Genomic DNA, 116,681 nt, shown 5'->3' on the forward strand with positions numbered 1-116,681 from the left:
GGCTGCACAGTACTGTCTTTTATCGATGGCGGTTATGATATCGTTTAGTACCTTGAGTGTAGCTGAGGTGCACCCATGACCGGCTCGGAAACCAGATTGCACAGCGGAGAAGGTACGGTGGGATTTGAGATGGTCAGTGACCTGTTTGTTGACTTGGCTTTCGAAGACCTTAGATAGGCAGGGCAGGATGGATATAGGTTTATAACAGTTTGGGTCCAGGGTGTCTTCCCCTTTGAAGAGGGGGATGACTGCGGCAGCTTTCCAATCCTTGGGGATCTCAGACGATATGAAAGAGAGGTTGAACAGGCTGGTAATAGGGGTTGTGACAATGGCGGCAGATAGTTTCAGAAATAGAGGGTCCAGATTGTCAAGCCCAGCTGATTTGTACGGGTCCAGGTTTTGCAGCTCTTTCAGAACATCTGCTATCTGGATTTTGGTAAAGGAGAACCTGGAGAGGCTTGGGCGAGGAGCTGCGGGGGGGGCAGAGCTGTTGGCCGAGGTTGGAGTAGCCAGGCGGAAGGCATGGCCAGCCGTTGAGAAGTGCTTATTGAAGTTTTCGATAATCATGGATTTATCGGTGGAGACCGTGTTACCTAGCCTCAGTGCAGTGGGCAGCTGGGAGGAGGTGCTCTTGTTCTCCATGGACTTCACAGTGTCCCAGAACTTTTTGGAGTTGGAGCTACAGGATGCAAACTTCTGCCTGAAGAAGCTGGCCTTAGCTTTCCTGACTGACTGCGTGTATTGGTTCCTGACTTCCCTGAACAGTTGCATATCACGGGGGCTATTCGATGCTATTGCAGTCCGCCACAGGATGTTTTTGTGCTGGTCGAGGGCAGTCAGGTCTGGAGTGAACCATGGGCTGTATCTGTTCTTGGTTCTGCATTTTTTGAACGGACCATGCTTATCTAAAATGGTGAGGAAGTTACTTTTAAAGAATGACCAGGCATCCTCAACTGACGGGATGAGGTCAATGTCCTTCCAGGATACCCGGGCCAGGTCGATTAGAAAGGCCTGCTCACAGAAGTGTTTTAGGGAGCGTTTGACAGTGATGAGGGGTGGTCGTTTGACTGCGGCTCCGTGGCGGATACAGGCAATGAGGCAGTGGTCGCTGAGATCCTGGTTGAAGACAGCGGAGGCGTATTTGGAGGGCCAGTTGGTCAGGATGACGTCTATGAGGGTGCCCTTGTTTACAGAGTTAGGGTTGTACCTGGTGGGTTCCTTGATGATTTGAGTGAGATTGAGGGCATCTAGCTTAGATTGTAGGACTGCCGGGGTGTTAAGCATATCCCAGTTTAGGTCACCTAACAGAACAAACTCTGAAGCTAGATGGGGGGCGATCAATTCACAAATGGTGTCCAGGGCACAGCTGGGAGCTGAGGGTGGTCGGTAGCAGGCGGCAACAGTGAGAGACTTATTTCTGGAGAGAGTAATTTTCAAAATTAGTATTTCAAACTGTTTGGGTATGGATCTGGAAAGTATGACATTACTTTGCAGGCTATCTCTGCAGTAGACTGCGACTCCGCCCCCTTTGGCAGTTCTATCTTGACGGAAGATGTTATAGTTGGGTATGGAAATCTCTGAATTTTTGGTGGCCTTCCTGAGCCAGGATTCAGACACGGCAAGGACATCAGGGTTAGCGGGGTGTGCTAAAGCAGTGAGTAAAACAAACTTAGGGAGGAGGCTTCTGATGTTGACATGCATAAAACCAAGGCTTTTTCGATCACAGAAGTCAACAAATGAGGGTACCTGGGGACATGCAGGGCCTGGGTTTACCTCCACATCACCCGCGGAACAGAGAAGGAGTAGTATGAGGGTGCGGCTAAAGGCTATCAAAACTGGTCGCCTAGAGCGTTGGGGGCAGAGGATAAGAGGAGCAGGTTTCTGGGCATGGTAGAATATATTCAGGGCATAATGCGCAGACAGGGGTATGGTGGGGTGCGGGTACAGCGGAGGTAAGCCCAGGCACTGGGTGATGATGAGAGAGGTTGTATCTCTGGACATGCTGGTTGTAATGGGTGAGGTCACCGCATGTGTGGGAGGTGGGACAAAGGAGGTAACAGGGGTATGCAGAGTGGATCTAGGGGCTCCATTGTGAACTAAAACAATGATAACTAACCTGAACAACAGTATACAAGGCATATTGACATTTGAGAGAGACATACAGCGAGGCATACAGTAATCACAGGTGTTGAATTGGGAAAGCTAGCTAAAAATAGTAGGCGAGGCTGATCAGCTAGCATAACAAACAGCAGGTAAAATGGCGTTGACTAGGCAACTGGGCCGACAGATAAATCAAACAAGCAGAATGGAGTACCGTGAATAATGGACAGTCCAGTGTGTGTCAGCTATGTAGCCAAGTGATCAGAGTCCAGGGGGAAGCGGTGGATGGGGCAGGGGGGCTGGGCTGGCGAGTGTTATCCAGGTTTAAAAAGAAACTAACAATGACTAAATAGCTTGTAGCTAGTTAGCTGGTTAGCGTCTGGAGGTTCTTGAGTGAGTCATAAAAATTAAATTAAAATTAAAAGTAATAGCGATTCCGTATCACAGTGAGTGAGGCAGGTTTCCGGAAGGTATAAACAAAATCAAAATCAAAAAGAGATAGAAAGTAAATGGGTTCAGAGAGTGTTTGGGACGCGATGTTTCAGACGGTTAGCAGGCCTGTGCTATCAAGCTAACAGTTCGTAGGCCCGGGCTAGACAAGCTAGCCGTTAGCAGGCCGAATTAGCAAGCAGGGAGATAGCGAGGGCTAGAGAGTTAACCTTTGAGGGACGTCGCGATGGGGTGAGTCTGTTTATTCCTCTTCATGCGGTGACATCGACAGACCAGTCATGGGCCCGGGTAATTGTAGCCCAGGAGTATGCTACAGGTGCTCTAGTACGCTAGGTGAGCTGGAGACACAGCGATTCAGAAAGCTCGCGGGCCTTGGCCAGCAGATGGATCTTTGCCGATGTCGCAACGGAAAAGCCTGTTGAAACCACCTCGGACGATTATGTCGGTGGACCAGTCGTGATGGATCGGCGGGGCTCCGTGTCGGCAGTAAAGGGTCCAGGCCAATTGGCAAGAGAGGTAATGTTGGACCTCTTCGGCTAGTCGGGAGATGGGCTTAGCTCGAGGCTAGCTCAAGGCTAACTGGTGCTTGCTTTGGGGCAGAGACGTTAGCCAGGAGTAGCCACACGGATTGCAGCTAGCTAGTTGCGATGATCCGGTGTAAAGGTTCAGAGCTTGCGGTAGGAATCCGGAGATGTGGTAGAGAAAAAGCAGTCTGATATGCTCTGGGTTGATGTCGCGCTGGTGTCCTAGTTAGCTTTGAAGACCGCTAGCAGTGGCTAACTGAGTACTAGCTAGTAGCTAGTTAGCTGGCTAGCTTCTGATGGGGGTTCCGGTTCTAAAGTATAGAAAAAGCAGATCCGTACCACATTTTGGGTGATGCGGGTTGCAGGAGAGTATATTCAGCCAATAGTTGGAAAGTGAGATTAAAATATGTACGAAATGTATACAGAAAAAAAACGAGGAAAACTATATTTACACCAGACAGGACGGGACAAGACAAAATACACGTCCGACTGCTACGCCATCTTGGGACATGATTAACCATGTTGGTTTTGTGGGTTATTGTCTATGTGTAGTTTCCTGTGTCAGCAGTCGGTTTACCATAGCGTCACGTTCGTTTTGTTATTTTTGTTAGTATGTTTAGTGTTCTTCGTTAATAAAAGAAGAATGTATTCAAATCACGCAGTGCCTTCATCTCCTCTTTACGACGAACGTGACAATACTGGTGTGCAAATGAACAGGAAGTAAATAAAAACAATATGGGGATGAGGTAGGTAGATTGGATGAGCTATTTACAGATGGGCTATGTACAGCTGCAGCGATCGGTTAGCTGCTCGGGATAGCTGATGTTTAAAGTTAGTGAGGGAAATATAAGTCTCCAGCTTCAGCGATTTTTGCAATTCGTTCCAGTCATTGGCAGCAGAAAACTGAAAGGAAAGGCAGCCAACGGAGGTGTTGGCTTTGGGGATGACCAGTGAGATATACCTACTGGAGCACATGCTACTGGAGGGTGTTGTTATCGTAACCAGTGAGCTGAGATAAGGCGGATCTTTACCTAGCAAAGACTTATAGATTACCTGGAGCCAATGGGTTTGGTGACGAATATGTAGCGAAGGCCAGCCGATTAGAGTATACAGGTCATAGTGTTGGGTGGTATATGGGGCTTTGGTGACAAAACGGATGGCACTGTGATAGAAGTCGAGGATCAGTAGGATAATCAGTTTTATGGTATGTTTGGCAGCGTGAGTGAAGGAGACTTTGTTGTGGAATAGAAAGCCGATTCTAGATTTATTTTTGGATTGGAGATGTTTAATATGAGTCTGGAAGGAGAGTTTACAGTCTATCCAGACACCTAGGTATTTGTAGTTGTCCACATATTCTAGGTCAGAACCGTCCAGAGTAGTGATGCTAGTCGGGCGGGCTGGTGCAGGCAGCGAACAGTTGAAAAGCATGCATTTAGTTTTACTCGTGCTTAAGAGCAGTTCGAGGCCATTCGAAAAAGTGTTGTATGGCATTGAAGCTCATTTGGAGGTTAGTTAACACAGTGTCCAAAGAAGGGCCAGATGTATACAGAATGGTGTCGTCTGCGTAGAGGTGGATCAGGGAGTCACCCGCAGCAACAGTGACATCGTTGATATATACAGAGAAAAGAGTCGGCCTGAGAATTGAACCCTGTGGTACCCCAATAGAAACTGCCAGAGGACAACAGGCCCTCCGATTTATCACACTGAATTCTGTCTAAGAAGTAGTTGGTGAACCAGGCGAGGCAGTTATTTGAGAAACCAAGGCTGTTGAGTCTGCCGATAAGAATACGGTGATTGACAGAGTCGAAGGTCTTGGCCAGGTCGATGGAGACAGCTACACAGTACAATCTTTTATCAATGGCAGTTATGATATCGTTTAGTACCTTGAGCGTGGCTGAGGTGCACCCGTGACCAGCTCGGAAACCGGATTGCACAGTGGAGAAGGTACGGTGGGATTCTAAATGGTCAGTGATATGTTTGTTAACTTGGCTTTGGAAGACTTTAGAAAGGCAGGGTAGGATGGATATAGGTCTATAACAGTTTGGATCCAGAGTGTCACCCCTTTTGAAGAGGGGGATGACCGCGGCAGCTTTCCAATCTTTAGGGATCTCGGACGACACGAAAGAGGTTGAACAGACTGGTAATAGGGTTGCAACAATGCCAGCGGATAATATTTAGAAAGAGAGGGTCCAGATTGTTTAGCCCAGCTGATTTGTACGGGTCCAGGTTTTGCAGCTCTTTCAGAACATCAGCTATCTGGATTTGGGTGAAGGAGAAGCTGGGGAGGCTTGGACAAGTAGCTGCGGGGGGAGCGGAGCTGTTGGTCGGGTTGGGGTTGGGGTAGCCAGGAGGAAAGCATGGCCAGCCGTAGAGAAATGCTTGTTGAAATTCTCGATTATCGTGGATTTATCGGTGGTGACAGTGTTTCCTAGCCTCAGTGCAGTGGGCAGCTGGGAGCAGGTGCTCTTGTATTCCATGGACTGTACAGTGTCCCAAAACTTTTGGGAGTTAGAGCTACAGGATGCAAATTTCTGTTTGAAAAAACTAGCCTTTGCTTTCCTGACTGACTGCATGTATTGGTTTCTGACTTACCTGAAAAGTTGCATTTCGCGGGGACTATTCGATGCTATTGCAGTCCGCCACAGGATGTTTTTGTGCTGGTAAAGGGCAGTCAGGTCTGGAGTGAACCAAGGGCTATATCTGTTCTTAGTTCTACATTTTTTGAAAGGGGCATGCTTATTTAAGATGGTGAGGAAATTACTTTTAAAGAACGGCCAGGCATCCTCGACTGACGGGTTGAGGTCAATATCCTTCCAGGATACCCGGGCCAGGTCGATTAGAAAGGCCTGCTCGCAGAAGTGTTTTAGTGAGCGTTCGACAGTGATGAGGGGTGGTCGTTAGACCACGGTCCCATAGTGGATGCAGGCAATGAGGCAGTGACCGCTGAGATCCTGATTGAAAACAGGAAAGGTGTATTTGCTCAGCTCATGCTCATGCTCAGCCCCCTCCTGTACTCCCGGTTCACCCATGACTGCATGGCCACGCATACCTCCAACTCAATCATCAAGTTTGCAGACAACACAACAGTAGTAGGCCTGATTACCAACAATGACGAGACAGCCTAAAGGGAGGCGGTGAGAGCCCTGGCGGAGTGGTGTCAGGAAAATAACCTCTCCCTCAACGTCAACAAAACAAAGGAGTTGATCAAGGACTTGAGGAAACAGCAGAGGGAGCACGCCCCTATCCACATCCACGGGACCGCAGTGGAGAAGGTGGAAGGATTCAGTACCTCTGCGTACACATCGGCGTACACATCACTGACAATCGGAAATGATTCAGCCACACAAACAGTGTGGTGGAGAAGGCGCAACAGCTCCTCTTCAACCTCAGGAGGCTGAAGAAATTTGGCTTGGCCCCTAAGACCCTCAGTAACTTTACAGATGCACAATTGAGAGCATCCTATCGGGCTGTATTTTAATTTAATTTTAATTTAATTTAACCATTATTTAACTAGGCAAGTCAGTTAAGAACAAATTCTTATTTACAATGACTGCCTACCAAATGGCAAAAGGCCTCCTGCGGGGACGGGGGCTGAAATACAAAATAATCAATATAATCAATAAAATACAAATATAGGACAAAACACACATCACGACAAGAGAGACACCACAACACTACATAAAGAGAGACGTAAGACAATAACATGGCATGGCAGCAACACATGACAACACAGCATGGTAGCAACACAACATGTCAACAACATGGTAGCAACACAACATGGTAGCAGCTCCACCTTTTACAGAAACTGCACCGCCTGCAACCGCAGGGCTCTCCAGAAGGTGGTACGGTCTGCCCAAAGCATCAACGGGGGCACACTGCCTGCCTTCCAGGACACCTTCAGCATCCGATGTCGAAGGACGGTCAAAAAGGTAATCAAGGACATCAACCACCCAAGCCACTGCCTGCTCACACTGCTATCATCCAGAAGGTGAGTTCAGTACAGATGCATCAAAGAGAGACTGAAAAACAACTTCTATCTCAAGGCCATCAGACTGTTAAATAGCCTTCACTAGCCAGCCACCACCCGGCTACTCAACTTCTGCCCTAAATGCATAGTCATGTATATAAGCTACTCTAATAATGGAACACTGGTCACTTTAATAATGTTTTCATATTGATTTACTCATCACCATATGTATATACTGTATTATATTCTACTGCATTTTAGTCAATGCCACTCCAACATTGCTCGTCTTAATATTTATATTTTTCGTAATTCCATTGTTTTACTTTTAGATGTGTGTATTGTAGTGAATTGTTAGATACTACTGCACTGTTGGACCTAGGAACACATGCATTTCGCTACGCCCGCAATAACATATGTTAAATATGTTGTATGTGACCAATACATTTAGATTTGATTTGTAAGTGTTTTCCCTTCACTACTCAGTGTAATGTGTGCATGAAGCCGGTCATCTCTGTTTTTGTTGGAAACATCATCCATCATCCATGTCAGTAATTGATATACTGGAGTACTTTCAACTACACTGGCACCTTCGTACATTTCTGTTAGGATGAAGTACCATGTCACACAGACTACAGTCTGCATGTTCACCCATATTGATCATATTTAAGACACTATAGCCTACTAAGCTATTCATATTGTTGTTCTCTCCTAATCAATGACTGGAACGAATTGCAAAAATAAATCACTGAGGCTGGAGGAGATATCTTCCTCCCCTTATATCTCCCTCTCTAACTTTAAGCGCTAGCAAATATACAACTACCGAATCCCCATGTTGTTATTTTTGTTGTTGTTGCTCTGTTGCACCCCAGTATCTCTTATTGCACATCATCATCTGCACGTCTATCACTCCGGTGTTAATGCTAAATTGTCATTATTTATTGCCTTACCTCCCTAATTTTACTCCATTTACACACCCTGGGCATAGAATTTTTTTTCTATTGCGTTATTGACTGTACGTTTGTTTATCACATGTGTGACTCTGTGTTGTTGATTTATCTTGGCCAGGTCGCAGTTGTAAATGAGAACTTGTTCTCAACTGGCCTACTAAAGGTGAAATAAATAAACAATGATGTAAAAAAAAATGATCATTGCATTTGCATGACACACTATAACTGAATAGTCCACGGGGTTTCAGTGAACGTGCCAAGGATATAATGGGAGTTATTATAGTTGAGACTTGGGGTTTAGTACAGACATATTTTATTTTAACTAGGCAAGTCAGTTAAGAACAAATTCTTATTTCCAATGACGGCCTAGGAACAGTGGGTTAACGGCCTTGTTCAGGTGCAGAACGACAGCTTTTTACCTTGTCAACTCGGGGATTCGATCTTGCAACACTTTCACGAAATCGTCCATTGCTCTAACCACTAGGCTACCTGCCGCCCATATAGGCTAATCACAGTGGGAAATAAAAGTTTATAAATATGGAGTGCCAAAATGTCTGTAGTTAAATTGACTTTCAAATATAACTAGTCCTAATGATTGTTAATTAGTATTTTCCTCCGAACACAGATTAAGCCTATTCCTCCTGAACTAAAACATCTGTTCAAAGGAGACCACATTCGTGTTTAGGTAAACCTTGATTTGAGAGTCTCCAGGTATAACGCGTTATGATGATGTTATAAAGCATTGCAAGACCTTTATCATGTTAGCCTATCGTCTAATAATGGTCCTGAGATGATAAATTATCTTGTTCATAACAAGTAATAAAGCATTATACTTGCAGTGTTACCTACGTGTTACCATGATTTCCCTCCATATTTAGTTTTGCTACTTTTAAAAAAAAAGTAATTTAAATCTCACGTATTTAGAATACATTTAACTAATTATCCCTATTATAATGAATTATAATTGCATAACCTATCTAATCTAAAACAGAAAATAGTTCAGACTGATGCTGAAGAACTTTGGTATTTTATCTTCCACTAGCCTGCAATCCAATCATCATTTAATATATATATATATTCGTAGTCAATCTAAGATAGACGATTACCCGATCGACAGAACTTGGAACAAGAGAAATCGTGGCCGACAAGGCCATTGTTGTAACTCATGTGTTGGATTGGCGGAGGGTCAAAATCGGAAGTAGTTTATTTATGCTAATGAGGGGGTTGTAGATAGTTACGTTCAACGGCGGGAGCCGCCCTTCATTCACCACATGGTTAAAAGCAGGGTATGTTCGCGCCACTTTCGCAATTTTACTACGATTCACAAAGCCCTGCCGAATCAAAATAGCTGCAAATGCCAATGCGATTTCTGTTAGCTACTGTGCAATTTACAAGTTTTGTGGTTTACTTTCGTAGATATGCCTGGAGCAGTGACCGTAAAGGGTAAGTCTACACAAGTGAGTGAAGATGGTGGATTTCAGAGGCGAGTGTCTTCGTACGCGCATGTTATTGACAAGAAACCTGTTGTTAGCCTTTTCCTGGGATGCAACTTTCGAAGTTAAAACCGTGCTTATTCGCGCACTTTGTTTCCACCGATTTGCCTAAATGATACCGGGAATATATTCTTTAAAAATATATTTTTTTAAAGCAATGTAAGAGGCGCATGGCCACTCTCCTCCGTGGTTGTTAGAATGAGCGGTATTTGAAACGCGTGCGCTGTTGCCTCTGCAATGCCTCTTGAGCAGTGTGTCTAGCTGAAGTGAGCGTTACTTCTGGTAATGCTGTATTTCGTCCATTTTTAAAAATATATATATTTGCCTAGACGGGAAATAAAGTGAATTAATTTGGTGTACTGTCTTCAGTGGTGTGCGTTTTTGAAGTGTCTCCAGAACAATGCAGTAACACATGGGGGGGAAGTAGCAGGCCGCGCCTCTGCTGGTTTGTGAAGAAGCTACGCTAGCTAACGATAACTAGGGAGCACTTAAATCTAGCTTAAATGACTTGGCCAGTCATTCAAATAGTTATCAGCGGGTGGCTAGCCAAAGAAGGTTGTGGTAACGCTGGGCAAAATGTTTCACGCGTGTGTGTTAAGTGCCCTGAACATGCAGTCGATGACATATCAACAGTGTTGAACAGTATGCGCGGATTTGAAGGCCGGGGGGCTAGCATGCTAACGTTAATGGCTGGCGTTAATGCTCCTTTGCTTACCTTCTCGTTTGATAATTAGTGTTACCCAACATTTAGTTTATTCTCAATGTATGATTTACGACTAACACTAGTTTGCCAAAATTAGACGCAAGATGCTCTCACCGCAACAAACTTATTGTGGCATGGGTTAGCCTGCTACCGTGAGCCTGCTACCACATGCTTTGTATGCAGCGCTTTGCCGTGTGGATTCCTACGGATTTTGCGATCGTGTGCGTGGTGCGCTTGGCCAACTAGCAAGACGCATATTTCAACCACCAACAAAACGCAGTGTATTGATTTGTTTCATTGCGATATTATGGGTTATATGTGTGTATTACAGCCAACACTTGATTGTGGTTGTAAATGTTGGTAATGCGGACTTAGCGGCGCCATGTCAGTGCAGCGCGTGGGGGAGGGGATTCTTGAATTGTCTGAGAAACGCATGTGCAGCTCCCACGACGCGGCCGCAAGCTGCGCATTTCATACAACGTTTAAACTTGCTTTGATGTCGTCCAAGGATTCTCCACTATTGGTTTAATTGGCAACGTGTTTCTAGATTGCGCGTTTGATCTTGCCGCGTGTACAACTGGCTTTGTGGCGTGTTGCTCTGCAAATATCTGCGTGTAACTAAGTGCACACTTGCAAGCAAAATTTATCCAACTAATATTATGGAGACTTTTCAATTTGTTTCGCAAAGCATGTAATACAGGGTCTTCGAAGCAAAAAATATGTTTGCATGATGCTACAGGGAATGCAGTGTAGCTATGGTTAGTTTCTCAACTAACATGGTAAAGTTGTCAACCATGGGCCCATAGAACTTGCTAAAATAGTCTGGTAGTCTGTCTTTTACAATTAATTGTTTCTCTTCTTTTTTCCAGGCACCCATTGGGATGGGATGTACACTTGGAATCCAGCCGCCCTGTTCAAGTGATTGGCCCAGAAACATTCCATCGTTGGTTTTGGATATGTGCAAGGATGCTTCACTTGCCTAACAGTCACTGTAGTGTCAAAGTGCTTACAGTGCAGGTAGTCATCTAATATCTACTGCAGTGAAGGCACTTTAAGCACTATAGTGGCACGGTGACTGGCTTCATTGCACACTGATTGTGTGAACCTTAACTGGTGCTTATGCTAAGGTGCATCTAGTGCAGATAGTGAAGTAGACCAGCACCTACTGCCCTACGTGCTCCTTCTGGCATAAGGGCTGGGACTCTTCTGGTCTATGAAAAGTGTATGATTTATCCTTGCAGATCTCTGCTAGTTTTGCATAGTTGCACTACAAGAGAAATGGAGTTGTGCAAATCTATGCAAAACTGACGGTGGCCTGTGTGTCCATCTGGTCCTGGTGAATCTTTTTTTTTTTAAATGTATTATTATTGGTTGAGCCGCATGGGGGGGCTCTTGGGTGTCCTACACCCCTTTCCACCCACCGCAACGTTAATGTGTGCAAACTGGTTTCAGCAGTATTAAAGTGCTTATAGTGCAGGTAGTTCTATGGCCATCTACTGCAGTGTGAGCACTTGATGTACTTCTGAAAGCATTCATCGTCACCGGTTACAGCAGACGCCGCCGAGGGGATGGAGCCACTGGTCGCTGGTTAGTTTTGCTGGTTTGCTTTCAGCTTTATAATGTACCGCTGTGCAAATCCATGCAAAACTGATCATAGCAGTGATTAATTTAATCCTTCGTCAGAATAACAATCCCTTTCTGTGCAGGTTGGGATAGGCAGCGATGCTTTTTACTTGTATGGTATTGCACTTGTCCCGGCCTGTTGAGGACTCTGGGAATTGTCCTGCTGCAGAACACTTTCAGTTAAATTACACCGGTGACCATAATGCACCCATGTATATTAGAAGTAATGTCAATCATTTTTGAGTGCTATAATTATTAAATGGTTTACACTTCACTTCCACTTTTGATATTATAGTATATTGCTTTTGTTGTAGTTGTCCTTCCAGCTGAATAGTGAATTGTTGTCAAAGAAAAATGTAGCATTCTGTGGGTTAAAAGAAAACATGTAGTCAAGGTCTTACCTCTGTTTATAAAGCTAGTTAAATATCAAAGGGCACATGTCAGAACACCTACTTCTCAACACTGCAATGGGACATCCTTGAGCTTTTGATATGTATTTTGGTGAATTTGCAAATTAAATGTATAATTTCAGGACACTGGGGGTGACTTTTATTTCTGAAAGTATAAATGGGTTTTCTCCCACGGTGTGAATCTACTGTTAAAATTAATATTTTCTACTGCGGTTCCTTAATCTGACCCGTGAGTGAGTAAAGGCAATGCATGTGGATGTAAGCAATAATGTTTAACCCCTGTAAATGTCATGGCTTTTGTAGGTTGTGCAATTTTTTTTATAGTGCTATGCTCGCGCTCTGAATATTAAATCCGGCCTATCTAAATTGCATGACCACCGCGGTGAGCTAATGCTCTAGCTATGGACACATGGGCCGGTCGTGTCCACCCACAAATGGCAACTGGGCTATTCATGGTGCCAAGTTGATTGGTTTAAGCATACAGCATAAATCCTATTAAGTACATTTAGGGTGAGTTGATTATCCTGTTAACCAGCAGCACCCTCCTTGCCAGAAAGTTGATCCATCCGACCTAACGCAGAGAAAGGAAGTAGTCCATCCTACATTTATTCTGGTTTGAGAGTTGCCTCTGAATTTCCGTGTTCGAGTGTTAAGTCGGAATCTGGCAACTTGCGCTCCCGACTTGCTAACTGGTTGTAAAGAGCGGCACGTCAAAGTTCAGTTTCCTAGTTCTGATTAGCCCATAAACACAATAGGCTTTTTATGGATTTTGATGCAGTATACAGTATTGTCAATTTGCACATGAGCCAGGGGTTGTGTTCGGGTGAACTCTTGATATGGACTCACTATTGCGTAAGCTGTAACGTTTACGTTGAGGCGAAATTGGTTCTGTGAATGGGGTGCAAATAGAGGGTAGCATACGCGGCGTGTACAGAACATCTGCTTTCCATGACATGCAGTGACTTAATAAAGTATTCACACCTCATTTTGTGTCACGGCCTGAATTAATAATTGATTAAATTGAGAAATGTCGCTGCGTACACGTCTTAATGTCAAAGTGTTTTGGGAATTTAACAAATGAGTGAGAAACAAATATTCAACCCCTTTGTTATGGAAAGCCTAAATGTACTAAAAATATATGAAGGGACTTAAAAATAAAAGACATTCAATATCCCTTTGAAGCATGGCGAAGTCAATTACACTTTGGATAGTGTCTCGATACACCCAGTCACTACAAATATACAGGTGTTCTCCCTAACTCAGTTGCTGGAGAGGAAGGAAACTACTCAGGGATTTCACCACGAGACCAATGGTGACTTTAAAAGCTCAATTTTTATGGAACGGTCTGCCTACCCATGACAGAGACGCAAACTCTGTCTCAACCTTTAAGTCTTTACTGAAGACTCATCTCTTCAGTGGGTCATATGATTGAGTGTAGACTGGCCCAGGAGTGGGAAGGTGTACGGAAAGGCTCTGGAGCAACGAACCGCCCTTGCTGTCTCTGCCTGGCCGGTTCCCCTCTTTCCACTGGGATTCTCTGCCTCTAACCCTATTACAGGGGCTGAGTCACTGGCTTGTTGGGGCTCTCTCATGCCGTCCCTGGAAGGGGTGCGTCACCTGAGTGGGTTGATTCACTGATGTGGTCATCCTGTCTGGGTTGGCGCCCCCCCTTGGGTTGTGCCATGGCGGAGATCTTTGTGGGCTATACTCAGCCTTGTCTCAGGATGGTAAGTTGGTATTTGAAGATATCCCTCTAGTGGTGTGGGGGCTGTGCTTTGGCAAAGTGGGTGGGGTTATATCCTTCCTGTTTGGCCCTGTCCGGGGGTGTCCTCGGATGGAGCCACAGTGTCTCCTGACCCCTCCTGTCTCAGCCTCCAGTATTTATGCTGCAGTAGTTTATGTGTCGGGGGCTAGGGTCAGTTTGTTATCTGGAGTACTTCTCCTGTCCTATTCTGTGTCCTGTGTGAATCTAAGTGTGCGTTCTCTAATTCTCTTTCTCTCTCGGAGGACCTGAGCCCTAGGACCATGCCCCAAGACTACCTGACATGATGACTCCTTGCTGTCCACAGTCCACCTGGCCGTGCTGCTGCTCCAGTTTCAACTGTTCTGCCTTATTATTCGACCATGCTGGTCATTTATGAACATTTGAACATCTTGGCCATGTTCTGTTATCTTTTTTTATTTCACCTTTATTTAACCAGGTAGGCAAGTTGAGAACAAGTTCTCATTTACAATTGCGACCTGGCCAAGATAAAGCAAAGCAGTTCGACAGATACAACGACACAGAGTTACACATGGAGTAAAACATACAGTCAATAATACAGTATAAACAAGTCTATATACAATGTGAGCAAATGAGGTGAGAAGGGAGGTAAAGGCAAAAAAGGCCATGGTGGCAAAGTAAATACAATATAGCAAGTAAAACACTGGAATGGTAGTTTTGCAATGGAAGAATGTGCAAAGTGGGGTGCAAAGGAGCAAAATAAATAAATAAATAAAATACAGTTGGGAAAGAGGTAGTTGTTTGGGCTAAATTATAGGTGGGCTATGTACAGGTGCAGTAATCTGTAAGATGCTCTGACAGTTGGTGCTTAAAGCTAGTGAGGGAGATAAGTGTTCTTTATAGTTCTCCCAGTCACTGGCAGCAGAGAACTGGAAGGAGAGGCGGCCAAAGAAAGAATTGGTTTTGGGGGTGACCAGAAGATATACCTGCTGGAGCGTGACTGGGGAGATGCTATGGTGACCAGCGAGCTGAGATAAGGGGGGACTTTACCTAGCAGGGTCTTGTAGATGACATGGAGCCAGTGGGTTTGGCACAGCCAGAAGAGGACTGGCCACCCCACATAGCCTGGTTCCTCTCTTGGTTTCTTCCAAGGTTTTGGCCTCTCTAGGGAGTTTTTCCTAGCCACCGTGCTTCTACACCTGCATTGCTTGCTGTTTGGGGTTTTAGGCTAGGTTTCTGTACAGCACTTTGAGATATCAGCTGATGTACGAAGGGCTATATAAATAAAATTGATTTGATTTAAAACAGTTTAAAGGCTGTGATAAACTGAGGATGGGTCAACATTTTAGTTACTCCACAACATAACTGACAGTGTGGAAAAGGAAGTCTGCACAAAAATACTCAAACATGCATCCTGTTTGCAACAAGTCACTGAAGTAATACTGTAAAAAAGTGGAAAAGCAATCAATTTTTTGTCCTGAATACAAAGTCTTGTGTTTGGGGCAAACGGCAACAAAATGTGGAAAAAGTCCAAGGGTAATGAATACATTCTGAAGGCACTGTAGACTGACCCGGTGAAAGCTGTGATCCATTATTGATGTCCGCTATTAAATCTGCTTCAATCAGTGGAGATGACAGGTTAAAGAAGGATTTTTGAATGAGCAAGACAAAATATGAAGTGCCTTTGAACGGGGTATGGAAGTAGGGTATCAGGCGCACCGGTATGATTGTCAAGCAGTGGCGATCAGTTTGCAAATAATGTTTAAAAACATATATGTAATCATTGAGTTAATAAACTGCATACAAACTGTCTTTTTTGTTGTTGCTTTCTTGAGTAAAGCAGCTCCAAAATGCAGGCGTTTCAGCCAAGTTCAGTGCTTTCTGTGGTGGTGGGGCAGCCAGCGGAAAATACGGAGCGTAGGGGGTTGCTAATGTTCTCTAGTTGCGCAGTGATTGTCCCGGTGTTCTGTCACTCATTGGGACACTACGTCGCAGCAAAATCTACAGGGAGAGCTTGAAAATTAAAGCCCCTTGGGTGCTGCCAAAGAGTTACATTAAAGTGCCCATCAAAGAAGACTCAAGGTCATTGGCCACAGATAAAATCGTGTCAAGTCACATATCTACCATAGCTTTGATTGGACTAATCATACTTTCAAAATCTTAGCTAGTAAGCTAGACAAGCAGTCATCATCATGAATCACATTGACCATCTACTGGCAAATGCTTTTCAACCCTGGTCATATGAAGATAAATTATAGATAAAATGTAGCGGTGCTCATCGGCCATTGAACATAAACATCACACAAGTTGGAAATTCCAAATTCAACAATGAGTGGTTTGAATGGAATCAATGGCTAACTGCAAGCGTTGCAAAGCAATCACTAGACTGCTATTCAGTGGAGTGGGTGTGTGGTCCAAGTCTGGGTTTGAGGGTCTCTTTTTCCAAACTTAGATGGATAAACATTCAACTTTATGGGCCAGAACAGGTTGAATACACTGGTCATGCTCTCAATCCAGCATGATGTCTGCCGAGTTCAAAACAACTGGAAACTGCCCAATCTCAAACTTTATGCAGAAGCATACAAGATATTTGTGGACTTGTGCTGTGGCTCACTTGAATAAGGAAGGTGGCGCGGAGGTACTTGTGGGAAAATTGTCATCAAACTTTGTCATCTAAGTCTAGCATTCTCTGGATTTATGGTGAGTTCAAGACACCTGGGAACTCTGAAAATTAACAAGCTCCGACTGGGAAAATATGTTTTGAACGTTTTTTCTCGAGTTCCCAGTTGTCTTGAAAGCACCATAAATCCAGAGAATGCCAGAACTTTGATGACAATTTTCCCAAGGACCGCCGCGCCACCTTCCTGTTCAAGTGAGCACAGCACAAGTCCAAAAATGTCTTGTATGCTGCTGCATAAACTATGTAATATGCCAAGGAGATATGTATACTGTAGCTAAGAAAGTAATTCTAAGTGCATGTTGTGTAGTAACCTGTTAGTAGCCCATGTGCCTCACCCTAATAATTTGGTCCCTTTCCCCCTGTTAACTTAGCCTACTGTTCTGACTTGGTGGTGCACATGTAGCCTATACCCTGTTTTAGAGAAATGTAATCATCAAATATAAGAGCTTTCATTGTCTGCTTATATTACCCCTTTATTTATAATACTGTTCTGACTTGGTGTACAGGGAGAAATCTGTAAGAACGGATCATGTTCTGAAATTCTGTTGCTGTACATCTGTTGCTGTCCTCGTGGCACATTTCAAAAGTGATTTACAAATAGTTATATTGACTAGCTCGCTCATTAATGTCTTATGTCTAAATTACAGATTGCCTCTTATCTGCTCATCCTCCCCTCATGCCATAGTCTGTACATCTCAATTGTCAGTAGTATCCACACATTTGTTTAAGCAAGTCAGCCATATCAGCTATGTTTTTTAAGGCAGTAAATGAGGCTGAATGAACTGTTTTGCTGCCAGACAAGGCTCCACTAATAGCCAGGTGTAGCGGTGGTAAGGATTCACTACACAGTGTTGAATAGAAAGCTCTGCTGCTGGGACAGCTTTACGTCGGGTCCTAACAGTTTGTGGGCACCGTTTGTCACCGTTAGAAGTGCAATTAATGTCATGATTAGTGTTGTTTAGTGGATTTGCTGTCATAAATCCCCCCCAAAAATGCAACATTTACATGCTAAAATTGCTTTATGGGCCAGAAAGGGTTGAATACACTGGCCATGCTCTCAATGCTCTGGCCATGCAGCATCCCTGGGCCCATGTTGTGGAGACACAGGTTAATAGATCGCATACTCATGTTGCAGTTATGGTTTTATCCAGCAGAGGGAACCACATGCATTAACATTTCCCCTCAGTTTCAAGAGATGTCGCTGATGGGCAATAATGGTAGCAATTGAGATCAGGTGTGTGCGGGTGATTTAAGTGCTGTTGACGGTTAAAAGAGATAATAGACCCTATAGGTTTATGTAATAAATACAATTATGATTCAGTGAGTGTACCAGTGGAGTCTGCTGAGGGGAGAACGGCTCATAAAAATGTCCGGAATGGAGCAAATGGAATGGAATCGAACACCTGGAAACCATGGAAACCATGTGTTTGATACTATTCCACTACAGTCATTACCACGAGCCCATTCTCCCCAATTAAGATGTCACCAACCTCAGAATAGAAAAGTCTATTGAAGGTGTGTGTATGAGGATGTGTGTATGTGCAATGCAATATCCGTCTATCACACAGAGTGAGTTCCATGCAACTTAATTGTGACTTCTTTTACTCATGAATAAAAATATGAAACACATGTAAAGTGTTGGTCCCATGTTTCATGAGCTGAAATAATAGATCCCAGAAATGTTTCTCCTTTGCCAAGATAATCCATCCACCTGGAAGGTGTGGCATATCAAGAAGTTGATTAAACAGCATGATCATTACACAGGTGCGCATTGTGCTGGGGACAATAGAAAGCCACTCTAAAATGTCCAGTTTTGTCACACAACACAATGCCACAGATGTATCAAGTTTTGAGGGAGTGTGCAATTGGCATGCTGACTGCAGGAATGTCCAACAGAGCTGTTGCCAGATAATTTAATGTTAATTGCTGTTGTCCAGACCCAAGCCCAGTCATATCATCTATGAAGTTAGGGATGGGCGACGCTTGGCTCCATGTTGGCATACCTGCCATTACCTTTGTCGGTTGACTCTTGTCGTGTCTACTATCAAGCACAATGAAGGCAGAGGAACACAACAGTAGGAGGTTAAGCATCATTTATTCCAAAATAGAAAAGCTCTAAGGCAAAACAGAGAAAAGTCAGATTTTTTTTTAAACACACACAAAAAAACAACAGCAGAGATGTGAGAGAGAGAGAGAGAGAGATAGAGAGAGAGCAGCTGAGACCCACCTGACCCTGAGCCAGAAACACTCTGTGGGGATCTAAAATCTCATGTCAGTTTTTCCTGAATGACAGAAAATAGAAGCATAAGATTGGAAATATACAATACATTGGTGCAGGTTTTCCCAACAATAAAAGGCCCTAAACTTTATGCAATAATATTAGATGGCGCATTTGGAAAACATTAAAGGAAAAGCTATCCCTAGATCAGCCACAGACCTCCAGTCCTTCTCAAACTGAGGACCAATGTGTTGCCTGTGAGGTCAGAGGATCCCTACTGCTCTCTGCCTCTAATGCAATATGTATATGTACATAAATAAAATATGAAATGCATGCAACATAGCCATGGTTTTTTTTAGACTGTGATTGCATCTGTACTGTATCTCTGTGTTGTGGATCTGTCTGCCTGAGTACCATAATGTCTATTTCCGTTCCCTGTGACCGTTGCAATAAGCGTAGTATACTGAATGGTGCACTTGAAAAGAGAGTGACATCTACAGAACTACTATAAAATTATTATTATTATTTTTTTTTTATGACACACTGGCAAAACTGGACTTGTTTTGCAGAAAATGAGGGTACTGCAAATCAAGTATATTTCTGAATTTCAATCCCAACTGCAATTGTCAATGTAACATATTACTATGCCACTCTACTGTAGTTTAGCTCCCTTCCCCTATAGCCCTATGTATTTATTTGGACCGTGACACTAAAATGTTTAATTTGACAGCGACAGTACAGAAAGTCACCTTTTATTTGAGGCCATTTTCATACATATCTGTTTTACAGTTTAGAAATGGAATGCACTTCATGCATCTACAGACTCACAAAGATCATGCCCCCCAACACATGCTAACTTCTTACCATTACCAGTAACAAGAGGTTAGCATTTTTTAGTGAGGTATGACATTTATGCCCTTAGATTTCCTCACTCATCATTATTCACGATTAATTCATGATTATCCGTAATCATGGTAGCATCCACATTAACGTAGCAGTGTTGATTTACAATAAAAAGTGACTCCAAAATGACACTACACTATTCACCATGAATTTCTATAGGTAGCCTAGTGGTTAGAGAGTTGGACTATTAAACGAAAGATAGCAAAATCGAATCCCCGAGCAGACAAGGTTAAAAAAAAATCAGTCATTCTACCCCTGAACAAGGCAGTTAACCCACTGTTCCTAGGCCGTCATTGAAAATAAGATTTTTTCTTAACTCACTTGTCTAGTAAAACAGAAGTAAAATATATATATATATTTTTTAATAATTTCTATTGGGCACAATATAATCGGAAACACAACCAAAACAAACTGTAAATGCATCCAACAAGTTTCTAGAGTCACAAGATTGATGCAGTCATTGTGTGCAAGGAATATGGGACCAAATACCACAATTTGTTTTTACAAACTGTTAAAACACTATAAAGTTCATTTGTCCAAGTAGTAATTCAAATGGAGGAGACTAGATACATAAAGTGCATTCATTTCTAAACTATAAGACAGATACGTATGAAAATTCCCTCAAATAAAAAAAGGTGGCTTTCTGTACTGTCTCCTCATATAAACATGTGATCTCAAATCCCAAAATGCTGGAGTATACTGAAGTGCCAAAGTAAAAGTTTTAGCTTCACTGTCCAAGTACAAAAAACGTAGTGGAGTGTAGCTTATACTAGTTAGGCATTCTGTGCTTTTCACTATAGTTATGTCTTTACAAAAAGAACATACCGGTAACTGCTAAAATAACAGAAACCCCAACTTAATAGGGTGTAGGGGCCAGAAGGAGCCGTCAGAACAGCTTCAATGTGCCGTTAAGTCGATGCAACACCATTCTGGAACTCTACTGTGGGGATGCAACACCATTCTGGAACTCTACTGTGGGGATGCAACACCATTCTGGAACTCTACTGTGGGGATGCAACACCATTCTGGAACTCTACTGTGGGGATGCAACACCATTCTGGAACTCTACTGTGGGGATGCAACACCATTCTGGAACTCTACTGTGGGGATGCAACACCATTCTGGAACTCTACTGTGGGGATGCAACACATTCTGGAACTCTATTCAACACCATTCTGAACTCTACTGTGGGGATGCAACACCATTCTGGAACTCTACTGTGGGGATGCAACACCATTCTGGAACTCTACTGTGGGGATGCAACACCATTCTGGAACTCTACTGTGGGGATGCAACACCATTCTGGAACTCTACTGTGGGGATGCAACACCATTCTGGAACTCTACTGTGGGGATGCAACACCATTCTGGAACTCTACTGTGGGGATGCAACACCATTCTTCTATCATTTGGTGTTCTATTGATGGTGGAAACCGCTGTTTCAGGCATCACTCCACAATCTCCCATAAGTGTTCAATTTGGTAGAGATCTGGTAACTGAGACAAACACACACACTTTAAACCATGCTCCTTTGAGACCCCTCTTTCAAAGTCACAGAGACTTCTTCTAGCCATAATAAATCAGCAACTGGGCATTTTTAATACCTGACCCTAAGCAAGATGGGACGTTAATGTGTTAATTAAACTCCCAAACCAGACCCTGTGTAGAGCCCACTGGTTTATTTTGGCAGTTAACTGTAAATAAGGCTTTTTCGGATCGTGTTAAAAACCATTTGACATAATCAATTTTTTTTCTTCTCATTTGTCCTCAATATTTAGAAAACTTAATTGGACCCTGGAAAACAGGGCCGCTAGTTTCAATAACAAAACTTTTGTACATAAACATTCCAAACAAAACAAGAGAACACCAAACAAAAAACATACTTCTCATGTTTGTATATAAAAATAAGCCTCTTTACTTTAATTTTCCTAATGGGCTTTTCTGGACCTATAGGGTCTTCCTGTACACCATGGGCTCTGCCTGTAAGCCAGTCCTAATCAGAGTAGGCACATGTAGTCAAACACAGGCATGCAAAGTGAACAAAAACCCATTACAGATACAACTTGAAAGTGTTGGCAACCAACAAGAGATTAAATCCAAAAATAAGAAATCATTCAACATTTAGTAACGGAGCTTCAGTGTGTTTAACACTTTATGATTTTTGTTGTTGTTGTGGCTGCTTCCGTTCTCGGCCTTTTGGAACATACAATGATATTAAGTCGCTCTGGATAAGAGCGTCTGCTAAATGACTTAAATGTAAATGTAAAATGTAATATTATACAGAAAAACACCGGCCTACACAAGCAGACGACGTAGTAAAAACGCTTTCTGAAATCGAACTCCTCACACACACACACACACACACACTCCATTCATTAAAGGGACATCAGGAGCGATCCCGTATGTCCAGTGCTTGTGCTCTGTGTAAACCGATCGAGAGAGAGTATACTTGCATTGTGTACTCGCCATGCAACACCAGTCTATCTACAGTACATACATAATCTGAGCCATCCTATTTTTAGCAGAGCATCAAAAATGGCTCTGATTTGGTTCTAAGTGTGTGTTGCAATTCATTATCAGCCCGCCTTATTCATTATCAGCCTACCTACATAATGGGTCAGTTGATGGTCTTAACCACCACACACACACACACACACACACACACACACACACACACACACACACACACACACACACACACACACACACACACACACACACACACACACACACACACACACACACACACTAAAGTTTGTTATTAAGTGTGTATGTCTTCGTGCTTGTGTGAACAGTACGTCTGTGTCCTACTGCAGGGAGTCGCTGTTGTCCAGGCCCAGCCCAGCCATGTCGTCATCATCGTCCTCGTCCCCGCTGTCTCCTGATTCGTCCTCGCTGTGCCCGCCCATCATCACCTGCTGCACGGCCAGCGTGGCACCGTCTGATGTCAGGCTCCGGAGACCCTCCACACTCATCATCACCGTGGTTCCTGGTGAACAGACGACCAGGAGAGGACGTCAGTGACATCACGTCAGTGACATCACGTCAGTGACATCACGTCAGTGACATCACAGACAGCGCTCATGTTTTTCTATAGTGTCTTATTTTCCACACAAAGCGAGTCCCGTTGTGAAATAAGTCGCTTTAACAAGGGAGCCTTGAATCTGCCTTGTGACTGAATTCTCCTTGTGGCCATCATTTCCATTACAGAAAGCGCTTGCACCTAGTTACCTTAAAAACAAGTATAGCCAACTGCTCTAACAACTCTTGATACATAGCAGTGCTTATCTAATGAGTAGTGTAGCAAGTCAGTACTTGATCGACCTGGCCCGAGTATCCTGGAAGGATATTGACCTCATCCCATCAGTAGAGGATGCCTGGTTATTCTTTATAAGTGTCTTCCTCACCATCTTAAATAAACATGCCAAATTTAAAAAAAAATGTAGAACCAGGAACAGATATAGACCTTGGATCACTCCAGACCTGTCTGCCCTTGACCAGCACAAAAACATCCTGTGGCGTTCTGCATTAGCATCGAATAGCCCCTGTGATATGCAACTTTTCAGGGAAGTTAGGGACCAATATACACAGGCAGTTAGGAAAGCTAAGGCTAGCTTTTTCCAAGCAGAAATTTTCATCCTGTAGCACAAACTCAAAAAAGTTCTGGGACACTATAAAGTCCATGGAGAATAAGAGCACCTCCTCCCAGCTGCCCACTGCACTGAGGCTAGGAAACACTGTCACCACCGATAAATCCACTATAATTGAGAATTTCAATAAGCATTTTTCTACGGCTGGCCATGCTTTCCACCTGTTTACCCTGGTCAACAGCACTGCACCCCCCACAGCAACTCGCCCAAGCCTTCCCCATTTCTCCTTCTCCCGAATCCAGATAGCTGATGTTCTGAAAGAGCTGCGAAATCTGGATCCTACAAATCAGCCAAGCTAGACAATCTGGACCCTCTCTTTCTAAAATGATCTGCTGAAATTGTTACAACCTCTATTACTAGCCTGTTCAACCTCTCTTTCGAATCGTCTGAGATTCCCATAGATTGGAAAGCTGCCGCGGACATCACCCTCTTCAAAGGGGGAGACACTCTAGAGCCAAACTGCTACAGAACTATATCTATTCTACCCTACCTTTCTAAGATCTTCGAAAGCCAAGTTAACAAACAGATTACCGACCATTTCGAATCCCACCGTACCTTCTCCGCTATGCAATCTTGGTTCAGCGCTGGTCATGGGTGCACCTCAGCCACACTCAAGGTCCTAAACGATATCGTAACCGCCATCGATAAGAGACATTACTCTACAGCCGTACATCGACCTGGATAAGGCTTTCGACTCTGTCAATCACAACATTCTTATTGGCAGACTCAACAGCCTTGGTTTCTCAAATGACTGCCTCGCCTGGTTCACCAACTACTTCTCAGATAGAGTTCAGTGTGTCAAATCGGAGGGCCTGTTGTCCAGACCTCTGGCAGTCTCTATGAGGGTGCCACAGGGTTCAATTCTCGGGCCGACTCTTTTCTCTGTATACATCAATGAGGTCGCTCTTGCTGCTGGTGAGTCTCTGATCCACCTCTACGCAGACGACACCATTCTGTATACCTCTGGCCCTTCTTTGGACACTGTGTTAACTAACCTCCAGACGAGCTTCAATGCCATACAACTATCCTTCTGTGGCCTCCAACTGCTCTTAAACGCAAGTAAAACTAAATTCATGCTCTTCAACTGATCACTGCCTGCACCTGCCCGCCCGTCCAGCATCACTACTCTGGACGGTTCTGACTTAGAATATGTTGACAACTACAAATACCTAGGTGTCTGGTTAGACTGTAAACTCTCCTTCTAGACTCACATTAAACATCTCCAATCCAAAATTAAATCTAGAATCGGCTTCCTACTTCGTAAACAAAGCGTCCTTCACTCATGCTGCCAAACATACCCTCGTAAAACTTCATAAAGACTTCGGCGATGTCTTTTACAAAAGAGCCTCCAACACTCTACTCTGCAAATTGGATGCAGTCTATCACAATGCCATCCATTTTGTCACCAAAGCCCCATATACGACCCACCACTTCGACCTGTATGCTGGCCCTGCTGGCCCTCGCTTCATATCGGTCGCCAAACCCACTGGCTTCAGGTCATCTACAAGTCTCTGTTAGGTAAAGCCCCACCTTATCTCAGCTCACTGGTCACCATAGCAGCACACACCCGTAGCACGCGCTCCAGCAAGTATATCTCTCTAGTCACCCCCAAAACCAATTCTTCCTTTGGCCACCTCTCCTTCCAGTTCTCTGCTGTCAATGACTGGAACGAACTGCAAAAATCACTAAAGCTGGAGACTTATACCTCCCTCACTAGCTTTAAGCACCAGCTGTTAGAGCAGCTCACAGATCACTGCACCTGTACATAGCTCATCGGTAAATAGCTCATCCAATCTAACGCATCCCCATACTGTATCTATTTATTTATCTTGCACCCCAATATCTCTACTTGCACATTCATCTTCTGCACATCTACCATTCCAGTGTTTAATTGCTATATTGTAATGACTTCACCACCATGGCCTATTTATTGCCTTACCTCCCTTATCTCACCTCATTTACACATGCTGTAATATAGACTTTTTCTACTGTATTATTGATTGTATGTTTGTTTATTCCATGTGTAACTCTGTGTTGTTGTCTGTGTCACACTGCTTTGCTTTATTCTTGGCCAGGTCGCAGTCGCAAATGAGAACTTGATCTCAACTAGCCTACCTGGTTAAATAACGGTGAAATATATATATATATTTTTTAAGTACCATCTGGCATCTGGACCTGTTGTTGGGTCATCCCCGTGGCGATGGAGTCAGGCCAGAAGCGCTGTAGCGGCCTGTTCGGAGGAGGTTTCTTCTTGGTTTTGGGTGTCTCCGAAGAGCTGGCGTCCAGCATGGGCTGCAGGATTCGCCTCCGCGCGTTTATGAACCTGAGAGAGAAGGAAGAAAGGTTGGACCAATCACAAGAGGGGAAACAAGGGGTTTGAACCAATAACTAAACTTGACACATTATTGGATTGGTTCACGCTAGGAGAGTCGTTCTTTATAGTATTTCATAGTCTTAGGTGATAGTTCATGGTAGTGTGGCATGGATTCATGTAATTCACCAGTTATTGACTTGGAGGAGGCTCAGGTTAGTTTGGGTAGCAATCTGCTTCTTCTCATCCTCTGTGGGGTAGGGGTGCTATAGAAATAGGACAAAAGTCATTAAATTAAAGCCATTAAAATAAGTCATTAAAAGGAAAAATCCACCCAAAACCGCTAATTAAATGTGTTAAATAACAATATTAAGAACAATATTTTTTGTGAACAAATGTTTCACTTTGCAGTCATAATAAGGTTGGTAGCAACAGGGGAAAATATTTCTGTAAATCTGTTGCAGCTCAAATCCACAATGAAATGCTCACTCTACGGGCTGGCCAGCTAGCTAGCTAGCTACACACAATAATACCAAAGAACATATCAACATGTAATGTTGCCACAAGAGTGGAGTCTGACATTTTCAAAGGCAGAAATACTTTTGAGGAGATGGAAAACTTTGCCCATGCTACGTCAATGGGTTGGCGTGTGCAATCTGGACCATTCTGGGACAAAAAGCAATCTCCTTCACAGAGTGAATGGGAGTCTATTGGACGCTGGCTCAAAACCCAAATACTAGCACAAATTTCAAGTACAACTTTACAATTTTCTTCCGAGATAATTAACCTGTTATCTGTAGTATCATGTAGCTTTGGAATCGTAACATGATGTACTTTCGAGGAAAATATGCACGTTTTTCGACAGTTGACTTTGAGAAGGAATTGTGTGACGATTAGCTTGGCAACCGCGTGACGCAGCATGACAACGTGAACACAATTGGTCGACAGTCTGCTGGGTGGGGCATTATTCGTTCCTTCATTCGTTGGATTACTATCTCTTTTCTATAATATCTCTGGCAACGGGCACCATGCAATGCAACCAGGACTTAAGAGGCAGACAAAGGAGAAATGTGCTTAAATGACAAATTTCTCGAGGTAGGAGTATGGTAAAAATACGATCATAGGCTCATACGGGAGAAGACATCCTCCCGAGTTATGGCATCGGCCAGTATTGAAATCTGAGATGTATGATAGACGTTTTCACCATCTAAAAGTCGTATTCCAGGGTAGTGAGAGAGACTTTATCACAATACTATGTCATACTGGCTGGGTTTCTGCCTGCATAAAAACGCCAATAACTCAAGCTACAAATTAAAACATGAAATGACCCAGGGAATAGATAGAACATCACTCAGAGATGTACAAAAAACAATATAACATTCAAAATGGGTGGACCTTTCCTTTAAGTAGTTAGTGTTTTCATCTTGCACTGCAAGCCAAGCTAATCAAATCCCAGAATCGTTCCAGGTTGTAAACGTATAGAGTGTGCCTGTGTTCTACTCACCCCGATGTGCTGGAAGAGCCAGGAGCGCATGACGTTGGTGGCTTGTTTGGGAAGAACGCCACGCTTGTTCTTGGGTGAGCTGTCGTCGTGGTTGAAGAAACTCAGGTCCTGGTTGAGCTGCAGCTGGAGCTGAAGAAAGTTACAGTGAGGTTTCCATATTCTTTCACATTTACGCAACGTGTGGGGGAGGGGGGGCTGTTCAGCTGGGTAGCGTGGGGGGGGGGCTGTTCAGAAGGCAGTAAATGTTAGCATCCAGATGTGTGTGTCTTACCTGTGTGTTCTGGATGCGTATGGTCTGGGGCGAGAGGGTCTGTGACACCACCTGGCCCTGTGAGTTGACTACTGTGACTGGTTGGTAGACTGTGCCACCTGGAGGAAACACAAGGACCCAACAATGCTTTCAGAGTAGTCCTTATTTATTTTCAGAAACGGCTGGTTCAGAAACAGACAGCTGTACGCTAAGGGCCGGTTTCCGGCACACAGATTAAGCCTCGCTCGTCCTGGACTCTCCATTGAAATACAATCCAGGACTGAACTTAATCTGTGGTTAGGAAACCGCCACTGATTCTTATTGAGGTGAGGGCGGTGGGGGTTGGCGTCTGAGGCTCTACCTGTGGTTGTTGTATGCCAGGGTGACATACCTGCTATAACCTGTGTGGGGTTGACTGTTGTCACGGTGACGTTGCCTTGATGCAGGGCCGATGCTGGCACCACAATCCCCTGGGGACTGAGGGTTCCTGTGAAAGAGCTGGACGTCTGCACGACACACACACACACACACACACGCAGGTTAAACGGAGTCTTCATGGGTCAATATATAGCATCATGTGTGTATATAATAGGCAAGGTGTGATCTATGTTTTACAGATTCAGTGTGTGTATTGCAGTATACAAGGGTGTGTGTATTGCAGTTTACAAGGGTGTGTGTATTGCAGTTTACAAGGGTGTGTGTATTGCAGTTTACAAGGGTGTGTGTATTGCAGTATACAAGGGTGTGTGTATTGCAGTATACAAGGGTGTGTGTATTGCAGTTTACAAGGGTGTGTGTATTGCAGTATACAAGGGTGTGTGTATTGCAGTTTACAAGGGTGTGTGTATTGCAGTTTACAAGGGTGTGTGTATTGCAGTTTACAAGGGTGTGTGTATTGCAGTTTACAAGGGTGTGTGTATTGCAGTTTACAAGGGTGTGTGTATTGCAGTTTACAAGGGTGTGTGTATTGCAGTTTACAAGGGTGTGTGTATTGCAGTTTACAAGGGTGTGTGTATTGCAGTTTACAAGGGTGTGTGTATTGCAGTTTACAAGGGTGTGTGTATTGCAGTTTACAAGGGTGTGTGTATTGCAGTATACAAGGGTGTGTGTATTGCAGTATACAAGGGTGTGTGTATTGCAGTATATAAGGGTGTGTGTATTGCAGTATATAAGGGTGTGTGTATTGCAGTATATAAGGGTGTGTGTATTGCAGTATATAAGGGTGTGTGTATTGTGGATTCATAATGGGTGTTTATGTCGGCAGCAAAATATATCTGTATGGCAGGGTGTGTGTACCTGTATCTTGGTGGGGGAGAAACCCTGTCCAGATGAGTAGGGGCTGCCAGGTTCTCCACTCAGCAGCGTCTCGCTGTTCATCTTGGTCTTGAGGCAGGAGATGTAGCGGCTGCAGAAGTCCTTACACAGGTCGCTGACCTTCTCCAGCTCCAGCAGGTGGATCCGCAGCACCTGGATGGCCTTCACCATCTAGGGGGTCAAAGGTCAGGTCAGGGAGAGGAGTTATGAGAGGCCAGGACGTTTTCATTGAAAATGGCATGTGCATAGTAGGCTGTTATAGTAAATACACCATTTATTCCACTGGTAGATACTTTAGTGTAAGGCTGTTGTAATGTTTATATGTGGCCAACCGGCTTCATCAAACAGCGCTAATAAAACAGTAGCTCACTTCCCATGTGTCATTTGCTAAAATGTACGAATAGTGTCACTAGAGGTCATTGTGATGGAAAATCATTCAAAGAATATTAACAGCAAATGAGGGAGGTCACCAGATTGTCGAGATCAGGGTCCTCACTGAAGAAGGCTTTGCCCTCTTTCTCCTGGCTGCGGACAAAGTTCTCAATGTCCACGTCAAAGCTGGCTGACGTGACACAGTCTGAGCCCTGTGTAGACTGCTCACATTTCTCAAAGAGCAGGGCCAGGAGAGGGAACAAGGGATGCCTGCAACAACACACACAGGAAGAGACATCACTAAATTGCAATAATTTACTTTTATGTTACATGTGGTCGTGTTTACTCCATATTTTTGTTAGTAGGGCACATAAGCCCCGACAACATCTACGACTGACTGCAGCAGCATTTCCTTTTTGAATGTAATTGAGGTGGGTGTTGACCAAAGCTTTGTCAGGGGGCCAAAAGAGTCAGGGGGTGTACCGGTATATGGAAGCCTTATCTACATCCATGGGGGTCTGGGGCTCAGTGGGGGTGGGACTGGAGGCTGCATCCAAACCCTCGTCACCGTCCGCCTGCTCCGCCCCCAGCATCTGGAGAGAAACGGGAGCGAGGGAGATGAGATGAAAGCAGAATGAGGAGCAATAGTAGTGGTTAGGTAACGCTCAGAACCATGCCTCAACAACTACTAAATAAGCCATGAGAAGATTAGTCTTGTTGGCATTGGTAATAGGTTGGAGGACTGTTGGCATTGGTAATAGGTTGGAGGACTGTTGGCATTGGTAATAGGTTGGAGGACTGTTGGCATTGGTAATAGGTTGGAGGACTGTTGGCATTGGTAATAGGTTGGAGGACTGTTGGCATTGGTAATAGGTTGGGAGGACTGTTGGCATTGGTAATAGGTTGGGAGGACTGTTGGCATTGGTAATAGGTTGGGAGGACTGTTGGCATTGGTAATAGGTTGGAGGACTGTTGGCATTGGTAATAGGTTGGAGGACTGTTGGCATTGGTAATAGGTTGGAGGACTGTTGGCATTGGTAATAGGTTGGAGGACTGTTGGCATTGGTAATAGGTTGGGAGGACTAGGTAATAGGTTGGAGGACTGTTGGCATTGGTAATAGGTTGGAGGACTGTTGGCATTGGTAATAGGTTGGAGGACTGTTGGCAGGTAATAGGTTGGAGAGGACTTGGTAATAGGCTGTTGGCATTGGTAATAGGTTGGAGGACTGTTGGCATTGGTAATAGGTTGGAGGAGGACTGTTGGCATTGGTAGGACTGTTGGCAGGTTAGAGGAGGACTGTTGGCATTGGTTGAGGACTAGGTTGGTAATAGAGGACTGTTGGCATTGGTAATAGGTTGGAGGACTGTTGGCATTGGTAATAGGTTGGAGGACTGTTGGCATTGGTAATAGGTTGGAGGACTGTTGGCATTGGTAATAGGTTGGAGGACTGTTGGCATTGGTAATAGGTTGGAGGACTGTTGGCATTGGTAATAGGTTGGAGGACTGTTGGCATTGGTAATAGGTTAGAGGACTGTTGGCATTGGTAATAGGTTAGAGGACTGTTGGCATTGGTAATAGGTTGGAGGACTGTTGACATTGGTAATAGGTTGGAGGACTGTTGGCATTGGTAATAGGTTGGAGGACTGTTGGCATTGGTAATAGGTTGGAGGACTGTTGGCATTGGTAATAGGTTGGAGGACTGTTGGCATTGGTAATAGGTTGGAGGACTGTTGACATTGGTAATAGGTTGGAGGACTGTTGGCATTGGTAATAGGTTGGAGGACTGTTGACATTGGTAATAGGTTGGAGGACTGTTGGCATTGGTAATAGGTTGGAGGACTGTTGGCATTGGTAATAGGTTGGAGGACTGTTGGCATTGGTAATAGGTTGGAGGACTGTTGGCATTGGTAATAGGTTGGAGGACTGTTGGCATTGGTAATAGGTTGGAGGACTGTTGGCATTGGTAATAGCTTGGAGGACTGTTGGCATTGGTAATAGGTTGGAGGACTGTTTTCTCAGTACACAATGGAGGGAAATAGCCTTCCTAAATTATTCTCAAATGGGTGATTGATACAGAGGTTGTCAGGATCTCTTTGGACGGGAGTAGAATAGAAAGATGAGTCGTGGCATATCATGTTTATCCATTACCGATAGGTGCACCAAGCTTGTCTTTGAGCGAATTAATTCAGACACCTTCACGTGCTCCTCCTCTCATATTTTCACACTGCCTACCAGCAGCTAGCCAGGCTCACTTCTAAGAGCAGAAATCCCATCTCCAGCCATGTGATTGAACCAACAATGGCTTTGATTGAGAGCAAATGTTCTAAAAAGAATACTTGTTTGCTAGAGCAGGAAAACCTCAAGTTAGTCACATTGATATGTCCTCACCATTTTCTCAAATCAAAATAAAATCTTATTTGTCACATAGGCCAAATACAACAGGTGTAGACCTTACTGTGAAATGCTTACTGACAAACCCTTAACCAACAGGTGTAGACCTTCATGTGAAATGCTGAATACAACAGGTGTAGTAGACCTTACTGTGAAATGCTTACTGACAAGCCCTTAACCAACAGGTGTAGACCTTACTGTGAAATGCTGAATACAACAGGTGTAGTAGACCTTACTGTGAAATGCTGAATACAACAGGTGTAGTAGACCTTACTGTGAAATGCTTACTGACAAGCCCTTAACCAACAGGTGTAGACCTTACTGTGAAATGCTTACTGACAAGCCCTTAACCAACAGGTGTAGACCTTACTGTGAAATGCTTACTTACAAGCCCTTAACCAACAATGCAGTTAAGAAAATATTTAATAAATCAACTAATGTAAAATTGTAAAAAATGTAAGTAACAATAGCGAGGCTATATACAGGGGGTACCAGTACAGAGTCAATGTGCAGGGGTACAGGTTAGTCAAGGTCATTGTACATGTAGGTAGGGGTGAAGTGACTATGCATAGATAATAAACAGGTTAGTTGAGGTAATTGAGGTGTAACTGTAGGTAGGGGTGAAGTGACTATGCATAGATAATAAACAGGTTAGTTGAGGTAATTGAGGTGTAACTGTAGGTAGGGGTGAAGTGATATAGATAATAAACAGTGAGTAGCAGCAGTGTGAAAACAAAGGGGGGAGGGGTCAATGCAAATAGTCCAGGTGGCCATTTGATTAATTGTTCAGCAGCCTTATCGCTTGGGATAGAAGCTGCTCATCTGTAGTTGTGGCAATACATTCTAAATACATAGTAATAAATAATTTCAGGAATTACAATACACCCAAAAACATTCTGCAGGTAAAAATGACAGTAGTTCTACTTTTTTTTTTTTGTACATTGATGGATAAAAAATCTTGCCAAACTTCAAATAAGCAACTCAAGAACTTCAAATCTTCCCTTACACCCATGCTCATGGTTTAAGTAGGCCGCAAAGCTGAGCCTCAGACTAAATTTGTACTTCTGACCCACCTGCTGCTCTCCCTCCAGGTACTTGTCTATGGATTCCGACTGGGCAGCCATCATGTTGGCGGACCTAGAAAAACACATAGGTCCACACACTGTTGAGAATTCAAAAAGGCTATTATAGTATAAATTACTCTTCATGATAAATGGAGATTATTTGAAAACAGGACAAGTTACAAAGACTGACATTTGTATTTGGTAAACAATATTGGACTAATAGTGCACTATGGAGAAGGGTTGAGGTAAATTGCTAAACTACAGTGAAAATCTATTGAATTATTTTTCCCTCTTTGAAAGACCAAGTGCTATAAATATTTGACCCTTATTGTAGTCTAAACCATAGAAATAAAGAATGTTTTTAATGGCCTAAACACGATTACATTCCACTTTTCCACTTGATTAATTGGCCATGTTTATGAATAGAACAAGGAAATGCTGGATTGCTCTGACAGAGATGATCTACTCCCTGCAGTGCAATAACATACACGATAATGCAGCTACCTATTTGACTGTAAGGTACTCGTCAAAACGAGAATGAAACATGCATGTATATTTACATATAAATTGCTTAGGAAACAAAGGCTATAAGGAGGGGAACAAAATGTTATGTAGTTCATACGCTTGCATTGGAAATGTACAGCTTTGTGCACGTCTTTGACTTACGTTCGTGTTCAAGGATACGACATTGGTGCGAATCATACATGTCTTATCGTGAAACCGGGTTAATGTCCACGGTCCTAACTGATGGCACTCACCCACCATGTTAAAACCCGACTGCTGCCATTTCTCGCAGCAACAAAGACAACTAGTAGAGCTTCTTGATGGTTTAGCAATAGCAAGCAAATTATTGGATTGGCTTTCAATCATATGAAGGAAAAGCGGTCCGAGTGAGACAATTGAGTGAAGTAGAAATTCAGTTTCAGAGAACTTTAAACTGAATTTATTGCGAACGTTTACTTGTTCAATACAAGGTCGCTAAACAAAATAGCTAACGTTAGCTGGTTTATTTACGAAAGCAACTATCCAGCTAGTTAGCTTACTAGCTAATCAATTGCAAATGGTTCCTTTTGTCCACTAAATTAGGCGATAACAGCCTCAAAATGTGTACTAAATGTAACATGCATGAACTCTTTTCCTGGTCGCAACACCAAGTGAAGTGTCCTTGTTTTAAAAAAAACGTGAGTTTGCAATGGTGAAGTTAAGCAGAAGGGCCATATTTACAGCGGTGTCTGAGACGGATCAGCTGCCGCTTTCACAGGTAGCTGCGCGAAAATACACTTAACGTGACAAAATGCTGCTGGATTAAAGTGCGTATAAAGTGCGTATTTCATCCCGTTATGCATTGACATTGTATTGCTATTCGTAAACGTATTTATAAATATTAGTTTCTACATTTTAGTTCGAAAAATCTTGCCCGCATCAATCAATCAAGCAAAGGACAGCTGCCTAATCCCTCCCCTGTGCCACTCGCGATTCAACTGGAAGAGGGGTACACTGGCTGGGGCCTTGCTTCTAGCAGTCGCCCTTGCTTTTTCACAATCCTTCTTTCCCACACTCCTCCTCCTCCTCTCCCTAAAACGCCGACATTTTTTTTTTTCCTCGAGTAATTTCCATCTTCCTTGGCTCCGGCCATCTATTCAACGCTACATGAACTCCACTGGCCTCCCCACCTCTCGAGCTTTTGCCCTAGGCATTATTCTGTGCGGCCCAGATTGGTTTGATTGATAGGGAACGGAAAAAAATAAGATTTTGAGTGACAGCTTACCTGAGTGCCAATCTTCGTCACACTGACAAGCGGCTGCAGCAATCGGGATCCGCAGTTGTCGTGCTGCGTCATCGCGCATGGTCACGCAGGATATTTGTCTCATGAATATTTATAGAGACGAGGAGGAGATGTGACGTCCGGTGTGCCTTGTTCTCGCCCCAAATCTAGGCATTTTTGTTGTTTTATTTTACCTTTATTTCACCTTTATTTCACTAGGCAAGTCAGTTAAGAACAAATTCTTATTTACAATGATGGCCTATCTTGCTGGTTGAATGCCTGGCAAAAATAAACCACTGCTGCTCTTTAATCTAGGTCAATGCAAAATGAAAAGCCTTGCCGTTTGGGTTTTTGGGCTGAGTTTCTGTACAGCACTTTGAGATATCAGCTGATGTACGAAGGGCTTTAAAAATACATTTGATTTGTTATAACAATGAAATTAATGTAATCAACTTGACATTGTGACTTTTACAAGGAGCCTTGTCCTCCTCCCACAACAGTGGGTAATGTATTATTACAGACAAAGATCCATGCTCAGATGTGCAGTGTTGTGATTGTACTTCTGTGATAATTAGGTCAACGGGATGTGTACTGAACGATCAGAGAGAGTCAAAAATCGGGAGTCATTAAAATAGAATGTAGATTAAAAATATTTGCATATACAGCACTGTTCAAATGACCCCGACGCAGAACCCGGCAAAGAAACATTAAATATTTCCCCCTTATAAAAATGAGAGAAAAACCTCAAACAATACAAAATCTCAACACCTCAGATCCATTTTGTGTAGTTTAATATAATAGATTTATTTTAACAGAATTACAAGCACATCTTAGGGACCATAAAGTACAAGGCAAAATCATTATTCTTCTTCTAAAAAAAAAAAGACATAGGGTGGTCGGTGGGATCAGAGACATGCTGTCTGGGGACACGGGGCCTGGGTTCCAGGCTGTCTCAGTGCCTGGGGGAGGGTCTACCGGAGGAGGGCTGGGGAAGACGGTACTTTGCCATCTCCAGGTCCAGGTCTGCGAAGGTATAGTGGTTGTAGTTGTGGTGTTGGAGGTTCTTATAAGTGCTGTTGTCGAATGGCTCGGGGGGGCTCGGGGGCTGGCTCTGGAGGTGCAGCTGAAGGGGGTAGAACAGAGACGGGTATAAGACACAGCACAGGCATAAGGGTACCCTGACTGACCTGGAGTTAGGCTAAATAAAACCAGAACCCAAAGGTAGAAAAAGGAGGTTTGCAAATTGGTGAGTTGCATTTGGTTTTAGTGTTATTCGGAGCCCCGGCAACTGTCAATTTTTTTTAGCAGAAAACCATTCTCATAAGGAATAGAAAATATGTTTTAAAAGTATAATCACTAGCCACAAAAAGTGATGCCCATACATGACACAACATTTACTTAAAATGTTGTTTTTTAAATGTAAAAAGTGCACATTTAAATATTCACCCATTTGACAAAAGAAACTTATGGTGGGGCATGTTCTACAGTGTTAAGGATGTATCCCCACCTATAGAGCCTGGAGATAGGCTGATGTGAATGGCCTTAGCCTCCCTTGTCTACAGGACAACCTTCTGGGAAGGAAGGGGAGAATGAGGATAGCAAAAGGGCACTAACAGCCAATTGGAAAACTAAACTGGCATACAAATATAACTTTGGCAGAAGCATGAATGAGACATTGTCAATTGGGCAGCATGTAAAAAATAAATGCATTATCCTTGACGTAGGATTATTCTTGACCATATCAAATAAGGTTTTATACAACAAGTTGTCATGTTTTTTTTTGTTAAAAATACCAAAATTGGACAATACCCAGACCATTACTCAAATACTGCAATATTGTAAGCTGACTTGTTGGGGGCAACTCGCCTATTTAAAAAAATGTTTTTTAATCCTGCCGTTTCAAAGAGGGTTAACAGGTCCAAATCCAATCACACTGAAGTTAGGTGACGGTCATACACATTATGACACCTTCCACCTCATGTGCATATACAGACATTTTCATTAATTGACAGCATGCATATCCACTCAAGTCCAGAGAAAGAAAGTGGGAGAAAGAAGTGATAGGAGACCAATGAGTGATCACTCCCAGCTTCAGTTCTTCAAGCTGGAGTCTAGGGTGGGAGGCTGGTTAAATGTAACGTTACCATTAGCATGTACAGTACGCCTTAGCATTAGCATGTACAGTACGCCTTAGCATTAGCATGTACAGTACGCCTTAGCATTAGCATGTACAGTACGCCTTAGCATTAGCATGTACAGTACGCCTTAGCATTAGCATGTACAGTACGCCTTAGCATTAGCATGTACAGTACACCTTAGCATTAGCATGTACAGTACGCCTTAGCATTAGCATGTACACCATAGCATACAACCCAGAATCCAAATACATATGTGTCAATGGACATGAGAGAATATACCACATACAGTAAATAAAACCAGAACACCCTGGGAGTAGAGGTGGATAAAGAAAGGAAGGTGAGACATATGGACAGAGAGCAGGTGTGCCCCACCTGGGAGATCAACGAGTCATAAGAGTGAGGGGAGGAAACAGAGCAGGATTAGTTTAGGTTTTTGTTTGTGTGAAGAGTCCAATGTGAGCCAGTCAAATACCATGCATCGCAGTGTCCTCCAAAACATTCACAGTATGAACCTCTGGAGGCAAAGTGCAGGCAAGGTATTAAAAAGGCAAAGCTTTTGTAAATAAAATTATGCAAATACAGACCCAAAGTCCCAACTGGGAACCCTCAGTATATAACAAGAGAGTTAAATTGCAAGGCAAGCAGGTAGGGCTAAGGTGAAAAGCATACCATTCAAACATGCATCTCACACTTGGCTGAAGTAGCTAAAGTATCAGGTTGTGTGAAATGAGTATACTTTCACTTAAGAAATGTGCCTTACACATAAATGGCAATACAGATAGCTACAGTCAATTAAATGACAAAAGAAAATAACTGCAAAACAATGTAGAAGCTACAGCCAAACCACTCATGTGATTTACAACGTATTAACATCTAACCCTATGTGTTATGAAGGACATTTTAAAGAAATATGGCCATCTGTGTTTGGAAAAGTCCACAGAGGAGAGAAAGAGTAGGATTTAGACGAGGTGTTTGTGTATACCCTCTGAGGTCTCATTCGGTTCTGACTCAGCCAGGGCCTCTGCAATCAGCTCCTCTCCTGCGGCTCCAGCTACTACAGGGGCGATGTCTACCAGCACCTCTGCTGCGGCTTCAACTGGGGCAGCTTTAGCAACGGCCGGTGCATCTTCCGCCGTAGGTTCAACAAGGGTTTCAGCAGCAATTTCTACAGGGGCAGCTTCAGATGCTTCTTCTGCCGCTTCCGGTACAACTTTTGGAGTGACTTCTGGTGCAGCGGTGACTTCTGGAGGCGTTACTTCAACCTCTGGAGCAGCTTCTGCAAAAATCTCTTTGGGTACACTAGCGATCTCAGGGGCAGAGTCTACTAGCTCCTCAAAACTTGCAGCAGGGGCAGTTTCAGGGCCAACCTCCAGGGTAGCTTTCGCTGGGTCGGCTTCCAGGACAGAGGTGGGGTCAACCAGCTCAGCACTTGCAATTTCTGGAGCGGCCGCTTGAACTTCTTTGGTGACTTCTGGTGCTGCTTCGGCTACAACGTCTGGTGCTTTGTCCTTGACAGTTTCAGTAACGGCGTTCAGAGTCAGCGCAGGTGTAGCTTCTTGCACAGCTTTGGCAGTGGCCACAAGGATGGCATCAGACGTCACTGCCACCTCAGCGTCGCTGGCCAAAGCCACTGCTTCCTTTTCTGAGTCTTCCTTTTTTTCTGCTAGGATTTCTGGTTTTGCCTTTGATTTCACTTCGGACATCTCATCATCAGAGTCGGTGTCAGAGTCGGAGGAGTCGGAGTCAGAATCACTGGATGAGGATTCAACGGCTGGGGCTCCAGGTTCAGTGGAGGCTGCAGCATCAACTAAAGGTGGATCGGCAGAGGCTGAAACTGGAATGTCTTCTGGCACGGGAGCTTCATCACTGGTAGCAACGACAGGCTCAGCAACTGGGGGAGCAGCATCCGTGACTTTGGTGGCGGCGTCAATTACAGGTTGAGCAGAATCGACGATGGGAGCAGCAATGTCAGCGACTGAAGCAGGTTCGGCAACAGCCTCCGCAACTGAAGGAGCCTCTGCCACGACTGCTACAACTGGGGCGGCGTCACTGGCAACAGCCTCAGCAACTGGAGCAGCTTCTGCAACAGCGACTACTGCGGCCTTGGCAACTGGTGTAGTGGATTCTACTACTGGTGTCTCTGGTGCTGCGGCCTCCTCTGTGACAAGGGATGTGATATCTGCAACACTCTCAGAAGCAGCGGCAGACTTAACCACCTCTATGACTGGAGCGGCCACATCTACAGCAGGACTAGCGGTTTCTTCAGCCACAGCAGTTTCAGCAGGCATAGCGTTAGCATGGCTTGCAGAAGTGGAAAAGGTAGCTGGTTCTGCAGCTACTATTGTTTCAGCAGTGACGGGCTAGCCACTGATTCAATTTCACCTAGAGCCTGTGCTGGGGAAAGTCCTGAGGCTGAAAGCTTAACTGGGAAGGCAACCGTGGTGTTGTAGGCTTGTAGTGCAGCCCCCTCTTCTGAGGCCTCTAGGGATTAAGAAATGGTAAATGGAATAAGTTACACAAAAAAAATGTAAAAGTATATAGCCTAATCAGTATGTTCCTCACAACCAGGAGGCTCGTCTCCAAATAAAACCACCTATGCCAAACACAACAAAACTCCTGACACCAAAGCTACTGTGGAACTAGTTTAACCATTGTAAAATTACATTCTCTAGATTATTATGATACAGCCCTGTTAGGGATTTTAGGGATGTTAACAGTTAAATCAGCGAGCTGATAAAAATACATTTGGACCGGTTGATGCTTATCGGTCTATAGGTTAATTTCCATACGGTCTATAGGTTAATTTCCATAATTTTGTGGGATGAAATTGGTGCACATGTATTTTCATTAGTCGTCACACATCTTATTTAGTTTGAGGAGCGTAATAGCCTACCACCTGTCAGACAGCACCAGAGTAGCTCCTCACTGGAGTGAAACATGCTTCTGAAAGCCCAATCATTGCACAACAAATAAAATGTCAAAATGCAACCACGTGTTAAAAACTTTGATGGACACGATAAAAAAAAAAGGCACTATTTTTATTTGTCAATCTCAACTCGTAACTAAAGCGCACCTCCCAATTACCATCAGAGTGCATAGGCTATAGTCAACGATAGGCATGCTATCTGCGTATCACTCACCACTTTGCAGTGTGAGCTTGAGGCAGGAACTGTCTGAAAGCTTTACTTCAAATAATGAGTCGTCTTACCTTGGAAAATATGCCCTGAGAAAAATCCATCCATAGAAACTATTTTATAAAGACTTCCTGATGCCATTAACCCAGAATTTCTCTCCTAATCTGGTTCATATGCACTTACTTCCGTTGTCCAGAAGCCGAAGGCACAATCCTAATCATATTAGCAACCAATCCTAATTGTTGTTCTAGATTCCCCCTCTAAATTAATCTGTCACAACTACCAACATTAGGTTTAGAATGGAGTTTTCCAGCAAATTGCATTTTTTGGCAAATGTTTGAAAATTACTTTTCATTAGCTGCTTCATTACAGGAGCTGCATGTTCAATACTAGGCTATATATTTTTGACTGTTAGACGACAAGCGTTCTATTGTTGCATGTTTCCAATTAAGCTCTTAATGAAAAATGTCTGGTCCTTGTATGCATGCATAGTATCAGAGAAGAGACAAAGCGAGATGTTTAACTCTAGCCCAAAATCTGTCCAAAACAAGCCCAATGCTTTTCTGTGTCACCTGCCTTCCAGCCTCGGGACGACTACCATTGTTAGGGCGGAGAAATAAGCATCTGGTCATTATATAGAGATATCTTATAGTATTTTCTGTTGGTCACATCAGGGAAAAACATCACATCAGTGACTATTTGTTAACCAGTTAATGCATCCTTAATCCCGGTTCCAGTGCAATCAAGCAAATGTTTAAAGGAGCAGTAGAGTTGGCTTTAGGAAATGGTTTATCTGTAAGATTCCGGAATGTGGTTATATTGGCACATCAGGGAGACACTTTAAGTGTGGGCTATACCTGAGAAAGAAATGCCGTTATTGTTACCTAGGGGAGAGTAAAAAGGACCCAGAATAGAACATAACGTAAATTATTTGTTTTTTTAAATAGCCGCACTCTTAATTGTAGTTGTTGCCTTAACAGCTTTCTCTGGCTCCCCAGCCTTGGTGCAGAATGCCGCGGCAGAGGAGCTCCTCAAAAGGCCCCAGCTCTCTTTCTGGAGAACCTAAAACAGAAAGAAATACATAGCATTGTTTTATGTTGTAAATTCAGCATTCATTAGCCTAGCCCTGCGTTCCAGTCTGTTAATGCCCACTTGCCAGCACCTTCTGGAATTGTCTACCAAACGTTTCAAGCTTAACAATGAGACCAGGAGAAGCTAATTTTGACTTAACGTTATTCAATAACAAGGTAAACTAAATATCTAGCTTAAATCTTATTAATGAGCACGATGAAGCATAGTCTCAAAAAAAATCAGATGTAGAGGATGGGAAATACAGCTAGCAGTCCTGCGCCTTCGGTCAACAGGACAGAAAGACGCTAGCTAATGTTAGAAGAAAACGGTTTCGATACGTCGATTACTGTACAAACCAATCAACTAACGAAAGGTTTCTTTGTAAAATAATCGAAATGACAACTGAAGAAAAACATGTTTAGACAATAAACAACGAATAGTACCTTGAAAGACCCCAGTCGTCCTAGCCGAAGTAAGGAGGTCGCCATTTTTGGTGCTCCGTTTTTTATTTTTCGTGCGGAAACACAACAATTATATTGTCCTGTAAGCTCCTCCCCAGACACGCACATTTGGGAAAGAAATTAGTTCCTCTTTGAAAGGGTGAAAAAAATAGCATTTACCACTTCAGTGGATTTTAACAATTGTTTAATTTGTGCCATAGTAAAAAGTATATACTCCATATGTTAATTCTCATAATAGAAAGGTAGTTAACAATTTAGAATTCTGATATCCTTTTTTAATTTTTTACTTCACCTTTATTAAACCAGGTAGGCCAGTTAAGAACAAGTTCTCATTTACAACTGCGACGTGGCCAAGATAAAGCAAAGCAGTGCGACACAAACAACAACACAGAGTTACACATGGAATAAACAAACGTACAGTCAATAACAATAGAAAAAAAATCTATATACCGTGTGGGCATGTGAAGTAAGATTAGGGAGGTAAGGCAATAAATAGGCCGTAGTGGCAAAGTAATTACAATATAGAAATTACACACTGGAATGGTAGATGTGCAGAAGATAAATGTGCAAGTAGAGATACTGGGCTGTAAAGGAGCAAGATAAATAAATAAATACAGTATGGGGATGAGGTAGTTGGATGGGATATTTACAGATGGGCTATGTACAGGTGCAATGATCTGTGAGCTGCTCTGAAAGCTGATGCTTAAGTTAGTGAGGGAGATATGAGTCTCCAGCTTCAGTGATTTTTGCAATTCCTTCCAGTCATTGGCAGCAGAGAACTGGAAGGAAAGGCAGGCAGCCAAAGGAAGAATTGGCTTTGGGGGTGACCAGTGAAATATACCTGCTGGAGTACCCTCTCCGAGTTGGGCATCTCCGGTGCGGCCCACGCTTGGATTGCGTCCTACCTGACAGGTCGCTCCTACCAGGTGGCGTGGCGAGAATCTGTCTCCTCACCACGCGCTCTCACCACTGGTGTCCCCCAGGGCTCTGTTCTAGGCCCTCTCCTATTCTCGCTATACACCAAGTCACTTGGCTCTGTCATAACCTCACATGGTCTCTCCTATCATTGCTATGCAGACGACACACAATTAATCTTCTCCTTTCCCCCTTCTGATGACCAGGTGGCGAATCGCATCTCTGCATGTCTGGCAGACATATCAGTGTGGATGACGGATCACCACCTCAAGCTGAACTTCGGCAAGATGGAGCTGCTCTTCCTCCCGGGGAAGGACTGCCCGTTCCATGATCTCGCCATCACGGTTGACAACTCCATTGTGTCCTCCTCCCAGAGCGCTAAGAACCTTGGCGTGATCCTGGACAACACCCTGTCGTTCTCAACTAACATCAAGGCGGTGGCCCGTTCCTGTAGGTTCATGCTCTACAACATCCGCAGAGTACGACCCTGCCTCACACAGGAAGCGGCGCAGGTCCTAATCCAGGCACTTGTCATCTCCCGTCTGGATTACTGCAACTCGCTGTTGGCTGGGCTCCCTGCCTGTGCCATTAAACCCCTACAACTCATCCAGAACGCCGCAGCCCGTCTAGTGTTCAACCTTCCCAAGTTCTCTCACGTCACCCCGCTCCTCCGCTCTCTCCACTGGCTTCCAGTTGAAGCTCGCATCCGCTACAAGACCATGGTGCTTGCCTACGGAGCTGTGAGGGGAACGGCACCTCAGTACCTCCAGGCTCTGATCAGGCCCTACACCCAAATAAGGGCACTGCGTTCATCCACCTCTGGCCTGCTCGCCTCCCTACCACTGAGGAAGTACAGTTCCCGCTCAGCCCAGTCAAAACTGTTCGCTGCTCTGGCTCCCCAATGGTGGAACAAACTCCCTCACGACGCCAGGACAGCGGAGTCAATCACCACCTTCCGGAGACACCTGAAACCCCACCTCTTTAAGGAATACCTAGGATAGGATAAAGTAATCCTTCTCACCCCCCCCCCTTAAAATATTTAGATGCACTATTGTAAAGTGGCTGTTCCACTGGATGTCATAAGGTGAATGCACCAATTTGTAAGTCGCTCTGGATAAGAGCGTCTGCTAAATGACTTAAATGTAAATGTAAATGTAATGTAATGAGTGCATGCTATGGGTGGGTGCTGCTATGGTGACCAGTGAGCTGAGATAAGGTGGGGCTTTACCTTCCAGAGACTTATAGATGACCGGGAGCCAGTGGGTTTGGCGACGAATATGAAGCGAGGGCCAGCCAACGAGAGCATACAGGTCGCAGTGGTGGGTAGTATATGGGGCTTTGGTGACAAAACGGATGGCACTGTGATAGACTGCATCCAATTTGCTGAGTAGAGTGTTGCAGGCTATTTTGTAAATGACATCGCCGAAGTCAAGGATCGGTAGGATAGTCAGTTTTACGTGGGTGTTTGGCAGCATGAGTGAAGGATGCTTTGTTAAGGAATAGGAAGCCGATTCTAGATTTAATCTTGGATTGGAGATGCATAATGTGAGTCTGGAAGGAAAGTTCACAGTCTAACCAGACACCTAGGTATTTGTAATTGTCCACATATTGTAAGTCAGAACCGTCCAGAGTAGTGATGCTGGACGGGCAGGCAGGTGTGGGCAGCAATCGGTTGAAGAGCATGCATTTAGTTTTACTTGTATTTAAGAGCAGTTGGAGGCCACGGAAGGAGAGTTGTATGGCATTGAAGCTCATCTGGAGGTTAGTTAACAGTGTCCAAAGAAGGGCCAGAAGTATACAGAATGGTGTTTTCTGTGTAGAGGTGGGTCAGAGAATCACCAGCAGCAAGACCCTTACCAGCTCATCATTTGAACTAATATTTTATTAAACACATACAGTGGGGCAAAAGAGTATTTAGTCAGCCACCAATTGTGCAAGTTCTCCCACTTAAAAAGATGAGGCCTGTAATTTTAATCATAGGTACACTTCAACTATGACAGACAAAATGAGGGGGAAAAAATCCAGAAAATCACATTGTAGGATTTTTTTATGAATTTATTTGCAAATTATGGTGGAAAATAAGTATTGCTGGGACCGACAGACTGAAAAACAGCTTCTATATCAAGGCCATCAGACTGCTAAACAGCCATCACTAACTCAGAGAGGCTGCTGCCTACATAGACTCATATCACTGGCCACTTTAATAAATGGATCACTAGTCACTTTAAACAACGTCACTTTAATAATGTTAACATATCTTCCATTACTCATCTCATATGTGTATACTGTACGCTATACTGTACCTGTATCTGTGTTTTGTAATGGCTGCTCAGTGAAACGACCTGTCCTGATTTGTCTTAAACACTTGGTACAAAACGTTAATTACAAGACTTCCTTCATGACCTGGCCTCTGTAAATTGGTATAGAATCAGCGTGATCCCCTCTGTCAAAGATGCTTGTACCTTTTTTAAAATATATTTTCAGTGGTATTGTTAAGAAACACTCCCTCATATAGAAAATGAAAAACCGGTTCAGCCGTGATCTAGCAGAGTTACTCCACCTCAAGAATTCCATTTGGCGAAAGGCTCGGCACACGCATCCTCAGGCTGACTGGCTATCGCTCAGGGAAATGAGAAAGTGCACTCAGGCTATCCGGAAGGCCAAAGTTAGTTACTTTAAGGAGCAGGTCTCTCTCGGTGGGTCTAACCCCAAGAAGTTCTGGAAAACAGTTAAAGACCTGGAGGATAAACCCTCCTCCTCACAAATTGTGTGGGCAGAACTGAAAAGGCGTGTGCGAGTAAGGAGGCCTAGAAACCGGACTGTTACACCAGCTTTGTCAGGAGGAATGGGTCAAAATTCAACCAACTTATTGTGGGAAGGCTACCCGACACGTTTTAAGGCATCCGCAGAGTACGACCCTGCCTCACACAGGAAGCGGCGCAGGTCCTAATCCAGGCACTTGTCATCTCCCGTCTGGATTACTGCAACTCGCTGTTGGCTGGGCTCCCTGCCTGTGCCATTAAACCCCTACAACTCATCCAGAACGCCGCAGCCCGTCTGGTGTTCAACCTTCCCAAGTTCTCTCACGTCACCCCGTTCCTCCGTTCTCTCCACTGGCTTCCAGTTGAAGCTCGCATCCGCTACAAGACCATGGTGCTTGCCTACGGAGCTGTGAGGGGAACGGCACCTCAGTACCTCCAGGCTCTGATCAGGCCCTACACCCAAACAAGGGCACTGCGTTCATCCAGCTCTGGCCTGCTCGCCTCCCTACCACTGAGGAAGTACAGCTCCCGCTCAGCCCAGTCAAAACTGTTCAATGGTGGAACAAACTCCCTCACGACGCCAGGACAGCGGAGTCAATCACCACCTTCCGGAGACACCTGAAACCCCACCTCTTTAAGGAATACCTAGGATAGGATAAGTAATCCCTCTCACCCCCCCCCTTTAAGATTTAGATGCACTATTGTAAAGTGACTGTTCCACTGGATGTCATAAGGTGAATGCACCAATTTGTAAGTCGCTCTGGATAAGAGCGTCTGCTAAATGACTTAAATGTAAATGTAAAAGGCAATGCTACAAATTACTAATTGAGTGTGTGAACGTCTGAGCCACTGGGAATGTGATGAAAGACACAAAAGCTGAAATAACTCACTCCCTTCTATTATTCTGAGATTTCACATTCTTAAAATAAAAGTGGTGGTCCTAACTGACCAAAGACAGGGAATTGTGTACTAGGATTAAATGACAGAAATTGTGAAAAACTGAGTATGTATTTGGCTAAGGTGTATGTGTAAACTTCTGACTTCAACTGTATGTGAACACAATTTTTCTGTAACTGCGGTTTCAAGGCAAATCTGCATTCAGTAACTAATGTGCAGTTATACAATACAAACATGGGTAGTCTTTTTACTTTAGCATTGCATGCGATTTACAATGATGACATTGATCAACTTGGAATGAAAGACTGCAACAAAAGTAGAATATGGATCAGTTTATCCCCCCCCCAACATGCATGGATCATCTATGCAAATGCATATATATTTCACAGCTCAAAGCTCAGCCGACGCTTGACCTCTAACATGTGCATCTAATACAAACTAAGTCAGAGAATGTATATTTATACAGAAATAGAAACTCCTCTATCCCCCACCACCACATAGAAAATGTAAAGGATTTTAGCATCAACTTGATACAGTTATCTTTAGACTTCCAATATTCATAGAACAAATGGACAGGAAAAAGCTGTAGAAAAGTGAACTGGTGAGGTTTACTTGGGGGCCACTTCCTCCAGCTTGGGCTCTGGACAGAGACAGAGAAAAATGGTGTGCAACGAGAATATTAATGCATTATATTCTTGGTCCTAGAAGAACCTAATAAAGCATTTAAAAAAGGCTCATGGCCACCTTTACAAAACTACTAACCTGTGAACTTGAACTCTGGGAAAGCTGTGATGTCTCCACCACCATAAAGCCGCTGGAGTTTAGTCAGCTCCTCTGCCAAGTTCTTCTCATATGCAGGGCCTGCATCTACCAAACCGCCACTGGCCCTGAGAGAAGAAAATATGGTTGAAATGTCCGCTTGATGACAAAGGGGGATGATTGTGAGCAAGACAAAAAAAAGCTAGCCAAAAACAGCTGTGTAACTTACACGCTCTTTGAGGAGTACTCGCGGATCGAATCCAGGAAGAGTTTCTGGATTGGGTCCAGTTGAACTGAGTCCAATGAAGGAAAAACACAATGATTTTATATTCATTTAAAGCAATTCCTCCTTTTAGTCTGGGTACCAGTCTGTTCAGCTGACATTCCACTCCTGTCATGTAAAAAAAGAGACTGGCCTTTCACCAACAGAATGTTCAATATGCAGCCAGATTTTCAGCACAGTTCCTGATTGGTAGTCTGAAACCAAATTGATATTTCCCATAATAATGTTGTGTAGCATGGAGTGCGCGCAAATTTGGCGCAACATATAATTACACATTTTAAGTGTGTAGATAGGCCTTTGTAATGAAATAAATAATGATACAGAAATTATTAGCCTACAAGATTCAATCGAGCTACGTTTGCTTCCGTTGCGTCCCATTAATGAGAGGAAAGAAACAAAACTGGCACCTGACGTCATGCAGTTAAATCGTTTTCCTATCAGTCTAATTTGCATAAACATTGTGATTGGATGATAGCTGTGAGGGTTATCGAATCAAGATCAAATCCTATCATCTCCTCGAGCTCTTTAATGACGGTATTCATATTTGAAGATAGTGAAATGCTAGCCTCTTTGGCAAATGACAGGAGTGGAATGAAACAGCTGAATGGAGACGGTAAGCCGGGCTACGCCCCTTTTGGCTTGAACCACATGACAAAACTCATCACTTCCAATACCCTCATGCACAAAAACAGCACTTAGAAACGGTAGACTGACTGGCATCAACAGGGGTAAGAGAGGAAAGATTTAAGTTAGAAAGGTCAGGTAACAGGTTATAAGTTGCTGTGATGGGGGAATGCTATGCGTCACATCTGTGTAGTTCATAGCATTACTTGGCAGACACAGGGTTCTGTATTTGAGATGTCCAATTCAAACTCCCTGCGTGTAACCAACTCATGTACATTTAACAGTAAAATGTAGCAACTTCTTTCCCCACTCGTGTTTGATTCCACACCCAGCAACCAAGGTGCAAACTCTTGCGCATTGACTACCAAGGGGAAGGAAAGTTGACATTTCCAAAGTCATATGTTACACAGCGCCAAACAAATACAAAAGTGAGGGGATCAATTACAGATATCATGCGACTCAGGGAAAACAAAGTGTGAGAGAGAAACAGAGAGGAGGGAAGAGTAGGAAACATAGAATCATAATACCAGACCCCATTGCACGTTATCACTCAGTAGCTGCCCAGAGACAGACGAGTCAAAACGCTGGTTAATATGACCTTAACATTACCTTTGACAGTATACAGTAACCGTACCAAAATATAATGTAACAAAACAATAGTTGAAATTATAAAAACAAAAAAAGTTAAAAATTCAGGGCGTTGAGGATCATGTTTCTTTTAACAATATTCAGTGAAGGGAACAGAGAAGTTTATGAAATAAGAACAGATGATCGAGTGACGGAAAGAAAAACAGAGATGTCGAGAAACAAACTAGCAGCAGAAAGAGTGCAGGTAAGAACGAGTGAATGCTGGAAAAACATGGCAAAATAAAGATATTAAATCAAGCAGATTGGCGCAGATCAGTGCCGATCAGCGTAGACCGTCACAGCTGAACCAGAGAGTAAATGATGAAGCCGTGCTGAAGAACGCAGAGGAGACATTCATCGGGTGTCGGATGGGCAAAGCTGCATGGTTACAAGTTAATGCATAGAATCCCAGAAGGAATGGGTGTGCGGGAAAAGATGTGTGGCTGCTTGGGTCTACACGTCTGCAACAATGTAGAAATGTGGTAGTTTGAGGGATAAATAGCTAATAGTGTGGTAAATTAGCCCACTGGAAAAGACAAACCAAAGCAAGAACGAAAAGCGCTTCTGTAATATTGGTTATCTTAAAAGATATCCTTAGAGTTGTAGCATCACACGAAAGTATGACTGTTGGTAAACAGTAGGATCCACAGAGAGGAGAGAAGGGGGGTATACCCTCAGGCGCCTCAAACCGTTCTGCCTCAGCCGGGGGCTCTGCAATCAGCTCCACTGCTGCAGATTCAACTTGGGCCGCTTCAGCTACAACCTCTGCTACAGCTTCAATGAGGGCTTCAGCCGCAGCTTCAATGGGGGCAGCTACAGTCACAACCTCTGCTACAACTTCCACGAGGGCTTCAGCCGCACCTTCAATTGTGGCAGATTCAACCAAAACTTCTGCTATGGCTTCAACTGGGGCAGCTTCAACTGGGGCAGCTTCAACTGGGGCAGCTTCAACTGGGGCAGCTTCAACTGGGGCAGCTTCAACTGGGGCAGCTTCAACTGGGGCAGCTTCAACTGGGGCAGCTTCAACTGGGGCGGCAGCTTCTGGGACGGCAGCTTCTGGGACGGCTTCAACAGGAGTGTCGGCCGCTGACGAAGCTTCAAAGATGGGAGCCGCTTCGGCTGCAACAGGAGCGGCTTCAGCTACTGATGCAGCGGCTTCAACAACGGGGGTGGCTTTGGATACAAGAGCGGCGGATTCAACAATGGCTTCAGTTGCTGGAGCGACTGTGTCGACGACGGGGGTGGCTTCAACTGCAGCGGGGGCTGGAACAGCTTCAGCCGCGGCAACAATTGGCTCTGTGGCAGCAGCTTCAACAGGCTTTGGGGCGGTGACAAGTTCTACTGCAGCAGCTGGTGTCATTTCTTTCTTTGGAAACTCCACATATTTTCTGTGTGGTACAAGCTTCTCTAAATCAAAATATGTTTTGCCCTGGGACTTTTCTAGGACGGAGGAGGGGGGGGGGGACAAACAAGATTTATTCATTTCTATTCATACTCTAATTAGCCTAAAAGGAATTTAAACCAACATGCCCCCACTTTGCATTAAATGTGGACAAAACTTACCCAGAGCAACATGGCTACACCCAGACATTATTCAAGAATTTTGCAAGACACATATGGTGCCTGGACTAAAAAGGGCACAAAGTGCCAAATTTCAAGAAGGGGCACAAAAAGTGTTCATGTACTATTAATTGAGGAACATTATAAAAACATTATATTTTAATCACAGTATAGTTTCATAATTAAGTGCGCATGTGCCAAAACCAACTTCCCAAAACTATCTTTCATTGACAATTCATGTTATAGAGTACAAGAAAAATTCCACTTATAAGAGGATACTATTGTTGGAAAAATATCTGATTATATTAGTGAAAGCTGTGGGGGAAAAATTATTTACATCATTATATTTTGATACCTGGGGAAGGAAAACAAACTTAATTAGCATTTTTCATCATCACTTTGTATAGAAAACAAACTGGTGGAACTAACTGAGACATTTACTCAAATTGTGGTAGGATCCACAGAGAGCCTGCAAAAACAAAATCCTGCTAATTGTAGATTCCTCAGCCTTTTGGGTACAAAGACAGGCCTCCAGGACGCTTGAGCTTCCCTTCAGCATGTCTTACCTGTAATCTGACTTTTGTTAGCTTTTAAAAAAAATATTAAAAGATCTTCAGTTCTTCTCCAAAACATCTTCTTAACTTCTGCGTATTACTTTTGCACGTAAGACTACTGTATACAATATCTTCAGCATCTGAAAGGCTTTTAAAATGTATTCTCGAGGACAACCTTTTCTGGCAGTGCAGTGATCTCGATTGGCAGTGCAGTGATCTCGATTGGCAGTGCAGTGATCTCGATTGGCAGTGCAGTGATCTCGATTGGCAGTGCAGTGATCTCGATTGGCAGTGCAGTGATCTCGATTGGCAGTGCAGTGATCTCGATTGGCAGTGCAGTGATCTCGATTGGCAGTGCAGTGATCTCGATTGGCAGTGCAGTGATCTCGATTGGCAGTGCAGTGATCTCGATTGGCAGTGCAGTGATCTCGATTGGCAGTGCAGTGATCTCGATTGGCAGTGCAGTGATCTCGATTGGCAGTGCAGTGATCTCGATTGGCAGTGCAGTGATCTCGATTGGCAGTGCAGTGATCTCGATTGGTTATGGGAAATGTTTCACACAAAAAAAAGTCTCCGTACTAATAGAAATCTTCTGGGAAAAATTAGGTGTTCATATCTCTAGTGAAGGTCTTTAATGAGATGAGCCACATTGGGGAGTTTTATCAGTCTGGTCATCAATGGGTCTCTCTTCCTCCTTGATCAATTGATGAATAAAGAACTGGACCATAGCATTACAGCTAAATCAAATGTGTGGATAGTCCACAGCGAACTCTTTCTCAGTTTGTCATTGTTCGCCAACTACTTTAAGTCCCTTTTGAAAAATATACAAGAAAATAGTCAGTATAATTTGGATATGATGAGTAATTTTATTGATTTAATGATACTTGTAGCATAATTTGAGCACCCTCACTATGTTCAAGAATTTACATCTGCTAAAGTATCATAAACTACAAATAATTGTATGAGGTATTTTTGGTCAAATTAAATGCAGATCCAAAACTTACTTCCTGAGCTGCTCTTCTTGGGCTTCTTGGGACCACCAGCTTTTGTGCATAGGGCAGCAGCTGCAGGAGCGCTCCACCTCTCCACCTGCACGCACTGATCAAAGTACACACCAATTAGTGACAATATAACTGCAACTAGGGCTGTAAATAAAAAAATGAAATACTGAATTGCATGATTTTCTGTTGTTAATTGCGATTATTGCAATTTCAGAATTTGATCAAATTTGGCCTAAATAAAAAATGTGTTCATGTAAAAAGCAGTGAATGCAGTTGCAGGCTTATTACTATGCTTTGATTTGAATGGCCAGAAACACAAAATAATCTGTATCAGAAAAAAAAAATGCTCCCAATTTTTAAACGCACACCAGTAGGGATCATATCTTTCACCTGGATTCAGTCGGTCGTGGAAAGAGGGCGGCAGGGTAGCCTAGTCTAGTAACCGGAAGGTTGCGAGTTCAAACCCCCGAGCTGACATGGTACAAATCTGTCGTTCTGCCTCTGAACAGGCAGTTAACCCAGGCCGTCATTGAAAATAAGAACTTGCCTGGTTAAATAAAGGTAAAAATTAAAATTAAAAAATAGCAAGAGCTTTTTGTTGTGTTATGCAGCAAGTGTTCCTAATGTTTTGTGCACTCAGCGTATTATATATTTGAAGTGACAAAACCTAAAACTGGCCACTTTGTGCAAATTCATGCCAATGACGTGTGTCTTTTCCTAAGAAATTACGTGTAAATTCTTGAGCCTACGTTTCATTTCAGGGCTGGGTTTTATTTTAAATACCACCCACCAGCATGGCATTGTTGATTAATCAGTAACACCTGCAAAGTTCACTAGCCACAACTGAGCTACATAATAGATCATCTTTGGCTACAGAAAATGTATAATATTTATATACATTTTTTACCTTTATTTAACTAGGCAAGTCAGTTGAGAACAAATTCTTATTTACAATGATAGCCTACACTGACCAAACCCGGACGACGCTGGGCCAATTGTGCGCCGCCCTATGGGACTCCCAATCACGGCCGGATGTGATACAGCCTGGATTCTAACCAGGGACTGCAGTGATGTCTCTTGCACCGACGTAGACCGGTGCGCCACTCGGGAGCAAAGATGGGGGATAATTGAAGATCAGAATTGACAAAAATATTTCAATGGTAAACTGCCTGTCTACTTAACGGGCTGGGTCTCCCATAGACACCAATGCAATAGCATTCCGCGCTACAGACAGCTTATCAGTCCACTATTACAAGACTAGTAAAGCCCCAGTGCACTACTTTTGTGAGAAAAAAATAAAATAAATGTCGTTTCATAACATATGACATTCAGATTTTTCAGGCGGTGCTTCTTCCCGCAGCTATGCCCAAGGACGTAGGAATCTGTATCAAACTGATACAGTAAGTCACTTTATTATTTGAAGGATTCATTCTCGCTGATAAATTAAAAAGCAATATTTTCAAAAGCCGTATCACAAGCGATGATTGACGTTTCTAAACATTAAAACATAGCATTGGGATAGTAGTTGACATGAGTCAGTCGTGGGTAAAGCTAATGGCTGAAAACTGTAGAGATGGAAAACCCGCCTACAGTTGGAGAGCTAGGTAGGTGGCAGTCATCAACTTAAATAAAATAGCAGTGGTGGAAAAAGTACCCAATTGTCATACTTGAGTAAAAGTATAGATAGTTACTGAAGTAAAAGTGAACGTGACTCAGTAAATGTCTCGTTTTAAAAATGTACGGATGGCCAGGGACACATTTACAAAAGATGCATTTGTGTTTAGTGAGTCCGCCAGAACATAGGCAGTAGGGATTTACCACGTGTTCTCTAGATAAGCGCTGTATTTCACACTTTTCCTGTTCTGCTAAGTATTCAAAATGTAATGAGTACTTTGGGTTGTCAGGGTTAAATTTATGGAGTAAAAAGTACAATATTTCCTTTAGGAACGTAGTGAAGTAAAAGTTGTCAAAAATATAAATAGTAAAGTACAGATACCCCCCCCCAAAAAAACTACTTTAAGTAATACTTTAAAGTATTTTCACACCACTGTAAAATATTTGCTATGAACACTTTGCTAATTGAAAATAAAAAAATGATCATAAATCTTCTATTCGAACGGCTCAAATTATGCATTTGATATAAAAGTAGCTACAGCAGATAACGTTGACCATGTTATCAATCAATGTTATCCATTAGCTAACGCACTGTAGCCATGTCGCTGAAATACTAACAAGCTCACGATTCATGTTTTGTCTTTGCACAAATGAAAAATGACGTTGCAATTAGTTAAAGGGGTCTCTTCGAAAACTACAGCATGTTAGAACTTCAAATAATGTGATTAGCTATGTGCATGACATTTCATTACCTTGGTAGATCCAAGTCGCACTATCCTCAGCAATGAAGCCGCCATCTTTGCGCTCATAAAATCCTTCCTGCGGAAACACTGCTTAATGATCTTTGTCCCACAGTCTGCCTGAGTGCGTCTGAAAAGTAATACATATATATATATATATATTCTATCACTTTAGAACAGAACACATGTGATCAATGTTAGGAAAGTATTGGATAGTTCATTTTGCGACACAACTAGTAACAAATATTAAACGTGTGCGTTGAAGCAGTGCAGAACAACAATCATTACACGTCTGCAATATGGAACATGATAGTAACAGTTGATGCGCAGCGACTGTGTTTTTAGTCTCATTCTTTACGAATGTGAACTCCCAGGGTCAAGATGACATTGCCATTAGTTCAGTGAACGTTTTACCACCTTTTGTCAATCAAGTTCAATGGCTCCAATAGTCAGGAAGAATCCACAAATGTTCGACCGATGGTGAATATTTTCTATATTTATATATCTATCTATTTCTATATCTATGAAGTTAGAATTAAAATAGTTCTAGACTTATTGGTAGATATCTCTATGGGCAAATCTTGAAGCTCCTGTCAGATAGTCACAGCTTCAGAGCGGTTTATGTAACAGATTCTCAACAGTGACAGTACACGCCTCCTCCTCTAGTCTGGGACTCATCAGTGAAAAGTACGTATGGCATCGATAACAGTATGGAACAGTTTGTCTTGAACCTTCAACAAAATCTGAACATTCGTAATGCACAGTTTTTGGACGATACATATAAAATAAAGTCGTTTTGTTTTCATACTGCTTCTGTATTTATGTTCAGCTGCATAACACATCAAACTTGACATCAGTTATGTAAATGTGTATTCAGGCATTCGTTTTCTCCCTTACCTCTTGATGAGTTGACCCATAAAAATAAAAAAAATCGCCTAAAACGACACACCCAAATCTAATTGCCTGTAGCTCAGGACCTGAAGCAAGTATATGCATATTCTTGAAACCATTTGAAAGGAAACACGTTGAAGTTTCTGGAAATGTGAAATGAATGTAGGATAATACAACACATTAGATATGGTAGAATATTATACAAAGAAAAAAACGTTTTTTTTTCTTTTTCCCATCATCTTTGAAACGCAAGAGAAAGGCCATAACTCTCTCTTTGTAAAATGATCAGCCGAAATTGTTGCAACCCCTATTACTAGCCTGTTCAACCTCAGGGGGAGACACTCTAGACCCAAACAGCTACATACCTATATCTATCCTACCCTGCCTTTCTAAGGTCTTCGAAAGCCAAGTTAACAAACAGATCACCGACCATTTCGAATACCTTCTTCGCCTTTGCAATCTGGTTTCCGAGCTGGTCATGGGTGCACCTCAGCCACGTCTCTCTCTGCCACAGGGTTCAATTCTCGGGCCAACTCTCTTCTCTGTATACATCAATGATGTTGCTCTTGCTGCTGGTGAATCTCTAATCCACCTCTACGCAGATGACACCATTCTGTATACTTCTGGCCCTTCTTTGGACACTGTGTTAACTAACCTCCAGACGAGCTTCAATGCCATACAACTCTCCTTCCGTGGCCTCCAACTGCTCTTAAATGCAAGTAAAACTAAATGCATGCTCTTCAACCGATCGCTGCCAACACCTGCCTGCCTGCCCGCCCGCCCAGCATCACTACTCTGGACAGTTCTGACTTAGAATATGTGGACAACTACAAATACCTGGGTGTCTGGTTGGACTGTGGACTCTCCTTCCAGACTCACATTGGGCATCTCCAATCCAAGATTAAATCTAGAATCTGCTTCCTATTTCGCAACAGGGCATCCTTCGCTCATGCTGCCAAACATACCCTCATAGAACTGACTGTCCTGCCGATCCTTGGCTTTGGCGTTGTCATTTACAAGATGGCCTCCAACACTCTACTCAGCAAACTAGATGTAGTGTATCAAAGTGCCACCGTTTTGTCACTCACCACTGCAACCTGTATGCTCTCGGTGGCTGGCCCTCGCTTCATATTCATTGCCAAACACACTGGCTCCAGGTCATCTATAAGTCTCTACTAGGTAAAGCCCTGCCTTGTCTCAGCTCACTGGTCACCCTAGCAGCACCCACCCTTGGCACGCGCTCCAGCAGGTACTGTATATATCACTGGTCACCCCCAATGCCAATTCCTATTTTGGCCACCTCTCCTTCCAGTTCTCTGCTGCCAATGACTGGAACGAATTTCAAAAATCACTGAAGCTGGAGACGTATATCTCCCTCACTAGCTTTAAGCACCAGCTGTCAGAGCAGCTCCCAGATCACTGAACCTGTACATAGCCCATCTGTAAATAGCCCTTCCAACTACCTCATCCTCATATTGTTTTTTGTTGTTGCTCCTTTGCACCCCGGTATCTCTACTTGCACATTCATCTTCTGCACATCTATCACTCCAGTATCTCTACTTGCACATTCATCTTCTGCACATCTATCACTCCAGTATCTCTACTTGCACATTCATCTTCTGCACATCTATCACTCCAGTGTTTAAATGGCTACATTGGTGTTGAACCACAAATGGTGCAGCATGCAAAATCATGCAAGGCTAGTTACCACAACCACATAGTCAAAATGGGTTATATATATTTTTTTTTTAAATTAGGATAATAAAATGTGATATTCACTCTTAAATTAAGGTATACTGTTAGCAGTGTCGTTAGGGTTATGTTTAAAATCACATTTTAAGAAGATAAATTGTTGAAATAGGTGGAATTTTTTACTTTGTGGCTGTGGTAACTAGTGACGACCAAGCCAAAGGAAGGACTGTCCCAGAGAGAAAGACGCAACTGACCCAAAATGAAAGAAAGCTTTGACTATGTACAGACTCAGTGAGCACAGCCTTGCTATTGAGAAAGGCCGCCATAGGCAGACCTGACTCTCAAGAGAAGACAGGCTATCTGCACACTGCCCACAAAATGAGGTAGAAACTGAGCTGCACTTCCTAACCCCCTGCCAAATGTATGACCATATTAGAGAGACATATTACCCTCAGATTACACAGATCCACAAAGAATTCGAAAACAAATCCAATTTTGATAAACTCCCATATCTACTGGGTGAAATCCCACAGTATGAAATCACAGCAGCAAGATTGGTGACTTGTTGCCACAAGAAAAGGCCAACCAGTGAAGAACAAAAAAACTTTGAAAATACAATCCATATTTATGTTGATTTATTTTCCCTTTTTAACTATTTGCAAACAATATTACATTTTGCACATATATGACATTTGAAATGTATTTTCTTTTGGAACTTTTGTGAGTGTAATGTTTACTGTACATTTTTTGTTTATTTCATTTCACTTGCTTTGGCAATGTTAACATATGTTTCCCATACCAATAAAGCCCTTAAAATGAATTGAATTGTATCCAGCAATCCAAAGGAAGGATAGACGCGAGGTAGACAAGCCCGCCGTGCCGCTTTGTGGACAACGACTCTCATCAGTGTATCGATCATCTTTTAATGTACGTTTTGTTCTTTGGTGACGTAAAAGAGGTGCGACAAATACTTCCGCACTTCTGTGCGTCCCACGTGAACGGTATTTGTAGAAGTAGCCATGGCATCTCTCGGTGCCTGTGGAGAATGGCTTGTTTCAACCTATGAAAAAAAGCTCATTGCAATACACACTAAAAAGAACAGGTTTGTATGAACAGATGTGCCTAATATTATATTGTTTGTACAATAATGCGTCGTATAAGCTAAGCTAGTAGGCTAGTAGCGAAGAGAAATAAATAAGATAACTAACGTTAGCTCCGTATCATCCCAGCTAACGTTATTAGCTAAGTTAGTCCATTTATAGACGGTAACGGTATACACTGAAAGTACAACATATTTTCCATCACAGAATGACCAGGTGAACGCTATGACCCCCTTTTGACGTCACCTGTTAAATCAACTTTAATTAGTGATGATGAAGAAGTGGAGGAGACCAGTTAAGGCATGAGACATGGTGTGTGTGTGCCAAGACAAAATATTGAACTGCCTTTGAACGGGGTAATGGTTGTAGGTGCCAGGCGCACAGGCTGCAACTCCCAATATTAGGAAGGTGTTCCTAATGTTCTGCACTCAGTACAAAACAGGCTACTTTAGTACATTCTTGGGCTAGCCAGCTATGTGTATTAAATCACAAGTCCACATTTAAATCATCAATGATTAAATGCTCCTTTCTCTTTTTGTACCAGAGAACCATTTGTGTTTGACTGTAGCGCAGCAGAACAGAAGCCAAAGGACCCAGAGGCCGACAACAAAAGGTAAACAACATTAGCTAGCTATGTCTTTTCAGCCAACTGACCTCTCAGGAATTTATAATGTGTGTTGCCAACCCCTTGCAGTGCACCCATCATTGCTGAGTTATTGTCAGACTTGCTCGACCTAGATATGTGACTGAACCACGTGTCACTTGTTTGATTTGAAATGTGTGTGTGTCACCGTGTGGTAAGAAGCAACTGTTTTCAAGGGATACGATTTCACCAGAAATGTACTTCTCCCTTTCATCCTGGTAGTGATGGATCAGAAGAGACAGGAAGTGACAAGATCCTGGCGTTTGCCGTTTCCTCCTCTGCGAAGCTGGTCGCGCTGACCGATGACACCAAACGCCTTGTTCTGTTTCGCTGTGAACCCTCATGGCAGGTCATCAGTACAAGGTATCCATAGGACAAGCAGATAAAAGCAAATATCCGACTTACTGAAATCAGAAGAAAAAAAATCTGAATGTGTCGATTGTCGCTCTCTTTGAGATGTTGAGTGAGACCGTTGTATTATTTTCAGGTGGGTTGTGCGGAGGTGCACGTCTCTTGTGTTCACCGAAGCTGAGGATGAGGTGTGGGCAGCAGACAAGTCAGGTGACGTCTACTCCTTCTCTGTGGTGGAGCCCCAGAAGACAGGAGAGTTGAAGCTGGGACATCTATCCATGCTTCTATCAATGGTAAAGAGGATTAATTCATTCACATGATACTTTGTTATTAAAGGGTAGGTTATTAAAGGGAAGGTTATTTTTCATAGTTGAATGTTTTTAAAGGGCATTTTCAGAAGATGGGTAGACCTTACTTAGTCCCGTCTTACATCTCAGATTTGGCAGAGTTTGATGGGGTTCGACGCCTTCAATGGTTGTACATTTTTCACAATAGTAACATGCCGATCAATGGCTCGCTTCAAGTGAACAACTCCTGGTGAACTGCCAGTCAGTTTGGGATATCTCCCCCACTCTTCTCCTCTAGACCCTGACCCCCAACGACAAGTATGTCGTCACAGCTGACCGTGATGAGAAGATCAGGGTCAGCCACTTGAGGTCACCACACAACATCCAGGCATTCTGCCTGGGACACTTGGAGTGAGTACAGCTGGCCTACCTAGCAATGAATGGCCACAGAATTTAAACATGAATTAATGTTTAACCAGTCGGTTACCACTCCAATTTCCTGATATTTCAAGTTTTTTTTTTTTCTCCATAGATTTGTCAGTTCTCTTTTGGCCCCACCAGGACACCCACAGTGGCTCCTCTCTGGATCAGGGGTGAGAGATCTAGACATATTACAATTCTGCTGAATTGAGTAATATTACGTAACGCTGGGTGATCTTTCAGATAGAGGTGTCACGTGTACCGGTTCAGATTAAGCTCTACTACTGCACAAATTGTTTTTAAATGGAGACTAGTGTGTCTGACTGTGCTGGTGTGTGTTGACAGGATGGGACCATGAAGCTGTGGGAGTATGAGTCAGGTCGGAGGCTCCAGAGCTGGGACCTGAAGCAGCTGAGGGACATGCCGAACTCAGACACAGAAAAGGAAAAGGTGACCACTTTACTTCTCACATTAACCTTATCAGTCCTGAGATCTCAACTAGTCAGTGACAAATCAAATCAATTGTATTTATATAGCCCTTCGTACATCAGCTGATATCTCAAAGTGCTGTACAGAAACCCAGCCTAAAACCCCAAACAGCAAGCAATGCAGGTGTAGAAGCACGGTGGCTAGGAAAAACTCCCTAGAAAGGCCAAAACCTAGGAAGAAACCTAGAGAGGAACCAGGCGATATGACAACTGTTTTGAGTTTGTGACAGCGACTATGTGAGCTTATTACAGTGTTAAAGACAGTGTGTCCTGGGATTTCCTATGATCTTCTACGCAGAAGAAACCCCTTACCTTCTAACACCTGTTCGGGAGAGTCTCTGCTTTTCATAGATTAGGGGGTGGATGAAATTTCACTTATGTTATAAAATATATTTGTCTTGGGAAAATGTTAATTGTCATGTTCTGAATCGTTCACTGGGGGGTATTTCTCTAATCTACAGTATCAGTAACATTATATTCAAACAGTGATTTTGTCACCTAATACATTAGTTAATAATACACTGATCTCTGGTTTCAGAGCAGTGCGCTTTCTCGCAGCGACATTTGAGGACATTACATGTTGTGGTCATCTGCAGAGTTGTTTCCGCGGGTGGCAAGAAGCCAAATCAACACAAAGCTTGCGGTCCGTACAGAGCTCTGTTGACATTTCATAGAGACGCTTGTTTTTGTGAGAAATATTTGGACAACAACAGTACATTCACATTAATATGAAAAGCCTATATTAAAATATTACATCTCAAAATCGATATCTATCTCGTTTAATGTCATCTGGATTCAATGGCGAGTCTGTCAGTCAGCCTTAATTCTCACACAACAATCCAGCCTAGCTGGCACGATGCTATTTGCCAGATTCATTGTTTTCTCTGGTCTCCATTTATTTTTTTGGTTGGGGGATCCTACAAGGGTAGAAACTCCAATAACATTTGAATTGATTATGATAGAGACATGAGGTTTGGACAATTGCTTTTCTTATAGGAGTTATCTACACAATTAACATTTTACCCATTGGTCAAAATATCAGTTTTTGATTGGACAACCTGCATACTGTAGATGGCTATTAATACTTTATCTCAAACCGTTTGGACTCTATAGACGTTTAAACCCCCCGGGCCCCTTCAGGATCCGCTCTTGTCTTGCTGAGTTGTAGCTCACACAGACTAATGGTTGGTGTCAATGGATCAAGAATATATGGACTTATCCAATAGTACGACCCCAAGAAGTCTGTAGTTCAAACACAATGTTTGAAAGGGGTCTGAAGTCTGAAATGCGCCGGCGTGGGACTGTAGCAGTTAACCAAGCCACTGATGCATGGAGTCATTCCTCTTCTGGGTGTGCATTTAGCAACAACTAGCAAACATTGTCATTCATACTGTTACAAATCAAAATGCCATTGCAAACTCTTTGCAAAAAAGGAACTGAGACCAGAAGTTTCAAGTGGTTATTACCAAGAAGCTGAGTGCACATTTTTTAGAAAGCTCACAACAAGTCTTATACTCTTCACCTCCCTCTTCACCTCCCTCTTCACCTGCCTCTTCACCTCCCTCTTCCCCTTCTTCACCTCCCTCTTTACCTGCCTCTTCACCTCCCTCTTCCCCTTCTTCACCTCCCTCTTCCCTCCCTCTTCACCTGCCTCTTCCCTCCCTCTTCACCTGCCTCTTCCCTCCCTCTTCACCTGCCTCTTCCCTCCCTCTTCACCTGCCTCTTCCCTCCCTCTTCACCTGCCTCTTCCCTCCCTCTTCACCTGCCTCTTCCCCTGCCTCTTTACCTCCCCGGCTATACATGTTATGACCCCAATGAGTTTCCCTCCTTTCCCCTGTGGAATGTCCATGCTCCTCTCTTGTTTACCTAGATGTCAGAATCTCAACCTGTCCATCTTCAGGTCCTGACCCTGCTCTCTGATCCCAGGCAATTTCCTCTTATCTGATTTAGGTCAACCTTTTCTAAAATTAGCATACACACAGTTTCATGACCTAAACTCTATTATTACTCACAGTAATCATTCACTAAACAGGATACAAACAAAACTACAGTTTCACTTGAAACATGTTACATTTGAATAGAATCCATCAATATGAATACTGAGTAGCTCTCCTTGTCGTCACTCATGCGAAGCTTCAATCCATAGAGCTGACTGTTTATAGGTCACATGGGGCACATTGGCAACTCAAACTGCTTTGAAAAACCTAATGAAAGCCTATAGCTGACAACCAAACAATATCTTTGTTTACATAATCAAATAGTTTAATTGAGACTTAAGTAAACAATTCCCAGAATCTAATAGGCCATAGGCTGCAACAGGTTACCTCTTATTTAGCCTAGATTTATTTAGTAGGCGATTTAGATACCAGTCGTACAGGTTTAAACTTTCTATTGCCTGTATATGGTCTAAATGAACAAAAACCTACATTTTAATGTCATAATGAACTGTTAATAAACCTCATCTTAAACAAATACCTACTTTCACTTTTGTCTATGCAGCTACCTGGTTGTTGTCCTCGTCTACAATGATGCCAAAATCCTTCCAAACCGGGGATTTTACTCAGGCAACACCTGTTTCCATGCTGGTGTAATTTCACCATCATAACCTTTCATTTTTTAAATTTCTCTTCTTACATTAGTCATTTTTAAGTGAGCTATGGGGTCAGGGAAATGAACATGGCAACATATTGTTGCCTGGTTGAAGGGAATATAAGCTCTGCATGCTGAAACATTTAGGAATGTTCAGCACCACACACAGGCCTACTAATGGAAAGTTCCCTGCTATACTCTCTCGTGGCGTGGCTGGTAGCCTGGCTATGTCTGCCTCACCGCTAACATAGCCTAAAGGAATTCGCAACATAATTCAACACAACAAGGATTCCTGGATTTGTAAAAAAAAAAAAAAAAAATTATGTTAATTGAAAACGTTTACAACCCAAAATATAATTGTTCTGAACCGCCAATGTTTTCATTCCACCTGCCAGTGAATTATTCTTCTTAATGTATTTATTTTTATTTTTTAGGGTCAACTGTTGGTATTTGACCTGATGCAAGACCATAGCGGGTCGTCAATCCCCCCCCCCCCAGTTATGTTTGTGACATCATCGTAATTTGTGCCTTTTGTTCCCAGAGGTCTGCAGTCAGCAGGATCGCTGGTTCCCCCGGTGGACATCACGTGGCGGTGCAGTGTGAGAGGTCGGTGCATATATCAGGAGTTGACAGTGTACTGTGCACATATATAAATGACCCTAGCTATGTAGATCAGTGGAGTGTGTGTAACCTGTGACAAAATATTTGTCCTGTGTTTTCCAGAGTTCCCTCGGTGCAGTTGTTTGGGATGGAGCAAGGGACAGAGGAGCGACTGATGCCCTCCAGCAGGTTGACCCTACCTCACTGTCCTCTGGATTTGACCTTTGACCCCCAGGGTCGGCTCTGGGTCCTGCTGGATAGCCGAGAGACGCCGTTCCTCGTGTACACACACACGCAAGACAGCTGGCAGGTACTGCTGTTCGTTGACAACACCGTAGTACCCTCCAAGCTCATCTCGCACAACAGTATACTCTTCTTTATTTAGCAAACAAACACTCCAGGGTTTGTGTTTTAGCCCTTATGTTGCCACTGGGGTGTTTTGTTCTCTCTCTCTCTCTCTCTGCAGTGCGACAGTGAAAGCCCAGAGATGAAAAGAGTGACTGAGACCCTTCAGCCGCATTGGGAGGCACTTCAGGGTGAGTCATCACACATGACACAACACTGTGCCCTCACATTACCCATCATCCTCCTCACTCAGTAAAGAGCAGTTCTAACCTGCAATGTTTATGCACTTGGCTCCATGTCTGCTTCCATGTTCCCCTGAGCTAAGTAGTTCTTAATGCCAAGTAGTCAAGACTACCAGGAGACTTTACATGTATTTTTTTTTACTCTGTTATTTAGTGGATGCTCAGAGATACCTTCAACATAAACTTGGATCAAGGCTTAGAACAAAGGGGTTTGATTTGATATTCTAATAGTAATCCACCACCTGAATGAACTGTGCTACAATTTCATTTCGCTGTCTCTGACCCTGCTCCTCCCTCCTGTTTCTCCTCACGACAGTCTCAGCAGGGTTAGAGAGCCGGTTCCAGCACCTGTACAAGGGCAACTTTGACAACATGGCGTCCTACAGAGAGAAGAAACAGCAGAGGCTCCAACAGCAGAATGAACAAGGAGGCAAAAAGAGAGGACCAGGGAAGGGACAGCAGTCCAACGGAGCCAGTAAAAAAGCCAAGAAAGGCAACCAGCCTGGGCCAGTGACCAAAGCCTCGAGCTGAAACGGATAGGACAGACAGATTCTATATTTTGGTTTAAAAAGGCTTCTTTCAGAGTTCTGTTGTTCTATCTTTGTTTGGAGACGGATAGACTAACCGTTTGAGTTGTGTAAATTTATTATGATTTGTGATTTACCGAGAATTAGCCATTTCTTCTTTATTTTTAAATAAAAAATGATGACTGACCGTTTGATGCTTAAGTGTCTCTTGCGCTCCACTAAATGTATAGTCCTCTTCAATTGAACAAGAGCCAAGCACTGTGTAGTGTTGTACCCTGACCACTGGGGAACCAAGTCCTTCCACTGTCAGAAAGTGCATATCTGACCCAATTCAGGAACGGGGGCGTTTGATTACATTTCCTACTTCACTTCAAGAAATACTTCCTTGAACATTAACTTTCATATGCCTTAATTACCAATTTATACAGAGTCTGCATACGAATAAAAAGTTTAAATTATGAGCCTAATTTAGCCGAGGAAGCACTGAGCTATTTAATGAGAAAGGCAGGACCCGTGATTGGCTGAGATGTCTCCAAAGTAGGATAACAAGTTTTGATCAAATTTGAGGTAAAAATGTCCCCTTGCATTAAAAGGCTTAAGGTGTTTCAACAACATCCTATTGTTTTGTAAAGTTCAACGCCACACTGACACCTCTTCAAACCTTCAGAAGTAAACCGGGATGAATACTTGTTGCTCACCATCCATTCAGTCTGGCTTAATCACATGAACCATAACGTCTCCACAGGTAAGACTACTCAGTAAGCACTGCTGGGTAGAATTTATACTGAACAATAATGTAAATGCAACAATTTTACTGCATTACAGTTTATACAAGGGAATCAGTCAATTGAAATACATTTGTTAAGCCTTAATCTATGGATTTCACATGCCTAGGCAGGGGTGGAGCCATGGGTGGGCCTGGGAAGGCATAGGCCCACCCACTCAGAACTTTTTTTTTTCCTTCACAAAAGGGCTTTATAGAAATATTCATCAGCTGTCCGGGTGGCTGGTCTCAGACGATCCCGAAGCTGGATGTGGAGGTCCTGGGCTGGCGTGGTTACATGTGGTTGAGGCCGGTTCAACGTACTCCTTATGGTAGAGAAATGAACATTCTCTGGCAATAGCTTTGATGGACATTCCTGCAGTCAGCATGCCAATTGCATGCTCCCTCAACTTGAGACATCTGTGGCATTGTGTTGGGTGACAAAACTGCACATTTTAGAGTGGCCTTTTATTGTCCCCAGCACAAGGTGCACCTGTGTAATGATCATGCTGTTTAATCAGCTTCTTGATATGCCACACCTGTCAGGTGGATGGATTATCTTGGTAAAAAAGAAACGCTTATTAGCAAGGATGTAAAAAAAATTGGCCACAAAATTGGAGAGAAATAAGTTTTTTTGTATGGAACATTTTACATGTTGCGTTTCTATTTTTGTTCAATATAAATAGTTTGAAACGCAAACAGTCCACATAAATGGTTATTTAAAATAAACATTTATTTTTGTAGGAAACAACAAAGGCAACAAAAAATCTGTACATCCCGGAAAGAAAAAAACCCATTTAAAAACAAAAAAAGGCAAGACACAGAATCAAAATATCGTTCACTGAAGTAGTCCGTGCTGTTCAAGTCGACATTTCCTGATATAAGCTTTGGATTGTCCATCCAGCCAGTCAGACAGGCTTGGTCTGTTTCCCCTCTTCATCAGAATGCCATACTGACTCGTCTCCACCATAAGACTTTTGAGCTGAAATAGAGGAACATACATTAACATTTAAACACCACACCCATATAGTTTATAGAAGACCTTCAATCCAGCCAGTCAAAACACCTACCTTCAAGCTCTCATTTCTTCTTCCCCATAGTCAGGTTCTCACTTTTTTTTTTCTCCACCTGAAGGAGAGAGACATTCGCAGCACTGTTCCAGTCACTGCTACACATAAGATCATGCTGACGTGTCCTCAAAGAAAACAATCAAACACACACATAAATATATCGGACCTCATTCATGGCATCGTCAATCTTCTTGAGCTCCTCATATCTGTCTCGTGACTCTCTCAGAGGCTGGATCATCACTTTGTCAATCTGAGGGAACAGCTGAGAGAGAGACAAGAGGCCGGTTTTTATCGTCATCGTCACAGGTCGTATTCTCATTTTACGGTCCCATCCATCCGTCGCTCACCTTCATTACGGTCTCAAACATGGGGATAAGGACGAACTTGATGAATCCGATCTGGGCGGTGGGTTTGGTGACCTTTTCTCTGTCCATGAAGGGGGCTACAGGCAGACTCTCTGCCTTCTCCCTGTCACTCTGATGAAAGAATGGAGAAGAGAGAAAAAGTTCAGTGCAATCCTTCATTTTTAATACAAAACGCCACATACATGGGGTCCGGAAGTATTGGATCCCTTGATAACGATGATTTAAAAAATATTTAAAAATCAGCAGGTTTTCATCAGAGATCTCTCTGTACTTTGCTCCGTTCATCTTTCCCTCAATCCCGACTAGTCTCCCAGTCCCTGCCACCACCATGCTTCACCGTAGGGATGGTGCCAGGTGTCCTCCAGACGTGACGCTTGGTATTCAGGCCAAAGAGTTCAATCTTGGTTTCATCAGACTAGAGAATCTTGTTTCTCATGGTCTGAGAGTCCTTTAGGTGCCTTTTGGTAAACTCCAAGTGGGCTGTCATGTGCCTTTTACTGAAGAGTGGCTTCCGTTTGGCCACTCTACCATAAAGGCCTGATTAGTGGAGAGCTGCAGAGATGGTTGTCCTTCTGGAAGGGTCTTCCATCTCCACAGAGAAACTCTGGAGCTCTGTCAGTGTGACCACCGGGTTCTTGGTCACCTCCCTGACCAAGACCCTTCTCCCCCGATTGCTCAGTTTGGCCGGGCGGCCAGCTCTAGGAAGAGTGTTGGTGGTTCCAAACTTCTTCCATTTAATAATTATGGAGGTCACTGTGTTCTTGGGAAAATTCAATACTGCAGAAATGTTTTGGTAACCTTCCCCAGATCTGCGCCTCAACACAATCCTGTCTCGGAGCTCTACGGACAATTCCTTCGACCTCATGGCTTGGTTTGTGCTCTGACATGCACTGTCAACTGTGGGACCTTATATAGACAGGTGTGTGCCTTTCCAAATAATGTCCAATCAATTGAATTTACCACAGGTGGACTCCAATCACGTTGTAGAAACATCTCAAGGATGTTTAATGGAAACAGGATGCACCTGAGATCAATTTCGAGTCTCATAAGCAAAGGGTATGAATACTTATGTAAATAAAGTTTTTATTTTGGTTTTGTTTATACATTTGCAAACATTTCTAAAAAACTGTTTTCAATTTGTCATTATGGGGGTATTGTGTGTAGATTGATGAGGATTTTATTTGATAAATTTTAGAATAAGGCTGTAATGTAACAAAATGTGGAAAAAGTCAAGGGGTCTGAATACTTTCCGAAGGCACTGTATATGGGGCTTTACACTGTAGGCTATGTACTGTATAACAACGCATATACAGCACATATGGGGCTTTACGTACCTGCATGAAGTACTCCTCCAGCAGACAGTCGACCCAGGGCTCAGCCACCTCCATGGGCCGCACCTCGTTAGAGATGTCACAGCACTTAATTAGCACCATCTTCAGCTAGGGGTCAAAGGTTACACAGAGCAGAGTTTAATATAGGGAGGGGGTCTACCAGATGGCCCACATAAATAGCAGCAGAAAGGACTAGCAAACATACCTAAGAAAAGTTGTAAATATAGTATTACTGCATAGGGCAGTAGAACAAATACACAGATTTGCACAAACTAAGGTAGTGGAAAATATGTCTTCTAGGGGCAAATACATAGTCATGTGTATCCTTACACAAGTGACATGCTCTTCATCACTGAAGTCAAAGCGGTCCACTTTATGCTTGAATGAGTCCAGTATCTCGCCATGTCGTGCCATGTCTGTGGCCAGGATCAGTGTGATGATTCCCTAAGACAGAGAGAGATCAGTGTGATGATTCCCAAAGACAGACAGAGAGAGATCAGCGTGATGATTCCCTAAGACAGAGAGATAATTCAGTGTGATGATTCCCTAAGACAGATAGAGAGAGATCAGTATGATGATTCCCTAAGACAGAGATCAGTGTGATGATTCCCAAAGACAGACAGAGAGAGATCAGTGTGATGATTCCCAAAGACAGACAGAGAGAGATCAGTGTGATGATTCCCAAAGACATACAGAGAGAGAGATCAGTGTGATGATTCCCTAAGACAGAGATACAAATCAGCACGCACGCAGACACACGCACGCACGCAGACACACGCACTCCTACCCCCTACCTGACGAATCTGTTTGAAGGCCTCAGCATCGAAGGTGGAGAAGATGTTGCAGTCAGGCTGAGAGAAGATCTGGAAGGCCACGGCACAGTGATGATTCTCCAGAGGAGAGATATCATTGTAGCGTACCGCAAGCTCCGTCCGTGCGTTTATCTGGTACCTGAGAGAGAGAATTAGTCTCACAGGGCCATGCTTTCAAATCCCTTCTTGAATGAAACCTGGGTGTCTAGTTTCATTGAATTAGTATAGACAGACTGTGTACAGTTTCATTGAATTCGGATGGCCAGACTGTGTCTAGTTTCATTGAATTCGGATGGCCAGATGGCAGGGATAGAGAGAGGAGAGAATTCTTACGTGTTGTTGTACCCTGGGTGCTGCAGATCGTGGCACACTGCAGCTGTCATCAGAATCAGAATGTCCACCTGGGTGAATATCTCCTGGGAGACACACAACACAGGCTCATTACGTCAATGAATTGGCCATCTGTGTACTGTGCGCACGTGTGTGTGCGCGTGTGTGTGCGTATGGGTGTGTGTGTGCGTGCGTGCGTGTGGGTGGGTGGGTGTGTGGGTGTTTTCCCGGCATGCAAGTTTGCACAGGTAGGTAAATCCGTGTTCGTGTGAGAGAGATCTCATTTAACATGGCCGCCTCATAATCACTCATTATAGCCTTTGATGATAAATAAACGTCTCATGAATGGATGACAGAGCGTCTCCAAGGGAGTAGAATTTCTCTTCCAAACTCGTCTCCCTCTCCCTCTCTCTCTCTCTCTCTCTCTCTCTCTCTCTCTCTCTCTCTCTCTCTCTCTCTCTCTCTCTCTCTCTCTCTCTCTCTCTCTCTCTCTCTCTCTCTCTCTCTCTCTCTCTCTCTCTCTCTCTCTCTCTCTCTCTCTCTCTCTCTCTCTCTCTCTCTCTCTCTCTCTCTTCTCTCTCTCTCTCTCTCTCTCTCTCTCCCTCTCTCTCTCTCCTCTCTCCTCTCTCTCCTCTCTCTCTCTCTCTCTCTCTCTCTCTCTCTCTCTCTCTCGAAAAAAAAAACAATTCCTCCTCACCAATCTCTCTTTCTCATCACTCCAGTATTATTGATGCCCTTTTATAGAGCTGAGGTTTATAGTCTTACTGTTGAATTACTGAAGTATTACTGTGGAATTACAGAGGGCACGACAAAGCCTATTCATCCTCGGGAAACTAAAAAGATTTGGCATGGGTCCTGAGATCCTCAAAAGGTTTTACAACTGCACCATCCTGACTGAGCATCACTACAGTTGTTTTATTTATTTACTCACCTATTGTTCACCTAATACCTTTTTTGCACTATTGGTTAGAGCCTGTAAGGATTTCACTGTAAGGTGAACCTGTTGTATTCGGCGCACGTGACAAATAAACTTTGATTTGATATTACTGTAGTATTACTGTGGTATTACCAGTAGTATCACCTGTAGTATTACTGTGGTGTTACTGTAGTATTATATGTAGTATTACTTTAGTATTACCCGTAGTGTGACTATAGTATTACCTGTAGTATTACTGTAGTATTACTGTTGTATTACCTGTATTATTACTGTAGTATTACTGTAGTATGACTGTAGTATTACTATAGTATTACTGTAGTATTACTGTAATATGACTGTAGTATTACTGTAGTATTACCTGTAGGCTGCAGAGGCAGATCATGCTGTACATCATCTGGGTGACACAAAAACAGTGACGGAAGTTATGGAAGGGATTCACCTGGTAGTTGTCATGGATACAAAGCTGCAGGGAGGTAGAGGGGAAGGAAGACGTGAGACCATCAGACATCTACAACAGACCTGACACTAGTCGCTCTGGATAAGAGCGTCTGCTAAATGACTTAAATGTAAATGTAAATGTAGTAACAAGTGGTGCAGCAGTACATGAAGAACAGTTGTAGATATCTCTAGATGTCTTACCAGCCAACTCTTCAGTGTGATGGGGTTCATGTTGAAGCCCTTGACCAGGTCCAGGTCATTGTACATGTGCTCCAGGCAGCTCAGCATCTGACCACATGAAGGAAGGTGGATAAGTGAGACAGAGTGTGAGCGACAGTTCTATGGTAGTTGAACCTCTATGACAGTTGAACCTCTATGACAGTTGAACCTCTATGACAGTTGAACCTCTATGACAGTCGAACCTCTATGACAGTCGAGCCTCTATGGCAGTCGAGCCTCTATGGCAGTCGAGCCTCTATGGCAGTCGAGCCTCTATGGCAGTCGAACCTCTATGGCAGTCGAACCTCTATGGCAGTCGAACCTCTATGGCAGTCGAACCTCTATGGCAGTCGAACCTCTATGGCAGTCGAGCCTCTATGGCAGTCGAGCCTCTATGGCAGTCGAGCCTCTATGGCAGTCGAGCCTCTATGGCAGTCGAGCCTCTATGGCAGTCGAGCCTCTATGGCAGTCGAGCCTCTATGGCAGTTGAGCCTCTATGGCAGTTGAGCCTCTATGGCAGTTGAGCCTCTATGGCAGTTGAACCTCTCTGACTGTTGAACCTCTCTGACTGTTGAACCTCTCTGACTGTTGAACCTCTCTGACTGTTGAACCTCTCTGACTGTTGAACCTCTCTGACTGTTGAACCTCTCTGACTGTTGAACCTCTGACAGTTGAACCTCTGACAGTTGAACCTCTGACAGTTGAACCTCTGACAGTTGAACCTCTCTGACAGTTGAGCGCCTATGGTCCAATCCCCTGTCCTCACCTCATTGGGCTCCCACTGCCACACATCAAAGGTGGGATGTCTGAGAGCTTCCACTGTCTCCTGAGACAGGTGGTACTACACACACACACACACACACACACACACACACACACACACACACACACACACACACACACACACACACACACACACACACACACACACACACACACACACACACACACACACACACACACACACACACAGAAGAGGGGAGAGGGAAGAACAACAATGTTTTGGTGAAGTCAGCGTCGAACCTTGTTGGCCTCTCACAGCCAGAGGTCAAAGGGCAGGCTTTCTGAAGATGTCTATGGTCTGCTGCGAAAGCATGTACTGCAAGCCACAGAGCTCCCAGTTTACCCAGTCTGTCTCCAGTGCGAGTTATGGGTTTACCTCTACATACCTGACCTGACTTCAGGTGTTAATCCAGCGCCGGAGACAGATGCTGGCTGTAATTCTTTAGGCGAGGCAGCTAGCCCCTAGGGCCTTTGCACTCCGAGGCAACCTATGAAATCTAGGGGAAACACTAGCACACATGTGCACTTAACTAGGGGCATGCTGTTTCTGACAGGGTGGAGGAACATCTGTCATACAACTGACTCAGGACCTACAGGTGGTGTTCTGACACTATGGACATACAGGTGACACTATGGACCTACAGGTGACACTATGGACCTACAGGTGGTGTTCTGACACTATGGACCTACAGGTGGTGTTCTAACACTATGGACCTACAGGTGGTGTTCTAACACTATGGACCTACAGGTGGTGTTCTGACACTATGGACCTACAGGTGGTGTTCTGACACTATGGACCTACAGGTGGTGTTCTGACACTATGGACCTACAGGTGGTGTTCTAACACTATGGACCTACAGGTGGTGTTCTGACACTATGGACCTACAGGTGGTGTTCTGACACTATGGACCTACAGGTGACAATATGGACCTACAGGTGGTGTTCTGACACTATGGACCTACAGGTGGTGTTCTAACACTATGGACCTACAGGTGGTGTTCTGACACTATGGACCTACAAAGTGGTGTTCTGACACTATGGACCTACAGGTGGTGTTCTAACACTATGGACCTACAGGTGGTGTTCTGACACTATGGACCTACAGGTGGTGTTCTGACACTATGGACCTACAGGTGACACTATGGACCTACAGGTGACACTATGGACCTACAGGTGGTGTTCTGACACTATGGACCTACAGGTGGTGTTCTGACACTATGGACCTACAGGTGGTGTTCTAACACTATGGACCTACAGGTGGTGTTCTGACACTATGGACCCACAGGTGACACTATGGACCTACAGGTGACACTATGGACCTACAGGTGGTGTTCTGACACTATGGACCTACAGGTGGTGTTCTGACACTATGGACCTACAGGTGGTGTTCTGACACTATGGACCTACAGGTGGTGTTCTGACACTATGGACCTACAGGTGGTGTTCTGACACTATGGACCTACAGGTGGTGTTCTAACACTATGGACATACAGGTGGTGTTCTGACACTATGGACCTACAGGTGGTGTTCTGACACTATGGACCTACAGGTGGTGTTCTGACACTATGGACCTACAGGTGGTGTTCTAACACTATGGACCTACAGGTGGTGTTCTGACACTATGGACCTACAGGTGGTGTTCTGACACTATGGGCCTACAGGTGGTGTTCTGACACTATGGACCTACAGGTGACAATATGGACCTACAGGTGGTGTTCTGACACTATGGACCTACAGGTGGTGTTCTGACACTATGGACCTACAGGTGGTGTTCTAACACTATGGACCTACAGGTGGTGTTCTGACACTATGGACCTACAGGTGGTGTTCTGACACTATGGACCTACAGGTGGTGTTCTAACACTATGGACCTACAGGTGGTGTTCTGACACTATGGACCTACAGGTGACACTATGGACCTACAGGTGACACTATGGACCTACAGGTGACACTATGGACCTACAGGTGGTGTTCTGACACTATGGACCTACAGTCCCTGGTAACAGGCTCACTGATAATGACAAAACACTTGACGCACACAATGAAGTTGGAGTACTTTGCAGACCACTGCCTTACCTTGGGGTAAGAGGGCACGTCTCTCCGAGGCGTCAGCCACTGCCTTACCTTGGGGTAAGAGGGCACGTCTCTCCGAGGCGTCAGCCACTGCCTTACCTTGGGGTAAGAGGGCACGTCTCTCCGAGGCGTCAGCCACTGACTTACCTTGGGGTAAGAGGGCACGTCTCTCCGAGGCGTCAGCCACTGCCTTACCTTGGGGTAAGAGGGCACGTCTCTCCGAGGCGTCAGCCACTGCCTTACCTTGGGGTAAGAGGGCACGTCTCTCCGAGGCGTCAGCCACTGCCTTACCTTGGGGTAAGAGGGCACGTCTCTCCGAGGCGTCAGCCACTGCCTTACCTTGGGGTAAGAGGGCACGTCTCTCCGAGGCGTCAGCCACTGCCTTACCTTGGGGTAAGAGGGCACGTCTCTCCGAGGCGTCAGCCACTGCCTTACCTTGGGGTAAGAGGGCACGTCTCTCCGAGGCGTCAGCCACTGCCTTACCTTGGGGTAAGAGGGCACGTCTCTCCGAGGCGTCAGCCACTGCCTTACCTTGGGGTAAGAGGGCACGTCTCTCCGAGGCGTCAGCCACTGCCTTACCTTGGGGTAAGAGGGCACGTCTCTCCGAGGCGTCAGCCACTGCCTTACCTTGGGGTAAGAGGGCACGTCTCTCCGAGGCGTCAGCCACTGCCTTACCTTGGGGTAAGAGGGCACGTCTCTCCGAGGCGTCAGCCACTGCCTTACCTTGGGGTAAGAGGGCACGTCTCTCCGAGGCGTCAGCCACTGCCTTACCTTGGGGTAAGAGGGCACGTCTCTCCGAGGCGTCAGCCACTGCCTTACCTTGGGGTAAGAGGGCACGACTCTCCGAGGCGTCAGCCACTGCCTTACCTTGGGGTAAGAGGGCACGTCTCTCCGAGGCGTCAGCCACTGCCTTACCTTGGGGGTTAAGAGGGCACGTCTCTCCGCGGCGTCAGCCACTGCCTTACCTTGGGGGTTAAGAGGGCACGTCTCTCCGAGGCGTCAGCCACTGCCTTACCTTGGGGGGTAAGAGGGCACGTCTCTCCGAGGCGTCAGCCACTGCCTTACCTTGGGGTAAGAGGGCACGTCTCTCCGAGGCGTCAGCCACTGCCTTACCTTGGGGTAAGAGGGCACGTCTCTCCGAGGCGTCAGCCACTGCCTTACCTTGGGGTAAGAGGGCACGTCTCTCCGAGGCGTCAGCCACTGCCTTACCTTGGGGTAAGAGGGCACGTCTCTCCGAGGCGTCAGCCACTGCCTTACCTTGGGGTAAGAGGGCACGTCTCTCCGAGGCGTCAGCCACTGCCTTACCTTGGGGTAAGAGGGCACGTCTCTCCGAGGTGTCAGCCACTGCCTTACCTTGGGGTAAGAGGGCACGTCTCTCCGAGGTGTCAGCCACTGCCTTACCTTGGGGGGTAAGAGGGCACGACTCCCCGAGGTGTCAGCCACTGCCTTACCTTGGGGTAAGAGGGCACGACTCCCCGAGGTGTCAGCCACTGCCTTACCTTGGGGTAAGAGGGCACGACTCTCCGAGGTGTCAGCCACTGCCTTACCTTGGGGGGTAAGAGGGCACGACTCCCCGAGGTGTCAGCCACTGCCTTACCTTGGGGTAAGAGGGCACGTCTCTCCGAGGTGTCAGCCACTGCCTTACCTTGGGGTAAGAGGGCACGTCTCTCCGAGGTGTCAGCCACTGCCTTACCTTGGGGTAAGAGGGCACGTCTCTCCGAGGTGTCAGCCACTGCCTTACCTTGGGGTAAGAGGGCACGTCTCTCCGATGTGTCAGCCACTGCCTTACCTTGGGGGGTAAGAGGGCACGACTCCCCAAGGTGTCAGCCACTGCCTTAACTTGGGGTAAGAGGGCACAAGTCCCCGAGGTGTCAGCCACTGCCTTACCTTGGGGTAAGAGGGCACGTCTTCGTGTCAGCCACTGCCTTACCTTGGGGGGTAAGAGGGCACGACTCCCCGAGGTGTCAGCCACTGCCTTACCTTGGGGTAAGAGGGCACGACTCCCCGAGGTGTCAGCCACTGCCTTACCTTGGGGTAAGAGGGCACGTCTCTCCGAGGTGTCAGCTTCTTTTTGTCATCCAGGAAATGACTACTGTACAAAGCAAGCAGCAAACAATAAATCAGACAGTATGTGACCTTCGGTTATTAATAACACTGTATGACGCGGGACAATGAGCTTAACTAAATCCTTTCATAATTGTCCAACCTGATCACATCGTTATGTCACAGATCTACCCTGAGCAAAGAGAGTGAGATCTCTGAGGGGGGGGGGGTGTTAAATTTAAAGTATAATAATAATACCTTATCTAAATATATAACCTAATGAGCATGACCCTAGGTTGTAAAGCCCTGCTAATGACCGACTGAGGAGGAGGGGGGGGGGTTCTGTCAATACTTCCTCTACTAGCTTACACTAACTAGGAGCTCAGATAGGACTGTTCAAATGTCAGATGCAGAAAACACCATTCATGCGTTGGACAACGTTATCGGGATTCAGGTTGCAGCTAGAGGTAAACGTTCAAAGATGACGACGTAATAAGGTGACTAACCTGTTGTTCATGGAGGCCATCTCCTCCCTGAGCTTCTTGATGTCGCTGTCACACTTCTCCACCACTTTCATCCCCTCCACTGCAACGAGAGAGAGAGGGAGGGAGGGGAGGGAGAGAGGGAGGGAGCGAGGGAGGGAGCGAGGGAGGGAGGGGAAAGAGAGAGAGGGGGAGAGAGGGAGGGTAAAGAGAGAGGGAGGGAGGGAGGGAGGGAAAAGAGAGGAGGGGGGAGGGGAAAGAGAGAGGGGGAGAGAGGGGAAAGAGAGAGGGGGAGGTAGGGGGAAAGAGAGAGGGGGAGGTAGGGGAAAGAGAGGAGGAGAGAGGGAGGGAGGGAAGGGAAAGAGAGAGAGGGGAAAGAGAGAGGGGGAAGGAGGGGATAGAGAGAGGAAGGGAGGGAAGGGAAAGAGAGAGGGGGAGAGAGGGAGGGAGGGGAAAGAGAGAGGGGGAGGGAGGGGAAAGAGAGAGGAGGGGGGGAAAGAGAGAGGGGTTAGAGGGGAAAGAGAGAGGAGGGGAGAGGGAGGGAGGGGAAAGAGAGTGGGGGAGGAGAAAGAGAGAGGGGGAGGTAGGGGAAAGAGAGGAGGAGAGAGGGAGGGAGGGAGGGAAGGGAAAGAGAGAGAGGGGAAAGAGAGAGGGGGAAGGAGGGGAAAGAGAGAGGAAGGGAGGGAAGGGAAAGAGAGAGGAAGGGAGGGAAGGGAAAGAGAGAGGGGGAGAGAGGGAGGAAGGGGAAAGAGGAGGGAGGGGAAAGAGAGAGGGGGAGGGAGGGGAAAGAGAGAGGAGGAGGAGGGAGGGAGGGGAAAGAGAGAGGGGAGGGAGGGGAAAGAGAGAGGAGGAGAGAGGGAGGGAGGGAGGGAAGGGAAAGAGAGAGAGGGAAAGAGGGGAAAGAGAGAGGGGAGGGAGGGGAAAGAGAGAGGAGAGAGGAAGGGAGGGAAGGGAAAGAGAGAGGGGGAGAGAGGGAGGGGAAAGAGAGAGGGAGGGAGGGAGGAGAGAGGGAGGGAGGGAGGGGAAAGAGAGAGGGGGAGAGAGGTTAATGTATCCTATGATACCAATAGTTTGGTGCAACACCTATTTCCTTCTTGTCTGACATCAGAAACACCTGTTCCAGGCCTTCTGTACTGTAAAAACTATTAATATCGACTACGTCTGGGATCTATATCAGTCAGATGACCTTATTGATAAACATGATGATGAGAAACCCTTATCAGGACTCTTTGGACTCATCGCCACATCTTTCATCTTTACTCCGTACACAGAAACGCATACAAAGCTCTCCTTCACCCTCCACTTGGCAAATGTGACTTTATCCTCCCGATTCCTCCTTACAAGCAAACATCTAAAATGGGAAGTACCAGTGGCTGCAACCAATAGAGAAGTTGTCCGATAAAGTGGATTCTAAGCTACAGGACTGTTTTGCTTAGCACAGCCTGGAATATGTTCCCCGGGAATCTTCGAATGGCATTGAGGAGTTTACCACATCAGTCACCGGCTTCATTAATAAGTGCTTCGATGACGTTGTCCCCAAAGTGACCATGCGTACATACAGTACCTTCAGAATCTATTCTCTCCCCTTGGACTTTTTCAACATTTTGTTGAGTTACTGCCTGTATTTTAGATTGTTTTGTCACACAATACCCCATAATACCCCACAATACCCCACACACAATACCCCACAATATCCCACACACAATACCCCACAATACCCCACACACACAATACCCCATAATACCCCACACACAATACCCCTCACACAATACCCCACACACAATACCCCACAATACCCCACACACAATACCCCACAATACCCCACACACACAATACCCCATAATACCCCACACACACAATACCCCATAATACCCCACAATACACCACACACAATACCCCATAATACCCCACAAAACCCCACATACAATACCCCACAATACCCCCACACACACAATACCCCACACACAATACCCCACAATACCCCACACACAATACCCCACAATACCCCATAATACCCCACACACAATACCCCACAATACCCCACACACAATACCCCATAATACTCCACACACAATACCCCATAATACCCCAGACACAATACCCCACAATACCCCACACACACAATACCCCATAATACCCCACAATACCCCACACACAATACCCCACACACAATACCCCACACACAATACCCCACACACACACACACAATACCCCATAATACCCCACAATACCCCACACACACAATACCCCATAATACCCCACAATACACCACACACAATACCCCACAATACCCCACACACACAATACCCCATAATACCCCACAAAACCCCACACACAATGCCCCACAATACCCCCACACACACAATACCCCATAATACCCCACAATACCCCACACACAATACCCCACACAATACCCCATAATACCCCACAATACCCCCCACACACACAATACCCCATAATACCCCACAATACCCCACACACAATACCCCACAATACCCCACAATACCCCACACACAATACCCCATAATACCCCCCACACACACAATACCCCATAATACCCCACACACACAATACCCCATAATACCCCACACACAATACCCCACACACAATATCCCACAATACCCCACACACACAATACCCCATAATACCCCACAATACCCCACACACAATACCCCACACACACACACACAATACCCCATAATACCCCACAATACACCACACACAATACCCCACACACACAATACCCCATAATACCCCACAAAACCCCACACACAATACCCCACAATACCCCCCACACACACACACAATACCCCATAATACCTCACAATACCCCACACACAATACCCCACAATACCCCACACACACGCAATACCCCACAATACCCCACAATACCCCCACACACACACAATACCCCATAATACCCCACAATACCCCACACACAATACCCCACAATACCCCACACACACAATACCCCATAATACCCCACACACAATACCCCACAATACCCCACACACAATACCCCATAATACCCCACACACACACACACAATACCCCACACACACAATACCCCATAATACCCCACAATACCCCACACACAATACCCCATAATGTCAAAGTGAAATTATGTTTTTTGAAAATATTACAAATTAATTCAAACTTAAAAGCTGAAATGTCTTGAGTCAATAAGTATTCAACCCCTTTGTTATGGCAAGTCAAAATAAGTTTAGTAGTAAAAATGTGCTTAACAAGTCACATATTAAGTTGCATGGACTCACTCTGTGTGTAATAATAGTATTTGACATGATTTTTGAATGACTACCTCATCTCTGTACCCCACACACAATTATCTGTAAGGTCCCTCAGTCGAGCAGTGAATTTCAAACACATATTCAACCACAAAGACCATGGAGGTTTTCCAATGCCTCGCAAAGAAGGGCTCCTATTGGTAGATGGGTAAAAAAAACAGACATTGAAAATCCCTTTGAGCATGGTGAAGTTATTGATTACACTTAGGATGTTGTATCAATACAACCAGTCACAACAAAGATACAGGCGTCCTTCCTAACTTAGTTGCCGGAGAGCAAGGAAACCGCTCAGGGATTTTCACCATGAGGCCAATGGTGACTTTAAAACAGTTACAGAGTTTCATGGTTGTGATAGGAGAAAACTGAGGATGGATCAACAACATTGTAGTTACTCCACAATACTAACCTAAATGACAGAGTGAAAAGAAGGAAGCCTGTACAGAATAAAAACATTCCAAAACATGCATCCTGTTTGCAACAAGGCACAAAAGTAATACTGCAACAAATTTGGCAAAGCAATGCACTTTTTGTCCTGAATACAAAGTGTTATGTTTGGGGCAAATCCAATACATCACATTACTGAGTACCACACCATATTTTCAAGCATAGTGGTGGCTGCATCTTCAGGATAAAAAATTAATGGAATGGAGCTAAGCATATAGGCAAAATCCAAAAGGAAAACCTGCTTCATTCAGTCTGCTTTCGACCAGACACTGGGAGATTAATTCACCTTTCAGCAGGACAATAACCTAAAACACAAGGCCAAATCTACACTGGAGATGCTTTCCAAGAAGTCAGTGCGTGTCTGAGTTACAGTTCTGACATACATTTACTTGAAAATCTATGGTATGACCTGAAAATGGTTGTCTAGCAAGGATCAACAACCAATTTGCCAGAGCTTGAAGAACTTTGAAAATAATAATGTGCAAGTATTGCACATTCCAGGTGTGGTAAACTCTTAGAGACTTACCCAGAAAGACTCACAACTGCAATCGCTGCCAAAGACGCTTCTACAAAGTATTGACCCAGGAGTGTGAATACTTATGTAAATGAGTAATTTTCAATACATTTCCCTCACATTTCTAAAAACATGTTTTCACTTTGTCATTATGTGGTATTGTATGTAGATGGGTAAGAAAAAACCCAATTTAATCCATTTTGAATTCAGGCTGTAACACAACAAAATGTGTTATAAGTCAAGGGGTATGAAGTAATACTTTCTGAAGGCACTGTATCCCAACCAGAAGCCTTGGATTACAGGAAACAGCCACACTGAGCTAAAGGCTAGAGCTGCCGCTGGACTGGGACACAAGTGTTGGTCCCATGTTTCATGAGCTGAAATAAAAGAGCCCAGAAAAAGTTCCATGTGACCCTGGGTCTCGACCCCGCCCTGTGCAACTGGGTCCTGGACTTTCTGATGGGCCGCCCCCAGGCGGTGAGGGTAAGAAACAACATCAACCCCCTCTGATCCTCAACACTGGGGCCCCACAAGGGTGCCTTTCTCAGCCCTCTCCTGTACTCCCTGTTCACCCATGACTGTGTGGCCATACACGCCTCCAACTCCATCATCAAGTTTGCAGACGACACAATAGTGGTAGGCTTGATTACCAACGACGACGAAACGGCCTACAGGGAGGAGATGAGGGCCCTCGGAGTGTGGTGTCAGGAAAATAACCTCACACTCAATGTCAACAAAACAAAGGAGATGATCGTGGACTTCAGGAAACAGCAGAGGGAGCTCCCCCCTATCCACATCGACGGGACAGTAGTGGAGAAGGTGGAAAGTTTTAAATTCCTCTGCGTAAATGTCACAGACACACTGAAATGGTCCACCCACACGGAAAGCGTGGTGAAGAAGGCGCAACAGCCTGAAGCAATTTGGCTTGTCACCGAGGACACTCACAAACATTTACAAATGCACAATCGAGGGCATCCTGTCGGGCTGTATCATAGCCTGGTATGACAACTGCTCCGCCCATGACCGTAAGGCTCTCCAGAGGGTAGTGAGGTCTGCACAACACATCACCGGGGGCAAACTACCTGCCCTCCAGGACACCTACATCACCCGATGTCACAGGAAGGCCAAAAAGATCATCAAGGACATCAACCACCCGAGCCACTGCCTGTTCACTCCGCTATCATCCAGAAGGCGAGGTCAGTACAAGTGCATCAAAGCTGGGACCGAGAGACTGAAAAACAGCTTCTATCTCAAGGCCATCAGACTGTTAAACAGCCACCACTAACATTGAGTGGCTGCTGCCTACATACTGAGCGAGGTCAGTACAGGTGCATCAAAGCTGGGACCGAGAGACTGAAAAACAGCTTCTATCTCAAGGCCATCAGACTGTTAAACAGCCACCACTAACATTGAGTGGCTGCTGCCAACACACTGACACTGACTCAACTCCAGCCACTTTAATAATGGGAATTGATGGGAAATGATGTAAATATATCACTAGCCACTTTAAACAATGCTACCTTATATAATGTTACTTACCCTACATTATTCATCTCATATGCATACGTATATACTGTACTCTATATCATCGACTGCATCCTTATGTAATACATGTATCACTAGCCACTTTAACTATGCCACTTTGTTTACATACTCATCTTATATGTATATACTGTACTCGATACCATCTACTGTATGCTGCTCTGTACCATCACTCATTCATATATCCTTATGTACATATTCTTTATCCCCTTACACTGTGTATAAGACAGTAGTTTAGGAATTGTTAGTTAGATTACTTGTTGGTTATCACTGCATTGTCGGAACTAGAAGCACAAGCATTTCGCTACACTCACATTAACATCTGCTAGCCATGTGTATGTGACAAATACATTTGATTTGATTTGAATTTTATTTGATTTACTCATTGTTCACTTATTATTACGTGTTATTACTTTTCTATTATTTCTCTATTTTATTTATCTCTGCATTGTTGGGAAGGACCTGTAAGTAAGCATTTCACTGCTAGTCTACACCTGTTGTTTACCAAGCATTACACTGTTAGTCTACACCTGTTGTTTACCAAGCATGTCACAAATAACATTAGATTTGAAATGAATTCGTACTCTCTGGCTAGAATTCAATCAAAGTGCATTAGGGATTTTCTGCACTGTGCTTTTCTGCAATGCAAATTGTTCTGCGATGCTCCTCTGCAAATTGCGTTTGATAGAAGCACGTCCCAAGTAATCTCGTCCTCAGACGTCTCTCTCGAACCTGGGGACAAGGTTATGTCCCGAATAGATAAAAGATATCCCTGAATCAATGTCTTTGATAGACGCCTCTCCAAGTCCCATTACTATATGTAGCCATTAGGCTGACCTCTTGGGGGAGAAAACAAAAAATAATGTAGAGCAAGGGGAGGATGAATCTTAGTGGACTGAGAGCTCAGTCTCCATGGGAGACCCGTCCGCTCGTGCGTTGTCTCAGCAACAACCGTGAGGATGCCACTGTGACTGAGAGATCAGAAAAGGTTGTTATGAGGACATGGGACCATGATGTGTTAAAGTGTGTATTAATGTAATGCTGCCTGTCAGTGTACATCATTTGCCTGTTAGCAGCTGTTGGCTTGTTTCCTGTTTACATAGGTGTCATAGTGAAATCTGCTGTTTGTAGTTCAGCATGTGGGGGATGAAGGGGTGAATTGAGTCGGAAATCTCACACACACACACACACACACACACACACACACACACACACACACACACACACACACACACACACACACACACACACACACACACACACACACGCACACGCACACGCACACGCACACGCACACGCACGCACACTTTCACACTGGTTTAAATTTGGGTTCAGGGTGTTCCACCAAAGACCTCGAGGCATCCAGTCAAACCAGAACAAACACCACGCGGCCATGACAGTAGCAGTACTTTACAGTGAAGGACGACGATGTAATGATTAAAGATTGATTACTGATTCAATGTTCCCACTGGACTGCACAGCGAAGCTGTGTACGGAACAAATTGTGACAGAACAGCTTGAAGGCCGTAGAGGCCTCTGAAACAGCAGGGAGGAACAAAATAACTCTACTACCAGGACTTAACTGGAATGAATAATAGCAAACGTTCTTTATCGATTTTATTTTAAAGGCCCGTTTACAACGTGATTACAGACAATTAATACATTAAATCAAAGAAAAGCCTGTGAGCACAGTGTGTAAACTAACACAAAAAAAGGACAGCAATAGATTAAAATGGGTAGAACTAGGAAGCAGCAGTATCTTTAACTATAGGGTCAAGGACAGCTAGCATAGCCTTGATTTAGCTAACCTCCGTTATTATGGTGTTTAGTGGAGGCTAGCCATGTCAGCTAGCGTTGTATACGTCTATGACAATGCATATCTCCCACTAATTCCATGGTATTTCTATGTGAATTCTGCATGTTGAATGTACCGGCAAATAACGAGTCCAGAAGCCTGTTAAACTATAGTAGAGAACATAGCTAGTAACATGTGACCTAGTTAATTAACTTCTCTAATCCAATAGTCTAGACCAGTGTTTCTCAACTCTGGTCTTCCAGTACCCCCAACAAGCACACCTGATTAAATTTGTCAACTAGTCAGCATGCCCTCAATGAGCTGATTTTTTTATTTAAATTTTTACCTTTATTTTACTAGGCAAGTCAGTTAAGAACAAATTCTTACTTTCAATGACGGCCTAGGGGCAGAACGACAGATTTGTACTTTGTCAGCTCGGGGATTCGAACTTGCAACCTTTCGGTTACTAGTCCAATGCTCTAACCACTAGGCTACCCTGCCGCCCCAGAATGAGTGGGTTCTGTCCAGCGCTACAACAGCAATGTGTACTCTTGGGGTTACTGGAGGACCAGGGTTGGAAACCACTGGTCTAGACAAGAGGAGAATAATAAGGGTATAAATGGGTCGGGAGACAGGCGCAGTAATGCGTAATAGGGGATTTTATTGATCCAAATTACAGCGTGCCATGTCACGGGGACGAAGACAAAAAACACGTAACAAAACACAGGGTTGAAACCCAAAACAAAAGAGCGAGGAGTACCTCAAATACAGTGCCTTGCGAAAGTATTCAGCCCCCTTGAACTTTGCGACCTTTTGCCACATTTCAGGCTTCAAACATAAAGATATAAAACTGTATTTTTTTGTGAAGAATCAACAACAAGTGGGACACAATCATGAAGGGGAACAACATTTATTGGATATTTCAAACTTTTTTAACAAATCAAAAACTGAAAAATTGGGCGTGCAATTTGAAATGTCAAAATCACTGTATAACAACCACTAGACACAAGTAAGTTTTAAAGCCGAACAAAGTTTAATTGCTCAATAGCACAAAACTGATGACTGTAGAACTCAACAGAAGACCTGCAGTTAGTTTCAGAGAGGGTGGCAAGGAATAAGTTAGCCCTAAATATTTATAAAACTAAAAGCATTGTATTTAGAACAAAACACTCACTAAACCCTAAACCTCAATTAAATCTTGTAATACATCATGTGGAAATTGAGTAAGTTGAGATGACTAAACTGCTTGGAGTAACACTAGACTGTAAACTGTCATGGTCAAAACATACTGATGCAGTAGTAGCTAAGGTGGGCAGAAGTCTGTCCATAATAAAGCGATGCTCTGTCTTCTTAACAACACTATCAACAAGGCAGGTCCTACAGGTCCTAGTTTCTACCTTCTTAACAACACTATCAACAAGGCAGGTCCTACAGGTCTCTAGTTTCTACCTTCTTAACAACACTATCAACAAGGCAGGTCCTACAGGCCCTAGTTTTGTCACACCTTGACTACTGTTCAGTCGTGTGGTCAGGTGCCACAAAAAAGGCCTCAGGAAAATTGCAATTGGCTCAGAACAGGGCAGCATGGCTGGCCCTTGGATGTACACAGAGAGCTAATGGCTGGCTAAAGTGGAGGAGAGATTGACTTCATCACTACTTTTATTTATGAGAGGTATTGACCTCATGTTGAATGCACCGAGCGGTCTGTCTAAACTATTGGCACACAGCTCAGCCACCCATGCATACCCCAGAAGACATACCACAAAAGGTCTCTTCACAGTCCCCAGGTCCAGAACAGACTACAGGAGGCACACAGTACTACATAGAGCGATGACTACATGGAACTCTATTCCACAGTACTACATAGAGCCATGACTACATGGAACTCTATTCCACATCAAGTAACTGTCGCAAGCAGTAAAATTTTATTTAAAAAACAGATAAAAAAACACCTTATGGAACAGCGGGGACTGTGAAGCAACACAAACATTTGGCACACACACACACACACACACACACACACACACACACACACACACACACACACACACACACACACACACACACACACACACACACACACACACACACACACACACACACACACACACACACACACACACACACACACACACACACACACATGGATTTAGTACTGTAGATATGTGGTAGTGGTGGAGTAGGGGCCTGAGGGCACACAGTGTGTTGTGAAGTCTGTGAATGTATTTTAATCTATTTAAAATGGTATAAACTGCCTTAATTTTGCTGGACCCCAGGAAGAGTAGCTGCAGCAGCTAATGGGGATCCATAATAAATACAAAACACTTCATTGAAACGCTACCAAATATTTAAATCCCTCCTCTTTCAGGGGTTACATGACCTTAACATCCTCGCTTCATGACTCCATCTCCCGGGCTACCATTTCTATTTCCCATCCAGTCAAGTTAATGAGTGGCGAGTGAACCTATTAAAAAATGCCTCTCACATACATCAATGTTTACTGCACACTTTACTGCAGTTTCAGTGAGGGTTCGATTGCCCCATACACCACCGCATGCACCACATACAGTTACTGAACTGCTAGGTTAGTGAACTGCTAGGTTACGGAACAGCTAGGTTACTGAACAGCTAGGTTACTGAACAGCTAGGTTACTGAACAGCTAGGTTACTGAACAGCTAGGTTACTGAACAGCTAGGTTAGTGAACAGCTAGGTTACTGAACAGCTAGGTTAGTGAACAGCTAGGTTACGGAACAGCTAGGTTACGGATCATCTAGGTTACGGATCATCTAGATTACGGAACAGCTAGATTACGGAACATCTAGATTACGGAACAGCTAGATTACATCTAGATTACGAACATCTAGATTACGGAACATCTAGATTACGGAACAGCTAGGTTACGGAACAGCTAGGTTAATGAACAGCTAGGTTACGGAACAGCTAGGTTACTGAACAGCTAGGTTACTGAACAGCTAGGTTACTGAACAGCTAGGTTACGGAACAGCTAGGTTACGGAACAGCTAGGTTACGGAACAGCTAGGTTACGGAACAGCTAGGTTACGGAACATCTAGATTACGGAACATCTAGATTACGGAACAGTTAGGTTACGGAACAGCTAGGTTACTGAACAGCTAGGTTACTGAAAAGCTAGATTACTGAACATCTAGGTTAGTGAACAGCTAGGTTAGTGAACAGCTAGGTTACTGAACAGCTAGGTTACTGAACAGCTAGGTTAGTGAACAGCTAGGTTAGTGAACAGCTAGGTTAATGAACAGCTAGGTTACTGAACAGCTAGGTTAATGAACAGCTAGGTTAATGAACAGCTAGGTTAATGAACAGCTAGGTTAATGAACATCTAGGTTACTGAACAGCTAGGTTAATGAACAGCTAGGTTACTGAACAGCTAGGTTACTGAACAGCTAGGTTAATGAACAGCTAGGTTAATGAACAGCTAGGTTACTGAACAGCTAGGTTACTGAACAGCTAGGTTACGGAACAGCTAGGTTACTGAACAGCTAGGTTACTGAACAGCTAGGTTAATGAACAGCTAGGTTACGGAACAGCTAGGTTAATGAACAGCTAGGTTACGGAACAGCTAGGTTAGTGAACAGCTAGGTTACTGAACAGCTAGGTTACGGAACAGCTAGGTTACGGAACAGCTAGGTTACTGAACAGCTAGGTTACTGAACATCTAGGTTACTGAACAGCTAGGTTACGGAACAGCTAGGTTACGGAACAGCTAGGTTACTGAACAGCTAGGTTAATGAACAGCTAGGTTAATCGCTGAATTAAAAAGGTGAGATTACTCAAATGTAAATGTAATACTGAATACTGTTTCAGGCCATCTGCTTGGTATTACGGTTTCAGGGCATCCGGTTGGTTCTCAGGGCATCCGCTTGGTTCTCAGGGCATCCGGTTGGTTCTCAGGGCATCCGCTTGGTTCTCAGGGCATCCGCTTGGTTCTCAGGGCATCCGCTTGGTTCTCAGGGCATCCGCTTGGTTCTCAGGGGCATCCGCTTGGTTCTCAGGGGCATCCGCTTGGTTCTCAGGGGCATCCGCTTGGTTCTCAGGGGCATCCGCTTGGTTCTCAGGGGCATCCGCTTGGTTCTCAGGGGCATCCGCTTGGTTCTCGGGGCATCCGCTTGGTTCTCAGGGCATCCGCTTGGTTCTCAGGGCATCCGCTTGGTTCTCAGGGCATCCGCTTGGTTCTCAGGGCATCCGCTTGGTTCTCAGGGCATCCGCTTGGTTCTCAGGGCATCCGCTTGGTTCTCAGGGCATCCGCTTGGTTCTCAGGGCATCCGCTTGGTTCTCAGGGCATCTGCATGGTTCTCAGGGCATCCGCTTGGTATTCCATTTGAGTTATTTTGAATCATTGTATGTCACGCTTTAACTAAAAGTCTCCTGATAACCAAAGCATCTTAAAGGACTATATTGCATTCTTCTATTGTCTGCATTTCAGGGTATCTGCTCTGCGGTCCCCTTACTATTCCCCGTGGCAGGTAACTGGACATGCACTGTGATATAAGAGGCTGCTTCCTCTCTGGGGAAAAACTCACTGTGATGTAAGAGGCTGCCTCCTCTCTGGGGAGAAACTCACTGTGATATAAGAGGCTGCCTCCTCTCTAGGGGAGAAACTCACTGTGATATAAGAGGCTTCCTCTCTGGGGAGAAACTCACTGTGATGTAAGATGTTGCTTCCTCTCTAGGGGAGAAACTCACTGTGATATAAGATGCTGCTTCCTCTCTGGGGAGAAACTCACTGTGATGTAAGATGCTGCTTCCTCTCTAGGGGAGAAACTCACTGTGATATAAGAGGCTGCCTCTCTGGGGAGAAACTCACTGTGATATAAGAGGCTGCCTCCTAACTGGGGAGAAACTCACTGTGATATAAGAGGCTGCTTCCTCTCTAGGGGAGAAACTCACTGTGATATAAGGCTGCTTCCTCTCTTGGGAGAAACTCACTGTGATATAAGAGGCTGCTTCCTCTCTGGGGAGAAACTCACTGTGATATAAGAGGCTGCCTCCTCTCTGGGGAGAAACTCACTGATATAAGAGGCTTCCTCTCTGGGGAGAAACTCACTGTGATATAAGAGGCTTCTTCTCTGGGGAGAAACTCACTGTGATATAAGAGGCTGCTTCCTCTTTAGGGGAGAAACTCACTGTGATATAAGAGGCTTCTTCTCTGGTGAGAAACTCACTGTGATATAAGATGCTGCCTCCTCTCTGGGGAGAAACTCACTGTGATATAAGAGGCTGCCTCTCTGGGGAGAAACTCACTGTGATGAAAGAGGCTGCCTCTCTGGGAGAAATAAAAACACAGACAGACACAGTACTGTGTTACTCACGCTCACCTCTCTTCTCCAACATCGCCAAGCGGTTTGTCACCTCCGTCTTCAGTTCGTTGATTTTAGACGCTCTGCAGAGACAACAAAGTGATGGACAGAGAGAGCAAGAGAGAGAGATGGGCAGAGAGAGAGATAAAAGGAGAGAGATCTACAGAGAGAGAGAGATGGACAGAGAGAGCAAGAGAGAGATGGGCAGAGAGAGAGAGATAAAAGGAGAGAGATGTACAGAGAGAGAGAGAGATGGACAGAGAGAGAAAAGGAGAGAGATGGACAGAGAGAGACACGGAGAGAGGACAGAGAGAGAGATGGGCAGAGAGAGAAAGAGAGAGAGAGAGATGGACAGAGAGAGAAAAGGAGAGAGGAGGACAGGGAGAGAGTGATGGACAGAGAGAAACAATGAGAGAGATGGACAGAGAGAGACACGGAGAGAGATGGAAAATAGAGAGAGAAAATGAGTAGAAGGATAGAGATAGCAAGGGAGGGAGGGAAGGGGAGAGAACAACAGGGACAGAAAGTATTGATTATCTGAAAGCAGCACACGCATTAATATAGTAACAGACAAATAGCAAGCATTTACGAAAACCAGAGAGAGAAAAAGCATTTACGAAGACGCAAAATGTCCATATCAAAGCAATATCAGTGCTCTTACCTGGAAAACTGCTCTGCCACCTGTGTCAATACATTCTGGAAGAGTTCCCTCTTTATCTGTGGGAAGGAAGGTGTAGGATGGTACTACACAGAAAATCTCAAACTCATACCACTTCACTCTGTGTTATAAAGACAACACTGCACACAGGTCTGAAGCCTTCACTCAACTATCGGCCTGAAGCCTTCACTCAACTATCGGCCTGAAGCCTTCACTCAACTATCGGCCTGAAGCCTTCACTCAACTATCGGCCTGAAGCCTTCACTCAACTATCGGCCTGAAGCCTTCACTCAACTATCGGCCTGAAGCCTTCACTCAACTATCGGCCTGAAGCCTTCACTCAACTATCGGCCTGAAGCCTTCACTCAACTATCGGCCTGAAGCCTTCACTCAACTATCTGGCCTGAAGCCTTCACTCAACTATCTGCCTGAAGCCTTCACTAAACTATCTGCCTTCATTAGAACTGAGCCTGGCGGTGTAACAGATATTGATTGGCCCTTCTCTCACACTCAAACACACACACACACACACACACACACACACACACACACACACACACACACACACACACACACACACACACACACACACACACACACACACACACACACACACACACACACACACACACACACACACACACACACACACACACACACACACACACACACACACTTTATGTAAACCAACGAGAGAATGAAAGCGACACAACAGATGGCAAAAGAAGAGGAGTAATTGTTCTTTTTTCTGTCTCACTACTGAATACAGTAGTGGTGTTTGGAGATGGTGCCAGTTGAATACAGTAGTGATGTTTGGAGATGGTGCCAGTTGAATACAGTAGTGATGTTTGGAGATGGTGCCAGTTGAATGCAGTAGTGATGTTTGGAGATGGTGCCAGTTGAATGCAGTAGTGATGTTTGGAGATGGTGCCAGTTGAATACAGTAGTGATGTTTGGAGATGGTGCCAGTTGAATACAGTAGTGATGTTTGGAGATGGTGCCCGCTGAATACAGTAGTGGTGTTTGGAGATGGTGCCAGTTGAATACAGTAGTGATGTTTGGAGATGGTGCCAGTTGAATGCAGTAGTGATGTTTGGAGATGGTGCCACTTGAATGCAGTAGTGATGTTTGGAGATGGTGCCCACTTGAATGCAGTAGTGATGTTTGGAGATGGTGCCCACTTGAATGCAGTAGGTGTTTGGAGATGGTGCCCACTGAATGCAGTAGGTGTTTGGAGATGGTGCCAGTTGAATACAGTAGTGGTGTTTGGTGATGGTGCCAGTTGAATACAGTAGTGGTGTTTGGTGATGGTGCCAGTTGAATACAGTAGTGGTGTTTGGAGATGGTGCCAGTTGAATACAGTAGTGGTGTTTGGTGATGGTGCCAGTTGAATACAGTAGTGGTGTTTGGAGATGGTGCCAGTTGAATACAGTAGTGGTGTTTGGAGATGGTGCCAGTTGAATACAGTAGTGGTGTTTGGAGATGGTGCCAGTTGAATACAGTAGTGGTGTTTGGAGATGGTGCCAGTTGAATGCAGTAGTGGTGTTTGGAGATGGTGCCAGTTGAATGCAGTAGGTGTTTGGAGATGGTGCCCGCTGAATGCAGTAGTGGTGTTTGGAGATGGTGCCAGCTGAATACAGTAGTGGTGTTTGGAGATGGTGCCAGCTGAATAGAGTAGTGGTGTTTGGAGATGGTGCCAGTTGAATACAGTAGTGGTGTTTGGAGATGGTGCCAGCTGAATACAGTAGTGGTGTTTGGAGATGGTGCCAGCTGAATACAGTAGTGGTGTTTGGAGATGGTGCCAGTTGAATACAGTAGTGGTGTTTGGTGATGGTGCCAGCTGAATACAGTAGTGGTGTTTGGAGATGGTGCCCGCTGAATACAGTAGTGGTGTTTGGAGATGGTGCCCGCTGAATACAGTAGTGGTGTTTGGAGATGGTGCCAGTTGAATACAGTAGTGGTGTTTGGCGATGGTGCCAGCTTGATATCTTAACAAGACACATAACTAAATGACAAAAACACAGCCCTGCTATTGTTGCAGAGCAAAGTGGTGGCCAAAGTTCACCTGAGAGGCCAATAAAAGTGCAGGTATGTGAACTAGTAAAACCACCGGTTGGCCGGGTCCCATTGTACACCGTGTCACATAAACGCCAGAACACTGTTTCACCAAGGGTCAGAGGTTAGGACCATACTAAGCCTCGCCTCCACGACAGCCACAGATAGTGTGTGTCTGTATCACTACCCAGAAGGTTACATCGTTGTAATAAAAACAACCAATTTGAGTGATGTGGAATTGAAACAGGTGACTGCAGTAAAGATTGGGAACAAAGACAAAAACCTGTTGTTTATGGACTTTTTCCCCCCCAGATGTTGAGCTAGTCTGTCTGTGTGCTCTTGTGTTTGAGTGATGAGGACAATATGTTGTTGTAACCAAGCAAGACAGTTAATGAAATAGTGTGTGTGTGTTTGTGTGTCTAAGTGTGTCTATTGCCTAAACATGTTATTGATTATGCTCTTTTACGTGCTGTTTGCACGTCAGGTATGTGGGTAAGTGTGTGTGTGTTACTTTCGTAAATATATTTGTCAAACACCTATATTTCAGTGGCAATTGACGAGACGGAAACTGACTAAATAGTCCCAGATAAACAGATTTTTCATTTCGGCTGACTAGATTTTGTCTGTGACAAGATGTTTAACTAGTAAATGGACTGGACAAGATGTTTTAGAGAGAATGAGGGCTTTTCAGTGTTATTTGTTTGGTCCAATCAAAAGCATGCATGGTATTTTCAGAATTGTAAGGCTTTCTCACTGCAATGTTGCAATGGTGTAATTGGTGGAAAATAAATACCACGCCCAGGTTACAAATCACTGATGCAAATAAGGCACGCCATGGCTACTCTACCGGTGGTACAAGCACCCGGTAGAAAAAGAAGCCACTTCACTTACCGTGTCGATTCAAACAAGACCGAATGCAATGACTGATAGGGGCGCTATGTTGAAGTCACCGTGCCCTCATCTAGGCCCTCCCCCACCAGTGTGTTGAAGTCACCATGCCTCCATCTTGGCTCTCCCCCACCAGTGTGTTGAAGTCACCATGCCTCCATCTTGGCCCTCCCCCACCATTGTGTTGAGCCACTGTGCCTCCATCTTGGCCCTCCCCCACCATTGTGCTAAAGCCACCGTGCCTCCATCTTGGCCCTCCCCCACCATTGTGCTAAAGCCACCGTGCCCACATCTTGGCCCTCCCCCACCATTGTGCTAAAGCCACCGTGCCCACATCTTGGCTCTCCCCCACCATTGTGCTAAAGCCACCGTGCCCACATCTTGGCCCTCCCCACCATTGTGCTAAAGCCACCGTGCCCACATCTTGGCCCTTCCCACCATTGTGCTAAAGCCACCGTGCCCACATCTTGGCCCTCCCCACCATTGTGCTAAAGCCACCGTGCCCACATCTTGGCCCTCCCCCACCATTGTGCTAAAGCCACCGTGCCCACATCTTGGCCCTCCCCACCATTGTGCTAAAGCCACCGTGCCCACATCTTGGCCCTCCCCACCATTGTGCTAAAGCCACTGTGCCTCCATCTTGGCTCTCCCCCACCATTGTAAAAAATATTTTGGAAGCTATAGAAATGCATTATTTATTATGTTTTTATTTAATCTTTATTTTAACAGGGAAGACATATTGAGACTTAGGTTTCTTTTCCTGCCCTGTATAATACAACATACCCCGAACAAAAATATAAAACGCAACACGCAACCATTTCAAAGATTTTACATTTCATATGAGGAAATCTGTCAATTGAAATAAATTCATTAAGCCCTAGTCTATGGATTTCACATGAATGGGAATACAGAAACTAATCTTTTGGTCACAGATACGTTGATAAAAAAGGTAGGGGTGTGGATGAGAAAACCAGTCGGTATCTGGTGTGAGGCACGGCCTCATGCAGCGCGACACCTCCTTCACATAGGGTTTATCAGGCTGTTGATTGTGGCCTGTAGAATGTTCTCCCACTCCTCTTCAATGGCTGTACGAAGTTGCTTGGATATTGGCGGGAACTGAAATACGCTGTCGTACACGTCGATCCAGAGTATCCCAAATTTGCTCAATGGGTGACATGTCTGGCAATGGGAGAACTGGGACATTTTTAGCTTCCAAGAATTGTGTAAAATGGTCTGGGAAGAACATTGGTATGGCAATTCAATAATAGACAATAATGTATTGAGCCTCTAGCCTACTACACAAACCTAATTGCTACAGTACTGTTTTTAATAGGTTTATGATTTTTACTCTGATTCTGTCTATATAAGGTCCCACAGTTGAAAAGTGCATGTCAGAGTAAAACCCAAGCCATGAGGTCGAAGGAATTGTCCGTAGAGCTCTGAGACAGGATTGTGTCGAGGCACAGATCTGGGGAAGGGTACCAAAAATGTCTGCAGCATTGAAGGTCCCCAAGAACACAGTGGCCTCCATCATTCTGAAATGGAAGAAGTTTGGAACCAGCTTCCTAGAGCTGGCCACACGGCCAAACTGAGCAATCACGGGAGAATGGCCTTGGTCAGAGAGGTGCCCAAGGCCCTGATGGTCACTCCGACAGAGCTCTAGCGTTCCTCTGTGGAGATGGGAGAACCTTCCAGAAGGACAAACATCTCTGCAACACTCCACCAATCAGGCCTTTATGGTAGAGTGGCCAGACGGAAGTCACTCCTCTGTAAGGCACATGACAGCCCGCTTGGAGTTTACCAAAAGGCACCTAAAGACTCTCAGACCATGAGAAACAAGATTCTCTGGTCTGATGAAACGAAGAGTGGCCTGAATGCCAAGTGTCACGTCTGGATGATACCATCCCTATGGTGAAGGCTGGTGTGGTAGCATCATGCTGTGGGGATGTTTTTCAGCAGCAGGGACTGGGAGACTAATCCGGATTGAGGCAAAGATGAACAGAGCAAAGTACAGAGAGATCCTTGATGAAAACCTGCTCCAGAGCGCTCCGGACCTCAGACTGGGGTGAGGGTTCACCTTCCAACAGGACAATGACCCAAAGCACACAACCAAGACAGCGCAGGAGTGGCTTTGGGACAAGTCTCTGAATGTCCTTGAGTGGCCCAGCCAGAGCCCGGACTTGAACCCGATCGAACATCTCTGAAGAGACCTGAAAATAGCTGTGCAGCAACACTCCCCATCCAACCTGACAGAGCTTGAGAGGATCTGCAGAGAAGAATGGGAGAAACTCCCAAAATACAGGTGTGCCAAGCTTGTAGCATCATACCCAAGAAGACACAATGCTGTAATCACTGCCAAAAGGTGCTTCAACAAAGTACTGAGTAAAGGGTCTGAATACTTAAGTAAATGTGGTATTTCATTAAAAAAAAAATTTTTTTTATTGTGTATAGATTGATTAGGAAAAAAACTATGCAATCCATTTTAGAATAAGGCTGTAACGTAACAAAATGTGGAAAAAGTAAAGGGGTCAAAGTCACTGTACATCATTGGAAAAAATACTACCAGCCTGGAGAGACATTTGAAAGCTCAATATATATCATCGACCCCATCCACGCCACAAAACACCGAGGTAGGCGCTATCCCATTCACATTTAGAGCATAATACGCTCAGGTAATAACAGATAGATAATTTAATACCTTTATTTAACTAGGCAAGTCAGTTAAGAGCAAATTCCTATTTAATGGACGGCCTAGGAACAGTGGGTTAACTGCCTGTTCAGGGGTAGAACGACAGATTTGTACCTTGTCAGCTCGGGGGTTTGAACTTGCAACCTTCTCGGTTACTAGTCCAACACGCTAACCACTAGGGTAGCTAGTTAGTTTGCTGCAACCTATCAGACCACTACTACTGACAGACCTTTGATTACAATACAGCTACAGTCTGTCAAGGGACACAGGGCTCCAGACTGCAACGATTTAGTGGCATTTTGCGACCCATTGACTTGACTTGTGAGAGTTACATTTGAATGTATTGGTCGTATCAGTGTGGGCTGAACATTCATTACACGGCCAACACACTCAAAAGTTTCAAAACATTCAGGAAAATTCAGGATCCTTATTTTAACAGTAACAATAATAAGGGTTCTAACTGGAAACGAAAAGGGTTCTTAGAAGGGTTCTCCTATTGGGGACAGCCGAAGAACCCTTTTAGGTTCTATATAGCACCTTTTTGTTTTAAGCGTGTAGGACAAGGCGATGTGTGTTTGTGCTCATGGAAGTCAGTGATTTATGTTTAATATAGGTTAATGAGGCAATACAAGGCGATGTGTGTTTGTGCTCATGGAAGTCAGTGATTTATGTTTAATATAGGTTAATGAGGCAATACAAGGCGATGTGACTAATATAAAGGGCATTTATTTTAGGAGCCCGCGCGCTCCCGAGTGGCGCAGCAGTATAAGGCACTGCATCTCAGTGCAGACACCCTGGTTCGAATCCAGGCTGTATCACAACTGGCTGTGATTGTCCCATAGGGCGGCGCACAATTGGCCCAGCGTCGTCTTGATTTGGCCGGTGTAGGCGGTCATTGTAAATAAGAATTTGTTCCTAACTGACTTGCCTAGTTAAATAAAGAAAGAATATATGCTAATTTGGTATGTGCTTGTCAGCCATGTATTTTTATTTGCGTAGCGTGTGAAAACCCCCTGGTCCACTAGGTCTCACCAGCTAGCTGTGCACCAGTCAGGGGTACCACGCTGTACGGTGACCTTTAACACACACACACACAAGTTTAGACAGGAAGTGGTGCGGAACTCCAATACTGTACACCCCCCCCCCTTCCTTCTAATTAGACGTGCTGTCAATGTCCTCTCCTCTTCCTCCCACTGTCTTACTCAGCATCTGAAGTGTGAGGACACGTTGGTGGATGTGTGTGTGAGAGTGAGCAGGATCTGGCTTCACTGTTTCACCCTGACAGTGGATCTGGGTGTTTTTGTTTTTTTACTAACCCTGGGCCATAGGGCACAATCTGGGATATGTCCTTCTGTTCAATGGACATTTCAATGATATAACCATTAACCCTTGAAGAACATCATTTATTATGCTTGTGAGCTTAGCCTGCTGAAATGACAGATTGTACCTTCACGGACCAATGTGTAATGTTTTTCTATAAGTGTGTACGCGACAGCGCCTATCTCTCGGTGTTGAGTGGCATGTTGGGGTCGATGGACACCATGGCTCCTGTGGAGTCCAGCAGAGACAAGGTGGTGTTCCTGTCCAAAACAGACAAAGCAGGGACACTCTTTGAGGATGTGTCCCACTACAGTTCAATGAAGAGGGTGTAGGCGTTTGGCACATTCCAAAATATCAATCAAAGAAACCAAGCGAGAGATAGTCAAGACTACTGGGACCTATGACCCTGTATCCTTTAATTATGGTTGTGTACTCATCTAATAGAAGTGATTGTCAAAACAACAGAAACTGGGTGGTTTGAGCCCTGAATGCTGATTGGCTGACAGTCGTGGTATAGCATTATTACTGCTCCAATTACATTGGTAACCAGTTTATAATATCAATAAGGCACCTTGGGGGTTTCTGGTACATGGTATATGGCCAATATACCACGGCTAAGGTCTTTATCCAGGTACTCCACGTTGCGTCGTGCATAAGAACAGCCTTTAGCCGTGGTATATTGGCTATATACACCACAAACCCCCAAGGTGCCTTATTGCTTAAGTAGAAAACCAGTCAAGAGGACATGAAAATGAAAGGATCAAAGACAAAATACTTTAGACTAAAGAGAGGAAAAGAGAGCTGAGCAAAGCAATACCTTGGGATACCCAGAACGCTGCAAAACAACTCTCTGATATCGTACGGGCTGCAGAACCTGCTGAAGACCACCTACGGGAACAGTAGCCAAGACATGCAACATAGTGATGATCCAAAAATATATAATGATGTAAAATGTAAACAGAGTCCGCATTTAGTACATCATGTTCGGCATGTGAGGCAAAACGTTCATGTTCATATAACAACCATCATGTGTGTGGATATAAGGGAGAAAGCATTTCTAGAATATATTGAACATATGCTGACACATTCAGTGTTATGTAAATAGAGATTGGAGATGCTGATGCTGTTACTAGCTGTGGAATACTTTCCTAATGATCAGGGTGGTACAGCAAACCAGTGTTTTTAGTCAGCTTGTTCTACAACAGCCCTCAAGAGTACAGTGTGAGAGAAAATGGACAAAACCCACCATCGGTCGGTACCCCCTGTAAATAACCTCATTATTGTTGTGTTCTTGTGTTAGTCTATATTTTAAAAATGTTACTTGAGTTTATTTAGTGAATATTTTTTTAAACTCTATTTTCTTAAAACCGCATTGTTGGTTGTAAAGCATTTCACGGTAAGGGTAGACCTGTAGAATACGGAGCATGTGACAAATACAATTTGATTCGATTTGAAAAGGACTCTGCCTGGTGTCTGCATTGGCAGGTCTCCCATTCTGGGCTTTTATTTTAATGACAAATATGTAGATTCCCCCGATCACCCTTCTTCTTTTATTGCCTTCCAAACAAGGTTGAGCGCCATCATCACCAGTGACAAGTCAGCCAGTCATCTCTACTGTCAACCCCAGCCCCGAGCTTCACTATCTCTACTGTCAACCCCAGCCCTTAGCTTCTCTATCTCTACTGTCAACCCCAGCCCTTAGCTTCTCTATCTCTACTGTCAACCCCAGCCCTTAGCTTCTCTATCTCTACTGTCAACCCCAGCCCCGAGCTTCTCTATCTCTACTGTCAACCCCAGCCCAGAGCTTCACTATCTCTACTGTCAACCCCAGCCCCGAGCTTCTCTATCTCTACTGTCAACCCCAGCCCCGAGCTTCACTATCTCTACTGTCAACCCCAGCCCCGAGCTTCACTATCTCTACTGTCAACCCCAGCCCCGAGCTTCACTATCTCTACTGTCAACCCCAGCCCCGAGCTTCACCATCTCTACTGTCAACCCCAGCCCAGAGCTTCACTATCTCTACTGTCAACCCCAGCCCCGAGCTTCACTATCTCTACTGTCAACCCCAGCCCCGAGCTTCACTATCTCTACTGTCAACCCCAGCCCCGAGCTTCACTATCTCTACTGTCAACCCCAGCCCCGAGCTTCACTATCTCTACTGTCAACCCCAGCCCCGAGCTTCACTATCTCTACTGTCAACCCCAGCCACGAGCTTCACTATCTCTACTGTCAACCCCAGCCCCGAGCTTCACTATCTCTACTGTCAACCCCAGCCCCGAGCTTCACTATCTCTACTGTCAACCCCAGCCCCGAGCTTCACCATCTCTACTGTCAACCCCAGCCCCGAGCTTCACCATCTCTACTGTCAACCCCAGCCCCGAGCTTCACCATCTCTACTGTCAACCCCAGCCCCGAGCTTCACCATCTCTACTGTCAACCCCAGCCCCGAGCTTCACCATCTCTACTGTCAACCCCAGCCCCGAGCTTCACCATCTCTACTGTCAACCCCAGCCCCGAGCTTCACCATCTCTACTGTCAACCCCAGCCCCGAGCTTCACCATCTCTACTGTCAACCCCAGCCCCGAGCTTCACCATCTCTACTGTCAACCCCAGCCCCGAGCTTCACCATCTCTACTGTCAACCCCAGCCCCGAGCTTCACCATCTCTACTGTCAACCCCAGCCCCGAGCTTCACCATCTCTACTGTCAACCCCAGCCCCGAGCTTCACCATCTCTACTGTCAACCCCAGCCCCGAGCTTCACCATCTCTACTGTCAACCCCAGCCCCGAGCTTCACCATCTCTACTGTCAACCCCAGCCCCGAGCTTCACCATCTCTACTGTCAACCCCAGCCCCGAGCTTCACCATCTCTACTGTCAACCCCAGCCCCGAGCTTCACCATCTCTACTGTCAACCCCAGCCCCGAGCTTCACCATCTCTACTGTCAACCCCAGCCCCGAGCTTCACCATCTCTACTGTCAACCCCAGCCCCGAGCTTCACCATCTCTACTGTCAACCCCAGCCCCGAGCTTCACCATCTCTACTGTCAACCCCAGCCCCGAGCTTCACCATCTCTACTGTTAACCCCAGCCCCGAGCTTCACTATCTCTACTGTCAACCCCAGCCCCGAGCTTCACTATCTCTACTGTCAACCCCAGCCCCGAGCTTCACTATCTCTACTGTCAACCCCAGCCCCGAGCTTCACTATCTCTACTGTCAACCCCAGCCCCGAGCTTCACTATCTCTACTGTCAACCCCAGCCCCGAGCTTCACTATCTCTACTGTCAACCCCAGCCCCGAGCTTCACTATCTCTACTGTCAACCCCAGCCCCGAGCTTCACTATCTCTACTGTCAACCCCAGCCCCGAGCTTCACTATCTCTACTGTCAACCCCAGCCCCGAGCTTCACTATCTCTACTGTCAACCCCAGCTTCACTATCTCTACTGTCAACCCCAGCCCTTAGCTTCTCTATCTCTACTGTCAACCCCAGCCCCGAGCTTCACTATCTCTACTGTCAACCCCAGCTCCGAGCTTCACTATCTCTACTGTCAACCCCAGCCCCGAGCTTCACTATCTCTACTGTCAACCCCAGCCCCGAGCTTCACTATCTCTACTGTCAACCCCAGCTTCACTATCTCTACTGTCAACCCCAGCCCTTAGCTTCTCTATCTCTACTGTCAACCCCAGCCCCGAGCTTCACTATCTCTACTGTCAACCCCAGCTCCGAGCTTCACTATCTCTACTGTCAACCCCAGCCCCGACCTTCACTATCTCTACTGTCAACCCCAGCCCCGACCTTCACTATCTCTACTGTCAACCCCAGCCCCGACCTTCACTATCTCTACTGTCAACCCCAGCCCCGACCTTCACTATCTCTACTGTCAACCCCAGCCCCGAGCTTCACTATCTCTACTGTCAACCCCAGCCCCGAGCTTCACTATCTCTACTGTCAACCCCAGCCCCGAGCTTCACTATCTCTACTGTCAACCCCAGCTTCACTATCTCTACTGTCAACCCCAGCCCTTAGCTTCTCTATCTCTACTGTCAACCCCAGCCCCGAGCTTCACTATCTCTACTGTCAACCCCAGCTCCGAGCTTCACTATCTCTACTGTCAACCCCAGCCCCGACCTTCACTATCTCTACTGTCAACCCCAGCCCCGACCTTCACTATCTCTACTGTCAACCCCAGCCCCGACCTTCACTATCTCTACTGTCAACCCCAGCCCCGACCTTCACTATCTCTACTGTCAACCCCAGCCCCGACCTTCACTATCTCTACTGTCAACCCCAGCCCCGACCTTCACTATCTCTACTGTCAACCCCAGCCCCGACCTTCACTATCTCTACTGTCAACCCCAGCCCCTTGCTTCACTTACCAGCTTCACCAAGACAGATGATTTTGACCCAGAATTCTTTTGATGCGTTTCTTGTTTATATCAATTGTAAAGACATTATCATTTGCTTTTTTTTGTTGTCAAATTTGTTCTGCAGTTATCGGAGGTCACGGATAAACAATGTGATTCTATGTTTAACGGAGATATTCTGTGTAAAAAGTGATGTGGGAGGGCAAAAAAAAGCCTACAATGACGCACTTAGCTGTTCTATAAGTCAGGGGTTAGATCAAGAGCGTTTTCAAGTGCAACGTTAAAGGGCAATTCCGCCACTTTAAAATCTCATAATTGTTATCTCCAGAACGAAACCAGTGTCTACATATGTGAAAACGGTGCGTTTCTATAACATGAGGTTATAAAGATAAGGTCCTAGAAAATGCTTCTCTGTGACATCACAGGGTAGGATTAAAAGAAGAAAAAAACAGTGATTTTCCAAACGTACAGTTATGAATATAACTATTGTTCTCTGAAGAAGGGAACGAGGTATAGCATACTATGGGGAGTCAACGACCAATCATATTCACCTGAAGAAACAAATCACGCCCAATTAGCCAATGGATGCCGAGCCCACCCTCGGAAACCTTGCCTTCCTGGCTATAATACCGTGTCTTGCATTCATTTCCTCAATTCAGTACGGCTCTTCAGCGAGCCCAAACCCCAAAATGTGCTATACCCAGTGGGGATTTTAGTGTGTAAATCTTGGTGGGGCAAACTTTTTTTTAGATGCATGCCAGCAAAGCCACTACACAACAAAACACTAAACGATACATGAATTGCACTATAACGGTGACAAACGGTGCCCACACACTGTTAGGGCCTACATAAAGCTGTCCCAACAGCAGAGTCCCACCAGCAGAGTCCCACCAGCAGAGTTCCAGTCCCAACACCTTACCACTACAACAACTGGCTATCAGCTGAGCCTTGTCTGCCAGTGAAAACAGTTAATTCAGCCTCATTTACTACCTTTAAAAAAAACATAGCTTATATGGCTGACTTGCTTTAATAAATGTGGTTTATACTGACAATTGAGATGTACAAACTATGGTATAATAAGCGGATAACAGGCCATCTGTAATTTTGATTACGACATTAATGAGCGAGCTAGGATGGATGTTGTCAATAATTTGTTCAGCACTTTTGAAATGTGCAGCGACAGAATTCAGAACATGGGCCGTTCTTACAGTGTTCTCCCTATACACCAAGTCAGAACTGTAGGGTAAATACAGGGGATATATATAAGCAGACAATGAAAGCTCTTACAATATTCAGTGATTAAATTTCACTAAAACAGGCTATAGGCTACATGTGCACCACCAAGTCAGAACAGGGACCAAATTATTAGGTTGGGGCACATGGGCTACTAGCGTCTTACTACACAACATACACTGAGTATTACTTTCTCAGCCACAGTATACATATCTCCCTGTCATATTACATCATTTAAGCAGCAGCATACAAGATGTTTTTGGACTCACCTTGTTGTGCTGTGCTCACTTGAACAGGAAGGTGGTACGGCAGTCCTTCGTGGGCAAATGTTGTCATCAAAGTCTGGCTGGCATTCTCTGTATTTATGGTGCTTTCAAGACAACTGGGAACAAGGAAAAAACAAGGTCGATTCATGATGACATCAGTGATCTTCAGGTCAGAGCTCTGGAAGAGGCCAGAATTTACGGCTTGCAATTCCGAGTTGGAGGACCGTTCAAAATGTATTTTCCCAGTCAGAACAATTTTTTCCCGAGTTCCATTTGTCTAGAACTCATGGAAGTCAGATTTCCCAGGTCTGAGTTTACAGTTGTTTTGAGCACTGCAGAAGTTATGCTGGATTGACAGCATTGCCAATGTTGAATGTTTATCCTTTTAAGCTTGGAAAAAAGACCCTCAAACCCAAACTTGGGACCACACACCCACTCCACTGAATAGCAGGCTAGTGATGGCTTTCCAATGCTTGCCACCAATTCCTTCTAAACCACTCATTGTTGAATTTGTGATTTCCAAATTGTCCAATGAGCACCAGTATGTTTATCTACAATTTCTCTTCATTATTTCTCTTCATATGACAAGGATTAAAAAAGCATTTGCCAGTAAATTGTCGACTTGATTCATGATGATGACTGCTAGATTGCTAGCTAAGATTTTGAAAGTATCATGTTGACAGTCCAATCAAAGCTACTGTAGATATAACGTGATTTTACATGATTTTATCTGTGGCCAATGACCTTGAGCCTTCTTGGATGGGCACTTATAATGTAACTCTATGGCAGCACCCAAGGGGCTTGAATCTTCGAGCTATACCCTTAGACTTGGCGGTGACGTAGTGTCCCCATGAGTGGCAGAACACTGAGCCAATCACAGAGCAACTAGAGAACATTACCCAATCACGGTGCAACTGAAAACATTACCAACCCCTACACTGTGTATTTCCCGCTGGCTTCCCCACCACCACAAAAAGCACTGAGCTAGGCTGAAACACCTGCATTTTGGAGCTGCCTTACTCAATAAAGCAAAAAAAGAGAAGTTTGTATGCCGCTTTATTACATTATTTGTAAATTGGTATGTGACACGTATTAATATCAAAATAATATGCTAAAAAGGTGGGGCTCAAAACAGGTGGGGCTCTGAATGAAGGGTCGCCACTGGTTATACCTCATTCTCTCCTTCAGGGAACAGTAGTTATATTCAGAACTGTGCGTTCCCTTTCAGTCCTTCACTTTGTAAAACATACTATGGGGGACACACAATCACACCTCAAGCAGACTCAGAGGGACCAAACTAGGAGGCGCACAGCAGCCCAAGCACACACAGGTTCCACGGGCTCCAAATAGGGGTGACAGAAGCCACCTTTTTCACTAATACTTAGCCGAGAAGCCTGAACTGTCAGAGCCTCATAAAGGGAACCAAAACCTACTGCAACTTGGCTATGCGGACTGACACGTTGCCACTGCAGCTGAAGTCCATAGACACCACGGTTCCAAGAACAGTACTTACGTTGTGAGCCTGAAATGTCAGAAACCGCAAGTTCAAAACAACAGAACACCTGTCAGCACACACACGCTGCATATCATCGAACAGAGTCGATGAACCACGGCAGCCCAAGGCTCAAACCATTTATCCGGATTACGGGTTACTTGTCCTCTTCTGCCAGGGAGCATCCACAATCCAAAGGGAAAGACACTGCTTAGAAAAGCACCCAGAGCTGGATTAGAGAAACAGACAAAAGCTGGTCACAAACAGACAAAAAGCTGGTCACAAACCTAAATATCCTTGGTCCTATCCATGTACTGTAGGTGCGTAAAGCTGAACACAGACCATTCTACCTCCATTGTTCGCTGGAAGCGAATGGGGGAAGTGAGACAGGCAACAGATCGAATGCCAGGGACCTGTAAGACACAGCATCAGGACAAGGCATCACTTTGGAGTCGCAAGGTGCAAACTCTAAACTGGAAGGGTGTACTGATAGCGTGTGGAGATCCCCCAACGCGCTTGGCCCGACTCCAAGGCCATGAGAAGGGCAGTCTTGTCGCAAAGGACCTTCAGGTCCACAGACTCCAATGGTTCAAACGCAGGCTCAAACAGAGCGTCAAGGACCAAAGCCAGGCTCCAGGCTCCAGGTCCCAGGTCCCAGGTCCCAGGTCCGTGCCATAGGCTTAGACACTGGTCTGAGCCAACGCACGCCTTTCAGGAACTACACCACCAGAGGATGAGACCCCTGGGTAGAGCCGTCAATCCCTACATAACACGCCGAGTTGGCTGACATATGAATGTGGAAAAAGAAAGGCCCTGCTCTCTTTGGTGGACATCAAAATGTCCACCAAAGAGCTCTGAAAAGGACCCTCAAACGCACACCACTTGTATACAACCTTCTCGTCACGCCACGACTGTATAGTCTTAAATTACGTTCAAAGGTAAACCCTTAGCTGTCAAATTCAAACCTTTCAACCCCACAGATCCCATATCTGCAGTCGTGGCTGCCAAACTCCCCTGCGCCTGAGACAATAGATCCCAATGACACAGAACCCTCCAAGGGTCCCTGTCCAGCAGGTGGATGATCTATGGGAACCAAGGTTGTGTGGGTCAACGGGGAGCCACCAGAATCAACAACAGACCCTCCTGATGAACCCTCTCCATGGTGGCATGAATCAGGTACACAGAAGGAAATGCATAGAGCAGGAACCGAGGCCACTGACAGGCCAAAGCATCCGTTCCTAACAGAGTGACCCATAACCCTCATTGAGAAGAACAGATGACAATGCTTGTTTTCTCAAGATGCATAAGAATCTACATCGGCCCTGCCGAACCAGTCCCATATCTGGGCAACCACAGAGGGGTGCAGTGTCTACTCCATAGCGATAGGACCCCCCCCCCCAGAATGTATATCTGCACCCAAGTTGAGAGCTCCGGGAAGATTCGCTGGGTGCTGCTCTATACAAGCAGGTAACGGGCCAGGTTTAGCTGAGAGAGAAACCGTGTTCCTCAGTGCTAGCAAAATAGTCCGTAGCTCTAGGTGATTGATAAGCTACACCCTTTACACTGTTAACCAAATCCCTCCTTCCGAGAAGCCCTTACACAGAGCTACCCATCCCAGTAAGGATGCGTTACGGGTCCCTCCAACGCACTTAGGCATAACGGGGATACATTGAGCAACACATAGCAGTCGCATCTGTTTCAGCACTGGGTATCGACAGAAGTCCCAGAGGCACCACATCTATCATAGAGGCCATCAGACCCAATAACCGCAGGTACAAGCAAAAAGGCACAGAGTTCTCCAGCTGAAACGGTGCCAGACAGACAGAGGCACAATACGACCCCCCTCCGTTGGGACATAAATGCATGATGCAGAAACGAGTCCAGAACAAGACCCAGAAACTGAATGTGCCGAGCCGGAGTCAAACAACTTCTCTTGTGATTCACTATGAACCCCAGAGACTGAATATGGGAAGCCAGCTTGGCAGTGTGGAGCTCCACCTGTTCCCTCAACTCTGCTATCACTCTCCGCACCGATGCCAAAGCCACTTCCACCACCATAGAAAAGGTGCCGTTGATAGGGAGAGCCCGAAAGGCAGGACTAGAAACTTAAAAAATGAAACCTCAGAAACTTTCTGTGGGGAGTATGCATCCTTCAGATCTATGGAAGTGAACACATCGATGGGACACACTGACTGCAATAGCTGGTGAAGTTTTAGGTGCTTGTTTAAAACACTTAAGTCCAGGATGGGATGCAACGTTCCATCACTCTTGGGAACTAAGAAGTACCGGGTGAATCAACCGCTCTGTACTTCTGACACAGGGGCCATCTGAATTGCCTGAGTTTGAAGGAGAGAGGAAAACACTTCTCTCAAGACAGGCACTAGGACCTCAGGGACAATTGACGTGACCATGGCGCCACGAAAAGGAGCAGAATGCACAGCGAACTGTAGACCGTGCCGCTCACCATCGTCCTCACCACTCATGGTAAAACTGCTCATGCCCACAACTGGACGGAGCACACTGCCAGTCTTCCTACATGACTTCCTGACAGGGCAGAGCGCCACCCTGAGGACTGGGAGAATTAGTTATTTTTTGTCATGCTCGTTTTCATATCCACCACTCTTGACAACTGTGTGTCTGAATGTGAGGAAGAAACTGTGTTCATTATGCTCACAGCTGGACGATACCGCACTCTCGATACCCCTGAACACAGAGGAACCTTGGGTAGAAACAATGTGCTTTCGTGGTAGGGCCGTACTGATCCAAGGCCCTCACAGGGTTCGGGGAATTCGGCAACCAATAGGCCGGCATCCCGGAGTTGCCTCTTCACTGATGACATTGAGACTGGTGTTTTGCGGGTACCATTTAATGAAGCTGCCAGATGAGGACTTGTGAGGCGTCTGTTTCTCAAACTAGACACTAAATGTACTTGTCCTCTTGCTCAGGTTGTACACCGGGGCTTCCCACTCCTCTTTCTATTCTGGTTAGAGCCTGTTTGCGCTGTTCTGTGAAGGGAGTAGTACACAGCGTTGTACGAGATCTTCAGTTTCTTGGCAATTTCTCGCATTGAATAGCCTTCATTTCTCAGAACAAGGTAGACTTACAAGTTTCAGAAGAAAGTGATTTGTTTCTGGCCATTTTGAGTCTGTAATCAAACCCACACATGCTGATGCTCCAGATACTCAACTAGTCTAAAGAAGGCCAGTTTTATTGTTTCTTTAATCAGAACAACAGTTTTCAGCTGTGCTAACATAATCGCAAAATGGTTGTCTAATGATCAACTAGCCTTTTAAAATGATAAACTTGGATTAGTTAACACATCGTGTCATTTGAACACAGGAGTGATGGTTGCTGATAATGGGCCTCTGTATGCCTATGTTGATATTCCATTTTTTTTTTAATCAGCCGTTTCCAGCTACAATAGTAATTTCAAATCAAATCAAATTGTATTAGTCACATGCGCTGAATACAATAGGTGTTGTAGACCTTACAGTGAAATGTTTACTTAAGAGATAAATAAGTAATTAAAGAGCAGCAGTGAAATAACAATAGTGAGACTATATACAGGGGGGGTACCGGTACAGAGTCAATGTGCGGGGGCACCGGTTATTTGAGGTAGTATGTAAATGAAAAAATGTAAATGTAAAAATGTATATGTAAAAATGGCTTTTCTTTCAAAAACAAGGACATTTCTAAGTGAGCCCAGACTTTTGAACAGTAGTGCATGTAGACATCGGTATTGAGCTGGAGATCATGAAAATTAGGTTGAAAAGTGTCGGAGTTGCCCTTCAATAACAATAATTTAGGGGAACAGCTTTTTCAGTTTTAAAAATGCTCCTAATGAAGGTTCTAACGATGAATTTAGCCTTCAGATGCTTTTGGAAAACCAGGCTCAGGACAACAAGTGGAAGTGGGAGAGAGAGATGGAGAGATGTGGAGAAGAAAGAGGGAGAAATGAGCGGGAGATATGAGAGACCGAGAGCACTCCAGAAACCTGCAGACTGCCACAGATGTGGGAAACAGTAGTGTTTAGTTTAGGCCCATGTAAGCAGAACGTCACTTCTGTTCACAAACAGAGAATCCACCATGAAATTCACTGAACAAAAATATAAAAATGTAGCATTGTAAAGTGATGGTCAAATTTTTCATGAGCTGAAAAAAAAAAAAATCCTCTAAATTTTCCATATGCACAAAAAGCTTATTTCTCTCAAATATTGTGCACGAATTTGATTACTTCCCTGTTAGTGCGCATTTCTCCTCTACCAAGATAATCCATCCACCTGGAAGGTGTGGCACATAAAGAAGCTGATTAAAAAGCATGATCATTGTACTGGTGCACCTCGTGCTGGGGATAATAAAAGGCCACTCTAAAATGTGAAGTTGTCAGACAACACTATACCACAGATGTCTCAAGTTTTGAGAGAGCATGCAATTGTCATGCTGACTGCAGGAATGTCCACCAGAGCTGTTGCCAGATAATTGGATGTTCATTTCTCTACCATAAGCCTCCTCCAACATCTTTTTAAAAGTTTGGCAGTACGTTGAAACAGCCTCACAACCGCAGACCACGTGTAACCACGCCAACCCAGGACGTCCACATCTGGCTTCTTCACCTGCGGGATTGCCTGACATCAACCAGTCGGACAGCTGATGAAACTGAGGACTATTTCTGTCTGTAATGAAGCCTTTTTGTGGGGAAAAACTCATTCTGATTGGCTGGGCCTGGCTCCCCAGTGGGTGGGCCTATATCCTCCCAGGCCCACCCATGCCTGCGCCCCTGCACAGTCATGTGAAATCCATAGATTAGGGTCTAATAAATGTATTTCGATTGACGGACTTCCTTATATGAACTAAGTAAAATCATAGATATGATTGCATGTCGCGTTCACATTTTTGTTTAAGTATACAAAAAAACTGCAGGATTGTATATTCGCAAATCATTAATATTAACTTTGTTATCGTTAATTAATTTCCCATATATTGTTAATTAATTTCCCATATATCGTTAATTCCTTTCCCATATCCATTTCCAGAAAAATGCTTGAAGGCACTAACCAGGTTTCCATCCAACCATTTCATACAGCTGAGTTACGACTGATGGAAACAGGATATACAGATAAAAGTTGTCAGAAATGCTGACAGAAAATTTGTTCATTGGACATGGTGGGATATTTTTGTGTCTGTAAAATGTATTATGCGTGAAATTGCATCATATTGAAGTAAACTTGGAGTCAAGTGATGACATCCCTCCCACTACGACTCGGGAAACCATGCAGTTTATTAGGCTACAGATGAAATAAGTTACAGGGTAGTGAAAGTGCACGTTGCTCCTTTCCAATAAATATCGAATGGTCTTTTTCTGGTGACATGATGCTTGGCTGCCGTTTGACAAATAAAACAATATGGCTCTTATCCATAATAATCTCATCATGTAGGTTGCCTAGCTGCACTGTATCTGCCAGCTGTTGGCTAGAGCACACGTGCCAAGACCAGACTTGCAGTTGCTATATAACACAACCGTTTTTGTGACAACGCCCATTTAACTTGCATTTTTCATTCGGTCCATGAGAATTTAACCGCAAACTTTTTTTTTTTTTTATCAGCACAACATCATCCCACACAGACTTTTACCCACAATAAATCTGTTTGATATGGAAACATCTCTGGTGGGGAAATGTTTATATTATTTTATTCAGATTTTTAAAAACATTTTCACTGGTGTGAAATTTTTATTAAATTTCACTCTATAAGCCGGGTCCTCCCAGAGACACTGGAGGATTTACCATCAGGCAGAAGAGGCAAATACCTCAGGCCTCACATCATCACGGGGCCTCACGAGCTGAGCATCATATTCTTTTTATGATCCGCTTTGAGGCATAATAAATCCAATTGAAAAAAAAAATCCTCATCAAAGTTTCTGTTTAAACTGAAGATATTTTTTTTGTCGCATGGGTTCTGTCTCAATCCACCTTGTCAGTCTTCCGCATCTGTGGTGGAAGGTGACAAAGCTACAGTGGTGTTTGTCAGACCAGCAGACATCCTGAAAATTGGTATTCTCACAAAAAAAGTCTGTAGCATCCGAACGGTTTGGGCTACACACTAATATGACCCCTCTATGGGAAGATGAGAATATGAATTCCCCTCTATGGGAAGATGAGAATATGAATTCCCCTCTATGGGAAGATGAGAATATGACCCCTGACCCCTCTATGAGAAGATGAGAATATGACCCCTGACCCCTCTATGAGAAGATGAGATTTTCACCAACACTATGGTGTTCTCCGTTTGTTCCGGCATTTCCACACATAAAGGTATATGGGTAATTACACTGTAATAATAAAAATATTCTGAGCTTTCTTATATCTCTCAGATACAGGACAAACACTTCAAATCATACTTTTGATTGCTTTTTTGAATGTCTGTTTTTTCATATATGAATCGGTTATTCAATGCGTTTATATGGGCTAATAAATGTCGGGTCAAATTCAATGTTTCATCAAATATATATATTTTTTATATCTACTGGGATCCTACAATTCCAAGTCAAATAGCTAAATGATCCTTGGTATGTCCATCTTTTAAAAAATCCATATATTAGCTTAGTAGAAACCCAGCTCGGACCCTTAGACTTTAAGGGTAATCAAGTCTTACCTTACTAGGTCCGGAGACCGCCGTTTTTCTGTTCTACCTGATGATTAATTGCCCAACCTGGTGTCCCAGGTCTAAATCAGTCCGTGATTAGAGGGGAACAATGGAGAAAAAAATGCAGTTGAACTGGCTTCGGGGCCCAGAGTTGAGTTTGAGGGCTCTAAGGTGATACAATACACATAAATATATTTTTGACCTTTTTTGTCCCCAATTTCGTGGTGTCCAATTGGTAGTTACAGTCTTGTCCCATCACTGCAACTCCCGTATGTGCATCTTCCGAAACACGACCCAGCCAAGCCGCACTGCTTCTTGACACAATGCCCGCTTCTTAACCCGGAAGCCAGCCGCACCAATGTGTCGGTGGAAACACTGTACACCTGGCGACCGTGTCAGAGTGCATTTCTTTTCTCTATGATGGATGGCATTATCCTGACAGGCTAAAGAGCTGATAGAGCAGAATGTGGTATGGTAAGCACGGGAGCTCTGTGTTGTATGAGGAAGCAGATCTGTGGATAGTGCTGACAAACCTAAACGTTTATGGACCCTCCATGTCATCCAATAATAACCAGTTCCTCTATCATACCTCAACTCTGTTCTTGTTGAGCTTCTACAGTTGAAGTCGAAAGTATACCTTAGCCAAATACATTTCAAATCAGCTTTTCACAATTTGCGTTTGGAAATTGCTTCCAAGGATGAACCAGACTTGTGAAAGTCTACATTTATTTTCTGAGGTCTTGGCTGATTTCTTTGATTTTCCCATGATGTCAAGCAAAGAGGCACAGAGTTTGAAGTTAGGCCTTGAAATACATCCACAGGTACTCCTCCAATTGACTCAAATTATGTCAATTAGCCTATCAGAAACTTCTAAAGCCATGACATCCTTTTCTGGAATTTTCCAAGCTGTTCAAAAGGCACAGTCAACTAGGGTAGCCTAGTGGTTAGAGCATTGGACTAGTAACCGAAAGGTTGCAAGTTCAAATCCCCGAGCTGACAAGGTACAAAATCTGTCGTTCTGCCCCTGAACAGGCAGTTAACCCACTGTTCCTAGGCCGTCATTGAAAATAAGAATTTGTTCTTAACTGACTTGCCTAGTTAAATAAAGGTTAACAAAAGTGTATATGTAAACTTCTGACAAACTAGAATTGTGATGCAGTGAAATATAAGTGAAGTGAAATAGGCTGTCTGTAAACAATTGTTGGAAAAATGATGTTCTTCATGACGTGTAGCCTAACTGTCGCACCCTGATCTTTAACCGGTCATGTGATTGTCTCCACCCCCTCCAGGTGTCGCTTATTATCTCTGGTGTATATATCCCTGTGTTTCCTGTCCCTCTGTGCCAGTTTGTCCTGTATGTTTTTCAAGTCAACCAGCAGATTTCCCGTACTCCTGCTTCTTATTCTCTTTTGCCAGTCCTCCCGGTTTTTGACCCTTGCCAGTTTTTTGGACTCCGTACCCGTCTGCCTGACCATACTGCCTGCCCTGACCTCGAGCCTGCCTGCCACTCTGTACCAGTCTGCCTGACCATACTGCCTGCCCTGACCTCGAGCCTGCCTGCCACTCTGTACCTCCTCAACTCTGAACTGGTTTTGACCTTTTGCCTGTCAATGACCATTCTCTTGCATACCCCTTTTGGATTGTTTAATATGTCTGCAATCCCGTTAACGGGATGACATGACAACAGCCAGTGAAAGTGCAGGGCGCCAAATTCAAAACATAAATCTCATAATTAAAATTCCTTAAACATGCATGTATCTTATACAGATTTAAAGGTAATCTTGTTGTTAATCCCACCACAATGTCCGATTTCAAATATGTTTTACAGCAAAAGCACCACAAACGATTATGTTAGGTCACCACCAAGCCACAGAATAAACACAGACATTTTTCCAGCCAAAGATAGGAGTCACAAAAACCACAAATAGAGATAAAATGAATCACTAACCTTTGATGATCTTCATCAGATGACACTCATAGGACTTCATGTCACACAATACATGTATGTTTTGTTTGATAAAGTTCATATTTATATTTAAAAAATCAGAGTTTACATTGGCGCGCTACGTTCACGAGTTCCAAAAACATCCAGTGATTTTGCATAGCCACATCTGTAACTGACAGTTAGACTTACAGATTATGTCGTTGTCTTTTGTTTGAATTGTTTATGTGTCCACTGTGTAGGGGAAATGATAATACAAGCGGAACTACGTAGCTAATACTGTTGTAACGGGGATCCTTATTGTAGCAACACACTTGGAGGGAAGGCAATCCTGCGCTGCATTAGCTGAGTTTTCATGTCATCGGGTGTAGTTCATAAAGGTTGAAGAGTGTATGTTAGGATGAAGTGTGAATTCATGCCATGAATAATAAGTGTGAAGTTTGATTTCCTCCCTTCTGTAATAAGCAGCCAATGAGGTATTTGTTCCTTTATTCATGTGTTTAATCTGAACCCGTTATAACGCCAGTTAAACTGTTATGTATGTAAGCACTTCAGAGTTATACCAAGCTAATAAGTCACTCGTAAGATAAGGTTGTAAGAGTGTGCTTAACTGTATTTTTCATTTACTTTATAGTTCTCACGGAAGGTGATAATTCTGACTAAAACTACAGAATAAAGCCGCCAGTTAAAATCAAGGAACGGTTGTGCTCGTGGTTACTGAAGGGAGCTACAACATCGACTCAAAGGAAATAAATGTAGATGATAATACACATGGAATTATAGATATACCTCTCCTTAATGCAACCGCTGTGTCAGATTTTTAAAAAACTTTACGGAAAATGTAAAGCATGAAACAATCTGAGACGGCGCTCAGAAAAATAATCAAATTAGCCTTCATGTTGGAGTCAACAGAAACCAGAAATTACATGATAAATATTCCCTTACCTTTGATGATCTTCATCAGAATGCACTCCCAGGAATGACAGTTCCACAATAAATGCATGATTTGTTTGATAATGTCCGATATTTCTGTTCAAGTAGCTAGTTTTGTTAGCACGTTTGGTATACATATCCAAACTCTCATGCATTACTTCGGACAAAAACTTCAAAAAGTTATATTACAGGTCGAAGAAACATTTCAAACTAAGTACAGAATCAATCATTAGGATGTTTTTATCATAAATCTTCAATAAAGTTTCAACCGGAGAATTCCTTTGTGTCTAAAGGAGCAACGGAACGCAAGTCGATATCATGTGGAATACACATGACCAGGAAATGGCTCTCTGCCAGTAAACTGACTCATTCAGCTCTTATTCAATCCCACAACACAGTGGAAGCCCCATTCACGTTTCTAAAGACTGTTGACATCTTGTGGAAGCCCTAGGAAGTGCAACTTCATTCATATCCCAATGTGAATTCAATAGGGCCTGGGTTGAAAATATACCAACCTCAGATTTCTCACTTCCTGTTTGGATTTCTCCTCAGGTTTTTGCCTGCCATATGAGTTCTGTTATACTCACAGACATCATTCAAACGGTTTTAGAAACTTCAGAGTGTTTTCTACCCAATACTAATAATACTATGCATATATTAGCAACAGAGACTGAGGAGCAGGCCGTTTACTCTGGACGCCCCTGGGCACCTTTCATCCAAGCTACTCAATACTGCCCCTGCAACCATAAGAAGTTACTAAATATCAAGACTCAAACCATCTGCCTCCCGTATCTCCATCTGGGTCTCGCCTTGTGCCCTTATACTAACGTAATCAAGGATGTGCCAAATCTTGAGTTAGTGCATTGTTATAGGGTGAGCATTAGAATAAGCCGGCTCAATATTTGCAGCCATAAGTAATATCTTTCCAGGAGCTGATCCGTCGTCAGTATTGTGGAATAATTCCATCTTCGTTGTAGGAAAGATGCATTGTTAAAACACTTGCAAGCCTAAATTCCATCGGCATGGGAAACCTGGCCGAGGAAAGACTCCTATGACCTAGTCATAAAATTCAAACTGAATGGGAAGAGAAACAAGGAAGAGAATTGAAAAAAGCCAGACAGTAAGAAGCTGGTGGATGGACTAGTGAGGAGGCTGACTACCGCTGGTGGCTTGACGAGAGAGAGAGAGAGATTTTATTTAACCAGGTAGGCCAGTTGAGAACAAGTTCTCATTTACAACTGCGACCTGGCCAAGATAAATCAAAGCAGTGAGACAAAAACAACACAGAGTTACACATGAAATAAACAAACGTAAAATCAATAACAATAGAAAAAAATATTATAATGAATAAATAGACAAATCCATGTACAGTGTGTGCAAATGTATTAGAGTTATTAGGAGGTAGGCAATAAATGGACCATAGAGGCAAAATAATTACAATTTAGCAGATTAACACTGGAGTGATAGATGTGCAAATAGAGATACTGTGGTGCAAAAGAGTAAGAGGGTTGATGAGGTAGTTGGGTGTGCTATTTACAGATTGGCTGTGTACAGGTACAGTGATCAGTTACCTGCTCTGACAGCTGATGCTTAAAGCTAGAGGGAGATAAGTCTCCAGCTTCAGAGATTTTTGCAATTCGTTCCAGTCATTATCAGCAGAAAACTGGAAGGAAAGGAGGCCAAATGAAGTGTTGACTTTGGGGATGACCAGTGAGATATACCTGCTGGAGCGCGTGCTACGGGTGGGTGTTGTTATCGTGACCAGTGAGCTGACATAAGGCGGGACTTTATCTACCAAAGACTTATAGATGACCTGGAACCAGTGGGTTTGGCGACGAATATGTAGTGAGGGCCAGCCAACGAGAGCATACAGGTCATAGTGGTGGATAGTATATAGGGCTTTGGTGACAAAACGGATCGCACTGTGATAGACTACATCCAGGTTGCCAAGTAGAGTGTTGGGGGCTATTTTGTAAATGACATCGCCGAAGTCAAGGAGCGGGTAGGATAGTCAGTTTCATGAGGGTATGTTTGGCAGCATGAGTGAAGTATGCTTTGTTGCGAAGTAGGAAGCCGATTCTAGATTTAATTTTGGATTGGAGATGCTTAATGTGAGTCTGGAAGGAGAGTTTACAGTCTAACCAGACACCTAGGTATTTGTAGTTGTCCACATATTCTAGGTCAGAACTTTCCAGAGTAATGATGCTAGGCGGGCGGGAGGCAATCGGTTTAAGAGCATGCATTTAGTTTTACTAGTATTTAAAAGCAGTTGGGAGGAGTGTTGTATGGCGTTGAAGCTTGTTTAGAGATTTCTTAGCACAGTGTCCAAAGAAGGGCCAGATGTATACAGAATGGTGTTGTCTGCGTAGAGGTGGATCAGAGAATCACCAGCAGCAAGAGGGACATCATTGATGTACACAGAGAAAAGAGTCGGGCCGAGAATTGAACCCTGTGGCACCACCATATAGACAGCCAGAGGTCCGGAGAACAGGCCCTCCGATTTGACACACTGAACCCTATCTGAGAAGTAGTTGGTGAACCAGGCAAGGCAGTCATTTGAGAAACCAAGGCTGTTGAGTCTTCCGAGTAAAAAGCCTCGGCCAGGTCGGTGAAGACGGCTGCACAGTATTGTCTTTTATCGATGGCGGTTGTGATATAATTTAGGACCTTGGAGTGTGGCTGAGGGGCACCCATGAAGGACTCGAAAACCAGATTGCATAGTGGAGAAGGTACGGTGCTGCAGCTCTTTCAGAACATCTGCTGCCTGGATTAGGGGAGCGGGGGGGGGCAAGCTGCTGCAGGTGGGGCTGAGATGTTGGCCGGGCTAGTGGAAAGCATGGCCAGCTGTGGAAAAATGCTTATTGATATTATCAATTATCGTAGATTTATTGGTGGAGACAGTGTTTCCTATCCTCAGCGCAGTGGGCAGCTGGGAAGAGGTGCTCTTATTCTCCATGGTCTTCACAGTGTCCCAAAACTTTTTGGAATTAGTGCTACAGGAAGCAATTTCTGTTTGAAAAAGCTAGCCTTAGGAAAGGAGAGAGAGACAAAGTAGAGAGAGAGAAACAAAGGAAAGGAGAGAGAGAGAGAAAGGAGGGAGGGAGAGAAAGGAGGGAGGGAGGGAGAGAAATAAAGGAGAGAGAGATAAAGGAAAGGAGAGAGAAAATGTGGGTGTGAGAGATTGATAACAGTAACAGTATGAGAAAATGAAGCATCACATAGACAAGCAAAAGAGAGAGGGAGAGAAAATGACATCAGGAGAGAGAAAGAGAGAGGGAGAGAGAAAGAGAGAGGGAGAGAGAAAAAGAGAGACGGAGAGAATGACAGCGGGAGAGAGAGGGAGAGAGAAAGACAGCGGGAGAGAGAGGGAGAGAGAAAGACAGCGGGAGAGAGAGAGGGAGAGAGAAAGACAGCGGGAGAGAGAGAGGGAGAGAGAGAAAGAGAGAGAATGACAGCGGGAGAGAGAAAGAGGGAGAATGACAGCAGGAGAGAGAAGGGGAGAGAAAGACAGCAGGAGAGAGAAAGAGAGAGAGAGAATGACAGCGGGAGAGAGAAAGAGGGAGAGAGAGGGAGAGAGAGAGGGGGAGAGAGAGAGAGGGAGAGAGAAAGACAGCAGGAGAGAGAAAGAGGGAGAGAGAAAGAGAGAGGGAGAGAGAATGACAGCGGGAGAGAGAGGGAGAGAGAATGAATGAGAGAGGGAGAGAATGACAGAGAGAGAGAGAATGACAGCGGGAGAGAGAAAGAGAGAGAATGACAGCGGGAGAGAGAAAGAGAGAGAATGACAGCGGGAGAGAGAAAGAGAGAGAATGACAGCGGGAGAGAGAAAGAGAGAGAATGACAGCGGGAGAGAGAAAGAGAGAGAATGACAGCGGGAGAGAGAAAGAGAGAGAATGACAGCGGGAGAGAGAAAGAGAGAGAATGACAGCGGGAGAGAGAAAG

At 44.5% G+C, this 116,681-nt stretch overlaps 5 protein-coding genes across 15 annotated transcripts; 1 reads left to right on the forward strand and 4 right to left on the reverse strand.

Annotated features, from left to right (window-relative positions):
* Window positions 1-21,402: 21,402 nt before the first annotated feature.
* On the reverse strand, window positions 21,403-34,445 carry pknox1.1 (pbx/knotted 1 homeobox 1.1). Of its 3 annotated transcripts, none has more exons than XM_046363882.1 (11): window positions 34,366-34,445; window positions 32,607-32,670; window positions 29,625-29,734; window positions 29,240-29,411; window positions 28,752-28,940; window positions 27,817-27,961; window positions 27,477-27,574; window positions 27,206-27,334; window positions 25,891-25,967; window positions 25,550-25,713; window positions 21,403-22,729 (listed from the first exon to the last, which is right to left on the reverse strand). In XM_046363882.1, exons 2-11 carry the CDS (start codon window positions 32,658-32,660, stop codon window positions 22,548-22,550), a joined length of 1,320 nt encoding a protein of 439 aa, XP_046219838.1. In that variant the 5' UTR covers window positions 32,661-32,670; window positions 34,366-34,445; the 3' UTR covers window positions 21,403-22,547. The 3 variants fall into 3 exon arrangements, with proteins under 3 accessions (XP_046219838.1, XP_046219839.1, XP_046219837.1); XM_046363883.1 differs by lacking the exon at window positions 34,366-34,445 and adding an exon at window positions 33,264-34,323 and having other exon boundaries at window positions 27,847-27,961; XM_046363881.1 differs by lacking the exon at window positions 34,366-34,445 and adding an exon at window positions 33,264-34,323.
* A 691-nt stretch (window positions 34,446-35,136) lies between these two features.
* LOC124044259 (calphotin-like) lies at window positions 35,137-38,788 on the reverse strand. Of its 3 annotated transcripts, none has more exons than XM_046363880.1 (3): window positions 37,483-38,788; window positions 35,870-35,930; window positions 35,442-35,485 (listed from the first exon to the last, which is right to left on the reverse strand). In XM_046363880.1, the coding sequence occupies exons 1-2, from the start codon at window positions 38,786-38,788 to the stop codon at window positions 35,905-35,907; spliced, it is 1,332 nt and encodes a 443-aa protein (XP_046219836.1). In that variant the 3' UTR covers window positions 35,442-35,485; window positions 35,870-35,904. The 3 variants fall into 3 exon arrangements, with proteins under 3 accessions (XP_046219833.1, XP_046219836.1, XP_046219834.1); XM_046363878.1 differs by having other exon boundaries at window positions 35,870-35,933; XM_046363877.1 differs by lacking the exon at window positions 35,870-35,930 and having other exon boundaries at window positions 35,137-35,485.
* Window positions 38,789-45,973: 7,185 nt separating this feature from the next.
* On the reverse strand, window positions 45,974-54,139 carry LOC124044262 (calphotin-like). Its single transcript, XM_046363884.1, has 7 exons — window positions 53,920-54,139; window positions 53,515-53,632; window positions 51,152-51,245; window positions 48,706-49,473; window positions 46,729-46,792; window positions 46,503-46,627; window positions 45,974-46,380 (listed from the first exon to the last, which is right to left on the reverse strand). The coding sequence occupies exons 2-7, from the start codon at window positions 53,569-53,571 to the stop codon at window positions 46,349-46,351; spliced, it is 1,140 nt and encodes a 379-aa protein (XP_046219840.1). The 5' UTR covers window positions 53,572-53,632; window positions 53,920-54,139; the 3' UTR covers window positions 45,974-46,348.
* A 2,911-nt stretch (window positions 54,140-57,050) lies between these two features.
* wdr4 (WD repeat domain 4) lies at window positions 57,051-63,864 on the forward strand. Its single transcript, XM_046363888.1, has 11 exons — window positions 57,051-57,187; window positions 57,730-57,798; window positions 58,051-58,191; window positions 58,316-58,472; window positions 58,765-58,877; window positions 58,999-59,059; window positions 59,232-59,336; window positions 62,505-62,569; window positions 62,687-62,873; window positions 63,030-63,099; window positions 63,467-63,864. Exons 1-11 carry the CDS (start codon window positions 57,105-57,107, stop codon window positions 63,679-63,681), a joined length of 1,266 nt encoding a protein of 421 aa, XP_046219844.1. The 5' UTR covers window positions 57,051-57,104; the 3' UTR covers window positions 63,682-63,864.
* A 1,288-nt stretch (window positions 63,865-65,152) lies between these two features.
* LOC124044265 (high affinity cGMP-specific 3',5'-cyclic phosphodiesterase 9A-like) lies at window positions 65,153-101,794 on the reverse strand. 7 transcript variants are annotated; one of them, XM_046363889.1, is made up of 17 exons: window positions 101,737-101,773; window positions 96,687-96,757; window positions 88,921-88,976; window positions 88,272-88,419; window positions 75,348-75,426; window positions 74,827-74,890; window positions 70,709-70,783; window positions 69,925-70,011; window positions 69,644-69,748; window positions 68,352-68,434; window positions 68,001-68,157; window positions 67,537-67,650; window positions 67,210-67,314; window positions 65,858-65,986; window positions 65,677-65,772; window positions 65,511-65,568; window positions 65,153-65,422 (listed from the first exon to the last, which is right to left on the reverse strand). In XM_046363889.1, the coding sequence occupies exons 4-16, from the start codon at window positions 88,291-88,293 to the stop codon at window positions 65,521-65,523; spliced, it is 1,164 nt and encodes a 387-aa protein (XP_046219845.1). In that variant the 5' UTR covers window positions 88,294-88,419; window positions 88,921-88,976; window positions 96,687-96,757; window positions 101,737-101,773; the 3' UTR covers window positions 65,153-65,422; window positions 65,511-65,520. The 7 variants fall into 7 exon arrangements, with proteins under 7 accessions (XP_046219845.1, XP_046219846.1, XP_046219850.1 ...); XM_046363890.1 differs by lacking the exons at window positions 88,921-88,976; window positions 96,687-96,757 and having other exon boundaries at window positions 101,737-101,794; XM_046363894.1 differs by lacking the exons at window positions 88,921-88,976; window positions 96,687-96,757 and having other exon boundaries at window positions 88,278-88,342; window positions 101,737-101,771.
* Window positions 101,795-116,681: the final 14,887 nt, after the last annotated feature.

Source organism: Oncorhynchus gorbuscha, linkage group LG09 (assembly GCF_021184085.1).
Source record: "Oncorhynchus gorbuscha isolate QuinsamMale2020 ecotype Even-year linkage group LG09, OgorEven_v1.0, whole genome shotgun sequence".
NCBI classification, from domain to species: Eukaryota; Metazoa; Chordata; class Actinopteri; order Salmoniformes; family Salmonidae; genus Oncorhynchus; species Oncorhynchus gorbuscha.

What these genes read in the sequence shown, in the direction of transcription:
- pknox1.1 (XM_046363882.1), bottom strand. Translation starts at nt 32,660, where the DNA reads ATGATGGCTGCCCAGTCGGAATCCATAGACAAGTACCTGGAGGGAGAG. An exon ending in ACCTGGAGGGAGAGCAGCAG is followed by an intron (nt 29,735 to 32,606) that starts GTGGGTCAGAAG and finishes GTTTCTCTCCAG; the next exon opens with ATGCTGGGGGCGGAGCAGGC. An exon ending in ACCCTGATCTCGACAATCTG is followed by an intron (nt 28,941 to 29,239) that starts GTGACCTCCCTC and finishes TTGACCCCCTAG; the next exon opens with ATGGTGAAGGCCATCCAGGT.
- wdr4 (XM_046363888.1), top strand. Translation starts at nt 57,105, where the DNA reads ATGGCATCTCTCGGTGCCTGTGGAGAATGGCTTGTTTCAACCTATGAA. An exon ending in CAGACACAGAAAAGGAAAAG is followed by an intron (nt 59,337 to 62,504) that starts GTGACCACTTTA and finishes TTTTGTTCCCAG; the next exon opens with AGGTCTGCAGTCAGCAGGAT. An exon ending in ACACGCAAGACAGCTGGCAG is followed by an intron (nt 62,874 to 63,029) that starts GTACTGCTGTTC and finishes CTCTCTCTGCAG; the next exon opens with TGCGACAGTGAAAGCCCAGA.
- LOC124044265 (XM_046363890.1), bottom strand. Translation starts at nt 88,293, where the DNA reads ATGTTGGAGAAGAGAGGTGAGC. An exon ending in TCTGCCTCTGCAGCCTACAG is followed by an intron (nt 68,435 to 69,643) that starts GTAATACTACAG and finishes TGTGTCTCCCAG; the next exon opens with GAGATATTCACCCAGGTGGA. An exon ending in TGTTTGAGACCGTAATGAAG is followed by an intron (nt 65,773 to 65,857) that starts GTGAGCGACGGA and finishes TCTCTCTCTCAG; the next exon opens with CTGTTCCCTCAGATTGACAA.
- LOC124044259 (XM_046363877.1), bottom strand. Translation starts at nt 38,788, where the DNA reads ATGCCTGCTGAAACTGCTGTGGCTGAAGAAACCGCTAGTCCTGCTGTA. An exon ending in ACCGAATGAGACCTCAGAGG is followed by an intron (nt 35,486 to 37,482) that starts GTATACACAAAC and finishes TACCCCCTTCAG; the next exon opens with CTGCACCTCCAGAGCCAGCC.
- LOC124044262 (XM_046363884.1), bottom strand. Translation starts at nt 53,571, where the DNA reads ATGAGCGCAAAGATGGCGGCTTCATTGCTGAGGATAGTGCGACTTGGA. An exon ending in CAAGAAGAGCAGCTCAGGAA is followed by an intron (nt 49,474 to 51,151) that starts GTAAGTTTTGGA and finishes CCTCCGTCCTAG; the next exon opens with AAAAGTCCCAGGGCAAAACA. An exon ending in ACGGTTTGAGGCGCCTGAGG is followed by an intron (nt 46,793 to 48,705) that starts GTATACCCCCCT and finishes CATTGGACTCAG; the next exon opens with TTCAACTGGACCCAATCCAG.